This window comes from Choloepus didactylus, chromosome 9 (assembly GCF_015220235.1).
Source record: "Choloepus didactylus isolate mChoDid1 chromosome 9, mChoDid1.pri, whole genome shotgun sequence".
Classification (NCBI taxonomy): domain Eukaryota; kingdom Metazoa; phylum Chordata; class Mammalia; order Pilosa; family Megalonychidae; genus Choloepus; species Choloepus didactylus.
This window is the reverse complement of record NC_051315.1, coordinates 99378591-99522769: the sequence shown is the minus strand read 5'-3', so window position 1 is coordinate 99522769 and position 144179 is coordinate 99378591. Positions and strand designations below refer to the sequence as shown.

Here is a 144179-nt window from a genome sequence, read left to right as displayed (position 1 = left end):
CGGGGGTGTGAACTCATTGTAAATAGGACCTTTTGAAGATTTTATTTTTAGTTAAAGTATGGCTCAACTGAATCAGGGTGGGCCTTAGTTCATATTCCTGGAGGCTTTCAGAGAGAGAGAGAGAGAAGACAATGGTGCCAGAAGCCAGATGTCAGAAGAAATCAGAAAACCAGACACAGAAGAGACAGATCACTATGTGACAGGATGCAGAGATACAAGTCATAGAACCCCAAGAATTGAGATAAGCCAGTATCAGAATGCTACAGATTTTCGAAAGAAAGCATTGCTTTGCTGACATCTTGATTTTGGACTTCTAGCCTGTGAAATCGTGAGCTAACACATGCTTATTGTTTTAGTCAACCTACTGTATGGTATTTGTCAAGCCTGGCAAACACACCACAAAGCAATGAAGAATGCTAATACCAGTACTACTAGTAAAAGAGAAATGCCTTTTTATCTGCCATATCAACTGGTACAAACGTAAGGAAATTACAACCCCAAAAGGTAGTTACAGGTATTTATAAATTTGCCCAATCCTTTGAATATGAGTCATAATTAGCCATTAGAAGCTGACACACAATTAATATTTGAACCATGTACCTTAGTTTCTTTTAATAACAGAATATTTTCACCTCTTGTTCTGAAATGTATAAAGGTTAAATCACTTGGCCAACTACACAAAACCAGATATGTTCAATCTGAAATGAGAATCCACATCTCCTAGGACACAAGATGAAGAACAGAAGATGAAAGGATGTGGAAATCAATGACATAGCTGAGATTTCAGAACAAGTTCTTTGAGCCTTAACTTCCTCAGCCTTACAATGAGGGGGGTGGACTAAGTGATGGCTAAAATTTAGTAATCCAAATGTAGGCTAAATTTTGTAAATCAGGCTGGGTAAGTTGGAATCTGCATATTTGCACTCTTGGTAAAAGCTGTTCTAGGACACAGGGTTAAACCTTCAAATCATTTTCAAGCATTGGACAGATAACAACTGAAGGGAGTTCTCTTTGTAGAGTGTGTAAGAATTAGATAGCATGTTACAAATGCAGAATCTTGAGTCTAGGGTGAGTCTAGGCATCTAGACTGGGTAAATGTAGGCTGGGTAAATTGATAAAACCTCCGATAGTTGCTTTAATATTGCTAGAGTTTTTTTAATTGCCAGCCTGGAGTTACCCAACTACTTTTTTCATAAGCTAATGTCATTTCAGATTCAAACTCTAGATCTGCCTTAATCTGTGTAGACTTGAACAAATAACTTATTCTCGTATTAGAGATGAAGAAAGGAAGGCCCAGAGAAAACCACTATAGCAGCTTCACCTCAAAGTGTTGTTAAGATAATGAAAAGAAAAAATACATGTAAATACTGAGCAGAGTCTATCTAACACAGAGTAAGACACTCAGTAATTGCATGCCTGTGTACTTGGGGACAGAATAATACCAACCTCTCAGGGACCATGCCTATTCAACAGTGCATCCCCAGCAAATGAAGCAGATAGGCCGACAGCAAACTTGTACAAATATTTGAAAAAGAGTGAACACACTTGAAAATTTGAGGTGTGACTCACAACACAGTTCAGCTGCACATTTAATTTAAAAGACTTCATGAAATGGTGGGAGGAGTAAAGGAGAAGAAAGTAAGAGAAAGGAAATGACCTTGACAACAGCAAGAGGTACAATGCAGCAACCGACAGCCTATCAGTTTTAATAAATTTAGACTCCTTGTTATCTATTTATTGTCTTATCTGTGTTTCTCAAAATATGGCCCATGAACCAACTGTAAGAGCATCAGCTGCAGTGCTTGTTACAAATGCAGATGCCTAGACTCACCCTGGACTCAAGATTCTGCATTTGTAACATGCTATCTAATTCTTGCACACTCTACAAAGTGAGAACTCCCTTCAGTTGTTATCTGTCCAATGCTTGAAAATGATTTGGAGGTTTAACCCTGAGTCCTAGAACAGCTTTTAGCAAGAGTGCAAATATGCAGATTCCAAACACAAGGACAGTCCGCACCAGCTTCCCTCTGACCTGTGGGAACTGAGTAAACAGCTTTCAATGCATCAATACCAAAGAGAACTAAAACCTATAGCCCCCTGATCTTTCAAATAGCCAGCCACTATAGGGAATTAATAGGTGCACTTGGAAAAATGACCCTCCTGGAATTTTTTTCTGCAGAAAGTAACATTTCTTCCATTCTTAATACTGATTTTAAAAGAAACGAAGCAAGGCTTTTTGTTACAGTGAGCTGCCAAGTGAATTCCATTGACTCTGAATTGTAGTCTTTATTAAAGTAATTTTTACAAGTTCATCTTTCCTAATATGAAAAGGTTGGTTTTTACTTTAACATGTCCCTTGCACATTTACATCAGCAGTCAGAAGGGCTTCGGTTGAATAGATTTTAGTCTTCAAAAATGTGACTGCATCCTCCATCTCTAGTTTTTCAATCGCCCAATTATTGACCTTACCAAAGAAAGAGGAAAATAATCAGTTTTCCAAGAAGATGAAAACACATAAAATAAAAGTTAGTTTAGGGATCCAAGCACATTAAAGTAACATCAAGCCAACTGCTTCTTAAAAGCAAATATTACTTTATAATTACTCACATTTTAAAGGCCTAATAAGACTTTGTGTTCTAATGGGGAATATTGTAAAAACTTTAAAAATCCTCTAAATGTTAAAAAAATTTCTTTTTTCTAGGGAAAAGTGAGAACATATATAAAAGTCAATATGAAAAACAAAGCCTTAAATTGCAGTCCATTAAGAGAAAGGGGCCATCTTAACCTCAGTAAACCAATCATTATCCACTTAACAGATACCAAAATATCACAATGGATCATTTAAATGTTTACATTTCATGTTAAGCACAGAACCAAATAAGTGGCATCCAGCTAGATCCCAACACAAACATGAATATAAATGCATTTGTAAGTTTCTTGCTATATAAAGACATTTGGAGAGGCTATTCAAAAAAAGCAGTAGTGCTCAGAACCAAAATAAAAGCATACAAGAGAATAAGAACCATCCTCTTAGAACCATTGAGCTTTTCCTGGAAATAAACATTCTTTAACAGCCTCATGGTGACCAAAGGAAACTTGGAAATAGGTATGGTTTCATGTGCCTTAAATTATATATATATATAAAATCTACTTTCTTCCTCTTAGCAAAAAGGATTTAAGGTGACCAAATATTACATTTATAAAGCCTTTAGTAAATGAGAGTAATCAAGTCAGTAGCAGCCAAATCACATATCAGAGATGTTCTTTTTCAAAGAAAACAATTACTAAAACACTTATTCCAATAATGCTGACAATTCCTCTAGAGTCTGAGTAACCAACTTTAAGCACATTCCTGGCAGCTGTTAGTATGCTAGTAACAGAAGAATATTTCATTGCATTTTTTTCTTACCAAGATCACATGAAAACCCATTACAGTCAAATGCCGTATCTTCATAGCAAGAAATCCTCTGGGGTGGACTGAATCCAAACAGTAAGCAGATCCAGGAACACAAAGCACAGCTACTCTGAAAATGAAAATAAAAAAAAAAAGAGAAGTTACTAATAAGATTACTATTTACAATCTTGCTGCATTCCTACTCTTTGTAGATTGAGCTCTCCACTGACCACCCTCCTCACCTTTCCCTACTGGTCTTAGTCCTTCACTTCTTTCTCTTACTTGGTCCCTGCAGATATCCCACTACATGAAGGCTACTTTATAAACCAAAAATCTTATAAAAATGCTTTACACACCAGTTATCCCTCAGCCATCTTTACAGATGACTACATTTTTGATGAGGAAAATTTTCAGATATAAACACACCCATTTGAAGGCTTTCATTTGTGGGGCTGATTTCTGATCTGAATATAGTTATTTATACCAGTGGTAGAAGTACTGGTGTAGATAATACCAATGGTAAACGTCCTTCTTGCACATATTGTCTCCAGAGAGGGCAGCATTTAAAAACCGGAACAGAGAGACCAAATACAAAGAAAGCCCTAAAAGCAATACTGTTTAAAAATGTGTATATAACAAAAATGTGGATGGTGTACTTTGTTTTTTGTTTTTTTTTTTTCATTGTTCCTGTCCTTTTGGAAACATTAAGTACACAGGGAGGAAAAAAAAATTGTATTGTTATTGATCTCCCTTCCACTTGGCTGTTATCTTAGATAACGTAAGAAAAAGTTTCTATTTTTTAAGGCATGCTCATATCTCACTTCTCAGTCTTTACTACTGAGAGTCACCATGCTATTTTATTATGCCAAACAGTGGACTGCCTGAAAAAGAAAGTGATCTTTGAAAGGGGTCAGAGAGAAAACCCTTTTTGAGAGGAGATGAGTAACATGGATAGGGAAGATAGTAGTTGAAAAAATATGACCAAGGAACAAGTTAGATTTATTCAGAAAGGGGCAGAAGTTATACAACTGCATGTGAATGAAGAAGGATGTGCAGATAAAGGTTTGCATTCCTACAAAACTTTTTCTGTACCACTCTCTATGATACTTATGCACATATCCTACGGTGCAATAGGAAGTATTAGGTTTCTTGGGGTCAGGATCCATGCCTGATTCATCCTCGCATGCCCCAAAGGGCCTAGCTGAGTCTTTCCATGAAGGCTGACTGAACACGAGATATGTGCAATGATTATGTGATCTTAAACGTCTGCTTAAAAGTCAGGGCATTCTCTCATGCCACAGCTTCACATTTCTCCCAGACACCCTATTTGTAGTGCATGAGCCAAGGAAACAACTTACGATTAACTTTAATATGCTTTGACCCACACACTATAGAGCTTATTGAAAAAGCTAAAGCTTCTCTACCTTTGGAAAGCTCTTGGCGGTAGAGCAAAATATTTACTGGGTATTCAATTTCTGTAGAAGCCTCAAATCTTTACCATCACTAATATATAATGTCTCCAAAAGTTTACACAGCATTGATAGTTTCAATTATGGTAACAGCTCTTCATTAAACTGTTTAGTTTCAAAACGGAATAGAGAAAATAATGTATTTCATTAAATTGCCCAACTCCAGTCCACTGTGCCCACATCTATACCTACAGAGTAAATTAATGGGTGAGAAGTCTCTTGGTGTGTTAAGAGCTCCATACAAACATAAGAACTCAGAATTATTACTGCTATTTAATACAAAGCAGTTTAGAATTAGGACTTAAATTCAGAAAACTCAGCAAATGAGTATATTTAAGCAACCTTTGAATATCTGCAGAAGAGACCACATCTGTGTCAGAAAATGGAAACAGTTGACTTCTGTTGGTATCCATTCTGATTTCAAAATCTGAAAGAAAAGAACTGATACTGATTTTTCAAGCACTGTTCAAAATTATTTTGTTTCAAAATCTATACACTACTACCAGTACTAATAATGACAGTAGCTAAAGTATATGGGAGCTTCCTATGTGCCAGACACTAGTCTGTGAATCTTACATGTATAATTTCATTTTCCTGTAAGGTGGATACTATTATTATTGCCATTTTACAGATAAGGAAACTGAGGCTGTTGCCTATGATCACAGTGCTAGCAAGGAGTAAAACAAGAATCCAAACCAGGCAGTCCAGCTCTGGAGACAATGTTCTTAACCACCACACTCCTAAACAACTAACCCTTTGTCAGAAGGAAAAAGAAATAACAATAAAATAAAATAATTTTTATAATAATTATAAAATAACCATAAAAACTATATAATTTTATAAAGGAAAATCACATATAAAGGAAAGTCCCATACCAATATGATAATTATGTGGCAACTGTACATTTTTTGAAAAGTATCCTTCACCTCCCAGAACACTGCTTAGCACCTCTTCAACCCTTGTATTTGGATTTAATGGTGCTGATGGCTGCTGTGGCAGTGATAAGTCTATGGACTTGTGATAAGGAGTATCATCAAATTTTAGACAAGTATCCAAAATATGAAGCTTGTAAACATTCCGCTCTACATCACCTAAAGAAAAAACATATCTATAAAAAGAAATATAAACATACACACACATACATACAGACACATATATATATATAGCTAAGACAAATACTAGTGCCACATTTATAAAATTGTATTAATGCATCAGTATTTCTTATCAGGAAGAATCTCTAGCATTCCTAATTCCCACAGTGTCTAGATCAATGTCCTGTACTTGATACTGTTATAAAGTTTAAAATATCTTAAAGAGATGATTCAGCCTAAACTCCTCAAAGCATAGAAGAAGAAATGCCCAGGAATTTTAAAAGACCTCATGATAAATTAAAGGCAAATTTGGGATTAGCTCTCCAGCTCACCTGACTCCTGGTTCAAGGCTGTTTCCCCTACACTATACTGCTTGAAAACTGAGCACATGATGTTGATTCTTCACAATTCAATTTTGGAATTTCTTAACACAATTTTTTAAAAAAATTAACCTATTCTCAGGTATATCATATACATATATATATAAAATCCTGAAATTGCTTTTTCCTTGTTAAATATTAAAGATCAAAAGTCAACAATTAATTTGGTTCAAAGAGTAAACAAATTCATTAATGTATTAACCATATGATTTCTTGATCTAACAGGCTGTGCCTTATTATAGGCTACAAGTGACCAAGTGTTTAAAGCTATAAAAGTTGGCTTAAGTTGGCTTCCAAATGTCACATGTAATGATTAGGAAATGAAAACACCTCAGAGAGAGGCATAAAGAACAACTTAACATTTAGTCTTTGCCACTGAAGTGTAAATAAAAGTAGTAATGATAATGTTTTCCTTACCTTTTCCTTCTATATCTATGATCTGTTATTAAAAGAGGCCCCATAGATTAGCTGGTTTGAGGCACTGATCAATAACTTCACCATTATTAGTCCTTTCCTCAGTAATATGTGCCCTGCACTCTGTAACTATCATTGCTCTGAATGAGTCCCCATTCAGATACAGAAGGCAGCTAGCGGCAGTGCCTTGTTTTGGGTCCCATTAGACACGAGAATCCTACCTGACATCAGCAGCTCACTAATGATGTCCTTTTGGAGAAGCTGATTAACAAGAGCCAGGGGGAAATGATTCATCAAGCAAAATGAACATACAGCATTCAACAGGTTTTCAGAAGGTATCTGGTGAAGACAACTGGTCAGAGCACTAGCCATAACATCTAGGAACCTTCAGGGGAACAAAGAAAGACCAGGTTTCAAATATAAATAGAAGACACAGACATAGCAGAGCTGGTAGGGTGCCACAGAACTGGTGGCTTTAAGGAGTCCAAAGAAAGGAGATAAGAACATCAGACTGCAAATAAGCAGCCACATATCATTCAAGACATGGGGCTATCTCATAATAAGGGCACATGCTCAATAAACGTTGGCCACTGCTATATGTCTTGCCTGGGGCAAATGCTTTGCATGTTTTAATTCATTTAATTCCCATCACAATTCTGTGGGGCAGGTATTATTATTATCTTCATGATAAAGATGAGTAAATAGGTTCAAAAAGGTTGAGTCACTTGTCCAAGGACAGAGTCAGAAAGTAGCAGAGAGCACTGGAACCCAAGATATCAGACTCCAGAGCCTATCCTTTTAACCATTATGCTAGATTTTCATGAGTCTGTTTAGAAGGCCTGGGACACTCCTGTAATTTTATAAACAATTAAGATTCTTTAGCTATCAATATTCTGGGTTAAAAAGAACTTCAAGTCTGGTCCTACTATCCAGAGTTAGTGGTACACAGTATAACAAAGTAGGTAAACACAGATGAAGAGAGGAAAGCTCACAATTATTAAGTGAGGTCACGTGCCCAGAGTGATATACCTAATAAATGGCACAGATATTCTTTGTACCTAGGTCAGTCTGACTCCCAGGGAATATGCTATTTATCAGTCTCAAAAAAAAAAAAAAAAAAAAAGACACACACACACATGTAGAGCATTGTGATAGTGCAGAGGAAGGAACGTAGACAGAGTAGCTTTAGGATAAGTAGAATTTCAATGGGTGGAAAAGACAGAAAAGGGAAGGTCATTTGAAGCTAAACAAAGAAATGGAGCCCTGACAATGCATGGCCTGTGCGTGATAGTGAGTAACTAATGAGGCTACAGCACAGAGCAGTGAGTCTGAAGGCAAAGTCCTTAATACCGATGTGACCATAAAGGAAAATGTTTGAGAAAACACTCCAGTCTTCTTGCCCCAACTCCTTTACTATACTTCAGGTTTCAGCAACACCAAACCATTTGTCTTTACCTGCATGTGCTCTGTTGTTTCTTTCCTTCATGCCATGCTTAGTCACTTCTGCTCAGATTTTCTTCCCTTCTTCCCTTCACTTGGCTAACTCCTAGTTATCCATCTTTTAAGATAAGCTCAGGCACCATCTCTTCCAGGAAGCATGCCCTGACATGCACCCTGATCCTCCACTTCACCAGGCTAGGTTAAGTATCTCTCTTCTTCTCCATATATCCTGCATAAAATCCTATCACTCCAGTTTTTAGCATGTTTTTAATTACCAATTCATGTGTCTACCTTCCCCATTATACAGAATCTTCTAGTGAGATTGTCTTAGAAAAGATATGTCTTACTCATCTTTGTTCTAAGCATCCAGGTGCTTGGTATACGTTTGCTGACTACACAAATAAACTTAGATGAGGAAGGCAGGAGAAGTGTGCTGGTGAAAAAGAATGAGTCAAGAATAATGAATACTGAACTTGAGACTCTTGTGGGATGTGTGACACCATATGCAACCCACCGAGACTGAGGTCCGTAGCTTAGGAACACACTAATGACCAGTCATGACAACTTAAAACGTCCTCAGACATGGCCCAATATCCCCCTGGGAGGCAAAGTCACTACTGGTTGAGAAGCACTGGGTTAGATGAAAGCAGCGAAGAGTAACAAAAAGACAACGTTCATGACACCCTTCCTTTATGTTAGTGTTACCTCATTGTCTCCCCTTTATTTCCAATATAACAATTTTATTGGACCAAGTTTTCTCTTAGGTTGCCTGGAGTGAGTTGAAAATCTCCCTAACCACTCAGTATTTGTTCTCTTATTCCCATGGGATCCGTGGGGCTGCTTCCAGAGCTCTAACTGACACTCAGGTTGACAGCATTCCTCTAGAAAGTACAGGAAATACACGGGAGTCATCCTCATAAGAAAACCTAGAGGAAGGCTGAATATTGGGGACATTTTTCAACCTTTATTACATGCCTACTCTGTGGCAAGCCCTGTGTTAGGGGATAATGGGAACCTGGGTACAAAAACAGAGAGCTTTCCAGCTGCATGGCAGAGACAGACTTACCGACAAATAATTGTACCTATATAGTAAGAGATTATTTATACACAGGTAACAAGCACAAAAGCACTGGCAGAGACAATGAAAGCAAAGAAAATGGAACATAAGTTGAGTCTTACAGAAGGAATATCAATTCAATGAAGAGTATAATGAGCAGCTGCTGTTTAGTTTGCCCAGCACCACTTCTTTGATTAACCATCCCAAAGGGATGGGCACATGGCCCAAACTCAGCCGATCAGATTCTTTCTTTTGGAAATCTGAAACTCCAGTGAAGACCACAAGGACGGAAGATAGTTAGAGTCAAGTCCCTTGATGGCAAAGGGGTGGTTTGTGAATTCCTGCCACTGAGACCGTCAGAATTTCCCTAGCTTGTCCCTCCAAAACTGTGACCTACACTGATTTTTTAAAAAAATCTAACAATTTCATAGTGTTTACTATGTGCTAGGCACTGTTTTAAGAACTTAACAGAGAATTACTTTTTAATCCATGTAATAACCCAATGTTATTAGAAATAACTATCATCCCCTTTTAAATAGATGAAGAAACTGAGGCACAGGGATAAGTAACTTGGCCAAAAGTCAAATAGCTATATGAATGGCAGTGCTGGGATTCAAACCTAAGCAAGCTGTGTCCAGATTCTGTGCTTTTATCTACTCTTCTAACAAACGACACTTTACAAGTGTTTCTGTTTTAATGAACCCATACTGTTACGGAAAAGAAGATGTTCTAGGTGGAAGGCAGAGGTATGAAAGAGCATGGCATATTTGAGGAATAGCTGTATTTAATAGTAGAAATATATGGCTATGGTTAAAATGAGAAGATTAGAAAGCAGTGACTTATAAATGAATACTTAGGCTCAACACTGAACTATGAAAACTCAGGAGCTGAGGGGATAAACAGGGATAATTTGAAATGAAAACACCTATGCTGAATTAACAAATATATCATACACCCACAGTAAGATAGCAAAGGCAAAACAAAATTCTATAAAGTAAAGTAAAATAAAATTCTGCTTAACTTCATAAACAAGTAAGGAATCCTACTCATGGCTATGAATGTGTCCACTTGTGATAATTCACTGAGCTTCTGATTTGTAATCTTTTCTGTAAATACGATATGCAGCAATAAAAAAGTAAAAAAAAAAATAACAAGCACATACTCTTTGTTCTGACATTGGTGGAAGTGATTGAGAGAAGAATATACATGAAGAATAGACACAACGCTTTTCATGTTTAAGGATTTGGGTTCATTCACTACTTTCTTCATAAACAAGTCCATCAATTCAATAGGTCGAAAGCCAAAGTTTTCAAACAAAATGAGGAGAAAGAGAACCTTAAAAAGACAGAGAATTAAAGGAAAAACTCTTTATATGCTAATGGTAACTTGTTTTTTAAATCTCAAAAAATTTTAACAGCAGTAGAACTGTCCTGATCAACAAAATATTTCCTGAAAAGAAATAATTAACTTTTTCCTCACAAAATCTGTTCCATTAATTCCTGAATCCAGTATCAGGTTAATAAGCAATCTCTTTTCATAAGCTGAGAAAACGAGCATACAATAGCTTCATATTTCCATTTCATTTAAAAATAAATCTTTTCCTATATGCTTTTCCTATAAAAGAGCTGAAACTTTCCTTTAAATATACCTTTTCTAAAGTTTTCAAAACCAATTCAATCTTGAACTGTTCTCCCACAAATCTTGATACTTCCTAGATTCTAATATCTAAGAGATAACTAAAAAATTTTATGTTCAATGTCAATTTCTATAAATGAAAATGGAACTAAAATATTATAATAAAAATAAATTTTCCAGTTCACTTCCCATTTCCCTCTTGAGTCCTCTCACAATTATTATTATTTCTCTTTCCAAAATCAATTTCCATAGTAAACTCAATAATCACTTTGGTCCCCAAAGTCTAGATATTGATCATGTTTATCATCTACTTCAGTGCAAAAGTTTTTATCAGCTGCTTCATTTAGATGTTCTTATTATTAATACAGTCCTTGAATTTAAAGGCTTTTACTCTGGAGGAAACAAGCAAACTTTCCAGGAATAGAAAATAGATATGATCACTAGGTAGTAACATTTTATTCTTCAAAAAGCATAAGCCTATCACATCACTCACCTTTATTACCCTAAATTATTCTACATCTAACAAGGAAAAAGTGGAAATGCAGAAATGATGCTATATATCTAACCAAAGTACTATACAATCTTTTGAAAACCAGTAGAAGAGCAAACTCCTCACAATATAATTTTTTTCAGATAGAAAGATGGTCAAGAGGTTGAAAAGTATATTAGCAAGTAACCTCCAGAGAGAATTAATAAAGAGATAATTTTTCAAAAGTCAATTTAGATAGGGTAAAATATGGAATATCTGTATTTTATGATTTTTCTGTAAACCCACAACTTCTCTAATAAAAAAAGTCAATTTAGCACTGGAATACTTTTGGTATCTTAACTTCTATAAAGCTGAAAGGGCAATATTTAGAATCTTAAAAGAATTAACATGCTTCTTGAAACTCTCTGAGGCTTATTCTGAACTAACATACTCACTTGTTTCAGCTTCCAGATGTCAAAAGTTGTAGCCACATAATCTGCTATTCCCTTGAAGAGATCTACATTACGGTATCGGAGGTCTTTGCATGACTGCAATATGCTAACCAATATCTTAAAAGGACATCCATGAATATTATCTTTAAGAATGAGGTAAATAAACAAACAAAAATTACCAGATGGCTTTGAATATAACATTCAAGATGCTTAATACTTTTATTTCCGTAGAAAAAATGGCATTATATTTTCCAAGAAAGCCAGAGGCAAAAATAAAGTTTAGATGTAACCGTATCATTAGATATTTCTCATATAAAAACAAAGTTTTTAAAACAAACAAAACAAATATAGCCTAAAACTATATCAGATGTTATAAATCATAACGAAAAATTCCCCTTACCCATGACCATCTTACTGCATTCATTCAGGAGTATAATAGAACGGTGATTCATGGCAGCTAGTACCTCAAACATGCGCTGGCTATTCAAAATAGAAAATCTGCCTAATTCCTTCAAGGCTTTCATCTAAAGAAAAACAAACTTAAATTGAATTTATCACTTGCAGCAAAATAAACTAAACTTTTATTTTTTAAATAAAAGGATAAAGTATGAGCAAAATGATTCACACAGAAATATACATAAATATTTGTAAATATATTTAACAGATAAATATACATCTATTTTTATTTCACATATACAAAGCTAAACCCAAAGCCCAGGAATATCATGATTAAAAACTGACTTTAGGAAGCAATAGCAGGTCACAAGCAGTATCATTCTCAAATCTCACCCACTAAAGAAAATTCAAAAGGTGTTTAACCTCCAGTTTCCTTTTAAGAGCAACAGGTGCATCTTTTCCAATACATTTCATCATGGTTTGCAATGTAAAGACATGTTCTATTTTCCAAACTTGCTGATCAACTAGAATCCTGTCATAAAACACAACAAACATAATCCTAGAATCTCTGAACCAGAGAAGAAATTGTAACAGTACATTTGATCCAACTTTTATTTCTTACAGACAAAGACTACGAAGCCCACAGGAATGAAGTGATCCACCTGTCCAAGAAAGCATAAATAGTTAGTGAAAGATCCAGAATCTAGCACTACTTGGTCCCAGATTATTCTGTTGTCTTTACTAATGAACAAATCACATCAAGTGATTACAGTAAGATATTCTAATGCACAATGAAAATAGAAATTAAGTATGATTCTCGCTGACATTAGATCAGTTGCATCAATTTTATAAATTATAAAACTCAAGATCCTTGTCAAGCTGTGCCAGTGTCATGTAACTCCCAGATAGAGCCTAAATAACCTTTATGAATTGAATACAAATGTCAATTTGCCCTCTATCCATATCAGAACTTTGTTTTATGATAAATTAATTTAGATTTCCATGTTACTCACACTTTTTTGGTCGAATCTAAAAGAAGTATTATCTCGTCCAAGGTCAGGATTTTAAGTTTAATAAGGTATTAAAGACTCTAACAACTACCAACAAAACTCCCACCCACTGACATCCCACCCCCTCACGAAAGAATGGAGCTGTCATTTCCATTCTTTATTTCAGACATTACAGAAACAGAGAAAACAGCATGAAGAAAGTGTAAGAGAGCTCTCACCGCAATCCTGCTCGAAGAACATCTACATTCTTGCATGGCTCCATTGCCTCTAAAACAGTTGACAGAACTGAAAGACATTTTTCATCACACTCATTGATACGCCCCTATTGAAACAGAAGTACAAAATTAGCGCAGGTGATAAACCCATACTATAGACTATCTTGCCCAAGCAAAACCAATGATCTGATGCTTTCGATTAAAGGATTAAACATCAAACCAATAATTCACAAAAAACAGCATCTTTGGGAAATAAGATATCATACTATTGAGTTTTCCAAATAGCTGATAATTCATCCTTTTATGCCTCAATACTTTTTTACATTCACTATTACCACTGAAAATCCATTTAATATTGATTCTAATCCTCGGCTTCTGAAATAACTTATATCAAACTTTCTTTTTTTAACCTCTTCTTAGGACTCAAGGTCAATATGAAAACAGCAATTGAAGTACAATAGTTAAGAAATATTGGGGTGTTCAAGGCAATTTGCCCTTCCTTAAAGACCTTTAGATGGTTCTGCTCTTACAATTTCCCTATATTCTCACCTGGATATTGAGTTGTAACTTCACTGTGAATGTTCTGATTCATATTTGCTGCCGTATTTTACCACCACTATCTGGGACTCAAGCCTGGGGAGCCCCAGGCTCCAGATCCTTCTTTCAGGGAGGTCCCTTGGGTTGAGATACTAATTTAGACTTCAAAAACGGCAGGGGCATAATTTGGAAAGTGAATAGTAACAACACAGCTTACCTAGTGCTCTATAATTTAATCACAACAACAGTATACACCTCATCTGAAAAGTTGTGATTACACCTGAGGAAAAGTAGGCTGAAAGAAGTATGCTATACATGACTAACAAGTCACAAAGTTTCAAGTCAGAACAAGATAATGATAAGAAATGGATATGGCTAGAAGATAAAAAAAGTTTTCATTCCCATGGGAGAGTTTCCACAACAATTAGTAGCATTCCATCAACAACTGCTTTAAAAACAAAGACCACTTGGCTATGTACTTGAAGGGCAAATTCGCTGATGGCACACTGTCCTTTCATTCTCTAGCTAAAATGTCTTCACAACATTAGTCCAATCATACATATAGATATTCTGACTCCAAATATCCACTGCTCATAATACCCCACTGATGCAGCTGCTATACTGATGGGAAAACCTGTCCAAAGGCTAGTAAGAGTATCACTGACCACATAAAGCAAATACTATAATCACTTTTATACAGCTATATAACAAACAAATATACAGTCTACTAAATACACACAGATATTCTGTGATTTAAGCAGACACACACACACACAATAAAAATTACTTCTTTGTTGAGGACAAATGAGAATGACAGCAATGTTATGAGTTAAAAACTCTTATAGAGCTAGCTATAAACCCCATCTTTGAATTCTACAGCTAGACTGAATACATGTAGTCCTCAGGAAATTCCTGTCTTTTAAAAAATTATTTAATTATGATCACTGAGTTTAGAAGTCTACTGATGTGTCCACCCTTAAAACGTAAATAATTACTTCAATGAGAGTCCTTTCTTCATCACTTCTGGTGCCATTTCAATGACATCAATTAGGACACTGCACCTCCCCCTACCTTTGTTTGAAACTAAAAGTGGCTTCTTCCAACCAATTTTACCCTTCCTCCAATCCATTTTCTTCTCATTCAGGGACCTAAAGTACAAATTTGAGCATGCTGATCCTTCAATGGATCCCATTACCCACAGCATAAATCCAAACTCCTCAGCCAGGCATAAAAAGCTCTTTATGATACAGCCTCTATTGCCCAGCTTCACATCTTGCCACTGCATCCCTCACCCTTCCTCCTTGACTACCAAATACAAAACCTGCCACCTCCCCACACCCTGCACACACACACACACACACACACACACACACAATCCTACATTCTGTCCCTCAGTCAGACCAAACTACTTTCAGTTCTCCAATTTGCTAAAGTTTTGCTCTGGGATGTTGCACATGCAATCATCTCTGCTTGAAATCCCATCCCCTTCGCTATTAATACTCTCACAAACTACTGTTCATCCACTGGACTCAGCTTAGATACAATCTTCTATTGGGCTTGAACTCCATTTCTATCATGGACTAGGTGTTTGTTCATTCACTCAGCAATTATTTATTAAGCACCTACAAACAGTGACACTAATATGTGACTCTGGGCAAGTTATTTGCGCTCTTTTAAGTCTCAGTTCCCTAATCAGAAAGAAGAGAATACAAATATTTACTTTAAAAAGGCTATACTGAAGATTTCAGGTCACAATTCTGTATTCAATGTCTTCACATATCTCTGCCTCAAACACTGACCTTGTATCCTATTCTCCCCAATGCCTCTTCCCATCATGAAAGTCTTCTCCTGAGTAGGTTAGAAGCTCCTGTTACATACTCTAATAAGATTATATTTCTCTTTCTTTGCTCTGAAAGCTCTATGAGGCCAGTATATTGTTCACAATTGTGTTCCTTAAGGTTGGTGCACTGCCTGAAACATAGTAAATGTATGACTCATTCAGCGAATGTTGTGTTATTACTGTTGTAATTGTCTGCATAACATCTGTATTCTTCTCTACATCATAAGCTTCCTAAGGGCAGGAACCTATCCTTCATACTTTTATACCCTTAGTGACAAATGCAGTAATTGGTACATAGTTGACACTCAATAAATGTTTATTTCATACATATATGAATCCATAATCCATGTTGGTAGAAGAACACCACCAATTCTCTATACACCTACAAGTCTAGGGAAAGCAGAATAAAGATGCTGGCAGACGATGTGAATCTTAGCTCTGCCACTCCCTAGTTATGTGACCTTAGCTAAGTTGCTTAACCTTACTGAGTCTGTTTTCTCACCTGCAAAATCTAAGGTAATATCAATCTTGCAGGGCTGTTGACTGGATTAAATAAGATTATATGAGTAAAGGGTCTAAGTATTCAATAAATATTAGTTCTCTTCCCTTCTCTCCTTCCTTCAACTACCCAGCTTTGCCTTGTTTATCTTGCATCTCTCCTCATTTTAGCCTCTTCACTACTATGCAACCCTGGGGAAGGAATATGGGGGAGGATCTCATTAAAAATAAATTTCTACAGCAAAAGGGAGGAAAGACCTAGCTATTTAAGGTCCCTGGATCATGCAACATATATGCAGAAATAAGTGTAAAAGAAACCCCCATTCCATTGATAGTCTCTTTTAAGGAAGCTAAATCTCCACTCCCCCTCATTCTTGTCAGATATGCTAATCTGAGTAAAAGTGAGTTTACTTCTCCTTTTGATTTTACCTGGATAACCCTCAATAAAGTCTGCATCAGAAGAGTATTCTGAGGGATTCCAAGCTTCACCATAGCATGAAAACTGAAGAGCAGGTCATCACAGCGCATGATCTTGGCTTCTCTCATCATGTGTTCACACAGCTGGCTAAACGCAGGATGGTTAAACATCAGTTGCTTTTCAAAGCGCTCTTGATCAACAGACATCCTTTTGGCAATTGTCCACATTGCTGAGAAATAGTTGCTACTAGGAAATGTAGGTGCTTTTGAAAATGTATCTAACACATCACTCAGGGAATTACACACCTGAGCCAGTTTTCTATAGTTGACAGGGGTTGGTTTTGTTTCCTTAGTGAGAAGATCTTCATTGGAGACCTCATGATGAAAGTTTATCTTCTTCAACTCATTATCAGATGTAGCATCAGAGACAGAGTATTTTGAGTCAAAAGACAGTCTTCTAGGGCAAAGTGATCTGTCAACTGTAAGGACTGGTACAGTGCTTAGCCTCTTTGTTTGAAGGCCATCATCTCCTGATTTAGAAAGTAACACATCCTGAAACAAATATCTAACAGAAGATTGCATTCCATTATCCAGGTCATTTAAGAGAAGGTTTCTTGGGTTCCAGTTTGGATAAACAATTTTTGATCTGCAAAATCGCAAAGGATCTAGCCTCACAGTTCTGCTTGTTAGAACCAAAGTACTGAATTGTCTGAAATTCCAGAAAAAACAACCTGCTTTGATATTCATTTTGTTATCCACATAAACACTTTCAAATAGCTTTAAAGTTGTCAAAAGGAAACGAATGTCACTTCTACCAGGGAAAGAGAACACATGCCATCGTTTTCCTGTAAGGGAAAGGATCATAAAAGGATTAAAAATTAAAAAAAAACTTTTACTTTATTATAGAAATGAAACGCATTTAACAGGACTAAAATGGGAACCTATCGAGCCATAAAAGGTTTACGTTAAAATTGTAAAACCAGTTTACCAATATGGGTTTCCTTCACTTCTACCACAATGCGCCCACTGTTTAAAAGCAGCCAGGTTATCTTGAAAGCAGCCGTTGTACAAATACAAGCTTTAAAAAAAAGTCAAGTGAATTTCTGGTGGAAACGTGTTCCCCAGAGCTTCCTCCGCAAGACGGATTTTATTTTAGCACAGTTTTGGAGATGTCTTCAATAAAATAAAGGATTTAACACTGATGGATACTTTATAACATGAAAATGTAGCAACGATTAAGAATAGGGACTTGGGTAAGAGAGGGAGCAGAAACGACAATGACGTTTGCATGAGCTGAGCTTGGAAGGGAGGTAAGCCTGGCCAGCCTCACTAGTTCGCTGAACCAGTCTCAGGAGCCCGTTCTTCTAGAGCTGGAGGTCAGGATTAATCCCCTCACCAAACTTAGGGCCGGGGCAACTCCTGAGACCTTTCTCCGCAGGGCAAGAAGCCCACGCTCATCCTCCACACTCACCTTAGGCCAGAACCCCGCGATTAAGAACAGGAGAAGCCATCAGAGAGTTCCCGCGACCTGTGGGTATCGCGAGATTCTACGGATTCCTTCATGGGTCAAAAACAGTACGTTCGCGATGGCTGAAGACGATTTATTTACAGAAGAGTTTCACTAGTTTTTTTGGACACAGAGTTAGAGACAGGGGAGACAACTGAGCTCATAAGGGAACATAAGTCTATGCGTGTACCCATCGCAACCCCTTCAAATCATAACTTCCCACAACCAACTTCTCTCCGGCTGTGCGCCAGACCACGCGCTCAGCTTTGGAGTGCGCCTGCGCCGCGCCTCTGCTGGTGTGGTTGCCTGGAAACCAACCGCGGGTCTGCCTCAGAGTCTCAGCTAAGGAATGGCCAAATTCGTGCTGGCTGGTGAGTGATCCCCACTTCCGTCCGCCAAGTCGCTCAAACCATCGACAACAGCTCACCTCCCATGGCCGATTGGCAGTTACCTTAACTGACCTCTATTCTGGCAACTCCAGCATCTAAACAGACCACGTGATGCTTTATTCGTTCAAAGTTACTTTTTAGGCTGTGACTGTGTGCCAAGCACTGCCGGGCACTGGGGATACAATGGGGGCAAGATTTAGCCCCAGCCTTGGAGGAGATTTCTCTTTCATGGGGTAAACAAACCTATTAACAAGTAATTTTGATACAATGTCATTATGCAACAATGGAGACGTGCACAGGAATCCGAGAGCATAGATGAGTGGCACTTTATCTAGTGGGATGGGATGGTGGACCCGAAGTAGGCTTGCTGAGGCGAGGTGCTGCAGGAGCTGTGTTGTGAAGGTTTTGGATGGGGGCGGCCGTTCCAGACAGAGGCTTTAGAAACCATGGCCTGATAGAAGATCTGAATATGGGAGAAGTGACAGGATCTGGGGCAAGAAGGGGAGCAGGAGCCAGATCCTTGCATCTCACCCGCGCCAAGCAAAGGAGTTTGAATTGTGTCTTGAAAGCAGTGGGGAATGTTTTAAGCTGGAGAGTAGCCTTAACGAATTTACGTTTTAGAAAGCCCCCCTTCGCAGCAATGGAGAGGATGGAAAGGAAGTGCAGACCGGCAGTAGGGAGACCAATAATGAGGCTGATACTATAACAGGCTATTGTATCTACCCCCTTCCCTTCACAGCAAGTTTCTTAAAAGAGTAGCCTACTCGCCTATCTCCACTTCCTTGTTCCACTTCAGTCTGGCTTCTACTTCTGTCTCCTTACAGAAACTGCCCTCACCAAGTCACCAATGACTTCCACAGAAGCTGTTCAGTCCTTATTTTATTTTACTTCTTTGATGTGTTGACCATAATTGACATCTTCCACTTGCCTAAAAATCTATTTCCTTTGCTTCTTTATTCATTCAGATGAATATTTGTTGACTGATTGTGTGCTGGGAATACAGTGGTAAACACAAAGAATGTTGCATGTGTGACAGTGGAAGGACAGGGTTTTATGGGAGCTAGGGAATCTTAGTTAGGTAAGGGCTTCCCAGAAGGAGTGATTTTTATGCAGAGACCTGAAGATGAGGAAGAGTTACCCCGGGGAGTAGAGGAGTGGTGGAGGAAAGCAATTGAGGCACAGGAGGCAGGCGGAGAGGTTGGAATGAGGAGAACCTTGTTTAGTGATGTTTGCAGAAAATTGAAATAAGTTTAGTACAACTGGAGAAAAGTATACAAGGAAGACAGTGTCATAAGCTGAGGCCAGAGTTAGATAATGTAGATTCTTGTAAACCATGGCCAGTAGTTTAGACTCTATCCAAAGTACATGGAAGGTTTTTAGAAGGAGTGAACATACTCAAATTTGCATTTTATCTGACAGCTAAAGCTCACCTATGGGAGAGAAAGATTGGATGTGCAGAGACCAATTAGAAGACTAGTATCCATGAATTTATTGACTTTACAGTGGTACCTCTCTGCTTGGTCCACCATGTTTCTCCAGGGGTACATAGCAGCTGGGACCCAGGCACAGAAAAGGCAGACTACTGGGTTTGTACAGTATAAGGGACTTTTATCAGGCTGATTTGCCAGAAGCACAGTGGGGCAAAATAATTTAAGACATGAGCAAGAGAGTGGTTTGAAGTGACTTACCATGGATTTGAGCTAGTCAGGGAGGAGACTGATAGAGGAATGTTGAGAGGCAAGGATGGCCTTGAAGTCTCCATAAGGCTCAAGAACTGGTGATTGGGAGTAACTGAGGAAGAATGCTTGAGAAAGAGTTCTGCTCTTGGCTCCCTGCCCTTCCCACTCTACAGATGCACAGCCCCACCCAGTGTGGCGGCTTTAACTTCTGTGTGTTCATGGCTGCAAATTCTGCATCTTAAGCCCTTACATGGCACCTGAAGTTTACACATATATCCAGCTACCTGCTGGTCATATCTAGTTAGATATACTACAGATACCTCCAACTGTACTTATCTAAAATTAAGCTTCTCATTCATGATTTCACTCAGGTGAGGGTAGGATCATCTACCCAAGGCAGAAAATAAATGCTTTTCATGCTCCTCTCTCTCCCTCAGCTTTTCCCTCCCTCTTCACTCCCCGCCACACATATCAAATCAAAATGTAATTTTACCACTACTCTTCACTTGATACCTTACCTTTTAATGGCTCGTAATGACTAGCCTCTTAGAGAAAATGAGGTCTAGCATAGTTCTGGAAGAGAGTAAATATTCCATTTTTTTCCTTTCCACATATGATTACTTATGATTCTGACCTCCTATGAAACTTATTTTATTTTTGTCAATAGAATAAATATGAAAAGTCAATGTGACTGTATGATTATATTCTAACTATGTAATAAGTTTATATTATAACTGTATGATTATTTCTGTAATTGTGTGGCTCATATTTATAATTGCATGATAATTTCTGTGTGATAAAAGAAAACATTGCTAATTTGAACCCTTTTAGGTAAAGCAAATTGTCCATATTATGCTAAAGCAGAACTTTTGGCAGACTATTTACAAGAGAATCTTCCTAATTTTCGGATACATAAAATTACACAACATCCTGATGTTTGGGAGGTAAGAAGCCTTTACAGTTTGTTAAACTCACATGCAAAAATGTGTTCTAATTTGATTAAATATTACCTACTGTATGTTTCAGATTGACTTTCAGTAATGAGTGTTCATGTAATACTGACATTTGTATACTAGTAAAGCAAGTCCCTACTTAGTCTCAAAACATTATTTATATATTTTTCCTAATACCTTGTAGAGGGACTCCGACCAATAAGAATAAATTTGGTTCTAGTTTGGTCTCCTGGTCAGCTGTTATGCTGAACAGGATTCCATGTCTGTGGGTCAGTCATTCCATAAGCCCCAAGAGAGTGGTACTGGCTGAAGTTCTGGGACAGGAAAGGCAAACCCGTATCTGGACAAGGTCTGTTTTTCTGAGGATGAGCTACTGGCCCTTTCAGGATGGAAAGGGTCTGATATAGTCAGCTTGCCAAGTGGCTGCAGAATCTCCTAAGAAATAGTGCCATGTCAGGGACTCTGCTTTGGTCTCTTTTGCTGTTAGGTTGGGCATTCAGAGGCAGCTGGGATTCAACCGTAATTATTAGTCTGAACATCTCTGTCCCACATACTATTCATGATGTTGTCTTCTTTGGCTGCTGGCAGTGAATAATGCAATCCCCAAACCCCAGTTTCTGCAGTACTAGATTGAGAAGAACAGCTACTGGGGTCTCCAGTCAATTATGCTCCTTGCAACAGAAAATCTGAGCCATGTTCTCATGGTGGCTGCACCTTGCTCCAGAGCCTTAAGGACATACATTGTGGTTCTCCCACTGGGGCTTGCCCTAAACTCCACAGGACTTCTTTTACTCTACCACAGATACCTTTAATATCATAGGGTCTGCCAGAGTATATGACTCAGATAGCAGGGTTTCTTGTACCACAACCTGGGCCTGCTGCTGAGTTCTTCTCCTCTGAGTCTTACTCAAGCTGGCAGCTTTCCTTAGCACCCAGTAGATAAGTGAGGACTAGATTCCCTCTTACAGGCAGCATGATGATTCATCAGGCCCTGAATATTAACGTCAACTCAGACTCTGTGTCTAACAGTCTCAGAATGTCTGGATGTCCCACTTTTCCCAGTATGCATTTAAACCAGTAAATGGCTATAGGTTTCTTTGGGGAAGAACTTAGGGAATCTTAAACTTGCTGTGGTGTTGAGGGTTCTTCCATTTGGAGATTCTGCATGCTTCCATCCATAGGTCCTGGATCTGAAAACTGACTCAGATCCAGAAACCAGCAAGAGATTGTGACTTATTTTTGAAGCAGCTGCCCTCAGACTCCTGATCATTCATTCTTGACTTCTCTGCTTTGCATAAATTGAGCAATAGCCTTGTTAGCTACCCATCTGTCTTACCCATAGGAATACCATGTTATATTATCTCTCTCAGCTCTTTGAAAGTAAGCTTTCCTCTTCAGGTGACTCCTTATGACAATTGTGCTGTCCTTCCTTCTGAAAGTTAAACACTGCCCCCAGCCTCTGTTATTTCAAGATTCTATCAACCTAATTGTCAGGGAGTCCAGCTCTTTAGCAGTATGTCTCACTATTGGCCCTGGCCTGTAATAGACAGCCACATCTGGGCTTCTCAGTGATGCTGGAACCTCCTCACAGTGCATTCCTTATCACTTTGATGAGTGTAGTGTCCCTCAGGCTCTACCAGTTGGCTGGTAGGTTCTCCATGCTACATAGTCCAGTTTTCTAAACTTTTTGATCCCTTCTTCCACTGTCTTCCATGGAAGTTCCAGAACTTCTACTTCATTTGTATGGGCCATCACTTTCTCCAAGCTCCTGAGAGCCATCCTAGCAGCCATGTTATCATTTCCCCTGAAGTTCTTGCCAGGGTGTACACTCCTGAATCACAGAAGAGTGATTTGTACCAATAAAATATCCTTTGTCCAACTTTATGTCCCACTTTGGATTCAGCACCCTCAGGGCCCAGGCCTATATATATTCTCCCAACCTCTGCCAGGACACATTGGCTTGGTGTTGAAGTGTCGTGGAGTAGAGTCCCTTCCTCACAGTGTCTAGGTCTGCATTGGCCAGGCAGTGTGTGACTAGAGGAACCATGGCCAAATCCTCACAGCACTGTTTGCTTTCAGGTTGGGTAAAGGCAGGGAGATCTCCAAATTCAGCAAGGGAAATAAGCTTCTAAAATTTAATTTGTGAGGTAGCTTCATGACACATGCCCCCAGGGACAGAGCTTTAAGAATGCCTCCATGTTCTTTGCCAAAAAAAATTGTTGCTCTCTGTCTCTTCTCACATCTGGTCATTAAAAGGCCTGGTCTATACAAACTAGATAATGATAATTTAAACTTTTTGTAGTAGTATCAGAAATCCCCAGATAACTTTTAGCACATTAATTCAGTCTGAGCTACATAAACCTAACCCACAGATTTGAAAGGCAATACAAAATGATATGACCCTAAGACTGGAAATATCTCATATACAAGAACAAGGGAAGAAATTAGTTGTTGAAATCAGTTGAATGTTTGGCCTCTCTTTAAGCTAAACGCAATTGCACTCCTGTTCTCCTCAGCAAAGAGAGAACCTTCAGTTCTTTGATTTGATCAATTAATATAAAGATCTTTCTTGTTTGATTAACTTGTTACTTAATTCATCACTATTTTCTGTATTGACATTTTACTTTTTAAAGGTATCTAAATTTTATGATGTATACACAGTGGCAGTAAAATAACAAGCTAGTATGTAAGTGTTTGAACTGTAAAGTTGAGTTAGATTTAATATCTGACTTCTCATGTATCTCATTCAATAGGAATGGCTGAAAAATGTGTGTGAGAAGAATAAGTGGAGTCATAAAAATTCCCCCATCATCTGGAGAGAGCTGCTGGATCGTGGAGGAAAGGGTTTGCTTTTGGGAGGATACAATGAGTTCCTGGAGCATGCCCAGGTAATATATATTAAGTTGTTTTATCTGTTCAAAATATTTTTGTTCTCTCATGTTATTTTATTTTTCAAATATCTTGCATTCTGAGGGATTCTCTCAGCTTTCTTTTTTATTGTTTTAATTTTAAAAGAAAACTTTCCCGTATAGTTGTTGTCAGTAACTGATTATCCATTCTCTGATGTTGGCTCTTTCCCAATATTTAGCTTTACTATGATGTCACCTCCAGCATGACAAGTGAGCTGATGCTGATAATTGCTCAAGAGAACCTAGAGACACATATAGAAAAAGAGCTGGAGGAAGAAGCCCTCAAAAGTCTCATTAACCCCTTGCAGGTCTGGATCACCAGGTAGGGCAATCAAGACCCAGAATTCATGAGATTGACTTTTTATATTTAGAAAGGACAGTGAGGTAGATTAATTCTATGACAGATTACCCAGATGTCCGGTTTGAGAGTTGTCATTCTATGCACACTTCTGTATACATATACGTATATATATACATATAAATATGCATATACATATGTATATACATGTACATATACAGTGCAATATAGCCCCATATGTGAGTTTTAGATTATGCGTATTTAATCTAACATCAACTTTAGAGCATGGATATTTACTTTGGAAGCAGTTTTTCCTATGGATGTTGACTCCATAACTCTATCTCTGGTCCTCACTGTCCCAGCGCTAGCCCTCTTTTTCTGTGCCTCTTACACAGTCTGATACTCTTACTCTTGCTTTGTGCCTTGCCCAGTTGCTCTGCCCTTCCCTCCCTCTCCCTTGCTTTCCTTCCCCTCTGCCTTTCCCCCGCCCCTCACTGACTCTTGCTGTCTCCCTCTCTCCTCTCTTACTTCTGCACTCACCCTCTGCAACCACCCCTTCATACTTGCTCCTTCTTACCTTTTCTCCTCCTCACTTTTGTCCCCATTCTCTCAGTCTGGGTCACGTGCAGTCTTTGTTGTCACTTTTTCTCTTTGCTTCTCAGCACTCTCTCTGTGTCTCTCTTGCTGTCTGTCTTTCTCTCTCTGCCCCGCTCCCTACTTTCCCCAGTCATTCCCACGACAGGTGTATATCTCTTCGTATATACACTCATTTTTATAATTATCTGTTATGAAACATCTCAAATACAGAAAAACATAGAGGGATATAGTAAACATCTATGAACCTATCACCCATATTTATTACATCAGCTTTAGGTATTTTTTAAAGAATTAGAATGCTACAGATACTCCTGAAGCCCCCATTCTACCCCTCTTCAACCCACTGTGAAAACCAAAAATGCCCACAGGGGTCATTAACAGCTCTCAGTTGATAACCACATATATAGATTATCCAGAAATTTGCTGAATTGTGGCTCCACATAGACCATTTACAGGTTACTTGTGTTGAAACCCAAAGTGTCATCACTTGGTAGATGAGAGTATAAAACAAAAAAAGACTATGGTTAAATGAAACTTGTTATTTCTCTGTCTTTTTAAGAGGAAATGTAAACATGTGACTGGAGTAATATGGTATAGTTATTTTAAATTTTGCTTCCCACATATGGAAAATTCTATTTCATTTGAAAAGCCTAATAAATAAATGAATTTTTTTGGGGGGGGGCATTTTTTTCAAATAGAGCAAGGGGTTAATAGTGAGAATATTTTGTTCCACTTTTTATTTCTGACCTTAAAAATGTCTGTGCAGCTGTGTATGTCTATTAAAAAATGTTCACTCTATGAATGTACATGCAAAATTTCTATTAAAAATAAGGGCTTAAAAGGGACAAAGCATTTAACCAGCATCACATTTTTATCAGTGCATCTGCTCCTGCCTGCTACCACCTAATTCCCATTTTGACAAGTGGTGAAGTATTTGGGATGGAGACGGAAATTAGCATAACGCTGTTTGATGACAGACAGATGGAAGAAAATCTCAAAACAATAGTGATGGAGGTTCAGGACCTGGCAGTGCCAGTCCTCCGGAGTGTCTCCATATGCACTAAAGTGGAGGAGGCCTTCCGCCAAGCCGACGTGATCATCATTCTTGATGACAGCACCAACAAGGAGGTGAATACTTTAGAAGAAGGCATGCGAAGCAGGGTTCCTCTGTGTAGGCTGTATGGATACCTGATTGAGAAAAATGCTCATGAATCAGTCAGAGTTGTTGTGGGAGGAAAAACCTTTGTAAATCTTAAAACAGCTTTGCTTATGAGATATGCCCCAAGCATCAAACGCAACATTATCGCTGTGGCATTGGGGATAGAAGGCGAAGCTAAAGCTGCTCTGGCCAGAAAATTGAAAACGACTCCTTCAAGTGAGTGAACTCCTATTTTTGTTTTTGTATTTGTTTTTGTTTTAGACAAATGGCTAAGAGGAGTACTATACCTCTAGAATCATTCAGGATGTCTGGAATAGAAGTAGGAAGCCATAAAATCTAAGCCCCGCTGTAAGGATGTCAAGAAATACTGACATCAGGACTCCCTTGCGCTGTCTCTTGGTCCATCACTCAGCTCTGCTTTCCTCAGTGTTGTTTTTATTCTTAGGCCAGTTCTTTCCAAGAAGTAGCAAAATGGCCACTGTTATCCCAGACTCATGCTCATAGCTAAGCAACCCCAGGAAAAAGAGGGCTTTTTTCCCCAAAATTGTTGATGCAAAAAATAGCAGGATAATATCTCATTGGCCTGGCATGGATCACCTGTGATCTCTGTATCAATCATTATGGCCATCAGGGTCACATGCCTAATGATGAACCGAAGGCATGAAGACAGCCCCACCCAAACCATATAGACTGATATTGGGGAAGCAATATTTATTTAAAGAAAAACCAGGATGCTATTAGAGAGAAATGAAGGGGGAAGAGATGCTGGGAGGAAAAAAAAAAAAACCAGCAGATTTCCACTATATTTTTCTATAGCATAATTTAGGGCATTTGCAGCTATAAAGGGCCTCAATGCTGATGAGAACGATGAGACCAAGTGAGATTAAAAGATTCCTTTAGACTTCAGGAAGGAAGCCTTCCATAGGCTTACCTGTGTCTGGAGAATTATTTTCCCATGTGGGATCCCAGAGCTCCAATCCAGAGTAACACCCTCTCTTCCCTCCTGCAACGTGCAGCTAATGGAGGGACCTAAGTGCACATGACAGTGCTCTTAAACTACTTCATGAGTCATTTTGATGAGACAAAGAATCTCAGAAGAGGATGGTAAATGCTGAATTTTGACTACCCAAATCCATTTTCCACCCGCTTCTTCCCCTAGCCTTTCTCCCACTGTAGGTGCTCAAAACATCACTTGTTTTCTCAACTTCTCTCACAGCTGGGGGTGGCGGAGTGTGTATTCTACTTGGAGTTTCCTGGGAAAGATACTCCCCCCTGATGAAAAGAGAAAAGGCAAAAGGGGAAGCCTCTGATCCATTCTTTTCCCTATTGCCTGCCTTCAAACACAACCTTGTGAGAGTGAGATACTTGGAGCTGCTGCAGCCATCTTAGGACCATAAGAGGAAGGCAAAGAGAATAACATCTTTGAGCTACTAAACCAGCCCCAGTGTCACTGCCTACCTTCAGACTTGTTATATGAGACAGCAAACACACTCCTACTTAAACCAAATCAGTTGAAGCCAAAGCCTATACCTCACACAGGAGAACAGGAAAGAATGCAGTCTCCACAATAGAAAGTGGTGTGGCTTTATAAGAGAATTAAGTTCTTAAGCAAATAAATAAGTAAGCAAATGAATGAAAAAATGAATGTATGAATAAACTAATAAATAAAAATTACTTATTTGCACTTGAGAGTCAAGATTCGTAAAAAATTCATAATTACAGAATCATGTTAAATAGCAATGTCTGTTTCTCTCTATTGCCTGTCCTCTTATTTTTCTTCATAGTACATATCCCTTTGTATAGTAGCTGTTTCTTCATCCACACCCTTTTATCCCCAGAATGTTGCAAGGATTTAGGCTGGTTTTTTTTTTCTTCTTCTAAGCCTCACTTCTAGAAGTGTCTCACACATAGAAGATATTCAATGACTATTTGTTGACTAGGGTATTCCACAGGGTCTTCTTAATACATTTTGCAGGAGATGAAACACATCCAGAGAGTTAAGTGATTTGCCCAAATTTCTACCCCAGCCCAGAGTCAAGGACTCTTTGTCAAAACCAAAGCAGATAGAAGTATGTTCCCTCTCCGTCTCCCTTCCCCTCCCCCTCCCCCTCCTCCTCTCCCTCTCCGCTTCTCTCTCTTTTAATAGCAGGCAGAGAAATGAAGTTAGGACCAACAAGTGTGATATAATTTTCAGTAGCAAGTATTTCAGGGAACATTACATTGCTCCTTGAATTCAATACCCTTTTATAGAACATTATTAGAGATTGGCAAACCATGATGATTTAGAGGGGTGATCCACATCATTTGCACACTTTTAAGGAGCATAAACTTAGAATAATTTTATAGCAAAAAGACCAATCCTAACACAAACAAATAAAAAATAGATTTGGGGCAAATTTTTATATTAATGTACATTCTTATGATTGTTTTTTTTTTTTCTTTTTCTTTGCAGGCATCAAAGATGTGATAATCTGGGGTAATATTAGTGGAAATAATTATGTTGATCTGAGAAAAGCAAAGGTTTATAGATGTGAGAGTGCTATTTGGGGACCTCCTCACTATTACCGTCCTGTTTTAAACCTGGTTTTTGATAGGTACGATATATTTTTAAGTGAACTATACTAACAATATTATATGTATGATAGATGTTATAACCTTTAAAATAAGCTTATACATCTTTATACAAAAATAACATGCTTTGTTGACACCCTATTTGTTTATGCTATCTATTGAAGAAACACAAAATTTCCTAGCATTTCAACCAGGCAATCCTCACTCCCAATTAATTTGATTTGGAAATCATGGATTTTTATATTTCACATTACCCTTAAAGTAAGCACATATTCTGTTAAAGTTCTCTCTCAAACAAGCGTATGTAAAGTCAATCTGATTTACCATAAGGACAGAAATATGCAGCCAAGTTAAAATTAGTTAAAAATTCTTAAGAACAAAGAATTAAGATGGTAAGCAGGCCCAGGCCAGGCTGGGCATTATAGTCCAGAAAGAGGCAGAACTGAGAGGTGACAAGGAGCACAATCTTTAGGGCCAAACGACCTAGGTTTCAGTTTTCACTTAGGTGTGTGACTTTTGAGTGGTTACTTAACCTCTCTATGCCTGTTTATCACCTGCACGGTGGAAATGGTAATACAGTATCGGCCTTTTAGAGTCCTCGGGAAGATTAAATGGAGTAAAGCTCTCAGAACTGTGGCTGCCGCAGAAAACACTAGCATTTTGAGGAAGAAGAGGAGAAGCTGGAGGATTGCCTTCGAAGTGTTTTTTCTAAACTTTGCAGCCCTTCCCCAGTTGTAGCATTTCCTTCGCATTGCTCCTACCTTTCCTTCCCTACGGGTCTTTACCCCTCCTCGGTCCATTGGAACTTTCTCCATGCCTAGGAATTTTGTGCCCCAAATTCACGCTCCTGGAACGCGGTGGTTCCTCCGCGTCTGCTGCCCAGGGAGGGCTATCGTCCACTGGCGCTGTGCCAAGTTGGGTCGGTGGGGGGTTGCCTTTGACCCTCGCTCTAATCCAACTGGACTGCTCTCTTAGTTAGTTTAGAGTTCAGATTATTAAAACATCATTATTTCCCTAATTGTCAATGTGAATTCAATGTCTTAAAGAATTATCGTATTTAAAATGAGGGATGTCTCGGGTTCCAAGACAACAGCTACACGGAATAAATTCTTTGTAATAAAAGTAATTGTTTCTGCAGCCTTTGGCCACTTTTCTGTGTTCCCTATTTGTATTAACATGTTGTCAGTTTGAAAATTTGGGACTCTTCTACCATATTTCTTTCTTTTCAATCGACTATTTATGGAATTGAGGAAGCTTTAAGAAAGGGCACTGAAAGTCATATTTTCTATTTTGATTGTGGAATGTGATTCCTTGTACTCAGCTCCATTGTCCCAGAGAACATCCTCTGCCATTTGCTTTACTCTCTCCATTGTAAAAATTGTTTCTTTCTCTCCTTACAGTGAGTGGCTAAAAAGAGAATTTGTGTCAAATCTTAGAATGTTGACTGCCACAGGAAAACAATTTGGAGGTATTTTAGCTGCACACAGTATAGCCACTACGTTAAAATACTGGTACCATGGTTCACCACCTGGGGAGATTGTTTCTTTAGGAGTATTGAGTGAAGGTAAATATGCTTTTTACTGTCTTTTAATATTAAAAAAAACTCCTTGTATGCTTGTGTTCCTACCTCTGTGTCCCCACATATCCAGCTCTTAAAATGGTTCTTAAGCTGTCCAGACTTTTACAATTCCATAATCATTCATTCATTCATTCTGTCATTCAGTATTCATTCAGACATTCAACAGATATTTTGTGGGAATGCATTTGAAACACATTTGGGAATTAGACCTGACCTTTGCCTCTAGGAAGCCCAAAGAAGAGTAAAGAGAGCCAGATGCATAAACAAAATAGTGCCAATAAGTTTTTCTCATAGTATCCCAGCTGAGAAAGGGAAAGCAAGGTCAAATCCAGGCCAGGAGCAGGAAAAATGAAGACAGGTTTCATAAGGAGACGACCCCAGGGAGCCTTGAAATTCAAGAAGTGTTTACCTGCCAAACAAATGTGGAAAGAACCTCTGGGCACAGGGAGCCACATGAGCAAAGATAGAGGGTGGGTACAAAGGAGCACATCAGGACCAAATCTTAGAGTACCAGGCAATGGCAGGAACATGGAAAACTTGCTTTTTGTTGGCAAATGCTGTATATAAGTTTCTGCAGGCTTAATCTTTTAGTCTTCTAAAAACTTTTCAGAGAATTTCTACCATTTTTTTTTTTTTTTTAATAAGAAGGATAAAATAGCTGGTGTGCTTCCCTCTGTAGTTTAATTCTAAAGGATCTCTTCCCCTTAGGCTTTACATTTCCTTCCTGAGCCAGCTCGTTTACTTGCAAAGTTTCAGGCCTGGGCCTGTCTGCTGAGCTGTAGCCTATGAAGCAGTGCCACCTGGATGTCATGCTGTCACTTCAAACTGAACACACGCAGACTGAATGTGTTGTTTTCATCCCCAATCTGATTCACCTCTTATATTCCTTATGTTATCAGGAGAGCCACCATCCTGCCAATTAGTATGGTACAGCTCAAGGAAGTCTCCCCATGCCCCTCAAGTCAGAATTAATCTCTCCTCCATACTCACATGGTATTTTGTTTCTCTATTAGAGTGCATCTGATAGTCTGCCTTTTATTGATAGTGTGATTAGTTGCATATGTCCTCTCCATTATCGTGTGTACATCTGAGGGCAGGGGCCCTGTTCGGGCCATCTTCCTGGTCCTGCACTGAAGCAGCACTGTACCTGGTAGGTGCTCAATGAATTTTGTTCACCTGAAGTAAAGTGCATGAAAATCCTCATAGTGTGATTTCAAATCAGTATGTAACCTTTGCAGGGAAATGAGCATTTAAACCCTTATCTTTATTTGTAAAAAGAAAGTTTAATTAATCTCCAGAGGAATTTTATTCATCACAAACAATAAAATACTGGGGGTGGGGTGAGGGGTGAGCAGAGGGCAAGTGATCCTTGTTTCCCTGACTGCAGATCATGTAGGCAAACCCTCATTCATTCATTGTCCACCCATGAGGCCTGCTCTTCACAGAGCAAACCAACAGAGAGTGAATAGACAACTTGGGAAGCCCAGTAAGGAAAAGCCTTTTAGGTTCTGGTTTCTTGGATATCTCCTCAATTTTTTTGCCCTAATAATAACCTTCCAAATGACTAGGTAAGAATAGTCTTCTTCTTTAATTAAAGCAAAAAAGAGGTGCAATTTTATCTGAATATTTGGAGCACATCCAAGGGGGTGGTAGATGCTGCATGGTAGACCAGGGGACTGAAAGGCCAGTTTGGACAAATGATGCAGGCTCATGGGGCTACGTAAGGAGATAGGAGAAGCCCTCGGACACAGATAAAAGGAATCCAGATAATGTGGGAGGAGAAAGACTGCATTAACCGTTATGGCAGATGCTGGGGATCTGAACCACGCAAGGGAAAGAGGATTGAAGAGGGAACAGTTGTGAAAGAAAGACAAGAGGGAGGATTGTCAGACCTTGGTGCATACTTAGGTGTGGAAATAAGAAAAGGAGGCAGTGCAACTCCAAGTGTTCTGTCTTAAGCATATTGTTCTAAGAATGGTGCCTTTGATAGAGAAGACTAGTGAAGAATTGACTCGCAGAGCTTTGTTCTTAATGGACACTCAGTCATTACTTCTAGGGTTTGTCCTCTCTACTGAGGAATTTCCAGAAATTTAGTTCCATCACTATCACTTAAAAATATGTGTTATATCTGTCCTTTTCAACATTCCTTAATAGGAAGGATTTATTTTTCTGAGTTCTTTTATTTTGCTTTGCTTTGTGTTTGCTCATGGCAGGCCAGTTCGGTATTCCTGAAGGAATTGTCTTTTCTATGCCTGTGAAATTTGAGAATGGAAGTTGGGAGGTTCTTACAGATCTTAAAGATATTGAAATAAGTGAACAATTAATGACCAGCATGGCAAATGATCTAATTCAGGTACGGTCAGAATAGATAAAAGTGAACTGACTTTGACAATGGCCTAACCTGATCCCCCTAGGCCATGGCATGCACTGGTTTTCTGTGGGGTCAGTCTTGGATCAGGAGTCAATAAAAGTTTGAAGAGATCAGCAGAACATTACTCACTTAGTTATATAATTTCTGGTCTGTTAAAAATATTTGTTATTTAAAAATCGTGAATCAAAGTGTTTTCCTATTGAAGAATGATTAAAATGAGGAATTGTGGTCATTTAACTCTCTGATAAAATTTTTCAACAGGAGAAACTCGTTGCTCTTGGTGACGTGATATATTTTCAACTACACACATCAGGTAATCACTTAGATGTGAATTTTATTGGGCTGCTAGTAAAATAGGATTAAAATGTTTGTTATAATTGAATCATTATTTAATATAGATAACTCTGATCAATATTTTATCATTTTTAAATTCAGTTTTATTGAGATATATTCACATACTATACCATCATCCATTATTTAAAAATAAAAGTCAAAAAGAACACCCAAAGCATTCCATCCCCCCCATCCCACCCTATTTTTCATTTAATTTTTGTCCCCATTTTTCTACTCATCTGTCCATACACTGGATAAACAGAGTGTGAGCCACAAGGTTTTCATAATCACATGGTCACACACTATAAGCTATGTAATTATACCATCGTCTTCAAGAATCAAGGCTACTGGGTTGCAGTTCAACAGTTTAAGGTATTTTCTTCTAGCTATTCCAATACACTAAAAGCTAAAAAGGGATGTCTGTATAGTGCATAAGAATATCCTCCAGAGTAACCTCTTGACTCCATTTGAAAACTCTCAGCCACTGAAACTTTATTTTGTTTCATTTTTCTTCCCCTTTTGGTCAAAAAGATTTTCTCAATTCCACAATGCCGGGTCCAAGTTCATCCCCGGAGTCATGTCCCGCGTTGCCAGGGAGATTTACATCCCTGGGAGTCATGTCCCACATAGAGAGGAGGGCAGTGAGTTCACCTGCCCAGTGGGCTTAGAGAGAGAGAGGCCACATCTGAGCAACAAATGGGTTCTCTGGTGGAGACTCTTAAGCACAATTATAGGTAGGCTTAGCCTCTCTTCTGCAGTAACAAGCTTCATAAGGGTAAGCCCCAAGATCGAGGGCTCGGCCTACTAAATTGGTAGTCCTGAATGTTTGTGAGAATATCAGTAATAACCCAGGTGGGGAAGTCCCACATCTCCACATTTTCCCCCAGTTTCTCAGGGGTCCCTGCAAATACATTTTTATTCTCTGCCCAAATTACTTTGGAAAATATCGGGATTTCACACTAACCTGTACAAACCTACCAGATCTCACTTCCTATTCAAAGTTCCATGTAATTATGGTGTTTCAATAAACTGACCATACAAGTTAAATTATTTAGTATGCTACAGAAAATATAGATCCTGCAATATCATCCTTTACCCTTTGGCCTAAACTGAATTGTTGACAAAATATACTATCAAGTTCAGTTTCTCCTTTGTGACAAAACATCTCAGAACAATGCTAAATAAATCACATCTTAAAGATACTATGATCTTATACATTTTGTGTATGCCATATTTACTTTTAGATAACTATAAAAAACACAATAAATTACAATAAGCTTATTTTTCTTATTGACATTTTCTCTTATCGTAAACTCATAAGGAAGTAGACATCTTGCTTTCTTTTTTTGCCTTTAAGAAAATCTCTTTTTAAGTATGGAAATAGGAGTGTAAAAATACAAAAATCCGTGTATGCAGGGGCTTTATTCAAATGCATGTTGAGAGCACAACATTCATCCCCTCTACTAATATATATTCTCTACTATAAGCCAGTGCTAAGAGCTGGAGATAAGGGGCAAATAAGAGAGGCCTGATCCTGCCCTTTTGGAACCAACAGTCCATCAAGGAAGGGATCATGCATTGTAGAAGTGACTACCATTGTGGTGAGAGTGGGAATGAGACGTGCAGGGTGCTGTGCTGTGAGCCCTTAGGTCGGAGGATAGAAGGGCAAGACATGAGGCAGGAAAGCACATTGTTTGAAAAACTGGCCAAAAAATACAAAGCCTTGAAGAACTGATACCTGAAAGGATGAAACAGAGATAGAGCCATGGAGGAGTGGGGGCTATGAAGGCTTCTAGTTGGAGCTGACCTGGTTACTAATTTGTGATTAGTATACACAATGGATTGTAACAAAGCAAGGCTGCCTGCAGATAGACTGGTATTGGGAGGCTAGTGCTGTGGCTGGAGTCAGTGGAAGTTTGAGAGAGATTTAGGAGTGGAATTACAAAGACTTGAGGGATTGGCTCTTGGGAATCCCAGAGGACTCGGGCCTCAGGCTTCTTCTGATTGAGCAACTGAGTGGAGTTACTGGGAAAACATGGCAAAAGGGTATTATTTGAGAGAGAGAGAGAGAATATAAGAATATTAGAATGTGAGAGGTGTGTATGTGTGTGTGTTGGGTGGGAGAGGAAAGGGCATGGTGCCAAAGAGGAGGATGTATGAGTGTTTTTTTACATTTCGATTCTGAGGTACCTATGGGATATCTTAAAGTGGAAATATCAGATAGAGAACTGCATACTTTAGGACACTTAGAAAGATCTGGATTGCAGTTGTCAAATTGGAAGTTGTCTCATAAATAGAAATGAAGCCATGAGGTTGACAGATATTACTAGAGAGGAAGAGGAGAGGGCTGCAAGGGGTAAGGACAGGCAGGGGCAGGTGGCGGTGGCAGGTGGTGGGGTTTAGATAGAGCAGGAGCAGCAGACAGAAGAATGATAAGGAGTTGTCAGAGAGTTGCCTAGAAATCTGATGTCACAAAAGACCTAAAGGAAGAGTTTCAAGAACTAGGGCTGCTCTACTCTGTCAGATGCTGCTGAGGGATCAAATAAAATGAGGCATGAAAAATACTCCCATTGGATGTATGGCATGGAGATCGTAAATGACTTTGCTGAGAGCAGTTTTGTGGAATGGGAGGGCAGAAATGAGATGGGAGTGGGAGGGGAGGAAATGGAGATAGCAAGGATGGACCTCAGGCTGGAGCCAGTGTGCAGAGTGCTGTGGGCCTGAGGAAGGAGCCAGGTGCTGTGAGAGCAATGGAAAGAACCCCCATCAGGACTTGGACACAATAGGAGGGCTTCCTGGAGGAGGTGACATCCAAACCAGATTATGGTGGGGAAGAAAGCATTAGCCAAGGCCGGTGGTGAATAGGAGAGTTGCTCCATTCAGAGGAAGCAACATATACAAAGGCAAAAGAAGTAAAAAAGAACTTCCTAAGAATTGCTAATTCATTTCATCTGGAAAATAGAATTTGAAGTGAGGCAAGTACAGGCCCTGTTAATCAAACCAATAAAGAATTTTTAAGTAGGGGAAGGACTAGAGCAGATTCTAATTTTCAAATGAACACTCTGGCTATAATGGGAAGAATGAACTGGAGGGGGAGAAACAAGAAGTAGGGACACCAGTTCTGTTACAGGTGGAGAAATGATGAGGGCCTGACCAAGCAGTGTCCATGGGGTGCAGAGAAAGGGCAAATCTGAGAGTGGTAAAATTGACAGAACTTGGTGACCAATCAAAGACAGAAGACAAGAAAGAACTTGGGAGCATGAAGAAGGACCCAGATGTTTTTGACATCTGGATGAAGGAAGCCTTCTTCTCTACAGGGTGATGTCATTCCCTAAGGCAGAACTTTCCAGTCTGCCACAAACTGATTGTGTCAGCCCTGGGAGCAGAGTCTCGGGTGGCTGGAGTCCCCAGACTGGTTGCCTCTATTTCCATTGTGTATTGTGCTGAGTCATGAAAATGTCTGGGAAGCTGTAGGTATGGTAAGGAATATAGGAGAAGGAACAGATTTTCTAGAGCCATTAAGTGAAAGTGGCTGCTACATGATGGACACATGTCTGTGAAGCTAAGAAGAGAGATCTGTGCTGGAGATGATGACATCAGCAGCTGGTAGTTCTTAGAAGCTGATAACCATGGTGACCTCCTAGGGTGACAGCTACCTGAGTAGCTGGGGGAAGGAAGGCCTTCTTCACTGCATGGTCTCCCATGCCTTTCAAATTTTTCCATATGCATGTTTTCCATAGCAAAAAATATCAATAAATAGGTGGGTAGATAGATGTCCAGATGGATGGATGTTAAGGTTTAACTACCATCAAAGAGGGAGAGGTTGAAGATAGAGGGACTTGAGGAGAACAGTGCTCAAGACAACAGTAGAAAATGAGCTCCAAACAGCAGGATCAGCTTCACACTGGAAGATCTCTGCTGCTGAGGCCCAGGGGAAGGAGATGGGGTGATAGGTGAAGACAGGGAATGTGTAGGATGAGAAGTTCAGAAAAAAAATAGGCAGCAAGACCAGGTCCTGAAGGTCAAAACCAGTGAGGAGGCTTGGGGCATAAGGAAGGAAGTAAATGTATGAAGTAACTATTAAGGGGAAGGGAGAGAACAATAGAGAAGGAGCACAAGAATTATTTTTCAGAGCTGAGAGCTCAGTGGAATTTGCAGTGACTCCAAAATACAGCTGAGATTTCCTGTCAAGGTGCTCAGCCACCTGGATGTGTGGCCTCATGGAAATTTAGATGTGTGATATACACTAAGCCTTGAACTATTAGCATGCCTTAGTGCAATTAGCAGGAAAATAACACTACACTGCATTCTAACAAAATTCTGAATTTTCCATGATGACTTTATTTGGAATATCAAAAAGTTCTTATTTTTCTCATATTTTTCCATACCCTTGTTTTAACTGCTACCCTAAATAGGTGCTAAGGTGATTTTTTTGGCAATCAGCATTGAGAATGGGAATGGAATACAAGTATAGTTTATAAATTTTATGTAGCATTTGGGAAGGAAAGAGGTGGTTCTTGGCTGATGGCCAGTCACCAGAAGTGGGCCAAACCAAACAAAGCTTAGAAGCAGTGCAATGAGGGTACAGGCACAGAAGCAATGTGAGGGGAAGTTGGTTTTAACTTGAGTCGTCTTTTATTCTCAGAATTTAAAGGCCCTCTCTATGGCTTCTGACATTTGGAAGACTAGAGCTACAAATTCCCTTCAGGAGTATGGGCTATAAAGCAATCATTTTAAATTTGACTATATGGACTAATAGTTAACCCTGTATTTCTCATCCATCCTTGCATTATAGTTTTGTAAAAGAAAATGACCTGGTATATGCTGTGATTTTACTAACAAAGGTCAAGGAGTCCATATAGGATATTTTTTTTTTTAAAGCCTAGAATGTTAACTTGGGCAACTGTTCAGAATGTCAAGGGATTGCTTGGTTGTTGTTTGATTTGTTGGTTAGTTCATTGGTTGGTTGGTGTGTTCTTGGTTTTGTTTGTTTTGTTTCTGCCTTTCTAAGACTTCTCTGTAAGGAAACATGGTGATAACATATATAGACATAGATAGACATAGACTTAATGAATAAATGGCAGTGAAAGGTGTGTGTGTGTGTGTGTGTTATATATATATATATATATATATATATATATATATATATATATATATATGTATATATATATTTATATATATATGTACCACCTTGATCTTGAAGCTGTCAACTTTGGGCCCAGGCATTCCAAAATCAGAGCTTTAAAAAATCAGAGTGAGCTCTTCACACTCATAGTTTAGAGATCTCTACTTATTAGCATAATCAATAAGATGATTCATGTATAAGGTTTAATCTTTTACATTAATTTAATATTTAATTCCCTGATTTTTAGGAACTGACTTAGGAAAAAAAAATAAAACCATCATCTCACCCATCACAGATGACAACCAAGAAGATCAAAAGCCCTCATTTGGTTAGTATTATCAATTGAAAAAAAAAAAAAAAAATGTTCTTTTTATCCAAGGCTTACTTCTGAATTTCAAAGAAAGGAATTCAGTCACCCATTAGCCATAAAATGGGAATTAAGTCCTCCATCACATTACTCAAAAATAAGACTATATTTTAAATCTGTTTAAATCTTTGGAGGAAATTACCAGATAGGGAGACCCTCCATGTACTAGTCAGCCACTGTGAGAGACACTGGGAACACAAGAAGGGAAAGAAGCCATGAGGACACAAAAAAGTAAATGATAAGATAGTGAATTAGAAAACTCAATAAAGCAGGGCAAGACTAGTCCAAAGAAGAATAGTGTATAATAAGTAATCTAGACACTCAGGAGAAGGAAAGATACTTGTGATATAGGAAGGAGAAAATTTAATTGTATCTTGAAATCTAGTTGGAACTTAAGATGGCTGAACATAAGCAAACGGGCATTTATTTATTCAAAATCTGTGCTAGTTACTAGGGACATAAAGATAAATAAAACGTAGTTCCTGGCCTCCAAGTGCTCACCGTCTAGAGTGGGAAATAGCAAAGCAAGGAGAAAACTACCCATTGGAAGGTAAAGTGTTATGATATAGACAGGCCTAGGGTATAATGAGACCACATAGAGGGTCTCCTGACATAGTCTGGGAGGCTTTCCAGAAGAGATGACACAAGTGTTTTCCAAGTGGAGGAGTGGGCAGGACGGTTGGGGAAGGGGGAGATAAAAGGTATCCCACCAGAGGGAACATAGGCAGGAGGCATTTCAGGTGGTCAAGTCATGACTAGAAGTCTGAACCTTAAAAGTAGAAGATTGTATCTAGAAAACAACAAGTAGTGAGCTGAGCTAGGGCAGAGGATCCAAAAACCAGTGAGTGAAACTAGAAAGGTAGATAGGGGTCATATGTTGGTTGGCTGGATGGCTGGTTGGGACCTCAGCAATATGGCTGGTGGGTAGAGGGGGAAGCATATAGATGGGGTCAGGCTTAGAGAACTAACCTGGTTATAACTTTAGTCCTAGAGAGGGCTGCGTATCAGCCTAAATTGCTGTCAAAAAGAGCATTGTGAACTCAGCCCCAGCCAGAATCGATACCCTAGGAGGTCCAGATAGGTACTCAAATGGCAGTGCTGTTATTTCAGCTGGTCCACCTGCTGTTAAGCAGTTACTCAAAGCAAGGAATAAGGGCACTGTGGCCCTTGAGAGACAACCGAGAAAAAACTGAAAGGTCTATCGTGTAGAAGGTCACTGGTAGCTTTTCAGGATGGAGAAGCCAAATTGTAGAGTTGTGTTTCTCATGTATTCCTGAGACTACTTGTGTCAGAACAATTAACTTTAGACTCCTAGACCCTCCCCCTCTACTAATATAATCTTATAAAGACCGAAGAATTTTAGTGATGATAAAGCGGAGAAAATGGGGTTGATTTCAGGTTATCTGGGGGGTCACTTGTTGAATGAGCAGTAGAATCAAATATAACTTATTTTAGTACTTTCCATATTGTGGATATTAACCCTCAGGTGTGTTGTAAAAAAATTTGGTGGGTCACCAAATCAGTTTAATAGGCTGTGATCAGCATCCCCCCCCACCCCTGCAATGAGCTAGAATAAAATAGATAAGAAAAAGGTAAGAATAGATTAGAAAAGGGTAAGTATTGTTTCATGTAAACTTTTGTTTCATTCCTACCCAGTAAAATGCATTTTTATATGGGTCATGATCATCAAAGTTTGAAAATCACTGACTTAGAACATCTCACAGGTTATTAGATCCTAAACCCAACATGTTATATTTAATTTTGGTTTCAGAACATAAAGATAGCATATACTCTGATATAGTCGAAGAAGAAAAAAGTCTGTCAGATGGTGAGCCAATGGATTTATAAACATCTCTATAGTGTTAACAGTCATGACTCATGTTGTCCAGTTTTAGAGAAAAATATGTTGGTCAGAAGAATATCATCCAGCAACTGAAGTCATTTTGAAATAATGCAAGTTCTTTTCTTATATTTCCTGAATAACTTTGAAGGGGAGATAAAGTCAACAGTTCTTTTATAAAATATTGGAACTGCTTCCACGTCATACTCACTCAAACTCTTCCAAATGGTAGTATGTGAAAATACCGCATCTCTAGCCCCTTTATCATCCTTCTCTCCTCTCTCTTTTCTTCTCAATTCTTCATTACAAAGCCCAAAATAACCGATATGGCAAGTCAGGGTCCTCCTCAGAAGGTGGATGAGGGAAAGAGACTGAGGGAGTCCAAGTTAGAGAGTCTCTTTAACAGAGAAAAGCTGTAGAGGGCTGTATGTTTTCTAAATTTGCCTATACAAATCATATATCAAAAACACAAGTCTGTTTCGAGTTTTACCACTTCTTTACTTGAAACTATCTATTAACAAGGGAGCTGACAAGCCCTGGGAAGTTGCCCATGATTTATATTGTGGGGACAAGGCTTCAAAGGGAGGGTGGGAGAAGGATGCAACGCTGAGTTGTTTAGCTGGACATCTGCCTGATCGTATTGCCTTCAGGGCTGTAGACAAATCAAAACACTTTCCCCTCACTATCCTGGGCACTTGAACTAGTATCTTCCAACTTGTAAGAGAGCAAGACTTTCAGAGAAATCTGGAGTGGAAGGAAAAAGATAGGGGAAAATGAGAATAACCGCAAAATTGAAGAGGCTTTAAATACTAAAAACTCTATTCTTTCCATTCTCCATGAACTGCAGGGGAATTTTTAAATCTAATTTCTCAAACCATCCCTGAAAAGCCAGGCAATCAAGAACCTATAAATGGTATGTGGTAAACAAAATATTTAACTAATTTTTTTAATTCTAGAAATGGAACTGGGTAGAAGAGGACAAAGTTTCTTTGGGAGAGTTCTTTTCAACCTTTCCCGCTCCCCCATATATCCCCAGGGACTCAGCCTTGTTTGCCTGTGCAGTTGGAACTTCCTTCCTCCTTTTATAGCCAAGGCTCTGGCCATTTAAAATGAATAGCTAAGGAAGTCGACACAAATATATCTGTGATTCCAGGTTTCAAAGTATTTACTCGGGTTGTTCTTATATTTTATGAAGACAAGGCTGATATAAATTTCTTTGTGGTTGGATTTTCACCCAAGCCTCTGCACTTTTATTTAAATGTCCAATAAAATGAACACAATTCATTGCACCTTCCATTCTGAAAATGTACGGTTATGATGGGCTTTGGAGTGGAGCTAACCCTGGGGAATTAGAATTGGCACACAGGGGAGAAAGAGGGCCAAAAGAAGAAATGGAGCTGTCCACATAGCTAAATACAAAATTCAGGATGAGAAGCAAAGTAGCCAAGGGACATAGAAATAGATTCAGGTCCAGGAAAGATACTATTTGTTTTGGGGGCTATTTAGTCTTACTATGTGAAAATACCTAATGGTCTTATTTTTCCATAGAAACCCTCTCACACATGCACTTCCTCATGTATTGAAGCAGAATGAATACAGGAATCCAGTAAACAGAAGGAAAAGGGGGTGGGGGAGCGAAAAGCTAATAAAAACATGTTGGCGATATATTTTTAACATAGTTACATCTTCTTATTTTTCTTCCTTTTACAGACTCTGAAGGCAAAACAATGGAGCACTAAAAGATCAAATTAGATCAAATATAAAATTATTTGAAGTGTAATAAATATGGAAAGACCCATGAATATCTGTGTTTAGGGAAGAATAATTTGAAAGATTTACTTGAATCTTAGTATTATGCTAGGCAATTAAATAACAGTGGTAGCCCAAATAATCATTTTGTGTTACTTATTCTCACTTATGTTTAAGATTGCATTTTCTTAAAAGTAGTTTGGAGTCAATTGCTGCTTTTTAAGCTACATTAAAATACAATTGTCCTTCATTGCATTCTTGCCTGTACATCCTTCTAAGAGATCTTGCTTCCAACCACAGTCCTTATCTAAGCCATGGGCCTAAGTGGCCACATTTGCTCAGGTGTCCTTACCACCTTGGCCTCAATTAATTGGGCCAGGATAGACACCCCTTACCCAAAGGGGGCCAGGCAGATTCTCTCTCTCAAAAAATCTGAACTGAGACAAATGGTTGAGTGAGTTGGTCTCTGAGTCATGTTAATGGTGGTGCACTAAAAGAGGGCACAAAGTTCTACTTGTGAGGTTTTCAGAACTAGCCAGGTTCACTCCCTTCATAATACCTGTCTGCACTGTTTTCCCTTGGATTTCCCTGTTGTAGGTATCCTTAAAATATATCTCACTTTTACCTTAGCTTAGATTGAATTAGATACTGTGTCTTGACACCAGATATGGCCTGATTAAACTAAGTTTTGGAAGAAAAGCACAGTATTTTTACCATGTAACTGCACGGTTTAAGTAAAATTACCCAGTCTCATTAAAGCAGTAGTAGCCAAACCAATATGCTCCTATATGTTCAAACTAATAGGACCTTTTACAAATGCCAATCAGGAATTTTTGAAAGCCTAGCAGTCATGCTAAAAATTGCTGATATCTGTGCTTTCTCTATATATTTATACAGTTCATAAGGTACATATTTCTAAAAATTCAGGGAAATTTCAGATGCTTCTACTTTGCTTCTCTATTGCTTCTACACCATTAAAATGAAATAGATAATTTCCAAACCATGACTTGACTTTTGCTTGTTTCCAAAGTCAACACCTTATTTGATGTTATTGTGAAGAAAGCTTAATGCCTGTTTTAAGGACTTTGCATGAGATTTTGTGCCCTGACCCTACCACTTTCTTGTCTTATTTGTGGGGTCCTGAACCAAAGGAATGTGCTCAATAATTGTTCATATTGGGAAAACATGAGGTGCTTTGTATATTAAATAATAATAATTGATGGGAAATATAATCGGGTGGGAGACTCAAGAGGTGCTTTATACATAGCTGGGAACATGGCAATTGCCCCTCAACATGCAGAATTGAGCTAGATTGGACAATGTAACTCAGGCTAAGAAGTCTAAGCAAAGCTTGCTGCTCCATTCCCCCTTGAATTGGGTGTGCCAATGACTAAAGCCTGAACCTGGAAAAGCTGGGCCAGAGAATATGACCATGAATTTAATGTGGTGGCCCTGTCCCTTAGTAGTAGTCTTCCCAGTGAGTGTCAGGCTCAGGTCAACCAGATGACCAGCTTCTTCTCCAAATGGTAGACATCTAGGAAAGGGCTGAAGAGAAGGACTGGAGCATGAGCAGAAGTTCGCTCCTCCTTAAGAACACTGTAGGAAGCATTCAGTCCTATCCCCAGAAGTCTGTACTTTCCAGCGTGAATATGACCTATTGTTTGTTTGAACCACCATAGGATGCCCAGGATGCTCTAGGATAGATTCCAATAGGAAACTGATCAAATTGATCGTCATCACTACCTGCTACCACACATTTGCCCCAAATGAATATAAGGTATAGAATACACTGCCAGAAAAGTCTTCATGTTTGCTATTTGTTTAACAATAATGATAGTGCCATTTCAAAAATATTTTAAAGAAACTTTTTGCTATTTTTCAACCTTTTAGATAATGAACTTCCAGTTAGAAGTAATTTTAACATAAGGATATTAAAAGCAATTTCCCTGTGCTGGTAAAACTATCATAGTTAAGGCATGAGGGCTATTCAGTCAAAAATTTAGACTATAACTCAGAGGAAGGCATTCTTTGAATAAAGTAATTATTTCTTGGCTATTGAAATATGGGTTGAGTTTAATAAATCCTTGTAACTGTAGCAGGTACTGTTAGTTGCCCTCCCTACATCCTTTTCCCCATTCCTTTGACCAAAAGAACTCTGAATTTATGGGATGGCCAATGTGCCCAACCCTTGGGCATGGATCTTGCTAGATCTAATCTAGTCCCCTTGCCAGTGATTGGTCTATGGACAGGCATGTGATCCAATTTTGGACAATAAAACATAAGGAGAAGCATCTAGCATCTCATGGAAAAGATTTATTTTCTTTGAAAAAATTGAAAGAGAAAGGGTAAGACAGAGAGGGAGGAAGGGAGAGGAAGATGTAGAGATGGGAGAGGGGGGCTAATGTAAGGAGAAAGCAGTTTAGCTCCCACCTACTATCTTCTTGCTTAAAATACTGTCCTACCAGGAGGTAATTCTTGCAGCTTCAGCAACCATCTTCTGGCCATGAGGAGAGACATCACCTGCATACAGGTATGACAGTGCAGAAAGAAAGACGAAACTGCAGGCCTGAGCTTGGGGCCTTGATGACTTCAGAGAGCCCCTGAACCAACCAACCCTGGACCAAGTCCAACCTCCCTGTCAAGTAAACAAGAAATTACTTTTATGGTTTAAGCATTTATTAGTTGTGGTTTCTATTGGTTATAGCCAGTGGCATCCCTACTGATATAATAATATAACTTGATAGAGAAACATTGCTATTATTTATTTTAGGGAAATGAACAAGAAATTATTTAGATAATTTAAATAACTGATTTCTCCCACTCAGTCAGGCTCAAAACCTGTGTTAACTCCTATATTTTTAATATTCTCCCCAATTCCAGTTAGTCAGTGCCATCAGCCTACTTCAGCCCTTAGACAGGTGCTTTTCAACGTTAGGTTGAATTCATGCAAAAAATCAAAATAAACAAAAATAACTCTGGGCCCTATCCCCAGAGTTTCTGAGTCAGTAGGTCTTGGGTGGAATTGAGAATTTGCATTTTTAACACATTCTCAGATGATGCTGATGCTGCTTGTCTGGGGATTCCACTTTGACAACCCTTGCCCTAGACTACTGTAAATCACCTCCTAATTCAGCTGCTCCCCCAATTCTCTTTACCCACACCTAAACTCCTGATACTTTAGTCCTGACCATAGGATTCCTCTCCAAACTTACCAGTAAATGTTTTATGATTTAATAATGCCAGCTGAACTTGTCTACCCACAATCCCATAAATCTGAGTTTTCCTGCCTTCCTGCCTTTGCATGTACCATTTTCCCTACCTGGAGTGTCTTCAAACCTTATTCCACTGAAGCTTTGTTAGGTGTGACACACTGGGTGGCCTTCCCTGTTTTGTCTAGGCGATTATTTGATTCTTCTTTTTTTCAGGGAGATTAAAACTATGGGATGCCAAGAAAAACAAAAACAAAAAGAGGCTAAAGGGCTTTTTCCTCCCTGTAGTCCCCACCAAGCACAATGTGAAGTGATGTCAGCTGTAACCTCCATTTGCTCTGTTGCAGGCCTTAAAGTGAGCATCTTTAACTCCAAAATGGCCCTGAATGCTTACTCAATCTGCAAAGGGCACAGAAATGTTACTCAAGCTTACAGCTGAGCCACTGGAAGCAAAACTGGTAACTCTACCAACAGTGAGGAGCTGCTCTGCCTGACATATTAATTTCCTCTGGGCAGAAATTATGGGTCCATAGAGATATCTAATCACAACTATCTTGCTTCACTGTACTAATGACTTCAATACAAAGGGGCCATAAGTGGAGCTTTGCAGAATGCCTGATCTCCTCCCTTGTTTTAGGTTGCTAGCATCTCTGGGAAAGAGACCATGACCTCTGGTGAGTCTTACACAAAGAACAACACCCAATAGTCTCATTCTATAGTAATGCCATTTGCTGCCACGAGAAGGAAAAAATATAACTCTACTCTTAAAGCCACTCAAATCAACTTTCATCTACCCCCTAATGCAGGCTGCATTTTCCATTTTTAGTTTGGAGATCTCTTCAACTAAGTATCCCAGCTCATCACTTTCAAATTCTGCCTTCCTTCTGACACTAGGACTCAATTTTGCCAAATTCTCTGCCACTTTCAAACAAGAATCACCTTTCTTCCAGTTGGCAATGAGCACATTCATCATTTCTGTTTAAGCCCTCATCAGATCTTTAGAGTCCATATTTCTACCAACACTCTTTTCAAAGCAGTCTAGGCCTTTTCTGTCAAGCTCCTCACAATTCTTCCAGAATGTTCCCCTTATCCATTTAAAAAGCTGTTCCAACATGTTTGGTATTTACAAAAACAGCAGCACCCCACTTCTCTGGTACCAAAATCTGTTCCAGTTTGCTAATGCTGCCATTATGCAAAATACCAGGAATGGATTGGCTTTTATAAAGGGGGTTTATTAGGTTACAAATTTACAGTTCTGTGGCCATAAAAGTGTCCAAACTAAAGCATCAACAAGAAGATACCTTCACTGAAGAACAGCCAATGGCGTCCGGAGCACCTCTGTCAGCTGGGAAGGCACGTGGCTGGCATCTGTTGATCCCTTACTCCAGCTTCTCTCCAAAATGTCTCTCAGCTTCTCTTGTGGTGTTTTGTCCTGGCTTAGCACATACCAGGGTGTTTTAATCTCTCTGCTCTCTCTGTGAGCTCGCTTTGAAGGACTTCAGTAAACTAATCAAGACCTACCCTGAATGGGCTGGGTTAAATCTCCATGGAAACATTCAATCAAGAGGTCACACTCTAATCAAAAAGATTAATAAGTCTGCACCCACAAGAGTGAATTAAAGAACATCGCTTTTTGGGGGGACATAATATATCCAAACCAGCACAATTCCCTGCCTTTCTAAATTCCATTAATACTATTATTTGTTGAAGTGTAAAAGAAAAGGAAAACAAGTGATATATCTACAAGAAAGCTTCTCAGGGTGGTATTACCTTGGTAGAATCTACCACCAAAGCCTGTTATTTATCTTTGCAGGATTAGAAGTGCAGTTTGTCAGCCACTTGTGTGTTCCTCACACAACCAAGCCAACAACATTAATAATAGAACAAGAATTCCAATTAATCAATCTGAGACTTAAAATAGAGCTACAAGGGTACCAGATGTCCACAGCCTTCAACAGTGTATACACTTCCTGTACAAGCTACATGGAAACCCAAATTATAATCAGAAGGCTTAAAATCAGAACAAGAAATATGTAGATGATTTGGTATCTGATGGCCTCAGATTCTAATTAACTTGCATCTCCACAATGGAGCCATGTCCAGTCTAGATCATGGGCAGGGCACTCTCTCTCTGCACAATACTAATCAGACTCTCCTGATTCATTTATTCAACACATTTCTTGAGAGCCTTTGATGGGCCAGGCAGAGTGAGAAGGGAGTGCTAAGGATACCGGAAACAAGACAGGAAAACAAGACAGGAAAGCTCTTTTTCCTGCCTTTGAGAAACTTCCATTCTAGTGGAGAAGACAAATAACAAACAAATAAACATAAAAAGATGATTACAGGTGGTGATAAGAGCAATAAACATAATGGACTGATGTATTGGATCCACTTTAGATAAGGTGGTCATGGAAGGTGTCGATGAAGACTGAAGGATGAGCGTCAGGCAGACATGCGCCGGAGGAAGCCTTCTAAGCAGGGGCAACAGAAAGTGCAAGGGTCCAAAGTGTGAGGCAGAAGGTGGGAGACTAGTAAATTTTTAAAAAAACTACAGGAAGGAAGTCAGCCAGTGTGAGTACTAGAAAGTTAAGGAATGGGTTTAGAGAGGGAGGCAGATCATAGAAGGTGTCATTAGGTATTGGTAGGTAGTTTGGATTATGAAGCCTCTAAGAAGTTCCTTGTGAAGAAGATTAGAAATTTGTAAGAGATACAAAGATGCCAGTTAGGAGGCTATTATAGGAGTTCAGGCAAGGGATGCTGGTGGATTACATTAGCAAGGTTGTATTCAGGATGGGGAGGAAGTGGACAAATTTGAGATACATTCTGGAAGTAGAATCTATGAGATCTGAAGATGGAATGAATATAGTAAGGAAGGTAAATAAAAAGAGAAACCAAAGATTACCTGATTTCTGTTTGAACCACTGGGTATATGGTGGAGCCATTTCCTGAGGTGAGCAAGGAGAAGAGAGCATTTTTAAGAATGGGATAGAAAATTAGGAGCATGTGTGGATCACTAGGTTAAAGAAGGTATGAAACTTACACACTAGAGAATATGTATAGGAAGAGAAAGGAAAGGGAACCAAAGAGTTATCCTGAAGTTTCTCCAGTATCTAAAGGTCTAGAAGGAGGAGTCAACAAAGGAGACTCAGAAGAAATAGCCATCATGGTTGGAGGAGAACCTGTAACGAGTGTATAACATAAGCCTAGAGAGATTGTTTTAAAAGGGAGTGTTTCAAAAGATAAGCTAAAGATTGAGCAAATGAATAAACATATCAATGATCTTGGAAGCCAGGATAATCAGTGTTGGAGAAGGGAGAAATAAATATGGAATGAGAGAAGGAAAGGAAGAACCCTGTGGTTTTGTACTGTTGTATTGGAATTGGAGGTATGATGCGCTTATGAAAGAGCTTAGAAAACAGTGACATGACAGTAGCAATGGGTATATCTGGTGCCCAGATTTTGGATTTCAAAACTATTACCCACTAAAAGAAACCTGGGATTCATGGAAAAATGACTGATTCTAAGGCTGGGGCTGGGAAAGTATATGATAAACCTGGAGTATCTTGTTAAAATTAAGGAACTACTTTAAAGAAAAAAAAGATAGGGTATGTCAAAAGCACCCAGATGCCAGCCTGAAGAGGCTTTCACTGACCAAAATGGAAAAAATTAAGCATCAAAATAAATAGTATTACATTGAATAAAATAAGAATCTATGCATCTGTATTAATCATAAATAAATAAATAAATAAATAAATAAATAAAAATAAGAAAAGAACAGGTTTTCCATGCAGTTTAATATCAACTAATGTAGAAGGAATAATGAAATAAAATGAACATTGTGCAACACTGATAATTATAATTGTCCCAGGAAAAATTATCAGTATAATCTAAAACTGCTGGGTGAAAGTTTGGTGTGGAACAGGATATTTACATAATCTCAAAATATCCCTCCAAAAATTATTTATTAATTATGAGGAGTAAAATAGCAACTTTACATGAAAAACCAGGTGGGCACCACTTTAACCAAATGAACAAAGTTAGTGTCACCCAGTAATTAGATAAACCAGTACCATGTGCCTCCTGATGTAATGTACTGAGAAGGACAAAACATCACTTATGCTATCCCTGCCACCTAAAATGTATAATCTGAATGTAATCATGGAGAAAACAACAAGCAAACACAATCAGAGGAAATTTCTGCAAAACAGTTGGCCTGTATTATTCAAAAATGTCAACATCATGATGAAGAAAGGCTAAGGAATTGTTCCAAATTAAAGGAGACTAAAGAAATCTAAAGGCAATGTGTGATGCTGAATTGGACACCAGATCAGGAAAATTTTGCTATATAGGACATTATTTGCAAAATATGAATATTGACTGTCTATTGAATAATAGTATCGTATCAATGTTAAATTTTATGATTTTGAAAATTGTCCTATGCTATGTAATAGAATCTCCTTATTCTTAAGAAATACAGTGTGAAGTATTTAGAGGCAAAGAGGCAAAATGTCTGAACTCTCAAATGGTTCAGAGAAAATAAAAAGGTTTGTATAAATGTGTGTGTGTGTGTGTGTGTGTATAATATGTATATAACAATTGGTGAATCTGGATACAAAATAGAGGAGCATTCTTTGTACTCTTGTGCCAGTTTGTATATATTATATTCCCCAGAAAAAACCATATTCTTTGATGCAGTCTTGTGTGGGCAGATGTATTAGTGTTGATTAGATTGTAATTCTTTGATTGAGTGCTTCCATGGAGATGCTACCCACCCAGCTGTGGGTGATAACTCTGATTAGATAATTTCCGTGGAGGCGTGGCCCTGCCCATTCAGTGTGGGCCTTGATTAGTTCACTGGAGCCCTATAAAAGCTCAGACAGAAGGAGCAAGCTTGCTATAGCCAAGAGGGACACCTTGAAGAACACACAGGAGCTGAGAGAGGAGCTGCAGATGAGAGACAGTTTGAAGACGGCTGTTGAAAGCAGACTCTTGCTCCAGAGAAGCTAAGAGAGGACAAATGCCCCAAAACCAACTGAGAGTGATGTTTTAAAGAGGAGCTGTGGCCTAGAGAGGAATGTCCTGGGAGAAAGCCATTTTGAAACCAGAACTTGGAGCAGACGCCATCCACGTGCCTTGCCAGCTAACTGAGGTTTTCCAGACACAATTGGCCATCTTCCAGTGAAGATATCTGATTGTTGATGCATTACATTGCATACTTTATGGCCTAAAGACTGTAACTGTGTAACCAAATAAACCCCCTTTATAAAAGCCAGTCCATTTCTGGTGTTTTGCATTCCTGCAGCATTAGCAAAATAGAACAAATATTTTTCCAACTTTTCTGTAAGTTTGAAGTTATTGTAAAATAAAATGTTTGATAATAAAAATCTGAGATTGAGAAACACACTTTGGATTTAGCAATATGGAGGTCATTGATGACTTGGACATATAGTTTCAGAAGCTTCTGTCATGAAATCATGGCCTCTCGCAGTTTTCTTCCTAAATATTTCAAAAATTTTGTCCAATTGTGAATGAAATCTTTTAGTTATACTTCCTAAGTTGATTGTTGGCATGCTTATTATTATTATTATTATTAAGATTTATTCATATACCATAAATCATCTAAAGTATATAATCCATTGATCACATTATCATCATATAGTTGTTCATCACCCTGATCTATTTTTTTTAACATTTTCCTTGTACCAGAAAAAGTGAAAGCAAGAATAAAAAAGACAATAGTAAAAATAGAACACCCAAATTGTCCCCCCATTCTATTCTTCCTTTAGTTTTTTTTTTTTTTTTTTTTTTTTTTTTTGCCCCCGTTTTTCTACTCATCCATCCATACACTGGACAAAAGGGAGTGTGATCCACATTGTCACCCCTCATAAACTACATTGTTATACAATCATCTTCAAGATTCAAGGATTCTGGGTTGTAGTTTGATAGTTTCTGGTATTTACTGCTAGCTATTCCAATTCATTAAAACCTAAAAAGAGTTATCTATACAGTGTGTAAGAGTGCCCATCAGAGTGACCTCTTGGCTCCTTTGGGAATCTCTCAGCCACTGAAACTTTATTTCATTTCATTTCTCATCCCCCATTCAGTCAAGAAGATATTCTCCATCCCACAGACTGTTTGTGTTCAATCTGTCTGGAAACCAAGGCCAATGCACTGAAATAAGAAATATTAAGAATTAAAACATCAGCAAAGAAACAAAGCTATAATTATTTACAGGTGATATATCTAAAAATCCAAGAGACTATACTTATATACTTTTAGAATAAAGGAATGTTCAGTAAAATGGTGAAAAAATAATATTAACAGAAATATCAAATTTCTTTGGAAAATCTGAAATTATCACTTTATTTCTCTCATTAGACCTATTAAAAAGTTAAATTATACCATCATTTCCCAAATATCAAGGCATCCTTGCATCCCTAGAATAAACCTACTCAGTTGCAGTAGATTATTATTTTAAAATATCATTTTTGTTCCTTTATTTAGGATTTTTCCATCATTTTTTATAAATAACATTGGCCCATACATTGTGTGTATCTGTGTGTGTAGAGGAGGGGGGAGATTGAGATTATGTTTTGTTAATTTGGTATTCAGTGTTTGGCCAGCTTCATAAAATGAATTTGGTAGCTTTGTATGTCTTCTAACCATTTTCATAGTGTAAGAATCTTTCATTTTTTTAAAGCTTCAAAGTCTTGACCCACACTATCTGGGCTCAGAACCTTTTTTTGTTTGTTTGTTTAGTTCATTATTTGATAATTTTTGCTATATCTTCTCTGGTAATAGATCTATCTAGGTTTTCTACTTTCATTTGAGGCAGCTTTAGTTTAGTTAGGAGATTTACTTTAATTAAAGAAAACTTTTTCCTTGAAATTCTCCATTACTTTATAAATGTGTAGGTAAAATTATCCTATAGTTTGCTGTTCTAGTTTGCTAATGCTGCTGGAATGCAAAACACCAGAAATGGATTGGCTTTTATTAAAGGGGTTTTATTTGGTTACAAAGTTATAGTCTTAAGGCCATAAAGTGTCCATCAACAAAGGGTGCCTTCACCGGAGGATGGCCAATGGTGTCCGGAAAACCTCTGTTAGCTGGGAAGGCACATGGCTGGTGTCTGCTCACTCCCAGGTTGCATTTCAAAATGGTGTTCTCCAAAATGTCTGCATCAGCTTCCAATGACCATCTTCAAAATGTCTGTCTCAGCTCCAGCAAGCTATGAGCTCCTTCTGTCTGAGCTTATATAGGGCTTCAGTAAACTAAACAAGGCCCATGCTGAATGGATGGGGCCATGCCTCCATGGAAATTATCCAGAGTTACCCCCTACAGTTGGGTGGGTCACATCTCCATGGACACTGAACTAGTAGGTTCCAACCCAATCCACACTAATACATCTGCCCCCACAAGGAATACATTAAACAATATGGCTTTTTCTGGGGGACATAAATATACAAACCGGTACATTTACATAAGGGTCTGCTTACATATTTTGGGGTATAATATGTCAAGGTTTCTCTTTCTCTCTTGGGAGTTATAGACTTCAAATGTATGTACAAAGAGCTGTGGAGATAGAGAGTGAACAGAACACTGGCTGCCTAAAAAATCAGTACCCAAATACCTTATGGAGTGGTTGTCCAGTTTCTGGCTGGCATGGAACCTGTATTTCTAAACCAAGGTGTGTTGTGGTTGTATAGGATGAACCCTCTTCCTACCTGCTTCCTCAGAGTGGAGCTGCCCTGTTTCAGAGGATAAAGATAGTGATAACTGGCAATTATGATTGAAGAAACCACTGTTGTGCTAGCCAAAAATCTTCTCATCAGTTGTGTATGATGTTGTAAAATTGGAATAACTGGTTTTGATTTATAGCTGAAAACATCCTATGAGGGGATGGGAGGTCTTCATCTATCTAAGCTTGAACCAAAAGGTGCAACAGAAACTACGAAGTTCCAGGTAACAGAAGTAAGTGAAACCAAACAGCCCTCTGATCTTTGAGCTCAGCCTCTCCAAAAGCCAGACAGGCTAAGAGCTTAGTGCTATCAATTGCCCATTTGCTTAAATTACTTTCCACACATCCTACCTCATTCTTAAGTACTTAAACATTTATCTACTTCATTATGTAATTTTTATTGGAAGTTCAGAAAACTTTTCTTTTTTATCAATATCTTGATCCACAGAATTACTCAATGCCAGAGATCTGCTCAAATCTAAACATGGCAGCATTCAGAAACATTCAAACCTCCTTCTTTTGCCAATACCTCACATATTATGATATGTCTTGATGCAAATATAATGGAATACAAAACTTCTAAATATTATTTTGACTTTGACTTGCAGCACTCCAACAGATACAAATTACATGTGAGACAGATTTGCTCTCTTCCTAGATTTTTGTTTTATCTGCCCCTCAAAAATTGATACGATTTATATAAAGAAAGGCAGATGATAGATCACTTTCTATCTCCACTTGGTCCCTTTCTTGCTCCATTACTGATCAATTTTCCTTTTACAAAATGTCCTAAGTATCAGTTTTTAAGAGATCAGTAGTGTGATATTAATACTTTTCAAAAAGAAAGGAATAAATTGGCTACTCACCTTTCAAAATAGATTTTTATGATGTGAAATTCTAGAATGGATTATTGCCCACTTATATGTATCTTTTGGAACCATGGACTCCCAGACGTGCTGGCTCTCCAGGAACTGCTCATGGAGTAATAGGTCTATGCTTTGCCTTTCATATGCTTTTGAAAGACATGTTAAAATTGATTTCCTTCTCAGCATACCAAAGATGTTAATGGTAAAGTTCTAATACATTTAGCTCATATGATATAGTTTTTTAAAAAAACCTTATTAGGGATAGAACAGGTTTATTTTAAATTTGAACTTATAAACAATAAGACATTGTGAAACTGTATTTAAAACTTCAGAGGGGATAGGAGCTAAGATGGCGGCATAGAGAGCAGTGGAAGACAGTTTGTCCCCCGGAACAATTCATAAACGACAGAAAAGCTGGTAAATAACCTGGAATAACTGCGGGGAGACAAACGTGACTGTCCACTTATCATGCACCAACCTGAACTGGGAGGAATGCCCAAGCTCACAGCATAAAATCTGTAAGTAGAAACTGTGGACCCGCACTGAGAGCCAAGAGCTGAGAGCTGAGAGCTGAGAGCCCCTCCCTCATGGAGGCCTCGCGGTGCTAGAGAATAGAACTCTCTGAACAAGTGAGTGTACCTCAGCGCAGATCCAACTGGGGTTTTAATATTAACTACTCAATACAGACAGCGAATCCCCAACAAGCAGACAGAGGCTTTTCGTGATGACTGAACTTGGGAGAGTCAGGGGACATATCTGTCTCTGAACGGGGAGCCCAGAGGATCGGCAGCTATCTCTGGCCAATGGGTGACTCTGGGAGCTTTCTGTCCCTTTCTCTCTCTCAACCTGGGCGGCTCAGTGGAGAAAGCCTCAGCCGTTTTCAGCTCACAGCGCTTTGCAGTAGAGAAACCTCAGCCATTTTTAAATCACAGCACTCTGACCAGCAGAGTCGGAGAAACAAAGAATCTATTTATATGCAAATGACCTCTCTGTAGGGGGCATAGCTTCCCAAGAGGAAAGAGGAGGGGCTCAGCTCTACTACCCGCCTTCCATTCAGAACCAGACCCCAGAGCCTGGGGGAGGAGACCCACGGGCTACATCCCCTTACACCAGCCGGTGGCAGGCTGACAGGCACCACCTGCCGGGCAGAAAAGCACAGGGTGTGTCAATCCTCTAAGAAAAACCATCAGGGAAACTGGATACTGAATATTTCATCCTTCTGTGACCTGAGTTTGCTCTCATCTGGGAAAACCTGATTGGGGTGGCCTAGAAGGTCAGATGCCTAGACAACAGAAAACTACAATCTACACTAAGAAAAACGAAGTTATGTCCCAGTCAAAGGAACAAACTTACACTTCAACTGAGATACAGGAATTTAAACAACTAATGCTAAATCAATTCAAAAAGTTATGGCAAAAGAGAAAAAGGCTATAAAGAAAACACTGGGCATACATAAGGCAGAAATTGAAAGTTCAAAGAAACAACTGGCAGAATCTATGGAAATGAAAGGCACAACACAAGAGACAAAAGACACAATGGAAACATACAACAGCAGATCTCAAGAGGCAGAAGAAAACACTCAGGAACTGGAGAACAAATCACCTGAAAGCCTATACGCAAAGGAGCAGATGGAGAAAAGAATGAAAAAATATGAGCAATACCTCCAGGAACTTAAAGATGAAACGAAATACAAGAATGTACGTATCATTGGTGTAGCAGAAGAAGAGAAGGGAAAAGGGGCAGAAGCAATAGTAGAGGAAATAATCAATGAAAATTTCCCATCTCTTTTGAAAGACATAAAATTACAGATCCAAGAAGCACAGCATACTCCAAACAGAATCGATCTGAATAGGCCTATGCCAAGACACTTAATAATCAGATTATCAAACATCAAAGACAAAGAGAGAGTCCTGAAAGCAGCAAGAGAAAAGCGATCCATCACATATAAAAGAAGCTTAATAAGACTATGTGTGGATCTCTCAGCAGAAACCATGGAGGCAAGAAGGAAGTGGTGTGATATATTTAAGATACTGAAAGAGAAAAACTGCCAACCAAGAATCCTATATCCAGCAAAACTGTCCTTCAAATATGAGGGAGAGCTTAAAATATTTTCCAACAATGAGAGACTTTGTGACCAAGATACCTACTCTACAGGAAATACTAAAGGGAGCACTACAGAGTGATAGGAGAAGACAGGAGTGAGAGGTTTGGAACACAGTTTTGGGAGATGGTAGCACAGCAATGTAAGTACACTGAACAAAGATGACTGTGAATATAGTTGAGAGAGAAAGGTTGAGAGCATGTGAGACACCAGAAGAAAGGAGGAAAGATAAAGACTGGGACTGTGCAACTCGGTGAAATCTAGCGTGTTCAACAATTGTGATAAAATGTAGAAATATGTTCTTTCATGAGGAAGAACAAGTGAATGTCAACCTTGCAAGGTGTTAAAAACGGGGAGGCATTGGGGGAGGGATGCAATCAGCATAAACTAGAGACTGTAATTAACAGGAAAAAAAAACTTCAGAGGAAATGTACATTGGTGACAAGTTAATATCGTCCTTTCAAAGACTTGGTGCCTTTTTAAAATCTGTACCCTTACATCTAGATGTATGAAAGCATAAGATGAATTAGATTCCATTCCTAGGTCATTCTATTCTGGGCTGGTTAGTAAAGTAGACATTAATTTCATCTCTAAGTAGGAGCCCTTCTTTGTATTTCCTAATTTTCATGGTTACTCTTGCTCCCAACAGCACCCAGAAGATGTTTCCCTCACCTCACCTACACATGAAATTAATACGGAAAAGGCCCTTTGAAACGGAGATGTAGAAGTGGCCTTAAATTATTCAAAGTCTTTATTACTAATGAATGCACTTCTGTGAGCCCTGGAAGCGCAGCCTCAAATGCCAGTGTTTTGTATACAATTGCTGGATGGCAGAACAAGAAACCACCTTTACATGGGAATGCTATATCTGGAAATTTGCTATTATTCAGCTTCTCCCTCCTCCAAACCTGCTGAATACTTTCTATGAATGTTTGACTAAGAAACTAAGAAAGGTAAGAACCCGGCATGTAGAGGCAGAGTGTGTCTCCAGCCAAACAGACTGAGCCTTTCTACACCTAACTGGGATGCAGGGAGAGCTTGGGGGGCTTTTCTGCACCAGGAAGACTTCTAACCTGATTTCCCTTACTATGACTCTTCAAAGCAAATCTTACTTGAATATATTTGTAATCATAGTTTTTGGCAAGTCTAGCATTATTTACTATTGCCATATTTTTGAAGAAGTAATAAGTTTTTGCTTTAGTTTCATTCTTTGTAAAATGTTATCTGACCAAATAATATATGTTGTAATTAATTCATTCATTTGGAGAGGGGGAAAATTACAACTTAAAAGTTAATGATCATGTAACTTTTCCAGTTTTCAACTGTGTTTTAAGAAACAGGGTATCTTTTTCTAAGAACTACATGAGCATTTTTTATAAAAAGCCTAAGCAATTCTTTTTGTTGAAAGTGAATATACTTACTGAGTTTGAACAATAGTTACAACATGAAAGTATTAAGAAGGTTGCTAATTGATCATTATGTAAGCTTCACCTAGATATGCCAAATGACCACAGTATGATAATCCCAAGTCAACAATAGTTCCAAAAATCTTAAAGAATACCCAGATCCCTATCTGAGACTCTATAAAATTTCACTAAGTTTATTCTTCAGAAACTTAAATCCTTCAGAGAACTCCTATGCTAGCTGAGTCCCAAAATCCAGAGGCAATAGCCTCTTTAAGAATATCAACCAGATGTGTCCCCTTTTCTCATAAAGTTGACACCCCTTTTCAACATGAACAAGTTACGGTGGTCACTGCCTAGACATCCCTGAAGATCAGAAAGTGATTAAACTAGAGGAAGGGGTAGCAACAGACAAGATGGAATTTAACAAAGGCTTATGAATACTGAATCTTTATATAATTTTCTTTTTATTAGTTGCTAGAGTAATAGAATAGCTAGAAGGAAAGAATTGAAATGGAGGGACTGTAACCCAGAGCATCCTTTGAAATGTGTTCCATAGCTACTTGTTGAATTGTAATTTGAAAGTTATCACCTTTTTGTGTATATGTTATATTTCATAATAAGGAAATAACTGAAACTATGGTACTATAACTCATAACAACCTTGGAAATTTCCTATATGACTACTTGTTAAATCATACTGTGAAAGATAATATGTTATATTTCGCATTTAGGAAATAACTGAAACTGTGGAACTGTAACCTATAATAGTCTTTGGAATTTGCTCTCTAACTACTTGTTAAATTGCACTTGGAAAGTTATCACTTCTATATAAATATGTTATATTCTACAATAAAAATATGATTAAAATTTTTAAAATAAAATAAAATAGTAACAACTGAATTTTATGCATGCATACACATATATGTATGTACATATATACATATCTATGTGATGAAGTGTTTGAATGGGTAGTAGTTATTAGAAATTTAATATATAGAATTTTTAGGCTTAGTGATTATTAGAAATTTAAGCATTTGAGAGCTTCAAATTTTCTCCTTCAAAATTCAAGTAAACTTATGTTTTCTTGAAATGAGAATCCAGTTCACTCTTAAAATTATAATAAGTAGGAAGTTCTAAATATTCAGAGTATGAGATTCAGGAGCTGATCTTGGTTTGTGGGGATACGGGTCTAAATCTCTAGAAGCGTGGACAATACAAGAAGCCTCTCTTCCTATGTTCCCTTTTTACTTCTTCCAAGAGATTCTCCAGTCTCCCTGTGAAATACCTTGTAGTCATTGTTCCACAGTTAAAATGACTCTTTCTGTAGTTGCCACTTGGTTTGTCCCCCTGCCCCTCCACTGTAAAACCTTCTGTTTAAAATATTGGTTAATTTCTAATTATAAGGATCCTCTTCCAATCTGTCATTCCAGGAAACTCCTGAAATGGATCCAGACAAACAAGGTGAGTATTTATTGTCCAGTTTCTGAAGACAGTTTGTAAACAACAACAAAAAGGCAGAGAAGCTATATTTTCAGACTTTTGAGTTTCTGAGAAGACATTTGGCAAATTTCTGGCTGAAAAAGAAGTCATTAGGTGATTAAAGAGACTTTTTCTTCTTAAACAGAAATCCATAATGTATTAAAGGGTATTTGATCTATTGTATTCAAGGCAGCAAAAGGAATTTAATAAAATAAAATTTTAAAAGTTTAAAAATATTTAGTCTAAATATAATTGCATTTTGAATTGCCATTCAAATACACAAAAAGTGGCTTATCTTATTTTTATTTATCTTCATAGTTTACTGTTAAAATGGCATCAGTGTGGGTATTTGTTAAGTTCCTGGTACTATGTGGGTTCAAAGTTGAAAGATCCTATAGCTGTCATTATATGAATAATTGATAAATGGATATGGAGAAACCCATTCCTCTTTCTTGCAACATTTGTGAATGCCAAGTTAGGTCCAGGATCAACTGATGGGTATATTTGCAGTCTTATTCCCCTAGCTAAAATCTAAATTGCTAACTTACCTGTTTAATATAAACTTCTGTAAGATCCCAAGTTATTTATCTGAAATGAAATTATGAATGATTCAAATCACCTTTGAATTTCTCAAATTTTGGCCCTCCTATTAGTAAGCTGAACATAAAGTAACAGGTAATCAGTTCAAAGCTTAATTTTCTCTCTCTAAAGCAGTGGTTCCCAGATTTAGTGTGCATCAGAATCACCTGCAGGGTTTGTTAAACCGCTGGCCTCCACCTACAAAGTATGTGGCTCAGTAGGTCTGGGTAGAGTCCAAGAATATGCATTTCCAACAAGCTCCCAGGTGATGCTAATGCTGCTCACCTGGGACCACACTTTGAGAGCTGGTGACTTAAAGCATCCATTTCTGGACTGTCCAACTAGATGGACAGTTGAAAAGACATTTTATTGCATTCATCTTGTTGTCTTTGGAAAATGACATTTATTTGGCAAAGCAAAAACTAAAAGTCACTTAAAGCAAAAGACATTTCCCAGTCAAATTGCAACCATGGATAAGAACATATGTAGCTTGTGTCATTATTTCTTTAAGCATCTAATGCTATTTTGTTCATGGCTTTGGGGCCTGATCCATCTGGTACTTTCTACCTTTCTTGAGTTATTTCCCAACCAGCAGAAAACAAAAGAAAAGAAGCCTTGAGGAAGCAGGGCCAATGGTGAATCACCTGGGTCACTTGCTGATTTTCCATGTTGCACTATATCACAGCTTGCCAAGTTATGCTGCATAACTTCATCAAATGACACTGCAAAACATAATTTGACAAGAGTGCGATAGGCCAGATGGTAGAGCAGCTACAGAGTCACTCCTCTACCAAGAGCAGCATCTGGGAACCCACTGAGCCCCCCAGTTTGCTGATTTTCAGGATCTATTTGATGCATCTGAAAGGATACAGGGCAGAAAACTGGCCTATTTCCAGAGGAAAAAAAAAATGCTGGGCATTATACTTTTGTAAATTATTTCCATGCTGTTATGCTTACTCTCAATTTGTTTTCCTTCTCCAGACTTAGTGCAGAGGTGTTTCCTGACTTCTCCTACAGTCTAGCATTAGATTCTTACCTGAACACTAAGCATTTTTAAAACAAAAGGAAATTGTGAATTAAATTTAAAAGTTTTAGAGCTAATTGTAAATTATTTGGTATGTTTGCACGTTGTATTCGTTTCCTGCCATAACAAACTGGGTAGCTTAATACAACATAAATATATTCTCTCGGTCTGGAGGCTAAAAGTCCCTTTTGTGCAGGTTCTAAAGGAGGGTCCTTCCTTGCCTCTTCTTTCTTCTAGTAGCCACAAGTGTTCCTTGGCTTGTGGCAGGATGACTCCAATCTCTGCCTCCATCTTCACATGGCTGTCTTCTCCCTGTGACTCTCCACCTTCATAGGGTGTTCTCTCTGTGGCTCTTCTGCTACTCTTAAAAGGACACCAGCCGTGTTGGGTTAAAAGGCTACCCTACTCCAGTATGAACTCATTTTAATTTAACTAATTCCATTTGCAATGGCCCCATTTCCCAGTTAGGTCACATTCTGAATTTTTAGGGGTTAGGACTTCAACATATCTTTTTGGGGGACACAATCCAACCAATAGCACACCTTTTCAAAAGAGATGTGGAAGATTCTCAAACAAGATGGCATATTTTGGTAACATTTTTTAGTCACAGCCCACACTCATCTAAGGTTGGCATCCTCAACTCATGTTCATGAATTGATCACTGAGACAAAGTTCAGAGAGAGATCTGTGGTGTTCTCTAACTCCTAAAGATGGGTCTGTCCTAGTTCAGCACTGTAACCCCTCGGTGGCTTAGCATAGAGTCTCCAGCTGTATATTCACCCGTGTCATGATTTCTAGGACTTTACCCCACAGCACTCAAGAGCAAGAAACATCATTTTCCAAACAGAAATCAAGTCATTGTGGCTTGGTATGAAATTCAGACTAAGTTATGTTTGGGAAGGAGCCATTCTTTGGAAACCAACAGAAACCTCTAGTTTGGGGTCGTCTTTTTTTTTTTTCTTTATTAGAAAAGTTGTAGATTTACAAAACAATCATGCATAAAATACAGGATTCCCCTGTACCACCCTACCACCAACACTTTGCATTGGTGTTGAGAATTTGTTACAGCTGATGATAGCACATTTTTATAATTGTACTTTTAATTAAAGTCTGTGATTTAACTTAGAGTTCACTGTTTGTGTAGTGCAGTTACATGGATTTTTTTAAAAGTTTTGTTCTGTTACCATATATATGATCTAACATTTCCCCTTTTAACCACATTCATATATTTATACATACATATATATACATTTCACTGTTCTTAACTGCATTCACAATGTTGCGCTACCATAACCACCATCCATTTCCAAATTATTTCCAGCATTCCAAATAGAAACCCAGTACATTTTGAGCTTTAACTTCCCATTCCCTACCCCCACACCATCCTCTGGTAACCTATATTCTGGATTCTGACTCTATGAGTTTTCCTATTCCAATAGTTTCAAATCAGTGAGATCATACAATATTTGTCTTTTTGTATTTGTTTTTTTATACTCAACACGATGTCAACATGTGAAAGGTTCATCCATGTTGTCGCATATATCAGGACTACATTCTTTTTTATAGCTGAATAATATTCCATTGTATATATATACCACATTTTATTTATCCATTGATCGGTTGATGGACACTTGGGTTGCTTCCATCTTTGGGCAATTGTGAATAATGCTGCTATGAACATTGGTGTGAAAATATCTGAGTCTCTGCTTTCAATTCTTTGGGGTATATAACTAGTAATGGGATTGCCAGCTCATATGTAGTTCTACGCTTAACTTTCTGAGGAACTGTCAAACTGTCTTCCACAGCGGTGCACCATTTCACATTGTCAGCAGCAACGAATGAGTGTTCCTATTTCTCTGCATCCTCTGTGACATTTGTAATTTTCCATTTTGGTAATAGCAGCCATTCTAATGAGTGTGAAATGGTATCTCATTGTGGTTTTGATTTGCATTTCTCTGATGGCTAATGAGGTTGAGCATCTTTTCATGTGCTTTCTGCCCATCTGTATATCTTCTTTGGAGAGATGTCTGTTCAAGTCTTTTGCCCATTTTTAAATTAGGTTGTTAGTCTTTTTTATGTTAAGTTGAAGACTTTCTTTATATATACTGGATATTAATCTGTTATTAGATAGGTGGTTTCCGAATATTTTCTCCCACTGTATAGGTTGTTGTTTTACTTTTATGATGAAGTCCTTTGAGGCACACAGGTTTTTAATTTTGATGAGGTCTCATTTTTCTATTTTTTCTTTTGTTGCTTATCCTTTGGGTGAAAAATCTAAGAAACCATTGTGTAAAACAAGGTCCCAAAGATGCTTCCGCACATTTTCTTCTATATGTTTGGTAGTTCTAGCTCCTATATTTAGGTCTTTGACCCATTTTGAGTTGATTTTTGTGTATGATGTGAGGGATGGGTCCTCCTTTTTTTTTTTTTTTTTTTTTTACAAATGGAGATCCCATTATCCCAGTACCATTTATTGAAGAGACTATTCTTTCCCAATTGAGTGGCCTTTGCCACCTTGTCAAAAATCAGTTGGCCATATATGTAAAGGTTGCTTTCTGACTTCTCAATCCTATTCCATTGGTCTATGTCTGACCTTATACCAGTACCATGCTGTTTTGATCACTATGACTTTGTAATAAATTTTAAATCAGGAAGTGTGAGTCCTCCAACTTCATTCTTTTTCAAGATGGCTTTAGCTATTCAGGGCCTGATACCCTTCGTATAAATTTGATGAATGGCTTTTCCATTTCTGCAAAGAAGGTTGTTGGAAGTTTGATTGGATGGCATTAAATCTATAAATTGCTTTGGGTATTATTGACATCTTAAGAACATTTTTGTCTTCAAATCCATGAATATGGAATATCCTTCTATTTATTTAGGTTTTCTTTAATTTCTTTCAGCAATGTTTTGTAGTGTTCTGTGTATACATCCTTTATATCCTTGGTTAGATTTATTCCTAGATTTTTATTCTTTTAGTAGCTACTATGAATGGAATTCTTTTCTTGAGTTTTTTATTCTGACTGTTCATTGCTTGCACATAGAAACACTAGGGAATTTGGGGTGTTGATCTTGTGCCCTGCCATGTTGTGTTGAATTCATTTATTAGCTCTACTATCTTTGTTGTGGATTTTTCAGGATTTTCTGTATATAGGATCATATCATCTGCAAATAGGGAAAGTTTTACTTCTTTCTTTCCAATTTGGATGCCTTCTATTTCTTTTTCTTGCCTAATTGCTCTGGCAAGAACTTCCAGTAAAATGTTGAATAATAGCGGCGAAAATGGGCATTCTTGTCTTGTTCCTGGTCTTAGAGGGAAAGCTTTCAGTCTTTCACCATTAAATAGGATATTAGCTGTGGCTTTTCATATATGCCCTTAATCATGTTGAGGAAAGTTCCTTCTGTTTCTAGTGTTTTATGTGTTTTTATCAAGAAAGGCTGTATTTTGTCAAGTGCCTTTCTGCATCAATTGAGGTGATCATGTGGTTTTATTTTTTTTCCTTCATTCTGTTAATATGGTGCATTACATTAATTGAATTTCTTATGTTGAATAAACTTGCATGCCAAGGATAATCCCACATTTGTCATGGTGTATAATTCCTTTAATATACACTTGGATTTGGTTTGCTAGTATTTTGTTGAGGATTTTTACATCTATAATCATAAGAGATATTGGTCTCTTCATCTGTGTTTCAAAATTTGTTGGCATAAATTTATACATAGCATTTTTTTCTATTTTAAAATTAATTTTGCATCTGTAGATATAGATCCTTTCTCATTTCTAATATTTTTTAGTTTTATTTTTTCATCTCTTAGGCTTTGCCAATTTTTTATTAATTTTTCTTTCCAAAATGACACTTCTTTGCTTCATTTGCCAATTCTATGTTATTTTGGTTTTGTAGAATAATTAACTTTGACTTTGATATTCAGTAATTCTTGCCTCATTTTTAGCCTCTGAATAGTTTTAAATATAGTTTTCTATTTCCTCTTTGACTATATGATTATTTTTAAAAAAATTTAAAACATTTTTCACACTGGTAAATTTTTTTCTTATCTGTTTATTGATTATTTCTACTATTATTGCATGGTGGGTCACAGAATTCCACTTTTTTTCAAATTCATTAAAATATTCCTTGAGATTTAATCCTGATCAATTTCATTATCTTAACTTGAAATATTGAAATAAACTTCTTGCTTTGGATCTCACCTAGACATTAGTCCGTTCTTTACTGCTACTGAAGTGATCTTTATAATGTGTCATAATCAATCCCCAGAGCTTGCGAGAGAATGCATTCACATTCTGTGGTTGTTTGTTTTGTAAATTAATGAATAAATTAATAAATATGAATATATTTTTATGATGACTTAGCTACAGAAACAGGGCCTAGGAATGTAATTGTAACTCTAGATATTTGCTAATTCCAAAGTCTTGAGGATTTGAAGTCACTAAATATAAGTCATATGAGTTTAGTGATCAATGGCATTCTTCTAAGTTTTACTTTTTCTAGATATGAAGACTGATCATTTTTACTCTTGGGCAAGAAAAAATTCTGTTGTGAGATTGCTATGCCTGTCTTTTAACCCAAATGAAAATCAAATTGATAATCAAATTTGGAGGATCAACGAACCAAATTTAAATTGTGAGTTCGGAGGAGTAAGGAAGACAATTTAGCAAGAATTTTGCCTACATTTGTTACTTAAATCTTGCAAATACCCTGTTTAGGAGATGAAGAAACTTAATTTTCCCAGAAGAAAAAGGAAGGAATAGAACTAGGTTCTGGCTCCAAAACTGTTTCCTCTCCTCCACACTGTGAAATGGGTAAACACACGTTCAGGTCCTGAAAAGTGCTCAGAAAATTCTAGCCATTGTTGTGGTGATGTTGGTGATGAATCTCAAAAAAAGACATAGCAATCATTATTTTCTGGTCATAAAAATAAAATACACGCTTTACAAAAAATTTAGGTAATACCAAAAATAAAAAAAAATAACCACAAACACCAAGAATTTGACCACTCAGATATCTAGGGTTAACATTATGGTGGATGCCATTAGAATTTAAGCTCCACAATGGCAGGATTTTTTTCTACTTTGTTAATTGCTATATTTCAAGGACATAGAATCATGCCTGGCCCATATAGTAGGGCCTCAATAAATATGTGCTAAATAAATGAATAAATGGAAAGCTTTGGGGTCTTTTGCATATATGCATAAATACATATATGCCTATATGACTAGAATGTAATATATATGTTCAATAAAATTGAGTTTATATTTATGTATAGTTTTCTATCCTATTTGTTTCACAAGGCCTTTTCCTTTCATTTAAAAAGTGGGCAGATTACTGGAAAAATACTCCCTACTCTATGGTGGATTCCTCAGAGAGACTCAGGTTTCTCTAATGTCATTTGCAGCTCCTGGATTCTGTTAGTCCATTGTAATTTGTTCGCAGGTAGAAAAGATAGCTCTAGGTCTTGGTTTCCTCACCTGAAAAATAAAGTACAACTACATGATCTCTAGGATTTTCTTATGGGATGTGGGATTTATACAACAAGGCCATCCTTTATCCATGATATTTCATGTTTTCTTTACAGATGCTCTAAATAGCATTGAGAATTCTATTTATAAAACAGCCTTCAAATTACGATCAGTGCAAACTCTGTGCCAATGTAAGTATAGGCTTTCTTAAAATATTTGCAATAATTTGCACCTGATATGTGATGTAAAATTCATGCAGAAAAACAAAAATTCCTCCAAGTGAATGACCGTGTGATGTAAAATTCATACAGAAAAACAAAAACTCCTCCAAGTGAATGACCGTGTGATTCAGAAAGCCTTTCCCTGTGCATTTCCCTCTTTTGTAACACAGATTATGTGAGTACACTTGTGTGCCTTCAACCCTTGTGTGGCTTTACTGATTGTCAAGAGAAAATGTGGATGAGGATTTAAATTTTTTATATTCTTCTTACTTGGTTTTGGAATTTTGTTTGTTTCATTTTCAGAATAGCAAGAAATAAAATAAAACTACAGATAAAGCTGGTGTAGAATCTGTACTGACAAATTGAAGTCTGAAAATTTAAGATTCTTCTTCCATATAAGATTTGCAGTTTCAGGTTGTATCACTTATCTGTATCTGAACATGGGAAAGCAGGTTCAAATGAATAATCCATAGGCCATACATTTTACAACTATCTGGAAAATTCCTTGTGAACTTCCCTTCTAAATTAAATTTATGGCTGGTTGAATGCTACTGGTTTCTTCCCCCTTGTGCTGTTATTAGGGAAAATGAGTCAAAATATAATGAAAACTTTTATCCTGTAAAAATTCTCCAAAGTGAAATAAATTCGGTTCTAGCACTGAAAATCAACAGAAACAAGCAGCATTTCAGCCTATCTAAAGTTCTTGATTTCTCTTAAGTTCTTTATGGCATTAAAAAAACAAAAATTGCTTCGTGTTAAGTGGTTGCTGACATTTATCATATCAGACATAAAAAGTTGTTGTGTTATGTATATGATGTTTCTACTGAAGGTTGAATTTTCTTTTTAATCTTTTTCTCTTCTGCCAAACAGTGAATACAAATAATATTTAGGAGAACAATATGTTGATGATACACAAGTCAGTGATTGAAAATTCTACTTAGAAGAGATGTCCAAACCCAAACTCAAAAACAGAACAGCCCCAAACACTGAGATAAGGCGTAATCGAGCTCCAAGTAGCAGTATCTGGAGAGCATCACTGCATAATCTTGTGGGAGATTAATGGACAGCACCATTATCTGGTTTGCTGTAATATAGAGCTCTCAGCAGAAGACAAAAATGCCAGGCCAAGGTGATAGGTTTTGAGATTGAATAATGATAAAATGTTTTTCAGACACCACCACCTGCAGCCGTGTTTTTATTTGTCACATTTCCAAAATCTGCTCCCCAGTTCCTTTGACTCACCCCTTAAGAAAATATTAAAGGACAAATACAAAATTTGTTATACTTGCTAAGATTTTTTTATCTGTGAGTTTGGGTTTTATCATTTCACAGGCTAAAGCATTTTAAATGCCAGAAGCTCTTGGTGATACTGTATCTCCACCTCTCAGATGGTAAAAGTGGGTGTTTATTAATTTTGTCTGTAATCGTCCCTTTGCAAGAAACCATAGGGTTGGCTCTCTTTCATTCTTCCTGCTATTCCTTGCCTTTTAAAATTTTTAGGAGAAAGTGGTAAAAAAAAAAAAAAAGAAAAATTAAAAAGAAAGGAAGAAAGGAAGAAACCAATATTTTTGATAAGCAACTCTGGTTTTAACTGCTATCACTAGACAATAATACTGATGGAACCAAGACCAAAAAGAAATATCACTGAGGCGAGAGTGGGACCTGAAGTGTCTAGTAATTCAGCATTAGCCCCCTTACAAAGATTACTGGGTTTCTTATTTATTTTTTCTTAACTAAGGCAATTGTGTTTTAACATACAACATTCCTTCTGAAGCTAGGAAACAGATGGGGGAAAAAAAACTGTGTTAGAACATGAAAAGTAAATTTGCTCAATCCACTTAATAAAGACTATAAAAACCTTTTACTATTTTTTTTACCAAAGTGTCCCAAGTTGCTTGGAAGGCTATTTTGCAAGCTTCTCACTCCTCCCCCCTTTTAACTTCATTCTATAAAGCAGTCATCCTAGAGGTTATAGTGGTAATAACGTTCTAACTACACTTTACTAACAGAGACACTTTTCCAAAACCAAATCAACTGTCAGAATACTAATGCCTGAATTATACACAAGTAATGTTTGTCCAAATAATGGTTATATTTAATTCCTTTTGAAAGAAAATAACTGCCATAAAAAGACAGTCTAAATGTCTTAAACACTAGATGACATTTGCTTTATTCGAAGCTTTTCACTCCCATCACAAAGTAAGGTTCAATTCTTCATTTGCTTCCTGCAGTGGACTTGATTGACAGCTCCCTGATTCAGCAGGTACTATGTCAAAGTTTCTGGGAAGCAAGAGAGAGCTCTCTCTCTGAGCAGCAGCTTTCTCAGGCCCTCCAGAAGCTGTTTGAGAGAGTCAGAGTGGAAAAACCAGGACTGGCGCATACCAGAGCTTCAGAACTCACTCTGAATCTTCTAAGAACGATGTATGACAGGTGAGAATGTGTATGTCCATTCTGCAACTTCAAAGGCAGGGTTTACTTGCCACCGGTCATTGACCACTTGGTGTTGCCTCATGTTTGCTTGGGGTTTGGTATAGAAGAAACCTTTGTTTGTTTTCCACAAGTGCTTTATGCATTGAAGAGGAGAGTAAAGACATATATGCTTATCAATCTCACTAAATATACAATCTGTGGATAGCAAAGGGAGAAAAGCAATTCTGCATTATTCTTTCTCTCATACAAACTCCTTTCCACCCTAGAGAAGCATGCACACCTTTTACTAGGCAATGATACTTCCATGCATATGAAAAACTGTACTTTGCTTTTGAGTCCTTGGTAGCTTATTTCTTTGCTCAATTCTTTGTGACTCATTATCAGTTTTTGTTGTTTTGTTTTTTAGCTAGAGTAAGGTTGAATATTCCATGCCTGGATGATGTTCTAGTTTCCTGACTGCTGAAAAAAAAAAATACCATACGATGGGTTGGCTTAAACAATGGGCATTCATTGGCTTACAGTTTCAGAGGCTAGAAGGCTCTCTTTGCTCCAGGGGTCAGTGTCTTCTGGCTGACCAGCAATCTCTGGAGTTCCTTGGCTTTTCCATCATATGACAATGTATATGGCAACGCCTCGTCCTATCTCTTCCCGGTTCTTTTGACTTCCAGCTTCTGGCTGCTCTTCATGGCTTCTCTCTGTCCGACTTTCAGTCTGATTATGAGAGACTCCAGTAATCTGGATTAAAACCCAACCTGATTCAGTTGGGCCACCTTAACTGAAGTAACATCTTAAAAAGCTCTTATTTACAATGGATCCACACCCACCAGAATGCAGACTGAAACCAAGAACATGTCCAAACTGGGGTGCACAATTCAATCCACATCAAATGGCTAACCTATGAGCCAGTTTAGATATGTGAAAGCATTGGTCATGCATGCTCTGGAATCGATGGTTGTGTTAATCAATGTATGTGTACGCCCATGCACACATGTTTCTCTGTGTGCTTCACTGCTCTGTGGGGTTTACCATTCTTCTGCCCCAGTTAAGTTTTGTGTGCCTTACCTCATCCTTCAGAATTGTCTGAAAAAATCACGGTGAACACAAAACATTTGGCAAGTGAAGAAAAGAAATATATACTATAAGCCTACCTCCCAGAAACAAGCACAGTTTAACCATTTGGCAAATTCTTTCCAGATGTTTTCTTTCCTACTTTGTTATTTGTTGTTGTTTGCACAAATAATACGCAAACACATTCTTAAGTTTTTTTTAATGATTTTCAGCCTCCTTGAACAATAAACTTTGCCATCTCTCCTATCAGCACTTGTGGCCCACAGTCCTGCCTAGGATATTTGGAAACTATATAACCAGTGTGCAAAGGATGATTAGGCTCTGAGTAAGGACTAAGCACTTGTGGGGTTTTTTTGCATAAATGTTTGCTCCTGTGCCTGCCTTTTGGTCCTTGTTTGTTTGATTTCCAAGCAACTGAGTTCTAAATAAGTGAGACTACACAAGTCATGAAGACAGGGTTTATCCCTGTATCCCCAGAGCATGGTCCAGTGCTTAGCACAGCGGAGGTCTCCAATAAATAACCTGTTGAATGAACGGTGAAATACGTTAATTCAATGCTTAGGTCTGCCAAATTTTACATATAGGAGAAAAGGTCATGAAAAACCGGAACTTGTGAATGTCTGACGCCATGTCAGAAATGTCCGCTAGTGGTTATAGTTTTTATAAACCACTTCTCCAAGGGTAACACGGCTCTTCCCATTCTTGTCTCCGGGTTTTGTTGCCGAGCAGCACAGGAACTGGTTTTCTCCGGCTGGCGCCTGCAGCTACAGCCCTGATTGCCCTCTCCAGGGACAGCCCTCTTACCAAGTACAGAGGTAACACATATGGGAGTTTTGAGTGTCTCAAATGCAGTGGCCCCCAGACCTCCAGCACCTGAACTTCTTCGCTCACTCCTGTGTCCCCACCATAGCCGCTGGTCTACTTCAGTGTGTACTCAGTGTGACTTGTGTGTTTAGTGAAGAACAAAGTTTAAGATTTACAGAAGTTGGAATTTTTCAAGATGTCGATCTATATTTCTAATTATTCATTTCTTTGTGACTTGATATTTGTATGTTTGGGGATTATTCAGACACAGCAATAATTACTCCTTCAAAGACTGGGACTGACTGTTCTCACATAGCACATCTTAGATATGATGAATTACCAAAGGGTCAAAATGTGAATGGCTTTTCATTAGTTATCAAATTATCCTGTTTGAGAGGCCTTCAAAAGAGCAAGCAAATAATCAATATTACTTTCCCTTCCTTTTCCCTTCATATCCTGAAAGAGACTATTCAGAATTCAAAGCATACACTCTTTGAAGATATATTTAAAGTATTCAACTTAAATATTTCTTTTCTCTTTAATGTGTCTAGCTCTTTTTCAGCTCTATGCAGAAAAAAAGCAGGGAAGGTTCTGATTCTGGAGCACACATGACTCGAAGAGTTTTGAGGAACCTACTCACAGATTTACAGCAGGTAAATCCCTAATATTTAAGAATTCTAAATTTGCTTCAGTAATAATAGCCACATTTATTATTAAAGACTCTGATTTTGGCAGTGTTAATTCTACCTTTATTCAGCTGTCCACACAACCCCTCCCCTCTATAAGCCTCTGCTATTTTATCTGAGTAAAGGCTCCATTAACTTTAGCCTGAACTACTGCAATTGCTGGTTTTCTCAGCTTTGGTCTCCCTTCTCTCCAACTCTTCCTCCACACTTCCCATCTTTCACACCTTTCCAAAATACAAATGTCACTCCCATGCCTAAAATTCTTCATTGGCCACTCATGTCTATGAGTGCAATCGCAAAGCATCATTTGTTCATGATTTGATCCAATCCTTCTCTTTTCAAAGAGAGGTAAAATCATGGTTGTTATATAAATGTAAAAAAGACACGTGTTCAAAAAATTATTTAGTTCATTGATTAAAAGATGGAAACTGTAAGACTTTACAGCCAGTTCAAAGGGAAAAATCAAAGAACACACAACCAGTGGATGCAACACTTGCTTTGGGAGAGGCGGATGGTGGTTCCTCCATGGGAACAGAATGCATTTGCTTGTCAGTAGACAAGGATTCTTTGCATTGCTCTCAGTTTTCTACAAATTAGCTTTAATCTCCACAGAGTTGTAAAACAGCCCAGTCAAAGACAATGATGCATTTCTCTATCAGTTCTGATTATTCCCATTGAAAAGATATCCAGTGGGCTCTTTTGCTTTTGCCAAATTATTTAATTTTCCTTACAGTCCTTACACCCTTTCCACACCTGCATGACAAAATTCCTCCTCTGCCTGCGATGCACCTAGTTCTCCATGCCTGCCTTCTACAGTTTCTTCTCCAGCAGCCCTGTTGCCTCTCCTTTCATTTGACAAATATTGTTCATCTATCAAGATCATTCAAATTGCAGTCACCTTGCTAAAAGCTTCTTTAATTCCCTATGCATATATCCCTTTGCATTTTGTAAAGGCATTTGTCAAGTCACATTGCAACTATCACCCAGCTGTGTGCTACCCCCACTAGACTATTTCTCAAGGGCAAGGATCATATCCCATTCATGTTTGTATCCCCAGTGCCTTGAACAGTGCTCAACGCTAGGAGGCTTCAACAAATGCTTTAATGAAAGCACAGATGAAATGCAATGATGAACACTCAAATGATTAAAATTTCTCTCATTTCCTGTACTTTAAGACTCTGCAAATAGGATATTGTTTATATTCTTACCACGCAGGGGAAGTTAACCTCCTAAAAGTAAATGTAATCCTTAAATGTTAAAATGATGTAAAGTGGTGCAACAAGGACTTCTGCAAATAGATCCAGCAGGCTCCAGATAGCCTGTGGTCTGAATGGTTACGGTCCCACCGTACCTTTTCATCTCTTGTTTCAAGAATGTCTTTGGTCTTCTTCCAGCCTCTGCAAAATCCCGGAACGAGGTGTCCTCACTGTGCAGTAGAGTTTTTTCTTGTAATTTTCTGTCATTTTGCTGCTGGTTTGGACCAAGTCTTCTGAACTGGGGACAGTTGTGACAGAGTTAGGAGGAAAGGTCAAGAGGAAAATGATCAGAATCTCTAGCATACAAAGTATGTTTTGGAACAGCCTATCCAAAATTACCTTTGCTTTCCTTTGGTCTTAATATTAATATTTTATACTTACATCGACAATGATATTTAATATTTAATTTATTCTGAAAATCCAAACAACATTTAAGATGTTCATATTTCTTAAATGGAGCAATGGTTTTTAAAAAATTTATAAGGTTAAAACATCAGGTCTAGATAGTACAGAGCTATTCTGGTGGTTACAGCAGCACATAAATCTGACTGCCAGCTTTCTGCTGATGCTCAGGCATCTCCTGGGGAGTCACCGTAGCAGAGGATCTCCACCAACAATCCTGACATTTCTGGACTCGAGCTGGTGGGGGGCCCAGGAGGGTGGGGAAATCTCTCCATCCATTTATGCGATCAGTTTTGGAACTAGCAAGTTTAGAAAATAGATGCTATGGAAGGAGATGGGCCCTAGGGCTGTTTTTTTTTTTTTTTTTTTTTTTTTCCTTTTTACCATTACAGCTGGCCCCAGACAAGAAGTCTGTCCAATAGACCCTAGAAATCTGTCCTTGTTCCAGGCTCCACTGAGGTCAATGAGCGGCTAAAATGGCAGCTCTCGCAGTGCTCCTCTGTCTTCTCTTCAAGCATTAGTAAGCTCCTGAGAAAGTTGTTAGGAAGGCAGAGATTTGCATAGCGAATTATCGTCCCATTGACTTCCATTAGGAACTCAGAAATGGATTCCTATATAAAATTCCAGGCCTTACAATGTGATTCAAATCCCCCCTCTAAGAATCCCAATTATCATTTCAAGTGGTGTTCTGCAGTGCCAGCATGCCATCTAGCAGTGTTTAAATCTCCCATAGAACACCTGCAAGAAATTAGTCAAATGGGCAATTAATCCACAAAATCTTTATGCACACACTTAAAGCCAAAAATTTAGGTTAAAACCCACTACAGAACTAAATTTTCTTTTCACTTGCGTCAGAATCACAGCACAAACAAGTCAGTCCCATAGGATCTACCTCGCTCGTTTTGTAAACATAGTTAAACCCCTTTGCCCAGGACTCAAAGACAACAAAGGACTGTGAATGTCAAAGCAATTGTCTTCTGTCTATGCCAATGGTTCAGTTGTTTCATCAGCACTCACAGGGCAAAGAACCGACAACGGACTTTTCAGACAAAAGCCAAATAGCATAGTAGGCAGTTACTGATGTTCTAATGGCAAAGAAGTTATTATCAATTTAAAGTATAAGCCATCTTGTCACTATTACCCAAATGTTTGTTGACTTCTGCCGGGCTAATTGTCAGCAAAGAGGTTCTAAGTGCCACTTTCCTGATTAGAAGAATGTTTATTCGAGTTGATGGACTCAGCAGGGGGGTGTCTTTGAAATTACTTCTGAGGTTGCAGGCAATGCCTCTTGACAGCCTGTGCTGTAGAAGACATCAGACATACAATTAGGTCCCAAGACTAAATGGGATTAAAAGGAGGTGACAGGTACACATCTGTACATATAGATAATGCCACAGCCAAGGCACTGGCCATCATGGCAGTCACAAGGATTTAGTCCCTTAGTTCGACTCCTGATGGTGACTGTGGTTCAAACACTGTGTCAGCTAGTGAAGACAGAATCACTGGAATGTATGTAAGATTGGGTTGTGGCAAAGCTTTGTGAAAACCCTTCAATTAAGAGTAAGGATTCCTGGAGTGAAATTCCATTTCTCCAGCTAACTCACTTTTCTGACCTTCAACTGTCCAAAGAACTACTATTGCAAATAGAAAGAAGTGAGCTTTATTAACAGTATAACAATTTGCAAATTGGGCAACACCAATTAAAAGCAGGTGTTCCAAAGCCTTGAGTGAGGGTGGGGGGTGGGGGATTTATAGTCAAACAAAAGGAAATGGCAGTTGTCAGGTGAGTTCTGTTCTAGCACCTTATAGGAACACATAGGCAAAAGGAATCTTGTCCGAAATGGATTGGTCAGAGCTTAGGTCTCTTTTCCTTATCTTATTTCCTGTAAGTCCTGTTCTCCAAGCTGTGGGGTCATGAACTCTGACTGCATTATTGTAGGGGCTCACGCTGTAGGCCTCCTTTGCTGGGAACCGGTTTGTAGCTGAGGGCCTGAAGGTCAATTTACAGTTCCTTTCACAGAACAAAATATCAAATCTCTATCATCCTTTGCTTTAACCAAGGTTAACGATCCACCCTGTCTCAGAGATTGGCGTTTGTTAAAATGAGAGGATGTGAAAGTGGCTTTTCTTAAAACCACAATAAACTTTAATGCAATATCATTGTTGTCTGCATTCCATAGGTAAGCAAGGGCAAAGAAAGGTTCAGATAATTTGACTGGAATCATAAGAAGTGAAACAATGGAAGTCATCCCTTTATAACCCCAACTGCCTGATTTTCTTCTCTCATCCTATCCTTCCTCCCAGCCCCAATTCGTTCTATTCTTTCATTCATTGTCTCTACCGGAACGTTGTACAAAACCACATTTGTTTGCTTGGGTTGAGACAGTTCCTCCCATCTCAGAAACCAGATCCTGGGATTTCAAGGATGTGAGTACTATGGCTCAGGTGTGCTGCTTCTGGTGGCCACAAAGCTCTCCATTTTCTAACAGCTGACAGGGGATTTCTTGACTTTTACAGATCCCGACTGTTGTGGGAGAGAGCCGTGCTCCCTGCTCTGTGGAAAGTGCTATCCGCAGCTGTTTCCAAGGAGCGAGTGCAATGCAGATGGCCATGGGAGTTGGGGGCAGATGTGCTTGAATAGTTTGCAGACTGGTTTAAATTACAGACCTGTTACTCCCCACAGCATCCCAGACAACCTAATTGAGGAGGTAGAGGGGCCTCCGACTTTTCATATGATAAACTTCTTCAGCAGAGCTGACAGAAATAGAGCCTGAGAAGAAGGGGGAAAATAAATTCTCATCGATACTAGAGACCAAAGTCATGCCTGTGAACGCATCTAAGCATGACCTTCATTTCCAGGTATTGAGCCCCACCATCAAAGAAGAGAAATTTCTGTCTTGGTTACAGTCAGAGCCTCCCATCCTCCTGTGGCTCCCAACCTGCCACTGATTATCAGCCACTGAAATGGTCACTCACCCTGTCCGGTGCAGCATCTGCAGGAACTTCCCGATTGTGGGACTGAGGTACAGTCACTCATCAGTGGTTCAAGGACAGTTATTCTCCAAAGGGCTAAAGTTGCAGTTGCATCTCTCCATATTCTTTTTGCGGTCCTTCTCGTACATCTGAAACTCAGTCGATGTTTTTGGCTCAATAATTTCTCCACAAGAGGCATCCTAGTTGATAAATTATATTTTATCTTCTGTAATACATGGAATGTTATATTATTCCATGGATACATAGTCCTAAACTCAGACCAATATAAAGTTTTGTCCCTCTAAGGGGAAAAAATTTGTGTTTTATTTCAAAGAAACCTTTTAAATACCTTGGAGCCATCAATAATAAGAATAACAATAATAATAGCTTATATTTATTTAGTGTTAACCAAGTTTTACTCTGGTTTACATGGGTCATTTTATTTAAAACTCATTATAAACCTATACAAAAGGTAGCATGATTATCTCCAATTTACAAACAATGATATTGAGGCTTGGAGAAGCTAAATATCTTATTCATCTGGTTAGCAGGTGGCAGAGCTGGTGGTTTGGATCCAGAGTCCTCGCTTCTCAGCAATGGTGTTTTGCTGCCTCCTTGTGCAGACAAATGAGAACAAGGTCTCAGACCAAAGGCATAATGGGATTTTGTGGGAGCAACTCAAGCTGGTTCTTCTCCCCATCTTAGAAGAAAGGGGAGAGTTGAAAACTACGTTCCGTAGCTTTGAGGTGGCAGTCAGAACCTCATCTTAGAGAAAGGGCCTCCCATAAATAAAGCAATAAGGAAGTAAAATTAGAGTTATTACTAAAGGCTTGGGGAAGAGGGAAGGAAATCAGGTCCAGGTGAGGCAAAAGGTGGGGGGAGGGGGCAGGCTTTGTGGTGAGTGAAAACAGGTGTAGGGGCTGGGACAGTGGTAGGACTGAAGAGCTGGGACAACCAGGTAGCTAAAGTCGGGTCAAAGCTAGGGGTGCCCAAAAGGGGGTTGCAGGGGCAGGAACGAGGGCCTAGACTCAGGGCTTGGCTCCTGCTCATTTGTCCCCATTATCTTCTGTATTTCCAGACTTAACCAACCCAACTTGAAACACACTCCCCCACAGATATAACACAGGTCTGCCGGGGTCACTAGAAAACTGGAACTTGGGTTCTAATTTTGCTGGGAAAATGAATGGGGTTTGCAGAAAACTCTGAGAACATATTGAAATCTTACTCATGAAAAACTCTTTGCAAATAACTGAACTTTAATCAATAAAACATAAATAGGACTGTTAGAAACCAAGCAACCAAACCAAAGGAATCTCCATGATGCAAAGAAAAAGCAAGTTTTTATATTGGCCAGTGCGGGAATGCAAATATGATTTACTAAGTTGTTTGCATGTTATAATCGTTTAACCCATAAGCAAATACTAATTAAGCAGTTACTATGTGTCCATCACTGCGCCAAGTACAGGATTAACTTTGCAATTATATAAACACAACTTTTGCACTGAAATTTTTAAAAAATTCATGTATAAAATAAAGCAGATATTATTATTCTTCTTTTATAGATGTCAAAACTGAGTCCCAAAGGGTTTGAGTGACTTAGGCCACAAACACCCCCAAAAATGGCAAAGACAGAGGGCAAGAAGTACCATATCTTAAGTCCTAGAATATGTCCCTATCTATTGAGAATGAGATTAAGCTTCCTCTTAAAGATGCCTCCTTGTGACCATCTTTCCTGAGGTGACCCAGGGCAAGGCTTGTGACATCCCTGGACCTTAGTTTTCCCATTAGTAAAATAAGGGGGGTGGAGGGGGGTGGATCACATGCTATCTGAGGCTTCTTTTCACTCTAACTTTCAGAGTCTATTAAAAATTGCTTGAATGTATTACCATCTAACCTTAAACTCATATTTTTGGCTCTCAAAAACCTCAGATAATAGCTTTAAGGTTTTAATGAGAGTAATAAAACCAATTGAGGGCAGAAGCATCCGCAGATCTGCAGGTAGCAGGAAGAGGGCAAAGGCAGAGAGTTCTAAAGAAAGAAAGGGACAAAAACCGAAGATTGTCCCTAATCCAAGCACTAAATTCCTGAAGCACGTCATGTGTGTGCTTTGTAACAGTCACATAAGATTGGGATGAGATTGAGGAATAAACCTTGGTTCTCTATTGGTAAAAGCATCAATGACAGACCAATTTCATTATCCCCACAACAGCCTTCTCACACCTGTGCACTTGGGGAACACAGGAAGTAAATCAAACATCCCCTCAGTGTATTGTCCTAGACAAGCTGGTTGCAGCCACTAGAAATTGCTGGACAAAGCAGCCAATGCTCAGCAAATAGTCCTTAAAAGGATACTTTGTTACGTTATACACGTTATGTAAAAAGTGAATGTCTCCCCACTTACACGTGTTGAATACTTTCCAAAGCTTTGTAAAAACTTTGTCAGGCCAAGAGGTCAGAATTTCACAGTTTCAGGGCTATGAAAATGATCAAATCAAGGCATCAACAGGACAGTGCCTTCTTCCTGAAGAGGCTGCTGGTGATCTGGGACCCCTCTGTCACATGGGAAGGCACGTAACAGCATCTGCTGGTCCTTCTCTCCCGGGTTTTGTTGCTTTCGGCTTCTGGCTGCTCCGTCCATGGCTTTCTTTCTGAGCGTCTGTGTGTTTCTCTTTTAGCTTCTGTCTGTCTTAGCTTTTCTCTGTGCTTCTCTGAATTTCATCTCTTTTAAAGGACTCCAGTAAGAGGATTAAGACCTCTCTGGAGCAGGCCTCAACTGAAATAACCTAATCAAAAAAATCCCACCCACAATAGGTCTACACCCACAGGAATGGATTAGCGTTAAGAACATGATCTTTGCTGGGGTACATACAGCTTCAAACCATCACATACCCCACTTTCCTGGTGAAGAAACTAAGTCATTTGTTTAATTCGTTCAGCTCTTGTTCATTGAAAACCTACCATGGACCAAGAACTCTACAAAACTGTGAGCTTCCATTTCCAATCCAAGGTCACATGGCTAATAATGGGAGGTGGTGGGGACAGGGTATGTTCAAACTCCAGCCTCCTGCCCTAGGGATATATTATGATGGTTAAAATAGCAGGCTTTGCAGTCAGATGGTGTTCCAGTTTGCAAATGCTGCCGGAATGCAAAACACCAGAAACGGATTGGCTTTTATAAAAGAAGGTTTTTATTTTGTTACACAGTTACAGTCTTAAGGCTATAAATGTCCAAGGTAAGGCATCAAAAATCAGGTACCTTCACTGGAGGATGGCCAATGGCATCCGGAAAACCTCTGTTAGCTGGGAAGGCACGTGGCTGGCATCTGCTTGCTCCCAGGTTGCATCTCAAAATGGCATTCTCCAAAATGTCTGCATCAGCTTCCAATGGATATCTTTAAAATGTCTGTCTCAGCTACAGCAGTGAGCTCCTTATGTCTGAGCTTATATAAGGCTCTAGTAAACTAATCAAGACCCACACTGAATGGGCATGGCCACACCTCCATGGAAATACTAAACCAATAGGTTCCAACCTAATCCACACCAATATGTCTGCCCCCACAAGATTGCATTAAAAAAGATGGCTTTTTCTGGGGGACACAATATATACAAACTAGCACAGATGGTATCCTTGGGCTCAAAGCCTACTTCTACCCCTTACTAAGTATTTGCATGTCCTTGTGCAAGTTGCTTAAACTCTCTTGATTCAGTTTCCTCATCTCTAAAATGAGGATATTAAGAATATCTTACCTCAAAGAGCTATGCACACAAACACAGACTGTTGCATAGTAAATGCTTAAGATATTAACTACCGTTATAGCCATTCACAAAAATTTATTAATATCCTACTAAGTAACCAGAGATTGGGGTTATAGCAGTGAAAAAGGGCAGCCAAGGCTGCAAGTTTCACGGTGCTTCATCCTCCTGCTCTGCCTTCAATCGACTTTGGCCTTTCAAGACTTTCTGCAGTCTGGTCTCAGGAGGTGTTCCACGCTTTTATTCCTCTGCCCTTCAGAATAATGAGCAGGTCTCACAGACTGATGCTCTCCAACCACTTCTTGTTCATTACATCCTCCATTACCTTACTCTTCCCCACTTGGACTTTCCACCGCTCTGGTCGCCAGCCCAGCATTCCACACGTAGCACAAGTCTCAGCTTCTTCTATGAAAACTTTTCTGACTGTATCAGTCCACCGGGATCTTTCTCTCTCCTACAGCACTCATTTTCCATGCCGTTCACTTGGCACTTAATTTTACTATATCATGCCTCACGCTTCCAAGCAATCTCTTTGTAACATGATATGAATGTTGAGCAAAGGGATCTTATCATATTTCTTCTTTATAATTTTAAAGATGTGGGTTGAAAATCAAATGCTTATGGGGCAAAGCAAGCAATATAAAGAAGGAAGTAGGTCAGGTAAGGACTCTGGCAAGCTGAAGAATGTATGTCCATCTTAAAAAGTGGTTTCCATTCTGCCCACACAAATTGTTGCCTTTGATGAAGAAGATAGTTTTATGCCACATACGCTGCAGTTAGCAAAGACAAGTTAAAACCTCAGAAAAATATATAGAACCCTGATATTTTGCAGACAGCATGAACCCATTCAAACATCCTTCAAAGTTACTAATGCAGGCCTATTGGGTCTCACCGGCCCACCCCTGATGTCAAGGTACTTTTTCTTCCCCCTGAGGGCTATGAGACATTCCCTGCCCTTACCTGAGTGTCTTGAGACTCCCTCCCCTTCTGACTACAAGGAGATTTAAGGTTGAATATCTTCATAAAAGAAAGTCTACAGCCTTAAGAAACTTAAAAATGAAGCATAAATAAATAGAAACATAAAAAATAAAACATAAAAGCAAGTCTGCAATGTTAAGAGACATTGGCTGGTGGAGAATCCCCTTCTGTTGCTTTCTTTCTTTCCTACATGCAGATTTCCAAAAAAAAAGACAACTTCTTATTTTAAATTCTTTCATATATGGTCTTATGTCTCCAACACTATGCAGAATGCGGGTCCAATATTATCATATCTTGGAAATTTTCAAGAAAAGCCAGAGTTCAAATTTTATTGAAATCGCCTAGTTAAGTTGGCAACTCAATTCAAAATATTTAAATGTTCTGTGCAGCTCAACAAACCATGGCTGCAGAGTTACAGGCTATCCCAAGGCTTGTAGCACACAGCAACCAGCATATAGAAGGCACTAAACATCTTTTTTGGATGAATCAGCCTTATATACCATAGTTTACTGGACAAAACCATACTGATACAATGTCATATTATTTAAAAAACTATCACAGATTTCCCTGAATAAATCAACATGTCAGGAGTCATTCAGTATCCCTATAAAATTAGGGAGAAACTCATACTCACTTGGTAGCTCAGACACCTCCTGTCTGTTCTCTACCTGGATATTATTTTCTTTGCTCATCTACTAGTAGTGACGTGAGCCGCATTTCCATTTTAATTGGCAGATACCGCTGTCTGAAGTGTCTCAATTTTGACATCTGCCAGGTGTGTTTCTTATCTGGTCTTCACAGCAAGTCCCATCAGAAGTCTCATCCTGTGATTGAGCACTGTGTCCAGGTAACATCTAACGCAACACACCAAACTATGCATGAATTCAATCTGTCAGTGATAGCAGTTAGAAAACCTTCCTCAAGTTAAAACAGAGATTTATAACGTATGACAGGAGTACATATCTTATAGTGTTCAGACTAAGGAAGCAGCAAACTGACCTTAAATATCTCTCAATATATACATCTCTTTTTACATATTGCGGATCTTCATAAAAGCTTTTGGGGGCAAGAAAAGACCAAAGAGAGTCCAATCTGAAGTCATTAATCCCACATTGTGTGCCAGAGACTATCTTGGAAGAGTCAAAGGGGGTAGAGGCATTGGAAATGGGTACAGATGGAAAAGAAGAGAGCTCTGGTTTGGTAAAGAAATGATACCACAGGGCCTCTAGTTTGGCTAATATATTTTTGGAGAAAAGAATTTTTAATATGTATTTTCATGAGCTTTAAATTGTAAGTATTTTAAATTGAGAATAAGTGCATAATGAAAACTTAGCAGATGCCTTTTCAGTGATTTTTTTAAAAGAAAATTATAAATTCTCGGCAAGAGAATCCAGCCGTTTCTCAGAATAAAGAGAAAAGAATAGGAAATTTAAACAAAGAGCATTTAATTTTTTCCCAGAAAGAAAACTCATTTGATCGATAAGTTCCTATGCATCAGTTTCTCCATGAAGCTAGCATCACTTTCAAATACTGCAACAGTGAATGATGTTGATCAGTCACTTTTACCAAAGACAGTTTCCTCACTTTCTCTCTTTAGCATGAATGGTTCACAAAAGTCAAGTGCTGGATGTTGCCAAATAATTTCAAGAAGGTTCTGCTTTATTTACCTGAATTAACCAAGATCATTGGATTCATGGACCAATCTTCTTCCTGTTTCTAAAACTCTAGGAAAAAATAGGTCTTGTCTGTGTTAGGGTGACACCATGTGGTCTCTTTGTTTTTACATTTTAAATTTCAATCTCTGGAATCCTTCTAATGAAGCACCTCATTCCCGCTTTGTTTCCTTATGGCAGAGGTTCTTAACCTGGGGTCCCTGGATGACTTCAGGGAGTCTGTGAATCCACTGAAATTGTATACAGAATTAAATGAATGAGCATTTTTCTCGAGATAAATCCATGAGTTATCCAGTTCTCCAAGGAATCTACAACTGCAAATAGAGACAACCATAGACTTAGTTCTCTTTCATACCCTCTTCTAGCTTTAGAATTCCAAATTCTTGGGTTACTCTACAGAAGAGGAGTTGTTGAAGAAAGTGGAGTTATTTAATTGGAGAGTTGTGCTATGTGTGTGTTTATACAAAGAGAATGTGATTTACAGGGTCAGAAAGGAAGATTATTTTTCTAAGAGCGTAGAAGTCAGTATAAGAAACAATTCTAAAAACTCTCACGGTGGGCAGTCCACCCAAGGAAGGAAAGAATGCCATGTGTACACTGATCTCACCCTTTAACACGTTGGCCATTCCAGCAGATGTCAGCAAAGGAGTATACAAAACTCCTCTTCAGAACCCTCAGAAACAACCTGCTCCAGGGGCACTGCAGGAGGAAGGAAGCTGCGAGAAGGCAGTGGCTGCTGGAGCAGGCGAATCCGAAGCACACAGCTCACCAAGCACAGGCCAGGTGAGTGTGTGTGAGTGACAGGCCCTCAAGTGAAAGCCCAGGTATCAGGTTAAGCAGCCAGAATGTGGTGCAAACAGCAGCTTTCATAATGCTGGCAATCCTAGAGAAGACAGGAAGTGGGGGTGAGGGAGAGAATTTTTGCCTCTGGAAAATAGCCTTTAATTTTAAAGTAGAACTAAGAGGCAGCAATGCCTTTCATTGATTCATCCAATTATTCTGAATTATGCCTGCAAGTGTAAGCTTCAGAAAGACATGAACAGATTTATAATATTAGAATACTTGAATAACTTTGTTCTGTGTGCCTAGCTTTTGTTGGTTTGCTTCTGAAAACCCCATTCAGAATCAATACTTTATTTTTTTTTAATGAAAGGAAAGACATTGATCATCCCACCACTCATATAAGTACTATTAACATGTTAATGTTACCAAAATATGCATCAGGCTATAGATACAATTTTTCATTCTTCTTTACATCTACATTAAAAAAGAGAGCATTTCCTATGTCATTAGTTTCCTAAACATTGTTTTTAATAGCTGCATGATAATCTTTATAAGAAGTGCCATAATTCACAAGCAACCCTTTATCTTTGAATGTTTTGCTTATTTCCAAATTTTGCCTTCTCAAAATGCTGTAGTCGATATCCTTGTACATTCACTGGCTGCACACTCTCGTTATTTTATTAGATAAATTCACTCAAGTAAAATCATTGAATCAAAAATTGTGAATATTGTTAATCCCCAGAATACCAAATTTTTCTCCAGAGAGGTTGTCCCCACTCACACACACACACACCACCCCGCCAGTATATGAGAGCAACCATCCCTTATCTGATTAGCAAACGAAAGATGACTTAAAGAAATCTTAGAGGCCTTCGTTTTTAAAGTAACCATTTCTTCATCATTTAAAATAGCAGAAGGTAAAGGAAAGAGAAAGTTTCCTTGTGTATAACTATTTGATTACAGCTTGTCTTCCGATTTGGCTAAAAGCTGTATCAAGGAATCTGGTTTTATTCACCATTTAAATTCTAACACCTGGCTCATAAAGTCTTTTAAATAGTCCAATCCATCAGCAAACTTGTTGGTTGTGCCTTCAAAATATATCCAGAATCTAAGTCTCATTTTCTCCACTGCCATCACCTTGGTCGTTCTATTCCTTTTTAATATTGAAGTGAACTCCTACCCAACTAGTCTTCCTGTCTTCCTCGCTGGTCCTTTCATGGTCTTCTCCTAATGTCACTGCCAGGGTGATCGTTTTCGGATTTTGATCAGATCATGTCACTCCTCTACGCAAAAACTACTGTTGGCTTCCATCTTCAAGTAAAGCCAAAGTGACCCTCATTCTGACTCTGTGTAACCCGGTTCTCTACTAGCTCTTGGTCCTCACCTGCGACTCTCCTCCACCTCACTCCATTTCAGCCCCAGTGCTCTCCAACTGCTCCTCAAACACACCAGATATGCTCCCATCTCAGGGCATTGGCAATGCCTAGACACCTCCCTGCATGGCTTATCTCCTTCACTTCCTAAAGACTCCCCAAAGGTCTTTGCTCAAGCATCACATCCTCCTTAAGGCCTTTTGTGATCACCCTGTTTGACATTTCATGCCCCTGTGGGGACTTCAGATCCTCCTCATCTCTTGCTTTTTCTTCAATGCACTTCATCATCATCTGATGTCCTTTATATTATTTTGTTTGTTTGTTTGTTTCTGACCTGCCTACTCCATGCAGGATGAGCTTTGTATTATTTCCAGAATTTATAACGTCTTGATATAAGTGCTGTATACATACTTGTTGAATGAATAAATGAATGAATAAAATTGATGATACATGATGGAGGGATGGAGGGATAGATAGATAAGGTGGACTTTCCCTATTAAATCTTTAATCTTGAGCTCTTTCAGAATGAAACAAAAGAGTCATGAGAAGTAATTACAGTGTTGGAGCAAGGTAGTAGGTTTTGATTGAGCCTGGGAAAGAGAGACACAGAAGCCTTGTCCCCAGCCAACTGTGTTTGTAGCCTTGGGACATCACTTCACCTTTCTATGACTCAGTCTTTTTACCCAATACTAGGGTTAACCTGTCCTTCCTACTCTCAGAGCATCTGTGGAGATGAGGTGAGGAAAGGGAATTTCAAGAGCTATGCAACAAATAAAGGTTCTTTAAATGTCAGTGCGTTAAGCTCTGTCTACCCTGCATACAATAGGGTTGCTCCCCAAAGTGGCATTCTTTTGTGTAATAATTTTCAGTGTAGCCTAGATATTGAAGAGTTCAGAAATTCTGATTAGAGGCTGAGTATTGCCATTTCCCAATGGGTTAATAGGAGAAAACCACATCCTCGATATCTATTAAGTTGGCACATTAATATTGACCATCTTCTTAGAGATTAATGGTTATTATCTAATGATAATATTGAATTCATTCATTGATTCAACACATTCTGCCTGGTAACCTGCTAGCATCTTTTGATGTGGATTCACTTTTGCCACAAAAACATTCACAAAACAGAATTAAAAGCTAGGTGTCAGAGATCCCTACTGTTATTAAATATTTTTGGAAGTTCTTGTAAATATAATTAAAAAATTGAAACATTGCAAAAGAACAGTCAAAATTACTTCCATTTGCAGCTAATATGATTATGAATCTAGGAACCCCAAGTAACTCTGGCAAAATCTACTAGAATTAGTAGGCTTTGAAAGGTAGTGGAAAACAAAATAAAATGCACAAATAATAGCTTTTCATAATCCTAGTAAAAAACAGCTAGAAATTTTAGAAAAGCCTCATATACAGTACCTGTAAAAAAATTTAAAGAAAAATTAGAAAAATGTTTAACAAAACTGCAAAAGAACCCATATAAAGAAAAATATAGTATTTCATTGAGTATAGAAAACAAGACCTAATCAAAAGTAGAGATGTACCAAATTCCTAAAGAGAAGATACTAACATGACTGTCTATTCTCCAAAAATTAACATTTAAATTAAATGCATTTCCAATTAGAATTACAATGTTTTAAACTAGGATGAAATAATTTTGAAGATAACAAGGAAGAATAAAAGTACAGTAACAGTCAACATTATGAAATTGAAGAATAAAGAGAAGGAATGTTCCCTATTAAACCATATGACCAAATGGTATAGTATAAACAAAGGAATGGTGTTGTGTATCTGAGAACAGGAATATAAAATTTAAGTATAAAAGTATAAAAGGGAACCGAACAAGTGATTACGGTGGTATTTTAATTCAATGGAAGAAGATAGCATAATTGGCTAGCTATCTGAAACATTAGAAGAAAATTTGGGAAATCTGGAAGGATAGGAGATCTTCCTAAGTGTGGGAGAAAAACTAGGTATCATGAAGTAATACATAGACAAATATATATGACGAGATGAAAATTAAAACAGTTTTCTATGGTAAATTATATCATAAATGAAATCAAAACGTAAGCCTTAGACTTGGAAAAATATTTTTGGTAATAAGAAAAACTATCCTATACAAAGAGCTCCTGCAAATTGATAAGAAAAAGTCAAGAAAAAGAAAAAGATGGAGGAGGAGTAGAGGAGAGGGAGGGGGAGGAAAATACATCAAGTATATAAATAGGAAATCACAGAAGAGAAATTCCAAATGATCATTAAACACTCAAAAAGATGTTCAATTCTAGTCTTTTCCCATTTTTAATTGGATTGTTTGTATTTTTATTGTTAGGTTGAAATATTTATATATTCTGGATATTAAACCTTTATCAGATATGTGGTTTCCAAATATTTTCTACCATTGTATAGGCTGTTATTTTACTTTCATGATAAAGTCCTTTGAGATACAAACATTTTTAATTTTGTTGAAGTCCCTTTTATCTTTTTTTGCTTATGCTTTGGATATAAAGTCTAAGCAACCATTGCCTAACACAAGTTCCTGGAGATGCTTCCTTACATTTTCTTCTAGGAGTTTGATAGTTGTGGCTCTTATGTTTAGGTTTTTGATCCATTTCGAGTTGATTTTTGTAGATGGTGTAAGGTAGGGGTCCTCCTACTTTTTTTTTTTTTTTTTTTTTTTGGCAAATGGAGATGCACTGCTTTTTTATTCTCTTACTGTTTTTACAACCTAACATTTCTCGTTTTAATCACATTCCGATATATATTTCAGTGCTGTTAATTGCATTCACAATGTTGTGCTACCATCACCACCATCCATTACTAAAATATTTCCAACACCCCAAACAAATTCATCAATTAAGCATTAACCCCCTATTCCTTATGCTAACATTGGCCCCTGATAACCTATATTCTAGTTTCTGAATCTACAAATTTGTTTATTCTAATTCTTTCATATCAGTGAGTTCATACAATATTTGTCCTATGTGTTTGGCTTATTTCACTCAACATGATGTTCATCCATATTGTTGCCTGTATTAGAATTTCATTCCTTTTATAGCTGAATAATATTCCATTGTGTGTATAAACCATGGTTTGTTTATCCATTCATTGGTTGATGGACACTTGGGTTGCCTCCATCTTTTGGTAATTGTGACTAATGCTACTCTGAGCTTCAGTATGCAAATAACTGTTCAAGTCCCTGCTTCCCACTCTTTTGGGTGTATACCTAGAAGTGGGACTGCACCACCAACAATGAATGAGTGTTCCTATTTCTCCACATCCTCTCTAACACATGATATTTATCATTTTTTAAAAAATAGTGGTCATTCTAGTGAGTGTGAGATGGTTTCTCATTGTGGTTCTTCTTTGCATTTTCCTAACAGCTGACGATGTTGAGCACCTTTTCATGTGCTTTTTGGCCATTTATATATCTTCTTTGGAGAAACAAGTATTCAAGTCTTTTGTCTATTTTTAAATTGGTTTGTTTGTCTTTTTGTTGTTGAATTGTAGGATTTCTTTATATATTCTTCATATTAAACCCTTAACAGTTATGTGGTTTCCAAATATATTCTCTCATTCTGTATGTTGTGTTTTTACTTTCATGATGACATCCTTTGATGCACGAAAGTTTTAAATTTTGATGAAGTTCCTATTTATCTTTTTTTTTTTTCTTTTGTTGCTCACGCAAGTCTGAGAAACCATTGCCTAACACAAGGTCCTGGAGATGTTTCCCTGTGTTTTCTTCTAGGAGTTTTATAAGTTTGAGATCTTGTATTTAGCTCTTTGATACATTTTGCATTAATTTTAGTATATGATATGAGGTAGGGGTTCCCTTCATTCTTTTGCACATGGATATCCAGTTTTCCCAGCACCATTTGCTGAAGGGACTATTCTTTTCCCATTGAGCAGACTTGGCAACCTTGTAAAATTTGCCGTAGACCTGAGGGTTGATTTCTGAACTCTCAAATTTATTCCATCGGTCTATGTGTCTATCCTTATGCCAGTACCACTATTTTGATTATTGTAACTTTGTAATAAGTTTTAAAACTGGAAAGCGTGAGTCCTCTACCTTCATTCTTCTTTTTCAAGGTGGCTTTGGCTATTAGGGGATCCTTGTCCTTCCATATAAATTTGATTGACATTTCCATTTCTGCAAAGAAGCCTGTTGGAATTTGGAGTGGGATTGTGTTTAATCTGTAAATCACTATTGTCTTAACAATATTTAGTCTTCCAATCTATGAACACAGAATGTATTTCCATTTATTTATGTCTTCTTTGATTTCTTTTAGCAATGTCTTGTAGTTCTCCACACGTAAGTCTTTTACATCTTTGGCTAACTTTATTCCTAGGTATTTGATTCTTTTAGTTACTACTGTAAATGGAATTTTTTTTCTTGGTTTCCACTTCAGGTTGTTCATTACTAGTGTATAGAAACACTACTGATTTTTGAGTATTGATCTTGTACCCTGCCACTTTGCTGAGGACATTTATTCTAGTAGCTTTGTTGTGGATTTTCCAGTATTTTCTATATATAGGATTATGATGTCTGCAAATGGGGAAATTTTTCAACTTCCTTTCCAATTTGGCTGCCTGCCTTTTATTTCTTTTTTTTTTTTCTCTAAGTGTTCTAATAAGAACTTCCAGTACAATGTTTATTGACAGTGGTGATGGCGAACATCCTTATCTTATTCTTGATCTTAGAGGGAAAGCTTTCAGTCTTTTACCATTGAGTTTGATGATAGCTGTGGGTTTTTCATACATACCCTTCATAATGTTGAGGGAAATTCCTTCTATTTCTAATTTTCTATGTGTTTTATTAATAAGGAGTGCTGGATTTTGTCTAATACCTTTCCTGCATCAATTGAGATGGCCATGTGTTTTTTTCCCCTTTGTTCTGTTAATATGTTATATTATTACATTAAGTGATTTTCTTATGTTGACCTGCACTTGCATATCTGGGATAAAACTCCCTTGATCATGGTGTTTAATTATTTTAATGTGCTGTTTGATTTGATTTGCTGGTATTTTGTTGAAGATATTTGCATCGATATTCATAAGGGATATTGGTCTGTAATTTTTTTCTTGTGGTTTCTTTATCTTCATGAAGGTGATACTGCTTCTTGAATGAGTTAGGAAGTGTTCCCTCCTCTTCAATTTTTTGGAAGTGTTTGAGCAAGATTGGTGTTAACTCTTCTTGGAATGTTTAGTAAAATTCACCAGTGAAACCATCTGGTCCTGAGCTTTTCTTTGTTGAAAGGTTTTTTTTAATACTGATTCAATCTATTTACTCAGTTGGTTCAGATCTTTATTTCTTCTTGAGTCAGTGTAAGTAGTTTGTCACTATGTATTTTTTATCAAATTTTTTTATTTTATAATATAACACATATACATAAAAATGATAGCTTTCCAAATGCAATTTAACAAGTAGTTAGAGAACAAATTTCAAAGAATATTATAGGCTACAATTCCACAGTTTCAGTTATTTCCCTATTGTGAAATATAACATATATGCAAGAAGGTAATATTTTTCAAAGTATGCTTTAACAAGTTGCTATATAGGAAATTTTCAAAAATGTTATGAGTTATGGTACCATAGTTTCAGTTATTTCCTCATTGTGAGATATAGCATATATACAAAAAAGTGATAACTTTCAATTACAATTTAATAAGTAGCTATAGAACAAATTTCAAAGGATGCTTTGGGTTACCATTCCACCATTTCAATTCTTTCCTTCTAGCTATTTTAATACCCTAACAACTAAAAAGAAGAAAATTATATAGAGATTCATAATCCTTTGTTAAATTCGATCTTTTCTGTTGCTATCTCTTCTTCTAGTTTAATCACTTTCCCAATCTTCAGGGATGTCTAGGCAGTGACCACCCTGTCTTGTTCATGTTGAAATGGGTGTCAAAATTACAGGAAAGGGGACACATCTGGTTGATGTTCTTGAAGAGGTTATTGCTTCTATGGTTTTGGGACTTAGCTGGAGTTCTCTGGAGGATTTAAGTTTCTGAAGAATATACTTAGTGAGTAAAACTTTTATAGAGTCTCAGATAGGCATCCAGGTATTCTTTAGGATTTGGGGGACTACTGTTGATTTGGGCTTATCATACTGTGGTCATTTGGCAAATCCAGCTGAAGCTTGCATAGGAATAACCTCAAGGACAGCCTCTTGACTCTATTTGAATTTTCTTACCCACTCAAACCTTATTTTGTTGCCTTTTCCTCCCCTTTGGGTCAAAAAGGCACTCTCAACCCCTTGATGCTGGGGTCAGGCTCATTCCCAGAATCTGTGTCCCACATTGCCAGGGAGACTCATTCACCTGGGGGATCCTGTCCCACATCAGGGGGAGGGTGGTGAATTTATTTGCAGAGTTGGGCTTAGGGAGAGAAAGTCCACATTTGAGCAACAAAAGAGGTTCTCTGGAGGTGACCCCTAGGCATAAATATAGGTGGACTTAGCCTCCCCTTTACAACCATAAGTTTCACCAGAGCAAGGCTCAAGATTGAGGGCTTGACTTATAAAGTAAGGGGTTCCTGAGTTCACATAGCATATGTTATGTCCACAATAATCCATCCATATCTCACATTATCATCACTTAATTGTACAATCTTCATCACTCTCCATTTTAAATAATTCTCATGACCCAATACTGCTCATAGCTCTTTTCAGCCCTTAATTGTTTGTCCCTAGTATTTGTGTGGTACTGGTATGTATTCCTATTAATTATAGTCCCTAGTATACAATAGGTAGGTTTTTCCCATATACCTTTCTGTTGTCAACTGTCTGTACTAGTGTCATACCTTAGAAGTATATCGTGCAAGCATCTATCTATATTTGTAGTGCTGATCTGTGGGATACATGCCTTTAAACAACCCCTTTCAATCCTATTCACCTTCAATACAGCACTGATATTTATAATCCCATTAACAAACAATCATCACCCCATCCATTCCCATACTTTTAAATTCACCATCATTAACACATCTGAACATATTAGATTATCATTCCCCCTCACAAGCTTCTATCACTAGGTCCCCAATATTCTACATTATAAGACATTGATTTTACAATGTTCAGGGAGTTCATAGAAGTGGTAACATACATTCTCCCTCCTTTTGTGTCCGACTTACTTCACTCAGCATTTTATCTTCAAGGTTCATCCATGCTGTCATATGTTTCAGAACCTTGTTCCTTCGTACTGCAGCATAATATTCTGTTGTATGTATATACCACATATTGTTTATCCACTTGTCTTTTGAAGGACACTTGGATTGTTTCCATCTCTTGGTAACTGTGAACAGTGCTACTCTGAACATCGGTGTACAAATATCTGTTAACGTCACTGCTTTCAAATCTTCTGGGTACACTGAGAAGTGAAATTGCCATATCATAGGGTAATTCAATATCTGTTTTTCTGAGAAACCGCCAAACTGTCTCCCATAGCAGTTGTACCATTATACATTCCCACCAGCAATGAATAAGAATTCCAATTTCTCCACATCCTCTTCAGCATTTATTGTTTCCTGTTTTCCTATTATGTATTTTGATGTATGTACATGTTTGTATAACTACAGAAAATGGCATGGAACAACCTCTAGGTATTGAAGTTTTCTTGGATGGGGTAGGAATGAAAAGAAGGTAGGTGACAAAGAAACCATGGACTACCCTGTTTTTCTACACCAAATGCTCCCCCACCTAATCTCATAATCAAGGGCATCACAGAATAATTGCTTCCTTCCCTGTGCTCTTGTTGTGTCCTGTAAAAATTATCACATTATATCTTAAATGATTGTAAATCTGTCTGGTTTTTAAATGTGTCCTCTCTGCGAGCAGGAACTAGGATTTATTTATCTTTTAATCTACAATAACTTGAGATGTTAAGCTGCTTAAATATCACTTTTGAATAAAGGAATGAAATTAGTAGAATTTTATAAAATGGAATATGTTTGACCTTAAATCAGTCTAATCTATGTTGTTTCAGACATGACATAATAAACACACACCTGCCCTTAGAATGCCTAGTATCTGACCTGAACAAGATGACCTGCAAGAATTTCTTTGTATTCTCATTTCAAGATTGTCAAGGAGAAGGAAAAGACTTCCCTCAGTTTCATACCTGATAATTAAAAATTGCTTGACCTCTTGTAAATCTCTGTAACAGACTCTCCATTCAGTACAATAGCTCTGAAGTACCAGCGTATGTAAGTCCAACTTGTTCAGTGGCAACAGCAGTCACAGAGACCTGCAAGCAAAAAACTCAAAGAATATCTAACAGCAGCCCACATCACCAGGTGAGTCTGTGTGAAAGGGAAAGGAACTCTTGTAAATGCATAATTAATCTGGACCATCTTGCAATATCGTAGTGAGGTTCAGTGAGCCATTCCCTTGTTTGGGGAATAATTTCAAGATGTTAATGTGATCAGGTTGAAATCTAGGAGCATATTTTTAAAATAATTTTTATCTCCATTCATAAAAGTGCTACATATTTATTATAGAAAATTTGGAAAAAGTCAGAAAAGAGCAAGGAACAAAATTTAAATTATACACAATCCAAGACATCACAACTGCTGAAATTTTGGTTCATTTCCTTCCCTGTAAGTATTTTTAATATAATTTAGGTTATACTGCAAAATGTATTGAGTATATAGAACTACATCAGTATAAATTATATTGTGAGCACTTTCCAATGTCAATAAAATTCTTCAAAAGCATTTTAATGGCAGCAGAATTGCCATTTAAATAGAGTCACCATTATTTATTCAACTATTCTTCCGTTATTGGATATTTGTGTTATTTCCCATTTTTACTATAATTGTAAAATTTGCCGTTGAAATTCTTGTAGATAATTCTTTGTACACAATTCCCCAATTTGTTCTTTAAGATATATTTCTTTAAGTGAAACTGCTGGAATGAAATTGGAAACATTTTTAAAGTTTTTCATACTTATTGCAAAACGGCTTCTTAGAAAGTATGTGCCAAATTATACTCCCAGTGAATGAAAGCACTCATCTCATTTGATCCTTGTTAATACTATTACCATGCTTTAAATTTTGTTAATAGTATTAGTGGAAAGCATTTTATTTGCCTTAATTTGCATTTCTCTGATCACGAGTGAAATGCAATATTTTTTCCCACATAGTTTAGAAGGTAAGTGTGTTTCTCTCAATGAATTATCTGTTGGTGTACTTTGCCTACTTTTATTGGTGCATCAGAGTTTATCAATATATTCAAACTTTTATATTTTATGCTTAACTATTTTTGATATTTTTAAGCTTAACCTTCTTCCTAGTTTACATCATTTTTTATTTTTCATGTGACTCACTATATAGACATTTTCAATTCTTATGAAAATAATATTAATCATTTCCTTTGTGATTTCTAACACTGTCTTATGTTTGGGAAAATTTTTCCCTTTGAGAAATTAGACAATTCCTTAGTTGTATTTTATTTTTACATGTTTTGATTATTTTCTGCATTTAGCTTTTAAATCTACTTGGCTTTTATTTTGTTGCATGATAAGTGGTGAGGGTATTCTCCCAATCCTGATTTTTACTTAAAAAGCCAAATTTGTCTTCCCTTAAAAAATTTTTTTCATTTTCATTTCTGTATAATGGTTCCTTTTGTATATATTAAAACATTTACCATATTAAAATGTGTTCCACTGCTGTCTATTTGGCTTTTAATTTTATTCCTATAAAAGAACAACATTATTTGAATTATTCTTTGGTTATGATATCCAAATGTTCCCTTTTTATTTTTTGTATTACCTATTATTATTCAATTAGTCTTCTAGAATAACTTCAAAATCATCTTGTAAAGCACCAAAATTAATCAAATTAATCTTTTTATTGGATTTGTATTAAGCCTATATGTTGATCTGGGAACAACTGCTGTCTTTGTGATTATTAATCTATTTTTTTCAAGTCTCCTTCTATCAGTAAAATGTTATAGCTTACTTCCCATAACTGTAGACATTTCTCGTTGAAAGCACCCTAGGTATTTCATGTTTGTTGCTGCTATTGAGAATAGAGATTTTACCCATTGTATCTTTTTTTAATTATTGATGATGGTATATTGGAAAACTATGGATTTTTTTCAATACTTATCAAGAATAACTTTTCTTAATGCTCTTAGTAATTTCAGATACTGTTTTAGTTTGAATCCCTTGCTTCTAGGTGGACAATCATGTTCTGGTTGGCTAAAGCTGCCATTATGTAAAATGCCAGAAATGGATAGGCTTTTATAAAGGGGATTTATTAGGTTACAAATTTACAGTTCTAAGGCCATAAAGTGTCCAAACTAAGGCATCAACAAGAGGATACTTTCACTGAAGAAAGGCTGATGGCATCCAGAACACCTCTGTCAGCTGGGAAGGCACATGGCCAGCATCTGCTGGTCTTTGCTTCCAGGTTCTGGTTTCAAAATGGTTTTCTCCAAAATGTCTCTGGGTTTCTATCTCTCTTAGCTTCTCTGTCTCAGCTCCTATGTGTCCTTGCTTGTTTCTCCCAGGGCATTTCTCTCTAAGTGTCTGGGGGTCCTCTCCTAGCTTTTCCTGGGCACATTCTAGGCTTCATCTCTTAGCTTAGCATCTCCCAACGTCTTTCTGTCTGCATCTCCCAGCATCTGGCATCTGTGTCAGCCCCTGAGCTCTCTTAAGGACTCCGGTAAACTAATCAAGACCCACGCTGAATGGGCAGGTCACACCCCCATGGAAATAATCTAATCAAAAGGTCTCCTCTGCAGTTGGATGGGTCACATCTCCATGGAAACAACCTAATCAAAAGATCCCACCCATAAGTCTTGCATTAAAGATTGCATTAAAGAACATAGTTTTTCCTGGTATTTTAAACTGGCACATGGGGGGAAAAGATAATTCGGGACCTTCTTTCCAATATTTGAACCACTCATTCCTGTTTTATCTCTTCATTCCTGACACACTCCAGGTCTTTCGGGAAAATGTTGAATAATGCAAGAGATAATGGAGCAACCTGTTTTGTTTTACATGGGACTAGGTTTAATGGAGCATTCCTTTAGTGTTTCTCCATTAAAATTGTTGCTGGTTGTTGGTTTATGATTCTTTTTTTAATGTGGAGGAAGTATTCTTTCCCTAGTTTGAAAAAAAAGGTATTCTGTTGTATACACCGAGAAATGATTTTGAATTTATTTATTTTAAATCCCTTTTTTGGCATCACATTTCTTTTATTGGAAGTACTTTATAATAGATTCCCTAGAGATTCGAACGCCACGCGGGAGACTTGCGGCAGCGGCAGGCACCTGGGACACGAGGCGGCAGTGGACGTGCTCGGGTCAGGTCCCTGCTGCGCCCCGCGGGGGCGCCATGGACGAGGCCATGGGGGACCTGAAGCAGCTCTGCCCTGCGTGGCGGAGTCGCCGACAGTCCACATGGAGGTGCACCAGCGGAGTTGCAGCATTGCAAAAAAAGAAGACATAAAACTGAGCATTAGGAAGCTACTAAACAGACATAACATTGTGTTTGGTGATTACAGTGCATTGAGTTTGATGATCAATTTTCTGGCCAAAAATGTGCAGTCCGTGTCTGTTGCTGACACAGAGTTAAAAGTTAACGACCCACAGCCCATTGATTTGAGCACATGTGCAACTGCACTTCACATCTTCCAACTGATCCAAGATGGTCCCAGCAGTGAAAACTTGAAGAGGCAGAAAACATAATTTCAGCAAATCACTGGGTGCTGCCTGCAGCTGAATTCCATGGTCTGTGGGGCCGCCTGGTGTATGACGCAGACGTTAAATCACACCTCCTTGATTATGTGATGACGACCTCACTGTTTTCAGACAGAAACATCAACAGCTACTTGATAACCTGGAATCCAGTTGTGCTGCTCCATGGCCCTCCAGTTACTGGGAAGACATCCCTGTGTAAAGCTTTAGCCCAGAAATTAACCATTAGGCTTTCCAGCAGGTACCGCTATGGCCAGTTAATTAAAACAAAGTCACAGCCTCTTTTCTAAATGGTTTTCAGAAAGCGGTAAGCTGGTAACTAAGATATTCCAGAAGATCCAGGATTTGACTGACGATAAAGATGTTCGTGCTGATAGATGAGGTGGAACGCCTCACCGCAACACCTGCAGGACAGGCACGGAGCCCTGAGACGCCACTCCCGTGGGCAACGCGTCCCGACCCAGATCGATCTGATCAAAGACATTCCAACGTGGGATAATCACCACTTCCAATATCACCGAGAGGATCCACGTGGCCTTCGTGTACAGAGCCGACGTCAAGCAGTACATAGGGCCTCCCTCAGCGGCAACTATCTTCAAAATACATCTCTCTTGTCTGGAAGAATTAACAAAGTGTCAGATCAGATCAGGGAGTTGCTGACCCTCCGGGAGCTGAAGACGATTGGCTTCATCGAAAACAACGCAACCAAGCTGAGTCTCCTTTTAAGTGACTCAACCCCCGGGTGCTGGGAAGCTCGCCTTCCTCGGGCACGCGCTGTCTGTGCAGGCTCCCACGGTCACCTGGAGGGCCGTGGAGGGCTGCCTCCGGGCCCTGTCCCTGGCCGTGGACAAGCAGTTTGAAGAGAAGAGGAAACTCTTCCCCCGCATTTGGCCCCAGGGCCCGCCCGAGAAGTCCTGCTGGAGAGAGGCCAGAGACGGCCTCGCCCTCCTCCGCAGCCCCTCCAGGGCCTCACTCAGGGCGTCGCCCAGTTCCACCGCGGGGAGGGTGTTGGAGGGACAGGGCTTTGAAACGCGGTCGAGATAAAGGGCCTGCCGTTCTCACGGCTCTGAAGAAAGTTTAAGTGATGGTGTTCCGAGTTTTGTTTGCCTCTTTAGAGAGAGAACTGCCCTGTTGTTTTTTCCCACCTCACTTCCAGTTGACCTGGCAGAAAATGCTAATAAGTTTTGTTAAAAACAGAGAAAATGAAGAATGTAGATCTTACAGAAACAAAAGAGAAATACATAACCCTAAGAAAGAAATAATCAGAGCATTTAAAAATGTACACATCATCTAAGAGAGAAGGTAGCATTTGTTTTCTAATGTGAGCTTATTTTATTTAGCACAAGTATGGTTGGGAGATTAACAGAAAAGAAAAACTTACTCCTATGTTAAAGAAATTGAGAAAAAAATTTGTAAGGGAGTGTTTTTCCCAGTAGTGAGCCACAGTCTATTTGGGAAAGGAGCAAACACTCGACTTTACCTGGGAGTCCATTTGCCGATTACACCTCACAGCCCGCTGGCCACTCACTGTCCTGTGCATTTTTCTGCTGGCTTTTTTATTTGTTCAGAGATGTTCCTCATGTCTCCGATTAAGATCCACATTAACAAAATGTAAAATAAATTGGTCTATAATGGATGTATTTCAAAGAATATTATGTTTTACTTTTATTGCATGCTAAAATAAATTCCATATTAGTGTTGTGTACATGAAGTCTGTTTTTTAAAGAATGTGATATCTTTTGTTACACAACTTTTTAAGTATTAAAATCCTTTTTGTTTTTTCATTAAAAAAAATAGATTCCCTAATAGTAAACATTCCTGGAATTATTGGAACTTAAAGCTATTCTTGTTTGAGGTGGATTATTCTTTAAATATATTTTAAATTTTATTTGTTCATAGTCTATCTAATTGAAATATGTATGAGTCAGAATAGTTTCCCTCTCCTTCCCCCCTCCCTTCCTGTCTGTCAGTTCTGAGCGCTTGAGCTTTTATAGTTATATTAAACAACTGGGTCACATTTTATCTTCTCTTGGGTTTTGAAGCAATTTATCTAATATAGGAACTACTTGTTTGTTTAGCAGTTGCTGGAATTCAAGAGTAAATTAGGACACTGGAGTAACAGTTAGATAAAATTTTCTATTTCTTCAAGTTTAGTAGTCAATCACACTTTAAGTCAGTTTGATAACTTAATTTTCTTGAGAAAATTATCTGCCTTATCAAGATTTTCAAATTAATTAGATAAAATGGTTCTTTAAACTTACTTTATTCATTTTCCAAATCTTCACATTTTTAACTTAATTTGACTCAAATATGCTCACCTTTTACCCCAAAAGAACAACATATCAAAAAATCAAATCAAATATCCATTAAGAAAAACCTATGATATTCTCAAAATATATAACTACTGGCTATTTGGTCTATTTATTATAATCAATTATATAGTTTTTTTCTAAAGAGTAGAGTAGATCGGGTTTATCTGATATATGCAAGGATAAAGCCCATTGTAAGTTTTCTATCCAGATAATAATTATGAATTCATGCCACTGGTGGTGCACTGGTACACATAATTAATTATAGTACACTTTCTACTTCTCCTTTGTGGCATATAATAGAATATTCTATAGTGAAGTCCATCAGGAGACACAAAATCTATCTTCATTTATATGTAGCTGAGCAACATGAATATTATCCTATCTGGTGCCAACCAATAGTGGACAATTCTAACCCCAACATGTGCCCCTTCAGATACGCAACCAATGACTGTATGTTCACTGCCTTAGTGGACAAAGTTCAGCTTTGAGGGGACCATTCCTAAGTCTACATCTAGAGGTAGGCTTCGTTCAACTGTGATACCTTTAAATGCCTCCAGTGTCTGCAGATAAAGAAAATCTCAGCCCAAGACTTCTGAATATAACTTACTTAGAGTTAAGGCTTTCTTCTGCCCAAAGCGACTTACATAATTTGCCAACTCAGTATCATAGGATTTGAGACTATTTAAAAAGCGGGGGTAGGGGGTGGGGGGTGGGAGGGAGGAGGAAAACAGTGCATCCATAGCTACGGAAAATGTTCAGGAATTTTCAAAGGAAAGCGATGAGTGAGGGAAGTAAAAAAAAAGAAAAAAAGATGAGGGAGGGATCCTTTTTAAAAAATCCCAACGAAATATCTTTATTAAAGAGAATACAAATGCTATCCTGATTTTAATGTGGACATTCTGCAAACACTTCATAACTTTTTAAATCAGTTGTTTATTTGCCCTCATGTATCACCTCACTTGTACACTTTCCCTCAATTATTATAATCAGTACTGTCTGATCTTAAGCAAGTTCTTCAAAATGCCCTCATCTGTAATACTTCTCTATCATCAAAGAAAAATTACAGTTCCCATGGTGCAATTGTCCTGGGTAGAAGTGCAAGAGGAGCGGAAGTCTTGGGATCGCCCAGTAACGCGTAGCCTGGGTTGCTGCACCCGCGTCCCTCTCTGTCGGGCTGTGTGTCCTTGAATCACGGCTGGCCATCCCGAGCCGCCGGCAGACGCTCCTCCAACGCTCCTCCGACGCCTCTTCCTGAAGTGAGTACTCGGCAAAGCGCTGCCTTTACACGTGGGAGGGGAAATAAAGAGCTGCTCGATCTCCTGCTTGAAATTAAAGAGGAAGAAAAGACATTTCCACAATGTCGTTATATATATTTTTTTCACTCTAACATTTATTTGTTTTGAAGGAAGACATTTAAAAGAGGTTTTTCTGTTTCAGTTTCCCTCCTTTATTTCACTTTCCTTTATCCTATCCTACATCCTATCCTAGATATATAATACATTTTTTCTTTTTAAATAAACAGTTTTAAATTATACAACTAGGATATGAATAGTTTGCTTTATAAAAAGTTAAAATGTTATAGACAAAAGTAAATCCTTTTCAATCACAATTCCCAGCCAAGGTCTGGTCTCTGTTTCCCTCGAGGTCATCTATTGAGGGTATATCATCTTTGCAAACCTTTATCTTTACATTTTGAAACGTACAGTTGTGTGTACATGTATTTGTGTGTGTGTGTGCATACACGTGCACAAAGGGGGCAAGGGAGTAGTATCTATTAAACTGTAACCAAGGATCCGCACAAGTGTACAAAGAGGCACGTACAGCTTTGTTCACTGCAGCACTGTTTATAATTTTAAAAAATTGAAAGTGATCTAATGCCTTTCAATTGGGAATAGCTAACTAAACCAGGGAATCTATTCTATGGATCTAGCAGGCAGCAGATAGAAAAGAACATGGCAGGTCCACATGTGCTAACCTGAAATGCCCCTCAAATTGCAAAATAGTACTTACCATAAGACACAATTGATGTAAGACAACTTAAGATTTTTTTCATATTAATGATATAAAGTTCATTGACTCAAAGGCTGTGCTAGGCATGTAGACTTGTTTGATTATGTGAATGAAGAGGCAGCAGGCAGCAGTCACTCCAAGGGGCCACAGATGCCATCACACCAACCAGAGAGTGTGACCTTAAGAGGGTCTTTTCCTTGCCCCTCCCTCTTCCTCTTCCAGGCTGTTCCTAGGGACAAATGTTTCCAATATTCCAGGTGGCCAACACCTCTTCAGATCATTTCCAGGGAGGAGAGAAAGCTGCGGAATACAGCCGCAGATGCTTATAGAGTAATGCAGCCCAGTATTCCATCCATGGTGGGAGCCATGGGCTGGGATGTGGCGCCCCAGGAGCCTGGGTCAGGCCGGGTCCAGTCGTGACTTGCCTTCGGGTTGCAGTTCAGGGAGTGCAAGTGTGAGAGAAACACACAGTGGGAGCCTGGCCTGCTACTATTAACTCACACGGACTCGGTGAATTCCAAGAGAAGTGATGGTTCAAAATGTTCATCCAAGGAGGAAGCAACGGAAAGAGAAGCTTGTTTAAGTAGAAGGTGGGAGGAAGAAGTCAGAGCTTCCTGAGCCTAAGGACAGTGACCCAACTGCTTTTTACAGATGCCTTTGGAAAGGAGATGTTCAGGGCAGCAACCTCGCTCAGCCAAAAGATTACTGCAACTGCTTTTTAACACCTAAAACTCTGTTCTGTGCTTTAATCTCCTGAAGAGAACTATTGGGTCCACATCCAATCAAGTGACTAGACCTTGAACATACAAAAATCTGCATCATTGTGCATGGACAATAGTAACCCAAACACCAGTCACTTTTTGAAACAGACCTGTATTTCTTTGAGCATTATCATTGTTAAAAATATGTTCTTTTGATGAATTTTTAAGAATGTGGGTTAAATTCAAACCAAAAACTTATTTTCTCTATTTCTTGCTTCCTTAGACCATGGTCAGCATCAGGAATGAACTGTGGAGAACTCACGAATCCATTAGTGCTCTCCATAAGGAAAGAAGGTAAACTATATGTGTATCCACAAATACTGACAGCAAACACTAATCAATAATACTTCCAATCATTTTCATGGGAACATTTTACCATGCTCTTTTTTTTTAATTGAGAAGAAATTTCTTAAGCAAAAAATCATATGATCCCAGTGTGAAGGTCAAATGGGGGCATTAGCTTTATTCAAATAGTAAAGCATAATGAAAATCATCTGGCTTATATGAAGATTTAACTTTTGATAACCTAACTGTATTTCCTGGAAGTTGGTTAAACACTTTCAGTGAAGCATTGATTCTTGTGTCGTTTGTTTGCTTTACTTACCTCTAAAGAAATAAGTGCACTTTCTCCAACATGCATCTAACTTCCTACCAGAATAATTAGGTTGCTTGGAAACTGTCTATCATTCTTACTGTGTCTTAGATACCTAGTCATTCCTTGAGCTCCTCTTTCCTCTTCTCATTCCTCTTAAGACAGAATTCCTGACCCCTCAATTATTCTGAGGGAGACCTTTGTTTTCAGGCACAGTGTTTGGTATCTAGTAGATGTTCAATAAATTAATGACTCCATGTATATGTATATGATGAGATGTAATTCACTATATAAATACCAAAAGCACTCATGAAAAGGACCTTAATAATAATTTTAAAGTATAAAAATAATACAAGTGTTAAAAGCAATTTTAACCTTTTTCATAATATCAGAAAAACAAGGAACAAGTTTAGAAATAAAGTTAAAGAGTATAGCAATGAAAAGGCAATTTTGAAACTTAAAACAGAAATAAAAAAGGAAATTTGAAACTCAGTTCTTTAAAAATTCTTAAAATGATGACTTCAGCTTAATATTTTAAACCTAATTATTCCTTCTTATATAATTCATGCCCTCCACGTACATCATTGGCATCCTGAAAAAGTATTCACTGCCACAAAGTATACCAAAAGGTAAAGGTGATTAATAATGAACTCAAACTGGAGGCCCCACTCTTGTTCCTATCTGTGCCATCATTTTAATCAATGATTTGGGTAAAACTGAAGAGGGTGTGCTTTTCTCAAATGTGTGCATGGCACAGTGCTGGTAGGGATAGGAAATATGCTGAATGACAGAATCATGTTTCACTAAGATTTTGATAGGCTGGAACAGTGGGGAAATTCATAAAAAAATCAGAGTTTAAGGGGTCAAAGGAAAGACTAAGCTTCACAGCAAATATTGTGGGGAAGACCTGAGACATATAGTTATCTGTTCCAATTCAATAATAGCCAATATTGTGTCACTGATGACTTCAAAAGCAATGCAGTCCCAGACTACATTAACAGAAGGAATGTCATTCATCATTAGCTGTGTATTTGTTACTCTACTCTTGCCACGCCCTGATCAAGGAGGGTAATGTTTTAGTGTTCTGTGCATTGGGAAACTTGGCTTGGGAGTGTTTGTGTTCCATTTGAAAGCCCAATAGATGATACATTCAAACTGCATAGCTCCATAAAGCAGAACTACATGTAAAAAGTTAAAAGTTTTAGAAATTCATATTTCAAATTATTTTGAGAGGAACTATTTTTGAATAATCTCAGCTGTTGTTAATAGTGGATATTTGTCTGGAAAGTATCAGGCCCTCAGTTTCTGGAAATAGTGGTACCAGGTGAATTGTGTCCACCAGAAAATCCCCATGAGGATTTCTCCTTTAAAAAAAAAAAAAAAGTAGAGTAAGAAAAGAACTGTGCTGCTGATAGAGCTCTGCCTATTTTTACCTGGATTGTGGAAGGACAGGCGATACATATCCTCTAGTTGTCCAGGCATGAAGCCAGAGGGGAAAGAAGTAGATGGGACAGTGAACAAAATGTGACTATAGCAAGCACAAAATTTAGGTACAGAGAATATTGTCTACAGAGGCCTTCCAAGAATGTTTCTGTGTCATCTGCTGGATAAAACATGTGGCCTATCTCCTCTAAGAAAAGTCCATCATAAAGATCTGCTTGTAACCCTAATTAAAATAAATATTTTTAGAGTTGGACTTCTGTTTCACCTGAGTTTGTCTAAAAGTTTGAGGACTGTCTTTTAGGGAACTCTTGCTTTGGATGGGAGCCCAGACTAAATTCCAAGACATCTTCAGAGCTCTACACAGTTAGGAATTTCAAAGTTTCAAACATGCATACATGTTGTCATATTTCATGCCAGTGGGGCATTTTCCACAAATGTACTTCATATGCTGTGCCAACTGCACTGATCAAAGAATGAAACTTTACTTAATTGAGTCAGTTTTGATTGTGTGTCAACTCTGCCAGAGATTGTTCTAGGCCTGAGCCTGGGAATACAAACAAAAGAGAGGGGGAAATCTTGCCTCTGTGCAGCTTATATTCTAGTAGGCATAAAGAGGCAATAAGCCCATACATGATGTATAAGTAAAACATATGGGTGTGCCAGTTTGAATGCATTATTGTCCCCCAAAATGCCATTATCTTTGATGTAATCTTGTGTGGACAGATATATCAGTGTTGATTAGATTGTAATTCTTTGAGTGTTTCTCTGGAAATGTGCCCCACCCAGCTGTGGGTGATGACTCTTATTGGATCATTTCCATGGAGGTGTTACCCCACCCATTCAGGGTGGGTCTAAATTAAATCACTGGAGCCATATAAATGAGCTGACAAACAGAAGGAACTCAGTGCAGCTGTGGGTGACATTTTGAAGAGGAGCCACAGCCAAGAGGGACACTTGAAGAATGCACTGGAACTGAGAGAGGAGCTTCAGCTTCCAGAGACATTTTGGAGACAGCCTTTGAAAGCAGACTTTTGCTCCGGAGAAGCTAAGAGAGGACAAACACCCCAAGAGCAACTAAGAGTGACATTTTTGAGGAGATGAAACCTAGAGAGGAACGTCCTGGGAGAAAGCCATTTTGAAAGCAGAACTCCAGAGCAGACACCGGCCATGTGCCTTCCCAGCTAACAGAGGTTTTCCAGACACCATTGACCATCCTCCAGTGAAGGTACTCAATTGCTGATGTGTTACCTTGGACACTTTATGGCCTTAAGACTGTAACTTTGTAACTTTTATAAAAGCCGATCCATTTCTGGTGTTTTGCATTCCAGCAACATTAGCAAACTAGAATAGTATGCCAGATAGTGTGACTGTACAGAAGTTTGAGGACTGGAGACAAAGGCAAAGTCTAAGATCTCTTCAAATTCTATAGCAATTAGAAGATGAATAAAGCAGGAAAGGGGTTAGGAGATGCTGAGGGCAAGGTTGGGATTATGGTCTGCAGTTTCAAGTAGGGAGATCAGAGAGGGCCTCACTGTAAATGTAACATGTGAGCAAAGAATTAAGGAGGTGAGGGAAGGAACCGAACAGGGTCCCGGAAGAGGCAGGAAGGTTCCAGGCAGAGGAAATGAAAGTGCAAATTCTGATGGGAGAACATGCCTGGTGTGTTCAAAGAATAGTGAGGAGCTCTTTGTGTCTGAAGAAAGGTAAAGAAGGAGGAGAATTCAGGAGATGAGGTTGGAGAGGTAAGGGGGTCTTAGCCATCTTGTAGTGCCATTTTGTAGGATCTTGTCGATCTGTGTGAGGACTTTGGTTTACTCTATGAGAAGAAGAGAGCCACTGCAGGGTTTTTGTTTTGTTTTTCTTTTTCTTTTTTCTTTTTCTTTTTCTTTCCTTTTTTTGGATTCCTTTTTGAAATTTTTTTAAAGTTTTTAATTTTTTATGCAATTTTATTGAGATATATTCACATCCATACAGTAATCCAAAGTGTACAATCAGTTTTTCACAGTATCATCATATAGTTGTACATTTGTCATCACAATCAATTTTTTTTATTAAATTCAGTTTTTTTGAAATACATTCACACACCATACAATCATCACGGTATACAATCCACTGTACACAGTATGATAACATAGTTATGCGTTCATCACCACAATCTATCTCTGAACATTTTCCTTACATCAGAAAGAACCAGAACAAGAGTAAAAAATAGTGAAAAAAGAACACCCAAATCATCCCCCCATCCCACCCCATTTGTCCTTTAGTTTTTATCCCCATTTTTCTACTCATCCATACACTAGATAAAGGGGTGTGATCTACAAGGTCTTCACAATCACACTGTCACCCCTTGTAAGCTACATTATTATATAATTGTCTTCAGGAGTCCAGACTGCTGGGTTGGAGTTTGATAGTTTCAGGTATTTACTTCTAGCTATTCCAGTACATTAAAACCTAACAGGTGTTATCTATGTAGTGCATAAGAATGTCCACCAGAGTGACCTCTCGACTCCATTTGAAATCTCTCAGCCACTGAAACTATTTCATCTCATTTTGCATCCCCCTTTTGTTTAAGAAGATACTCTCAGTCCCACGATGCCGGGTCCACATTCATCCCCGGGAGTCATATTCTGCATTGCCAGGGAGATTTACAACCCTGGGAGTCGGGTCCCACATAGCGGGGAAGGCAGCGAGTTCACCTGTCGAGATGGCTCAGTTAGAGAGAGAGAGGGCCACATCTGAGCAACAAAGAGGTACTCAGGGGGAGACTCTTAGGCACAATTACATGCAAGTTTAGACTCTCCTTTGCAGTAACGAGCTTCATAAGGGCAAGTCCCATGATCGAGGGCTCAGCACATCAAACCTCCAGTCCCAATGTTTGTGACAACATCAACACCAGTCCAGGTGAGGATGTCCAAAACATCCGCACCTTCCCCCAGATCCTTGGGGCTGGGGAAGGGGAGGCTGTAAATATATTTTTTATTATCTGCCCAAATTACTCTGGGATGTGTCACTATTTCACTCCAGCCTATACTAACCTGCCGTATCTCACTTCCTATTCAAAGTTCCATGAAATTGTGGTGTTTGAACAAATCGACTGAAGAGTTGTACCGTTTAGAAAATTTAGATCCTGTACCAAATAGATATCTATTCCCTTGGTCTCATATGGAAGTTGAAGTTTTAAAACACAGTCAGTTTCAACCTTTACCCTTTGGGCTGGCTTGCCCTGGTCTTAACCAGGCCTGCTTCATTCATATCACTAATTGAAGTCTGGGCTCTTTTTCAGCTTTTTTTTTAACAGTTGCTATATGCACTAATACTGACATTCATATCTGCTGAGCTCTAGCTCTGAATTTCAGGTGTCTCAGAGATATGCATTGTTCCAGAGACCAATCAGGTTATACGCTAGGGGATCAGCATCTCAAAGTTTAGAGATAGGGATTACAATTCAGGGATAGAGTTAACTGCTGTAAGAGCTTACAATCTAGGGACTATTACAATTATTATGTCCACGTTAGGCTATGTTCTAAGATTCAATTCTGAGTTTACACATTGTAGTTAGTCCATATTGGTGAGGCATCATCCCTCTCACCATGTTTTCTCCAACACTTTTACTACTTTATATATATTTTCCTACAATTTTATAGAGTTATATTCACATACCATATATTTATCCACAGTGTACAATCAGTTGTTCATGGTATCATCATAAAGTTGTACATTTATCACCACAATCAGCACTTGAACATATTGAGTACTACAAGAAAAAAAAAATTTTTTAGCAATAAGAAAAAGAATGATAAAAAGAAAAAATAATGTCATACAATACAATATACTAGTAAGGACAGCAAATAACACCACTACCAAGAATCCCATATTCCTCCCCTATATCCCCCTCTTATATACATTTAGCATTGGCATATTGCCTTTGTTACATTTAATGGAGGTATATTACAATGTTACTGTTGACCATAGACTCCAGTTTGCTTTGATTATTTTTTTTCCTGAATACCATCCCCTTTTCAACTCTCTACATAGTTGACATTCGTTTTTCCACATGCAAACACGTTTTTATATTTGTATATTTAGTAACAGTCATTGGCCACTCCAGTTTTTGCCACGTTATACAGTCCCAGTCTTTATCATCTATCTTTACCTCTGGTGTCATACATTCTCCTATCCCACCTCTTTCAGCTTTACTCACAGACATCTTTGTTCAGTGTACTTACAATACCGTGCTACCATCACACAGTATTATGCTATCTATTTCTGAATCTATGCAATCAATCCTAAACATTCTGTAGTCCTTCAGCATCAAATGGCTGATCTCTGCCCTCTTTCTATCTCCTGGTCGCCTGTGTTGTCAGCTTTTAATGCCCAAAGTTTGTTCATTAATGTCTGTTCATATTACTGAGACCATACAGAATCTGTCCTTTTGTTTCTGGCTAACTTCACTCAACATAATGTCCTCAAGGTTCATCCACATTATTACATGATCCATGTCTTTGTTCTGTCTTACAACTGCGTAATATTCCATCGTGTATATACCACAGTTTGTTTATCCACTCGTCCTTTGATGGACAATTGGGCTGTTTCCATCTCTTGGCAATTGTGAATAATGCTGCAATAAACATCGGTTTACAAATGTCTGTTTGTGTCTTAAGTTTCAGTTCCTCTGAGTATACACCTAGCAATGGAATAGCTGGGTCATATGGCAAATCTATATTCAGCTTCCTGAGGAACCTCCACACTGTCTTCCAGAGTGGTTGCACCATTCTACATTCCCACCAACAATGAATCAGTGTGCCTCTTTCTCCACATCCTCTCCAGCACTGTCATTTTCTGTTTTTTGGATAATGGCCATTCTGGTGGGTGTGAGATGATATCTCATTGTGGTTTTGATTTGCATTTCCTTAATAGCCAGTGACGTTGAGCATTTTTTCGTATGTTTTTGAGCCATTTGTGTTTCCTCTTCAGAAAAGTGTCTGTTCATGTCTTTTGCCCATTTTTTAATTGGATTGTTTGTCTTTCTGTTATTGAGATGCAGGATTCCTTTATATATTCGGGATATTAAACCCTTATCTGATATGTGGTTTCCAAATATCATCTCCCATTGTGTAGGTTGCCTTTTTACTTTTCTGACAAAGTCCTTTGATGTACAAAAGTGTTTAATTTTGAGGAGATCCCATTTGTCTATTTGTTCTTTGGTTGTTCTCGTCTTGGGTGTGAGGTCTAAGAAACCACCTCCTATCACAAGATCTTTAAGATATTGCCCTACATTTTCTTCTAAGAGTTTTATGGTCTTGGTGCTAATGTTTAGGTCTTTGATACACTTTGAGTTAATTTTGGTATAAGGTGTGAGATGGACATCCTCTTTCATTCTTTTGGAAATGGATATCCAGTTCTCCAAACACCGTTTATTGAACAGGCTGCTCTTTCCCAGTTGCTTCGGCTTCACTGCCTTATCAAAGATCAGTTGTCTGTAGATGCGAGGGTCTACTTCTGAACACTCAATTCGATTCCATTGATCAGTATATCTGTCCTTATGCCAGTACCATGCTATTTTGAGCACTGTAGCTTTGTAATATGCTTCAAAGTCAGGTAGTGTGAGACCTCCCACTTCATTCCTCTTTCTCAAGATATTTTTGGCTATTCAGGGCAGCTTACCCTTCCAAATAAATTTGGTTATTGGTTTTTCTATTTCTGTAAAGTAAGTTGTTGGGATTTGAATTGGTATTGCATTGAATCTGTAAATCAGTTTAGGTAAAATTGCCATCTTAACTATATTTAGTCTTCCAATCCGTGAACATGGTATGTTCTTCTATTTTTTTAGGTCTTGTTGAATTTCTTTTAGCAGTTTCTTATAGTTTTCTATGTAAAGGTCTTTTGTGTCCTTGGTTAAGTTTATTCCTAAATACTTGATTCTTTTGGTTGCTATTGTAAATGGGATTTTTTTCTTGATTTCCTCCTCTTGTTGCACATTACTTGTGTATAGGAACACTACAGATTTTTGCGTGTTGATCTTGTAGCCTGCTACTTTGCTGTATTCATTGACTAGTTCTAGTAGCTTTGCTGTAGATTTTTCTGGATTTCCTACATATAGAATCATGTCATCTGCAAATAGTGAAAGTTTTACTTCTTCCTCTCCAATTTGGATGCCTTTTATTTTTTTTCTTGCCTAATTGCTCTAGCTAGAACTTCCAGCACAATGTTGAATAACAATGGTGATAGTGGGCATCCCTGTCTTGTTCCTGATCTTAGAGGAAAAGCTTTCAGTCTCTCCCCATTGAGTGTGATGTTAGCTGTGGGTTTTTCATATATTGCCTTTATCATATTGAAAAATTTCCCTTCTATTCCTATCCTTTGAAGTGTTTTCATCAGGAAAGGATGTTGAATTTTGTCAGATGCCTTTTCTGCATCAATCGAGATGATCATGTGGTTCTTCTGCTTTGATTTATTGATGTGGTGTATTACATTAATTGATTTTCTTGTGTTGAACCAGCCTTGCATACCTGGAATAAATCCCACCTGGTTGTGGTGTATAATTCTTTTACAGTGCTGCTGGATTCGATTTGCAAGTATTTTGTTGAGGATTTTTGCGTCTATATTCATTAAAGAAATTGGTCTATAATTTTCTTTTTTTGTAGTATCTTTGGTTTTGGTATTAGTGTGATGTTGGCTTCACAGAAAGAGTTAGGTAGCTTTCCCTCTTCTTCAATTTTTTTTGAAGAGTTTGAGCAGGATTGGTACTAATTCATTCTTGAATGCTTGGTAGAGTTCACATGTGAAACCATCTGGTCCTGGGCTTTTCCTTTTTAGGAGCTTTTTGATGACTGTCTCAATCTCTTTATTTGTGATTGGTTTGTTGAGGTCATCTATTTCTTCTTGAGTTAATGTTGGTTGTTTATGCTTTTCTAGGAAGTTGTCCATTTCATCTAAGTTGTCTAGTTTATTAGCATATAGTTGCTCATAGTATCTTCTCATTATCTCCTTAATTTCTGTAAAGTCAGTAGTTATATTTCCTTTCCCATTTCTGATTGTGTTTATTTGCATCTGCTCTCTCTCTTTTTTTTTTGTTAGCCTAGCCAGTGGTCCATCGATTTTATTGATTTTCTCAAAGAACCAACTTCTGGTTTTGTTGATTCTATTGTTTTCCTGTCCTCAATTGCATTAATTTCTGCTCTAATCTTTGTTATTTCTTCCCTTCTGCTTGCTTTGGGTTAGTTTGCTGTTCTTTCTGTAATTCCTCTAGGTGAGCAGTTAACTCTTCAATTTTTGCTCTCTCTTCTCTTTTAATATAGGCATTTAGGGCAATAAATTTCCCTCTCAGCACCACCTTTGCTGCATCCCATAAGTTTTGATAGGTTGTGTTTTCATTGTCATTTGCCTCGAGGTATTTACTAATTTCTCTTGTAATTTCTTCCTTTACCCACTGGTTTTCTAAGAGGGCATTGTTTAGCCTCCATATGTTTGTGAATTTTATGACCTTCTGCCTTTTATTTATTTCCAACTTCATTCCATTGTGGTCTGAGAAAGTGTTTTGTATATCAATATTTTTAAATTTGTTGAGACTTGCTTTGTGACCCAACATGTGGTCTATCCTAGAGAATGTTCCATGAGCACTTGAGAAAAAAGTGTATCCTGCTGTTGTTGGACGTAGTGTTCTATAGATGTCTGTCAAGTCTAGTTCATTTATCATACAATTCAACATCTCTGTTTCTTTAGCGATCCTCTGTCTAGATGTTCTATCCATTGATGAGAGTGGTGTATTGAAGTCTCCAACTATTATTGTAGAGGTATCTATTTCTCCTTTCAGTGATCACAGTGTTTGCCTCGTGAATTTTGGGACATCTGGCTTGGTGCATAAATATTTATGATTGTTATGTTTTCTTGATGAATTGACCCTTTTATTAATATATAGTGTCCTTTTTTGTCTCTTTTAATTGTTTCGCTTTTGAAGTCTAACTTGTCTGATATTAATATAGCTACTCCTGCTTTTTTCTGGTTGTTGTTTGCATGAAATATCTTTTTCCAACCTTTCACTTTCAGTCTGTGTTTGTCCTTGTGTCTAAAGTGAGTTTCTTGTAGACAGCATATAGATGGGTCCTGTTTTTTAATCCATTCTGCCAGTCTGTGTCTTTTTATTGGGGAGTTTAATCCATTTACATTTAGTGTTATTACTGTAAGGGCAGTACTTTCTACTACCATTTTGTTTTTTGGAATTTATATGTCATATCTTATTTTTTCCTCTCCTTTTACCTTTCCTGATAATCTTCATTTCTGCACTCTTCTCCAGCTCTCTCTCTCTCCTGTCTTTTCCTATCACCTGTAGCACTCCCTTTAATATTTCTTGTAGTGCTGGTCTCTTATTCACAGACTCTCTCAGTGTCTGTTTGTCTGAAAATGTTTTAATTTCTCCCTCATTTTTGAAGGAAAGTTTTGCTGGATATAGAATTCTTGGTTGGCAGTTTTTCTCTTACAGTATCTTAAATATATCATGCCCCTGTCTTCTTGCCTCCATGGTTTCTGCAGAGAAATCTGTACATAGTCTTATCGACCTTCCCTTGTATATGATGGATCGCTTTTCTCTTGCTGCTTTCAGAATCCTCTCTTTGTCTTTGACATTGGACGATCTGACCAGTAAGTGTCTTGGAGTAGGTCTATTGGGATCTATTCTATTTGGGGTACATTGTACTTCTTGAATCTCTAATTTTCTGTCTTTTATAGGAGTTGGGAAATTTTCAGTGAATATGTCTTCTATTACTCTTTCTTCCCCTTTTCCCCTCTCTTCTCCTTCTGGGATACCCATAACACATATATTTGTGCATTTCATGTTGTCACTCAGCTCCCTAAGACCCTGCTCATATTTTTCCATTTTTTTCACCATCTGTTCTTTTGTGTGTATGAATTCGAATGACCTGTCTTCCAGTTCACTGATCCTTTCTTCTGCCTGTTCAAATCTACTGTTGTGTCCCTCCATTGTGTTTTTCATCTCCTCCAGTGTGGCCTTCATTCCCATGAGTTCTGCCATTTGTTTTTTTAAGTTTATGAATTCTTCTTTGTGGTCATCCAGTGTCTTCTTTATATCCTTCAGCTCTTTTGCTATATCTTCCTTCATTTCATCGAATTTATTTAGCATTAGTTGCCTCCACTCCTGTATCTCAGCTAAGCTATTAGTTTGTTCCTTTGGCTGGTCCATGTTTTCGTGTTTCCTGGTATGGCTTGTTATCTTAAGTTGTCTAGACATCTGATTTTCTTGATTAGTTTATTTTGGAGCTTGTTTTCTGTCTTTTACCTAGTGGTTTTCTTGTTGGTTGGCTTTGTTCTCTGGCCTCTGTTATTCAGTTCAACTTATTCTAGACCCCTAACTTAGGTTCTATTTAGTTGATCAGAATTTTTCCCCTCTTGTTTTTTCTGTTTCTTGCTCTGCCTCTATGTAACCTTTTTGTGAGTGGGATTTTCCCAGTCTAGTCAGATTTTCCCAGTCTAGTGAGGCCCAGGTCTCATTAGGAGGGTATGGAGTTTTCCTGAGAATGAGACCCTCCTATGAGGCCTTTAGAATTGGTGCTTTTCCTCTCCTGTCCAGCAGGTGGCGCTTGCCAGCCCGCAGCTCCCCCACCAGTGTAAGGAGGTATGTAGACTTTAGTTCTCCTGGTGACTCTGATCCTGTCTGGGGTGTGGCTGACTGAAGCCAGAATCTGAATTCCAGCCCCCGGGGTCTGAGTTCCCAAAAGGAGGACTGCCAGTTGAGCTGGACCTCCCTCCACTCTCCCAATCCTCAGAACTCCAGTTGTCCCTCAGGGGCGCTATCCCCTTCTCCCCTCTCCTCTTTGGGGCCTCTCCAGGTAGATTCCTTGGTCAGCCTGAGTTGCCAATTAAAGACGGGGGTGGAGGCCTTCAGTAGTGAATACGGAACTCAAAGACACTGCAGGTACTCTGTCTCCCCCCAAGCCCAGCCTAGTGCCTCAACCTGGGCTTTCTGATAGAAAATAACCACATATATTACTTTTAGATTAAAAAAAAATAGAAAAGAAAAACAAGAAAAAGAAAAAAGAAAAAAAAAAAAGAGTCTCTTTTAAAAGTCTTTCCCCAGCCTGGAAGTTTTGTCAGTGTCAGAGTAGAGCATTTAAAGATATGCTTTGGGCTATTGCTGATAATGACTCTCCAACAGCTTCAGTTCCACCCCTGCCGGGGGCTATTGAAATGCCAAAAGATAAGGGATCAGCAAGAAGCCAGAAGGGACCAAATGTAGGGAAAAAAAAAAATGGCTTTTTTGGAGTCTGGGAATGGGTGCCCACTTTTATGTGCCCCACTTCTCGGAGCCCAGCCCTTCTTTAGCAACCCAGCTCCCAAAATTAGTTAATTACTTTGTTAATTAATTCTGCAGTTGAGGCTGGGTTGAGCCTCCCTTCTTGCCCTCAGCAGATTGCTGTTTTTTGGATTTTTTTCCCCCTTTCAGGGAGCTGGCAGCAAGACAGTCTGTGAGGTCTGGGTGGGGAGGGGCGCCAGACCCCTGGTCAGGGGAACTTACAATGTTCACTGCGATCTCAGCTTTTCCTCCAATTCCAAACTTGCGTCTGATGTGTGACTGGTTATTGGAGACCCTGAAAACACTGTTTCATATAGTTCTTGGGTAATTGCCAGCTGCTCTAGGGGAGAGACGAAATTCTGCTCCTCACCACTCTGCCATCTTGCCCCGCCCTCACCACAATCAATTTTTGAACATTCTTATAACTCAAAAAAAAAAAAAGAATAAAAATTAAAGTAAAAAGGAACACCCAAAACATCCCATACCTCCCATATTCATTTACTTTTTGTCCCCATTTTTCCATTCATCTGTCCATACAGTGGATAAAGGGAGTGTGAGCCACAAGGCTTTCACAATCACACCGTCACACCATGTAAGCTATATAGTAATATAGTCATCTTCAAGAATCAAGGCTACTGGATTGCAGTTCAACAGTTTCAGGTATTTCCTTCTAGCTGTCCCAATACACTAAAAAATAAACTAAAAAAGGATATCTCTATAATGCATGAGTAACCTCCAGAATGAGCTCTCAACTCCATTTGAGACCTCTCAGCCACTGAAACTTTATTTTGTTTCATTTCTTTTCCCCTTTTGGTCAAGAAGATGTTCTCAATCTCATGATGTCAAGGTCCAGATCATCCCTGGGAGTCCTGTCCCACATGGGGGGAGGGCAGTGAGTTTATCTGCAGTGTTGGCTTAGAGAGAGAGAGGCCACATCAGAGCAACTAAAGAGGTTTTCTGGGGGTGATTCTTAGGCACAATTATAAGTAGGCTTAGCCTCTCCTTTGCAGTAAGAAGCTCGGCCTTCTAATGCTTGTGAGAATATCAGGAATTCCCCAGGTGGGGAAGTTTAATATTTCCACATTTTCCCCAGGCCTTCAAGGGGGCTTCACCACAGGGTTTTGAGCAGAAATCTGATCTGATCTGCCCTTTGTTTTAAAAGAATTACTCTGACTGTTTGGTTCATTCTTAAGCCAGTGAATACTGGAATTGGGAAGAGAAGCCAAAACAGATCTACAGTTTATGAATTGAATCACTGTTCCTCCCCTGTGGTCTTTCCCTGTGGCCATGACATATATACTATCATTCGAAACAGTGTGTCTCTAGACAAAACAATAATGAATAAGGTCAATATTCATATTTAAGTAATCATTGAAGGTATGCTGTCAAAAGTAATCCATAATATGCAAGGTGAGCTTTCTAAAACACCTCTAAAGCCAATGAAATTCTCAGTGAAATTGAGTCTATAATGGATAGAAAGATCAGCTGTGCATGGTGAAGAGTCAAACAGTGTAAAACTGTATTGGTCAATGTCAGATGATATTTGAGGCACAGGCTTCTCCTGGAGTACATCTGCTAAGGCTCTAGTTCATGTGCCAGCCTCTTGCTCTTCCAACTCACTCAAAATCTGCCCTTTTTTCAGGCTCTTTAGAAAACAGTTAAACCGATGCAAAGACAAGATGCAAGCAATCTATGCTTCCCAGGAAGAAAAAAGTTGCATATTTGAAACAAAGATTCATGAACTTACAACCAACCAGAATCACCTGTGGACCAAGCTACAGCAGATAGGACAGGGTGTACAGGTATAAAATGTGTGAGGCACTGGCCATCCAGACCTTCTGGCTGAAGCTTCATGCCTCAATTTGATGAGGCTCTTCCCTTGCCCTCTTCTCCCCAAACCCTGACCATCTTCCCCTTCCATCTGCTTGATTATATCCTTCCCTTTCATGAAGGTAGGGCCTTTGGTAGAGAACAGTATTGGTACCATTTAGAAACAGTGGATCTGGGGCAAAAGGGTTGTTTATAGCATTGGTTCCTAAACTTTTGGGGACATTCTTAAAAAATTTTGAGGTCCTGAGGAGCTTTCCTTTCTGCTATAGTAATTTTGCAATTTACCATAATCAAAATTAAAACTGTGAAATTGTTTTAAAATATAGTAATTTAAAAATGAAATGATGAACTCATTATATATATAACATATTTTTAAAAACAATAAAAATATACCCCCCCCCCCCCAAATTTTAGTGGTAAGAGTGGCCTTGTTTTGCACATCTCTTTAATGTTGGGAATAAAAAGACAGGTGGATTCTCACATCTGCTTCTGCATTCTATCTGTTGCAAGTATATGAAGAAAATCCAGCCTCACACAGATTTACAGTTAAAAAAGAGAGGAGTATTCTAATAGCCTTTTCAGATAATTGTAGAAAGAAGGATATTCTTCCTTGTTACTATACCAGAATATGATAAATGGTAGTTTCTTAAGGGATATTTGCAAGGTAGACTTGAAACCATATTATTTCACACTCTGTTTTATTAAAATTTAGTGTTCTATTGTGATCTTTGAATGGGTCTTCTACTTTTGCATGGTTTTGTAGCATCATTCATTGATTGTTTGGAAAATATTAATTAACTGAACTATGCTGAATTTGCCAATGCTGACCCATCTCATTATACAATATTTTAAAAAATCACATTATTATCACCACTAATTTCATCAAAAAAGTCTTCAAGAATTGGAAAACTATCAAGTTTATAGTGGTGGATACAAGTTTTCCCTTATTCTAATTTTTGCTTGAAATCTTAACTGTTAAATTGGCAACAGAACTGTTAATTATTGTCCTTGCAGTAACAGTCCACTTCATTCATTTTTAAGAATATGGCTTCCAAATATCCAAGTCCAAATAACTGTGTTAGTGAATCCTTCACACCAGTACTTTTTCTTGATGCAACTTTTGCTTTTCAATATGCATCAGAAATGCTTTATGCACACTTCTTATTTCATCAGGTACAGTATTTTAAAAGACATGTTTTAGTATTAATACAATTAAGAACTTTTATTGCTCCATCAAGGATATTCTTAAATGAACTGGCTTCTTTTTTTTAACTGTGAGTGCATGATGTTGAAAATACCAAGTCTATAAGCACAGTTGGTGATGCTGACTTTATTCATGCGAAGACACCAGCAGTTTTACTTATTGTTGCTTTTGTCTCATCAGTGAAAATGTCAACATAATGAAAAGGCAAATAATATCCAGGTGTTGTGAAAATATGTCATTTTGATCCCATGGAGCCCTAAAAGGATCTCAGTGGGTCCATAGGTCAGACTTTGCAAACTGTGCTGTATAGGGAGTACACCCCTAGATTTGATACCTGTGACTTGTCATGAAACCCCTCATAACTTACATACCTAGATACAGGATGATGAACGTGTTTTGTTGTAACCATTTTCATCTATTGATGCAACATATGCTGCTATTTTCCCAAATTCCTTATAATATTTTTGGAATCTGGGGTTTTTAGAACCTAGAATTTTCCCAAATTCCCTGTGATGTTCCTTGTGACATATTACAACCTGAGCTGTGCCAATTCTTGTAGGGAATTTTAGGTTGACATTGAATTACAGCATAAAATAAACATAATATATTTAGAGAGTAGAAAGAAAAGTCTTGTACAAAATTTTCCTATTGGAATACTGAGCTTTAATGCATTCACGAAAACAGTAAGATAAATATTATCTTCCTTATAAATGACTTTTTTTAATCTAGGCAATGTTGCAGCCACTCCATCCTTCATCTTCCTCCTGCCAAACTATGGTTTCCAGGAGTGAACATTCTGCAGCTGAAAGGTTTTAGAGGGGAGAAGATCCTTCCCAGTTCAAAAATGCCACTGAGAAGGGTTTGAAATCAGAACATCTTCCTAACCCCACTGTGGTTGACAGAAGTCACCGACTTCAAGCAAACGCAGAACATAGTTCACCAAATTCCGAGTCACCAGAGGCCAGTTTGCAGCCAAAGTCAGTGCAAAATACCAAGGCACAAAGCCAAGCACAAAAGATGTCAAAGGAAATCCTTAGCTCCCTACCCAGTTCTCAGTTGGGATTGTGGCAGGACCACCTCCAAATTGTTCCTGCGAAAATGAGCAGTCCCGCTCTGGCTCCTGCTGAAAAGAAAGAGATAGTTGACATTGAAGAGAAAAAGAATGAGCAAGACGAAGAGGAACTGCAGCAGCTGCTATCAAAACTTATGGATGCCTTCACTCTTGAAATGCCACCAGGTAAAGTTTCCATAGTTTGCAGAGAGAGTGATGGCCAGGAATTCAGGCTGCCTTTTAAAACACTTGATTTTTTATAACATTTTGGATTAGCCTAACAGCTGTAATTCATCTCGTGAGTAACAGTTCTAAATCTTTTGGATGTCAGTGGTGTCCCTGAACTTGATCCCTATTATTGCCTAATTCATAGAGTTATCATGAGCATTGGAAATGATAAACCATGTAAGTCTTTAATACATCACCTGGCAGGTACAATAAATGCCTGTTGTTTTGTTAATGCAACTGTTATTCTCAGCAGCCCCGTATCATATAGAATTGGGCAATCTGATGTCACCATTTAACATGGGAGTAATAACCATGCTCTCTTGCTAGAGGTTTCTATATTATAAGTAGAATTCTCATTATCATTGCTAAGTCCTGAACTTTAATTCTTAAATACTTCTTTACTATAGCGGTATGTTGTGTTTTGAAGTAGCAATGTGTTATTTCTAGTTACAGTGTTTTATTATTACCTTACCTTATATCCACAAACATTTCTTCTTTAAGAAAGCCTAAGCTCTGTTTTATTTGAAAGATCATCTAGAAACTTGTGATAAAATAAAGGATAACGTTCTTCTGTGTTTCTGCATCAGAGTCGTCCTCAGAATATTTCTGAGTTGGCACCAACTGTAAAATGGGCACATACTAATGAGAGTTTTATTCAGAACTTGGTAGAGCCAAGTTAATGAAGTAATTTTCTGATGGTTCTAAAAAACTCTACCATGTATAGAGTTGGAGTTGTAATCTTTGTGTTAGAGAAAACAAGGACACAAAGATGCCAGAAGCATGCTAAGACTGCCTGAGACAAAGGCAGAACGGGAACTCCTTGTGCCTGCTTCTTAAGGCAATTCAAGATTCCACCCACTGTGTTTTCATCCCGTCATCCTCGGGGTCATGATGAGTATTCAAAACAAAGTCAATATCTACTTGACCTTTTTAGGAAAAATTCACATAGAAATTGGACTCTAGAAAAGTTTTAGTCTTTGATATTCTCATCTTGTATTATTTTTTGTTTCTGTTTCTCCAAATATGATTATAAAAGATACTGATTTCTAAAAGGTTGTGTTGTTCAGCCCTCACACATGTAGTAGGCCATATTGAACATTTGAGATTCCCAGTAGACCAGGTCTACTATATATATTTGGAAGACAAAATCCTAACATTTGCACAGTTTGATGGCTAAAGCAAAAAGATGTATGCATATTTTCAGTGACTTTATCAAGGTCTCTATATAAATGTATCTATATGTACACACATAATTATATCATTAAGAGGAGAGTCATGAAAGGGTAAAGTCTATTTCTAAATTCAGATGACAGTAATATATAAAGATACAATTAGCATCATGTAATCTTGTGGAAAGTATAAAAAAAGTCTCAAAAATTCATCTCTGCTTCCACTTACAATCTCAGTAGAAGCATTGAGATGCTTCTGTAGAAAGTACTCATTATTATCATACAAACATGCTTATGATATTAGCACCAAAATGCACATTTTTTCATTTTGTTATTATAGTATTCTATACTTTGTGATGAGTCAACAAATACTAATTGATGAGATTTAATTTTACAGTTGTGTTTCTTTTATATTAGTCTTATTTCTTTGAGACTCTTAAGCCTAAGGATCTATATTAATTTTCATGGCTACCATTTGCATTTATTAAGCACTCACTCTTCACTCAGATTTTTCTAATTAAGTTTGTATCCTTATTCAATCTGGTGTAGAATATGATCCTGTTTTCATACTCTCCATGGCCATTGACAATATGAATTATAAAAATACATTCCATAATTTATGCATAATGTACATTTGTTTACCAAAATTACACTGAACTAAATCACAGCCAGAATTCATTTTATTTCTTTGTCACTGATTCATCAGATAACAGCATGAAGTCTCTGATCATCTTACTGTTCCAGCTTTTATTTTTTTTTTTAACTCAAGGGACATTGGGAGAATTAGAAATATCTGTGCTTTATAACATGCCAGGATTTACTCAGACATAGTGCCAATATAATCACCCATTGTTGTGATTATCCTAAAAACTAACTATACTTTTGCATTGCAAATTTGATAAGAAGTCAACACATTTTAGAAGTTAAGATGAACTTTACATTGCTTAAAAGCTTAATAAGACTGAAACAGCAATTCTGATGGTAAGCTGTGGGCAGTTGTTGACATTAAGTGAATACAGTCATTTGGTATTAAGATCTAAGATAATGGGATTTTTAAGTAGCTGTGAGTGCCTAATGGAAAAGAGAAAGTTGAGTAGAAGGGGTTCCTCAAAATTCTTTAAATTCCAAGTGTACTGAAAATCAGTAGCAAACAATTTGGTCAAAACTTGCAAAAAATAATTAGATTTCAGATTGTCTAATGCTACTTGTTTCTGTGGTAAAAAAAAAAAAAAAAGTACATAATCCTCTAGTTTTATTTTTCATTAAATTATTTTCTTTCCAAATTATGAGTGAAATTTCCTGAGAGTACATCTTCTAAATTATTTCCCCCACTTCTCTTCCATCCCTCTTTGCCATCCATTTTCCATTGTGGGTTTCAACAAGGAGAGGGCAATGAATGCCAGGGGCAGGGAAGGATGGGAAAGAAAAAGAACAGGGCGATGGAATTAGGGAGGGCATGACTGAGAGTGGGATGTGGAAGGGTGATTCCTGTTCCTTTCTTCCCCACTGAGAACCATCACTTTTAAATATTATTTTATATAATCAGAAAATGAAGCTTCAACTCCAGTCAATTCTAGGGAATTAAAGAACAGTGGTTTAGCAAGCCCAGGAAAGGAAAGTTCAACACTATATTTCTATCTCAGTTAGAAGGTCGTTTTCTCAAATGTTGCCTGGAACTCCTAGTGGCATGTGCTGATCTCTTAATGGAGGTATATTTTGTATTATAAGTGTGAGAACCACTGTTTTAGAGTGTGCTTTCTGGCTGTTTACATCTGTGGTAGGAGCTGTGGGAAAATGGCCTTTACGAACCCACAACCTGGTTGGATTAGCAGAATTGATCCTAGTAAATAGTAGCCATTTTATTGGCTAGCTAGCTGAGGGAAAGGAAGTTGTCACTGGAAACTGAGGAGAGAGGGATTGTGTGCTAAATTTTTATCAGTTTGAGAACCTATAGGCACAGCTCTCTGAAAGACTGTCATGTTTATTAATTTCAGGTCCAGAGTCGTCAGTGACCATGGACCTGTACTGGGGTCGCGTCTACTGCGTCAGGGGGGGCGGCCGGTTGCTGAACCCTCGGCTCTCGGACTTGCTCAGAGGGTACCGGCGGCGGGGGCTCTTTCCCGGAGGCGAGGGCGAGGCGGGGGACTTGGCCAGGTCCCCGGCGGTGGCGTGCAAGGTGTGGAGGGCGGCGCGAGGAAAAAGGTGGGACGCTTTTCTCAGGAGGGTAAAACCAAGAGCCTTTATTCAGGGCTGAGCACAAGTTATATAGGCTGGCATAGAGGGCGGGGTCGGTGTAGGGGTGTGGGGTCCTTATATGGCAATGCTGAAGGGATAAAGCTAGGATTGGTTCTGAGAGGACGCGGAAGCTGTTCGCAGCAGGCGGGAGTTGCTTTGGCAACTGTGCTTGCGCACTGGCGGTGGCGGGAGTTGCTCAAGGCAACGGGGAGTGTGGTGCAAGCTAGGGGGGGGGGCAGTTTTCTCCGGCAAGCTTCCTTTAACGGTTGTATTTTGGGTGAGGAAATGGGGCCTGCATCCGGCTCCACTTTCTCAGGCCCGGGGGGCTGTGGAGGGCGCTACCGCCCGTGCCCACCACCCTCCCCAGGGGCGGATCCGGTCCCCCGGCCCAGGCCCGCCAAGTTGAAGCACGTAATCAGTATCCCGCACTGTACTATGGAGCCGAGCGGGTGTGCAAGGCCTTCTCTGCCCTTATTGATGAAGTCACCTTGCCCAACTTGAAGTGAAAAGGAGTCCAGGCTCAACAGTCTGTTGGTGTAATGACAAATCGCATTTTCAAAATCTGTGATAAAGAAATTAAGCCTCTTTCTCAAGGTTCAATATGAAGAAAAGAAGTCTATCGTTTAATTTCCCTATTCGTGTATCTTAGTTTTTCAGTTCACTTATAAAGCCTTTGGGGTCAGGTTTGGTGGAGGGAAAAGGAAAGAAGGAGAGGGTGAGTCAAATTCAGGTGTGTCAGAGCTCATTCTTACTTTGGATACCTTGGTAGTAATTTTCAAGTGTGTAATGTACAGGAAGGCATGCTGCTACCTTCTTCCAGTATCATGTAAATTACTAAATTAACGACCTAATTTTCTATCTGGATGTGCCGGCTGGAGAACAGGCTTGGAAAATCACAGAAGACCCAGGGCCATTTAATTGGTCAATTCCCCTTTAGAAAGGGATATGGCTTCAGATTTTTCTTAATCTCAGTTCCATGATCCCGATCTCTTCTGTTTTTGTTTTTATTTTTATTTTTTGTATTTTCATGGATAGGTGGATTAGTTGACTGCCTGATTACTTCCCCACCTACTTTGCTGTGACTTATTATAAAACACAGGTATCATATAATCAGAACCAGTTGGGAACATTTTCATTTTCATTAGCAGAAGCCACAATGGGAAAAGAGACTTGGGAGAAATTGTCAAAGTGTCTCTAAAATTTCAGTCTTTCCTTCAAACTTGTGTACCAGGGCTATTTTTTTTAAAACTTAGTATTGTCTTTAAGTTGACTTACTCTTTTGTCAAAGTTTTTAATAGGAAACATTATAGAATTCTTCTAAGTTACAGACCAGTATCTCTTGCTTAAATAGAAGATAACCATTAAAATAAATATGTAACTATTAAAATAAAAATTGTTCATCCCTCTATGACCTGTCTAAGCCCACAGGCCGTCAACGCAGCGACCCTACTATGATGTCAGGTGTTTCCGCCTTGTCCTGGAAGTGGCAGTGGTTCCTTCTCTCATTGCCATCAGGAGATGACTTTGCTGTCATCAGGGGCCTGCACAGGATCCTTCTGGCTGCTCAGGGCCCTAGAAACATCCCACCCACCATTCGTTCCCACCTGTCAGTCAATGATTGCTCATGAGTAGTGTATTAGATAGTGCTACTAGTCTTCTAAAACTATTACATAAATTAATGACAGCCTGATCCAGTTGAAGTGATGCTAATTAAAGTGCTTGAAAGGGTAACAAACCACAATCATTCTCCTCTAAATCTTCGTTTTAAAACTACCTACATGCTACACTCAACATAATTATCTTTAAATAGTGGTATCCTACAATAGCATAGTTTAGTTTACCTTAGTCAAAAGAAGTACCTGCTTTCCAAGGAATTCAACTTTATTTATAATTAATAAACAAGGATTTTGACAAATATGTAAACTGGTAGTATTCACATTATGACCATGTGTTTCATGTGTATTGAGAGTTTTCACAAAGAAAAAATTATCCTTATTTCTAAGAATCTTTCACCTGATTATTGCAAAGTAATAATTTTTTTAAAAAATCAATCTTCAGTGGCCCTCTCTCTCTCTAACTGAGCCATCTCGACAGGTGAACTCGCTGCCCTCCCCCCTACGTGGGACCCGACTCCCAGGGGTGTAAATCTCCCTGGCAATGCAGAGTATGACTCCCGGGGATGAATGTAGACCCGGCATCATGGGACTGAGAGTATCTTCTTGACCAAAAGGGGGATGCAAAATGAGATGAAATGGTTTCAGTGGCTGAGAGATTTCAAATGGAGTCGAGAGGTCACTCTGGTGGACATTCTTATGCACTATATAGATAACACCTCTTAGGCTTTAATGTATTGGAATAGCTAGAAGCAAATATCTGAAGCTACCAAACTCCAACCCAGCAGTCTGGACTCCTGAAGACAATTATATAATAATGTAGATTACAAGGGGTGACAGTGTGATTGTGAAGACCTTGTGGATCACACCCCCTTTATCTAGTGTATGGATGAGTGGAGGAATGGGGATAAAAACTAAAGGACAAATGGGGTTGGGATGGGGGGATGATTTGGGTGTTCTTTTTTCACTTTTATTTTTTATTCTTGTTCTGGTTCTTTCTGATGTAAGGAAAATGTTCAGAGATAGATTGTGGTGATGAACACATAACTATGTTATCATACTGTGGACAGTGGATTGTATATCATGGATGATTGTATGGCGTGTGAATGTATTTCAATAAAACTGAATTTAATAAAAAAAAAAAAAAAGAATATAGAGACCCTAAAAAAAAAAAAATCAATCTTCAAATGTATACAGAAAACAGAGTTACATAAATATGAACAAACTCAAACTCTATTTCTGTCTTTTCCTTTGGGCTTTCCTCAGGGGAGCTTTTAGATCTACCTCTTACTACATAGACAATATCTGCCTCCTATGTTCAATGCATTTAGGCTAAAAAAATTTCCATAGGGCCTGAGTGTGGGATATAGAAGAAAAACAACCTAAGTACCCCTTTTCACTCATTCTCCTCACTTTGTATACTTGGGCTGAACTGGTCTCAAGAAAGCTTACATTTCCCTTTATCCTACACTCTCATTTCTTCTTCTCTATGTCTTTCCCTTCCAGTGTTGGAGTAATTCATTCATTCATTCCTTCAGTCATTCAGTCAGTCAGTCATCATTCAACAGTGACACCTACCCACATTGTACCTGACACTATGTCAAGTCCTGGGATTACAAAAAATGACTGAATAAGACACAGTCCCTGATCCCAAGTCAAAGCAATTAATGTCATTGAAGTTGAGGGTTTGGAAGACATAGGAATACAATGGCTCTATTCCTTGGTAGGTAAAACTAAGAAGGGAGGGAGTATTGTTTTGTTTCATTTGGTGGTTGGGGTTGGGTTGCATTTGTGCAAAAAGAAACAGGGTGTGGGAATTAGTGTAGAGTTGGAGAGACTCAGTAGCAGCCTCCAGCAAGCAGTGGGGAATTCTAGCTGGCTGCTTCTCCATCCCACTCTCACTTAGCTCTAATTCACCTCTGCCTGCTAGCCTTACCTTTCTCTCTCCAGCTGCTATTTTTGTTTCCTGCCCCCTTCCCTATTTTGTACCTCTCTAATTACTTTCAGATATTTTCATTCCCATGCAAATGGAAAATGACCAGAAGAAACACAACATACCAAACTTTTTAAAAACGTGAACTCGTTTACAGTGCATCTGTAACATGGGTTACTACTCGGACTATTGATGCATGCAATAACTTGGATGAATCAGAAGGGAATTATGCTGAGTGAAAGAAACCAATCTCAAAAGGTTATGTACTGTATGATTCCATTTATACAAAATTCTTGAAATGACAAAGGTATGGGGATGGAGAACAAATTAGTGGTTGCAAAAGTTTAAAGAATAGGGAGGGAGAGTCTGTCTATAAAAGGGTAACATGGGAATCCTTATGATGGATCTGTTCTGTGTCTTAAATGTGGTAATCACACAAACTTACACATGAGGTGAAATTGCATAGAACTAAATTCACATGCAATTCAGTGCATGTTAAATTGGTGAAATCTGAATAAGCTCTGTGGATTGTGCCAATGTCAATTTCCTGGTTGTGATATTGTACAATAGTTATGCAAGATTTTACCACTGGGGGAAGCTGTGTGAGGAGGTTACAAGATCTCTCTGTATTATGTCTTACAATTGCATGCGAATGTATAGTTATCTCAAAACACACACAAAATTTCATCATGAGCTTGCCTCTCTAAAACCTCACATCCAATGATTTTGGCTGAATTAACTGCATGCTTCCTTTCTCAATATGTGTGATTAGATTATAGATACTTAGTAACCTATAAAGTAATCATGAATTTAATTTTAACTATTAGAACAGTTAGCATCTAAGTACTTTACATGTATTAACTCATTCACTCTTCACTACATTCCCATAAAGGAGCTATCTCATTCTATAGATAAGTAAACAGAAGTACAAAGAGGTCAGTGACTTCACCAAAGTCATTTGACCAACATTTGACAAAATTGGGATTTGAGCTCAGCTCCTGAATCTATATTCTAACCAGTGCTCTATACTTTCTCTCAATAAAGATTATTATAATTCATATGTTTTGCCTATTGTCTTGATCTGCACTTCATGTTACATTCAGAGAGGCTTTGAAGTTCTGTTTATTCCTAGTACTATTTTCAGGGAGAAATGTCCAGTTGGATAGGATTAAGGCTAGATTATCCCTGTTCAATATCATTCTATTAATTTTTAATTTGTTTTTTAGCCTATCACAAATTTTTAAATTCTATTTCTGCCATTCAACATATTTACTCTCCTTCTTACTTCCTCCCACCTTGTTCCTTTCAAGTTTGATAAGCATGCCCTAGGGTACAAGGTCAGCAAACTAGAGCCTATGGCTAAATCCCACCCACTGCCTGTTTTTGTTCAGGCTATGAGCTACCTGTGGTTTTTAACATGGTTTTTAACTTGTGGTTTTTAAAGTGGTTGAAAAAATCAAAAGAAGAATATTTCATACCATCTGAAATTTATATGGATTCAAATTTCAGTGTCCATAAATAGTTGTATTGGAACAGAGCCATATGTATTCATTTACACATTGTCTATGGCTGTTTTCAGTCTGCAAAAGCAGAATCAATTAATCGCAACAGAAACGGGATGGCCTGCAAAGCCTCAAATATTTACTGTCTGGCCTTTTACAGAAAAAGTTTGCCACCTCCTACTATAGCATGCCACGGCAAGGTGGGAGCAAGGGGCAGGTGTTTCCAGAAGCACATTCTCCAAGAGCAGCGTGTTTTCAACAATTTATTAGAGTTCATGGGATGGTTTTTAAGAATATGATAAAAAGACATTAGAAAAAGCAGCATGAAAGCAAAACTATGTGGAAAAGTAGTCAAAGGGCGGCAGAGTTTTAATGTGTCCATTCTCCCAACCAACCGAATGCTGAAGCAGGGCCTTTTTCCTCATCCCTCCCTCAGACTTGCTTCCCCAATTGCTAGGACTTGGCAAATCCTTGCAGGCAACAGTTATCCTCTGATAATAACCCTTAGATAAGATTTCTAGCTTAAGGAGGGTCCCATACCTCAAGTGAAAACATGTACTGAGGCTTCCTTTGGACCTGGAAAAAGCAAGTGAATTGCTAATGTATCTGAAATTCACTCTGGTTGTCATTGGCTATAATAGTCAGAATAATTGAGGAGGTGGGAGTAATTGGAGATTTAAAATAGCCTTGTCTCTGGGACTCAGATTTGTTAATTGGACTTCCCTGCTAAGAACCTCATCCAGGTGTGGTCACTTTTCAGGGGACATTCTTGTACGGATTCTTCTCTTATAATGCTGTTCATTTTAGGTTTATTTTGCTTTTCAATACAAATGTAACCCATCGTAGATTTTTAAAATATTTAATCAAATAGCAAATATGCTAATTGGGAAATAAATTTATGCCTACCACTATTTTGTTAGAATTTGGATTATCGTTCATGGTAGCATTAAATAGTGAAATGAAGAGATTCCAATAGAAAATAACATTACTTAACGTCCAGAGCTTTTATTAATTCTGTTTCCATTAGAAGAATGCTTTAATGACCAGACTTTGTTTTGGTTTGGTTTTTGCTTCATTCAGAGCTCTAAAATATTCTTTCAAACAAGACTGAAGCGTCACAGACAATCAGTAACTGGTAATTAATATAGTCCTTCTATACCTGTGCCTAGGCATAAGCAATTCTGTGGCTAACGGCTCGTAAGTCATGCAGCACATTAAAGTTAAATGTATGGCATTTTTATTCATTAACATTTTAATTAAGCCGCCCAAGACAAAATATCAAAAAAAAGTACAAAGAATCAGTCTCCCAATCAACAAGTCATCTCTGGAAGCTATTTTAACTCTTTTAGACAGTGAAATGAACTGGCAGTAATGTAACCATTTGAAGGAAAGTGATAGTAATCTAAAAGAATGAAGCTTTTAAATAGGTAATCAGAAAGAATTTGGCTTAATATTTACCTCTGGACATATTCACCATTTAAAGTAAATAAATGATCAACAGTAAAAAAAAAAAAAAAAAAAAAAAACCTCGCTCTCTCTCTTTCTCTCTCGCTATATATATATAAATTCCAAGGTAAAAGTTAGCTCTGATGTTAGATTCATTTTCTCTTTATTTTCAAGCCACTGGTCACTTTTCCAATGAACCTAGACCCACTCTTGTGCACATATATGCTTATCAAATCTTCAATCATCTCTTTCTTCTTTAGAAAAGGGGTTCTTAAGGGTTGAAAATATACACCTGAAAGTAGAGAAAAGGAAATAATCATTAGGTCATTAAATCATTTTCAGATTAATTAAATATCAATTTTTTTTTTAAAAAAAGAAAAAGCTTGCTCCTTCTACAACTCTATCAAAATTGTGTATAAATTTATTGCAACTTGTATTTTTGCAATGTTTTGTGTTCTATGCAATTTAGTTATATAATATAAATTAAGTTATAATAAAAACATTTCCTAATTAACTAAATATTTATTAACTATTTTTCTGATTAAAAATAATAATGATCATATCCTCTTAATATAGAAATACAAAGAAAAAATTTACACCACCCATAATTTTTCATATATAACCAAAATTTCATACACACAGACTTCATAACATGGTTTAAATTTAAACATTACCCTATTGTGGGATGTTTAAGACATTTCTAAATTTTCTATTATTATAAATAATATTGCAATGAATAGTCTTGTACTGCATTTTTGGCTGCATCTCTGAATGTTTCCTTAAAATAGATTTCTAGATAGGAAAATGCTGAGTAAGTTACTTAAGAAATTTCTGCAGTGAGTGAAGTAGAAAAGCAAACATTTGTTGCTTCTAATTATATTTCTGAATCATTATTTTCTATTGTGCTTAGTGTTTAAAAAATAAACATTAGAAACATTTGCCAGTTAGTTAGACACCAAATGCAAACCATGTCAAATTATAAATCCAGATTTTTATGTTCTCATTATGGAGAAAAGCAAAGACTCAATTTTTCTAGAAGATACAAACTACCAGCTGCAGGAAGGCAGGTTTTTCTGTCTCTCTCAGTGGCAGAGCGAGATTTGTTAAAGGAAGAGACCATCATTTTTGACACAAATAAGTACCTCAAAATGTCTTCGTTTGAATTGGAGCTTTTATAAACCCATAAATTAATCTTAACTCTGTTGTTCTCTACTTGGGAGTTATCACCAGCATCCTTTTCACCCCCGCCTCTGTCCCCCTCTCCCTCTTCCTCTCCCTCTCTCTATCTCTGCCCCCCACCCCACCCTCTTTGTGACTTGACACGATCCATCAGGATTCTGTGACTAAGCCTGGGAACACTCTCTTCACATCTTTCTGGATAGTTCAGCATTCAGTTATTAGCCCATGTCTTTCTGTCTTCCTAGATTAAATAATGATGATCTTCTGAGTATTTTCAAATGATAACACCCCCAGTACTCAGATTTTTTTGGAATTCTCAGTTCTGGACCCCTCTGTTCCTACACGTTATTGTTGTAAACAGCCCTGGTGTCCAGGTCATGCCCCAGTACAGTCAGCGACCCTTGGGGTAAAGGTCATCCAGATTCTTTCTGTAGTTAAGTACATGCCTTTCATGAATTTCCTTTTTATAGAATCACAGAGCATTAGAGTGGAAAACCTGAAGTGACCTTATGGGTCATCTAATTCTTTCCATACCTCTCTTTTTCAGATGAAAAAAATCGGGGACTAAATAAGTTAAATAACTTGCCCGAAACTACATAGCTATTTGATATCTTTTCTTTTCACATTTGTTGGCCCAATATTAACAAATATGGTATAATAATATACAAAATTGTCTGGGAGTTATATGTTGTCAACAAAGCATGATTCATAGCAAGATTTCACAAGTGTATTTAAAGTGATTTGAAGACATCAAAATAAGAACCCTTTTATATACTTTGTAGACCCCTTTTTTAATTCTTCCTTTTTGTCCTGATGATGTGAATTTGCTGAGAACCAAAAGGACAAGCACCTCTTCACTTTCACCCCCATCTAAACTGGGTAGCATATTAATTCCCCAAGGACAAAAGAAAACTTCAGTGGAAGATACATATAGGTACATCCAGAGCCCAGCTGAACCACTAGAGATTTAATCAAGCCTCTTAAGATGAAATCTCCATGTTCCTGTAACTATTTAACTTTTGAAGGTGGTATCTCCTTGACCCAAGACCCTCTTTGACTGTGATTATTCGGTACAAATGGAAAGTCTTGTTTCTTGACCTGAAAACAATTGTTTGTGTCAAACATTAAGATAACTTCAATAAAGTGAAAGTTTACTCCTGCTACTTGCAAAGCATCACCAGCTAAAGTTTACAGATCATCTGCACCTATAGCAACTCTGTAGCAAGTGAAAGACATGGCTTTCAAAGCTGAAGATCAATCTACTACGTTTTCCCCCAAAAGAAAATAGAAATACCATACTGAAGCATGCTCAAAAAGCTACAGGTAGCCTCAGACTATTCCAGCAGCCTTGCTGCAAGCAAGCAAATTGAAAGCAGTTTTAGAGAAAGACATTATATAAAGATATATATATTTAAGTGATAGACCAAATCTAATTAATTATTTTTATGTTCAAATGAATATAAATATTATTTTCATTCCTTCTGTAGACACTTCTTAGAGTTATTCAAAGTTAGTGAAACATATATATATATATATATATATACACATATACATGTAAAGTTGGTAGTGATTTGAGTATGACAGGTAAATAAGAATGGAAGAGAGGGCCGCAATAAACACCCTTAGCAGCACAGATGGATAAAATAACTGTTTCTTACTGATGCTGATATCTGGGTATCCTCTATTCAAGTTTATTTTAATATTGGTAACCAACATTTAAAATCACTCATTTTGTATTTCTCCTTTTGTAGCTATAGCTACTAAAAGAATGTTTCCTATAATAAAAGGAAATTGGCTTAAGTTACAGTAACACTAGAAAGAATTTAGGAAAGAAAGGAAAGAATTTAGCTAGAACTATAATTGCTAATTGCTATTTTAATTCAGAGATTACATGAATATATTAATTCTCATAATAAAATGTACAAATGCAAAGATTAGTTGTGACCCAATTTATGCTCTGGCACATAAATAGTTTTAAGAGTTACTGCTACCCAAACAGCACTTGCTGGAAGGTTTGGAAGCTCCTTGGTTGAAATGACACTGAAAAAGGAAAAAAACAATATGAATAGGGCAAAGGTAATTCTCTACTCACAGAGAATCACTCACCCTCTCTTTAAATCTATAAGAGATATTCTTTCTAGTAACCCAGGTAAGTCTGTGTTTGAATATAACACATATTTCAGTGACAATCTCTAAATGTATAGGAAGGTCCAGCTTACTAAGAATTAGTTTCTCAGCTCATTGGAAATCGATTACTTAGTTTCCATTTATGCAAAAAGCAACAGGGAGTGAATTTGCACCAGCTAATTCTCCACTTTTAATTTTACCAACTAAGAACTGCATCTTTCAAGTATCCCCTCCTTTACAAGAAAGTGATGTTTGTTTTGTTTAATTTTATTTTCAATTTAAAAATGGCAAGAACTTGTGTGTTGCAAATGTTCACCAGACTAGTATTCAAAATTTCCCAATCGCACAGCAAATGAATTTCAGGTTATAGCTACCAATCTAGAGAGTGTTAATTGTTATGTCTTTATATTGTATTTTAGGAGTCACGCTTTTTCTTACTTGTCTTTCAGGTTCTCCTGGCTGCTATTCACCTGAAGTGTGAGGATGAGGAAAATATGTTAATTTAAAAAGCTACCGTGGAATGTGAAAATAAGTGCTATCTATCTTTCTATCACTGCGTGCTCTTGGGGATCATTTCTTGAGAAATGAGAGGTATATTTGTAGCAACAGATTTCCCTAATGCCCTTTCCCTCTTTTTCAAATTCCAGCACATTTATACTTGATTGGACCTTTCAAAAGACATGGGACCTGGGGTTACCACCTTGTTGACTCCCCGTGTGCTGTGAATGTGCTGCTGGGATTTTCTCTTCCTGTCTAGCCAGCTGCCTCCTTCCTAAGCCATGGTTTCTGGAGAGGACACAGTCCACATAGATGTCCCAGAAGAGTTGGGCCAGATCCCAAAACAATGCCCCATGCTTCACGTTATCAGATGACTTCAGGTAGATCATAAAATCCCAGAAGCCTGAAACAGTATTGGAAATGCGAGGCTTCCACATTTCCAGGAGGAGAACTGAGGAGGATTCCCAGCACTGAGGATCAGCTTGGTTGAGAGCCAGCAGGTCTGTCTGGCTGTGACAGAAGAAAGGAGACACACAGCACATTCCTACAATGAGCAGGGAACAGGTGAGGCTCTGTGGGCGACGCATCCTTCCTCTGCTCCCAGGATCAGCCATGGCCCTGAAATTGCACAGGATGGAAATACCTTATATGAGTCCCTGCTTTTGTTCCACTTAGCACAGAAAATGATTATGCCTGTAAGAACCTTGATGTCAGCAAAGGAAACCCACCAGTCTCTAAAGTGGGGAAAGTCTTTTCCCATCTTCCATATCATAAGCACCATCTTATTTAAAATGACTCATTGCCAAGCTAGGTGATATAAAACCAAGATATTTAGGCTAAGAAAGTACTATTCCTAAAAAGCGCTCCTTTATTAGATGAATAGGTGAACCTATTTTTCCCTGATGCAGCATAGTATAGATTCAAAGGTGTGCTAAATGAAAATTAAAAGTCTTACTGTAAGGCTTTAGTTACTCTATAACATCTTAATTAAGCCTAGCTATCCTGATCCAGAACACTCATATGATTAAGGATTTGAATATGCTTTACCCTTGGATCTTTTCCTGTTGAGGGTGACTTTTAATTTTTAAAAAGTATCAGAGTTGTAAAATACTGTAATAAAAGAGAAACACAAGAGAGTGTGCTAAAGTATGGGGGGATATATATGGGAACTGAGGGACATGCATTCAACCCATTAGGACAGAATCAATAGACAAAGATGTTCTTCAATTCTGATATAACTTTCATAAAGATGATGGCTTCCCATTTCTCTCTTCTTACTATGAATCCCACAGAATTTAAAGAAAATTATTTGCTACTCCTTCAATTCTTCCAGCTCTCAATGTCTGTTGCCATGAAATCAGGACATCGACATAGCACTTTGATGAGTATTATGCTACCACTTCAGACAAGTGCAATCAGAAATGATGCCCTAAAAATAATAATAACCCAAATTTTCTCTTTTTTTTTCCCCTCAGGAAAAGCTTATCTGACTCCTCAGAGATTATGCAAAATGTGTATCACATTTAATCAACTCTTACAGAAAGGAAAAAAAACAGAGGAGGGACATACACAACTCACTTCCAGTTTTGTCTTATATTTCCAAACCTTTTAGAAGTCACTAATATTAGCATCACCAAGGCAGGCAAGGCCAGCCTTGCCCAGCTCATGGGAATACTCACTGGGGGTACTTCTACATGGGAACATTTAGTGATAACACCATAAGAGGGAATCTTTCTGTTCTTCACAGCAGCAGGACGTATTGAGATACCATTAAATAGAAATTTCAGAAACTTGATGTCTTTGAACATACGGGTCCCTATATTGAAGGAATATGTTTCAGATACAAGGTTATTTAAACATTTTCCCTCTACCTCTCAGATCATCCACTACATGAGATCTACCTGAACAAAGTTATATTCAATGTGAGCTTTTCTGAACTAAAATGTTCAAAGTGAGGTTATTTTCCCTTAGGGGGGTAACTCCAAGCTGTCCAGTGCAAAGCTTATCAGAAGAGCGGAGGGGGCGAGGGGGCGCTGTCCAGGATGCTGAAGTTGGCGTCGCCTGCGACTCCTGCGGTGCCTGCCTGCCCGCGCCACAGCGCTCATACTGGCTTCCTCAGGTTCCCTCCTCTTAGGAGAGTCTTCCCCGAGGCTTAGGATAGGCGTTTCTCCAAGTTCCCCAGCCGCAGGGTCCTCCGTGCACCTCGCTGAGTCCCGCGCCCGGCTCGGTGCGCTGGCCCGCACCTGGTCCCGCCGGGGACCCGCTCTGTCCCTTGCGCCCCCCTCACTCCGTTACTCCGCGGCCTCAGAAAGGGCGCGCCGCACTCCCCTCACTTACCTGCCGAGCCCTCGGGGCTGCCTCGGGTGCGTGAGGAAGGAGTGCTCAGGCTGCTCCCCCAGCGGGTGACGGTCCCCACCCCCGCGTCCGGCAGGCTGCGGTGACTCCTCTCCAGCAGTGGGAGTGTTCGGCGCCTCTTCGAGTTTGCGTCAAAGCGCCGAGAAGCTGCCGCCACCCCTCGCCCCCCGAGTCCGTCTGCCACAGCCCTCTTCCCGGCTCCCGCCCCTGAAGATTCCCGCCGAGGCCGGGAGCGGACGTGGCCCCGCGCCCCCTCCTGCCCCCGGCCGCCACGCACCCTCCGGCCCGCGGGATTGCGCCTTGCTGCGGTTGGCGTCCGGGTCCCCCCTTTGGAAGGCGCGACGCTGCCGGCGGGAACTGGAAAGTTGGGACCCAGCCCCGCGCCCGTCTGCAAGCGAGTTTGGGCACCCAGTTCCCCGCACTCCAGGCTGCGTCGTCTGAGAATAAAGAGATATGAGGGGAGACCCGGGACTCTTGAGGCTCCAAGAAAATAAGGTGCCTCCGCGAGCTGTTCTGGGTGTGAACTTCTCCCCCCGGCCTGTGACCCTGGGCTGGGGAGAATAAAACACCGCTGAGGCGGGGATATGGGGGGGAATGTGGCGCTGCTGGAAGCACTCCTTGATCGGGGCCCGCAAACCCCGTTATCCGCAGGCCCTGTGGCTGGGGCCACCTCAGGAGCGCAGGCTTTCCTCAGCCTGCCGCTCCAGATTGCTCAGTGGGGTCTTGGCTTTCCAGGGGCAGCGTCCGGGATTCCGTTTGATTCTGCCTCCTGGCTGGTCCCAGGTCAGTGTCGTGTCGCCTTTTCCAGGGCTCTGCCGAGCATTAGCCCCCAGGGTGATGGAAACACCCCCAGCCCGGGGGCTTGAGGCAGAAGGCTCCCCTTTGCAAATGTTTCCTGGTTTTGCTCCTCACCTCAAAACCACCCTAAGCGTCCTGAAAACCATTTGTAGTCTCCACTATCTGAAGGCTTTTGTGCCAGCATAAAATAGCAGCCATGGTTCCCTTCCAAAGGGGCACAGGTAGGAGCCCAGGCTTATAACTAGGTTTGCCCAAGCCACAGAGAACACGTCCCGTCCCCGAGTGAGAGGAAGAAGCAGCTCTGAAGATGAGTCCTGAGAGATTCCGGGCTTTTCCTCTCACTGTGAAGCTCTATAGAGTGAATTTCAGTTTCTCCATCTGTGAACTGGGCACACTATTGCCTACTTCTAATTATCCTCTAGGGGTGTGGAAAAGGATGATAGATGACCTGGCCTGACTTCCTGCCTGACACATCCCTGGTCTTTAAGGAGCTCACAGCCTTTGGAAAAGGTCCTCAGAGAAACAGGTCGTTTTAACATTTTATCCTGTGTGGGTACAAGATAGAGATCGACAAGGAAGAACCCTGAGGCAGATGAAAGGGGCCAGAGGGGTGAAAAAAGGTGTCTTGATTTCTTGAAGAAGGGAAAGGAGTTAGGCAGTTATCCTGGGGTCAAAGGAGAGGGAAAGGCCTCCTTGCAGAGCAGACAGCATGAGCAAAGTGTGGAGGGAGCACAACCACAGTTCTGTGCTTCTGCAGACAAAGGGAAGGGAAGGGAGTGTGGAGAGAGAAGGCAGAACAGAGGTAGAGACACGGGGATTTAATTCTGGCTTTGGATATATTGATAGTTATGTTACCCTTGAAAATATCAATATATAAATATACAGTGCTTACTTAATTAATTCTATTTTATTTTGCTTATTTTGTTCATAGCGTCAGGCACTATTCTAGAGGCTGTGTATACAAAAGGAACAAAAAGTCCCTCCACTCATGGAGCTTACATTCTAGTTGTTGCGAGGGGAGGTTGGAAAAAGATAATTTAGTTGATTGATTGATAGATAGATGATAGTTTGTGTGTATACATATGTTAATATATACATATATGTATTTGTACATACATATGTGTGTGTATATATATACATGAAATGTATAGTTCTTCATTTCATGAAGTAGTGAGTTGAGTAATGAGTTTACAGGTATGTATGGGAAAAAAACCACATAGCTAGCTAATTAAATAAATGAATAGGGCCAAGCATGAATCATTGATGAATGTCTATCATTCTGAAGCCCAAGGGGAAAAATATGTGCAATATACAAGGTATGATATGAAAAAACAAAGGATCATCAAAAAAAGTAAAGCAAGATTAGAAAGGGATGGTGGAAAGACCTATTTTATACAGGACAGTAAGAGAAGCCCTTCCAAGTGAGGAGATATAGAAGTAGAGACCTAACAAAATGAAACAGTAAGTTATGAATATATAGGTGAAAGAGTGCTCCAGGTGTGGGGGGGTTGGTGCATGGAGCAAGTGCAAAGGCCTTGGAAGAAGTATGGTGTGAAAACAGGGTATTGGGGGTATAGTTGTAGGAGATGAGGTCAGAATGCAGTCAGAAATTCATTCTGGCTACTCTGTTGAGAACAGAATGGAGGGGAGAAGGGCAGAGGCAGGGAGTCCAGTTAGGAGGCTGTTGCAATAGTCCACATGAGATATAATGGTGGCTTAGACAAGGGTGGTAGCAGTGGAGATGGTGAAAGTGATTGGATTCTGAATATATTTTGATGGTAGAAAGGACAGGACTTATTTGTGGAGGGGATATGTGATGTGAGGAAAAAAAAAGCCATTGAAGATGTCTTCAAGTTTTGGGGGCTAAGCAACAGGAAGTTTGGAATTACCATCAGCTGAGAGAAATAGTTTGGGAAAGGGAAATCAAGAATTCAGTTCAAACATGTTGGTTGAAACATTTATTTAACATCCAGGTGGAGACACTGAATAGGTTGGGGAAAGGTCAGACAGTAAATAAACATTTGGGATACAGCACTCAGGAAAGGAATTCTAGATTTGGGATTTCATTAACAGCATGTAGATGATAGTTAAAACCATCAGAGGAATGTATGTAAAGTGGGTACAATAGTAGCCTGAGCATAAAACCTGGAAAATGCCAACATTCAGTGGTTAAGAAACACAGAGAGAAGAGGAAGCAGGAGAGTGTGGTGCCATGGAAACCAATGAAATAGATATTTTTACGAAGGGGGAAGAAACCAACCACATCACAGAAATTCAGTAAAGAGGGTTGATAAAATGAACATAAAGAATTTTCTATTGGATTAAAAAATATAGGAGGTCCTTGAGGAACTTATTCAGAGCTGTTTCAATGGAGGATTGGATGAGAAGTTGTGGGCTGAGGCCTCACGGAAAGGTGAGGAAATGAAGACAGCACCTGTGGAGTACTCTCTAGGAAGTTTACATAAGAAGAGGGGAAAGATTGGGAAGGTGTTTGGAGTGGGGTCTTGGCCATGCTTACAGGCTGAAGGCGAGAAACCAATAGAGAGGGAGGGTTTGAAGATCAGGAGAGAAGGACAGCTAATGATTGCAAAGGAAACAAGGAGCAATAGGGTTAAGAGAATAAGGCAGTGCCAGACTTGAACAGAAGGCTGGAAAGCTTGCCCTGTGAAACAGAGGGAGTAAGGGGGTCTATGGACATGGCTATGTCTGTAGGCAGTGTGTTGAGGAGGGAAGCAGGAGTTGAGAGAGACTGTCACTGAGGGTCTCAATTTTCTTAATTCACAAAAGGTGAATGAGGGGAGATGGTAGGTAGGAAGCTTAAGGAGAGAAGAAAAGCTCTAGAATAGTCATTGAAGGGGAAAAGAAAGAGGACAGAGAGAATTAAAGGACTTAAGAACAGGACTAAAAGCCTAGCTGAAGTTTGAGACCATGAATTTGTAAAAACCGGTTTGCATAATAGTATGTTTTTTATGAGGCAGAATTGCATAATGGATCCAAACTGCTTGGGTTTGAACCATGTCTCCCTCACTTGTCATATTACATTAATTCTCACATGCACTTGTTTTTCACATTTAATACCACTGAAATCAGAATGCATCTTTCAACTGATGGCATCTTGCAATTAGAATTGCAGCATTTTCTTTTTCTTTTTAAAAATAATGGGATGTCAACAATTGATGGTGTCTTCAATTTGATGTAATGCTCTGGGCAAGTTACTAGAACCCATGAAGCAGTTTTCTTGCCTGTAAAATCGGCATGAATCTCCCTCATGGCTAGTGAAGTTTAAATGAAATCATACATGGAAAACACTTAGAATGTGTTGTCCATGTAGCAAGTACTTAATAAATGCTAGTTATTATTACTGATTTTTTATGCAGTGTTCATCTGACTAAGTGTCAGAAAAAAGAATGGTCATTATTACATTGATTCAGTGTGAAAACTTTGTTGGACAGATGCTGAGGAAGAATGTAAGGGACTCAAGGGTGTAAGCAGGCTAGAAAAAGAGGAGCCTGGAGTAGCAAGATGAAAGGGAGGAAACTGGAGGTCTCAGTGAAGGGATAAATCCAGATATAAACAGAATAAGGAGCAAGGGTGCTGAAAGGCAAGGAGGCTCCAATCAGGAAGAGCGATATTTACATTTCAGACTTTAGAGATGAAGTAGCTCTGAATCCTGAGCATGACCACTGAAATGAGTGGCTGAAATGGAGTGAAGGGGAAGGTCACTGTAGTTGAGCTCCACATTTCCTGTAAGTCTAAAGTTAATGAACTGAAATGGTTTCCTCTGTTTTATAGAAGCAGATGGTGTGTGACATTGCTATCTCAACCAGACAGCCTAGAACAGACCTTGCTAATAGAAGTGAAAGTTTGAAAACATTTTTTTTTATTTTTAAAGAACCTAGCCGTTCAGCTCTTATGCTCCCCAGCCCTCCTTTTCAATATAATTACTTGGGACTGGAACTTTTGACCCTCAGTAAACCTTTCTACTGCCACCCTGGAAAATAATGCTCTGGTTTAACATTTCTTATAAATGAAATTTGCCAACTTGCACTTGAAAATTAAGTAGTCATCTTATTGAATTTTTTCATTTAGAAGACAATTCTAGCCACTACGTACTCTGCTGTAACATACATTTAATATTTCTTGGCTATTGGGAAATTTAGAGAGATTCTTGCAAAGGAGAATATATATCTTTTATCCTGAACCTTACTATGAGCTTCTTAATTCCAAGAGGAAGATAGCATACTGATTCCCACATTTCAATAAAAAGAAAACCACCACCAAACCATGTGAATGAATGAAATACTTTATACTCTCATGAACATTATAAGGGTGGTTACTTGATATCTTATCTTGTGCTTAGCTTTGTTTCTTATCCTCCATTTCCACCAATGATACTCTATCAATGACTAACATTTATTCAGCATTTACATTTTACACAATATTATTTCCATATACATGTTTAACTTCGTTTCCTAGGGCTCCTGTGACAGAGGGCTGCAAACCAGATGGCTTAAAACCACACAAATTTATTGGCTCACAGTTCTGGAGGCTAGAAGTCTGAAATTTACGGAAAATTCTTCCCTTCCTCTTCCTAGCTTCTAACCATTTGCCAGAAATCATCTGCCTCAGTCATCACGTGGGGTTCACCCCTCTGTATGTCCATGTCTGCTCTCCCCTTCCTATAAGGACACTGGTTATATTGGAATAAGGGCCCATTGTACTCCTTGGGACCTCATTTTAACTTGCTGAATTCCATCTGTAAACACCCTATTTCCAATACAGTCACATTCTGAGGTACTGGGGATGAGATGTCTTCTTGGGGTACACAATTCAACTCATAACAATGGTCTCATGTGATTCTAAGGAAAACACAAAATTTTATCCTCCTCTTCCCCACCCCACCCCCACCTTAGCCATTAAATTAAGAAACTATCCTTGGGACACTTAACTGGTAAGAGTTAGAGCAGGGTTCTGTTTCCAAAACTTAGATTTCTTTATTATATCATTTTTCTGTCCTAAATAGTGTGCACATACAAACACATGCATCATCTATCACACTCTATTCTCTTCACCGTATAGTCTACTTATTCTCCCACTTCTCCCCAATACCAACTGGAAGGGAGCACATGATGTGTTCACCTTACAAGGAAAATAATTTTTTAACAAGTTACATCTGGACTCAGTTCATCACATCATCACTCTGACTTGTTAAAAAGTTATTCAGGAAACCAATGGGTCATTTTAAATTACATGATGCTAAATAACTGGTTCAATGTGTTTGTCATTCAAAGAGTTGTTTCAGTTTTAAGCAGTTGCATTCTAGGGCTAAAGAATGACAAGTTGAGAAGTAAATTGCAATTAGCTGAATGTGCACCATGGGAGGGAAGATTTTCTGATTTTTTTCACTTGAAGCAATTCTCAAAGACATTAAAAAGGACTTGCGATTAATTTTAATGAAATTCAAGAGCAGTTATTTAGATAGCTTGCATCTTCAGCAGTGCATTAATTTGCAAATGATGGGGACAGCCTTTAAGAATAGGATACTTCTTTAACATTTTGGATCAGATAGTAAAAGTAATTATTTTCTCTCATTCTTTTATGCCTTTCTATCATTTGAAGATGGTAATAAACAAGGGCAATTTCCTGTAATACACATTGGGGTAAGTGGATGAGTCACTCTTTATGTGCCATCAAATTCATAAGGTACAAGTTGCCCTGAAGTAGTCAGATGATATTGGACACTGATTCCAAAATGTGCAGAAAAGGAAAGTTACTTGGGTACACAGGATTAGTTCATTCATATTTTCCCTGATTGTCCAAGTGAAGACACTGTAGTTGTAGTAATAGGTAAAGTGGTAGTCTCTTTCCAGGATGCTTCTCAAGATAACATCCATTCTTTCCAGTAGGCTGCAAAGTCTGTAGGGACTCCTATGGCTTTGTCAAGAGTTGAGTTATCTATAATTACAGGACTTCCATAATTGTCTTCCCTTTTGGCCTACTCATTTCCAAAGGAGACTACAATATGTTTTTTTTTTTAATTTAGTCTAAAAATCAAGGCAACAATGATAAAGGTATAAGGTTTAAGTGATAGTACATTTCTTTTTCCTAAGGGTTAGATTATGATGGAGTAGCAAGCCATAGATATGAATTCTCCATTTCAATACATATGTGAGTAGTGTAGGGAGCTACAGCCCAGAAATCCAGGGATCAAGTGAAAATCATGGATTTTGGCCAAAAACAAATCTGTGAAAGGACAAAGGAGGGCATAGACCTATTTGTTAAATGCATAAATCTTACAGCATGAACAGAGATTCTGGGGCGAGAAACTTTCTTTTATCCATGTGTATCTAAGGGATCTAGCTCTGCTATGCTCTAGGTTCCCTTAAATTTTGTTCTTACCGTCATTATGCACTTAACATATTCTACCTTTTATACATGCTTATCTGTCTCTCCTCACCTTCCACTCCCACCCCAACCAAAATGTGTGTTCCTTCGGAATGGAAATCATGTCTTGCTTCTCTCAAACCCAAAACACATGAAGTAATTTCTTAATAAATGTTTGTTGAATTTATTTCTGAGAATAGTCCGGAGTAGTGAGTGTCATTAATCAAGTTTGCATTGATGGAATTTTTTTCAAATGTCTGGACAAATATTTCAAACAGTAAAAATAAGTTAATCGGCGGGGCAAGATGGCAGACTGGTGAGCTGTAAGTTTTAGTTACTCCTCCAGGAAAGTAGGTAAAAAGCCAGGAACTGCGTGGACTGGACACCACAGAGCAATCTGTCTTTGGGCATACTTCATACAACACTCATGAAAACGTGGAACTGCTGAGATCAGCGAAATCTGTAAGTTTTTGCGGCCAGGGGACCCACGCCCCTCCCTGCCAGGCTCAGTCCTGGGGGAGGAGGGGCTGTCAGCTCCGGGAAGGAGAAGGGAGAACTGCAGTGGCAGCCCTTATCGGAAACTCATTCTACTGATTCAAACTCCAACCATAGATAGACTGAGACCAGACACCAGAGACTCTGAGAGCAGCCAGCCCAGCAGAGAGGAGACAGGCATAGAAAAAAAACAACAAGAAAAACTCCAAAATAAAAGCAGAGGATTTTTGGAGTTCTGGTGAACACAGAAAGGGAAAGGGCGGAGCTCAGGCCTTGAGGCACATATGCAAATCCCGAAGCAAAGCTGATCTCTCTGCCCTGTGCAGCTTTCCTTAATGGCCCTGGTTGCTTTGTCTATTAGCATTTCAATAACCCATTAGATCTCTGAGGAGGGCCGTTTTTTGTTTTTCTGTTTTTTTTTTGTTTTTTTTTTAAATCCTTTTTGCTTTTTCTAAAACAATTACTCTAAGAAGCTCAATACAGAAAGCTTCAAAGAATTGCAATTTGGGCACATCAAGTCAAGAGCAGAACTAAGAGAGCTCTGAGACAAAAGGTAATAATCCAGTGGCTGAGAAAATTCACTAAACAACACAACTTCCCAAGAAAAGGGGGGTGTACGCTCACAGCCACCATCCTGGTGGACAGGAAACACTCCTGCCCATCGCCAGCCCCATAGCCCAGAGCTGCCCCAGACAACCCAGTGTGACGGAAGTGCTTCAAATAACAGGCACACACCACAAAACTGGGCGTGGACATTAGCCTTCCCTGCAACCTCAGCTGAATGTCCCAGAGCTGGGAAGGTGGAGCAGTGTGAATTAACAAAGCCCCATTCAGCCATCATTTGAGCAGACTGGGAGCCTCCCTACACAGCCCAGCAGCCCAGAACTGCCCTGGGGGGACGGCACTCACCTGTGACATAGCACAGTCATCCCTCAACAGAGGACCCGGGGTGCACAGCCTGGAAGAGGGGCCCACTTGCAAGTCTCAGGAGCCATACGCCAATACCAAAGACTTGTGGGTCAGTGGCAGAGACAAACTGTGGCAGGACTGAACTGAAGGATTAGACTATTGCAGCAGCTTTAAAACTCTAGGATCATCAGGGAGATTTGATTGTTAGGGCCACCCCCCCTCCCCGACTGCCCAGAAACACGCCCCACATACAGGGCAGGCAACACCAACTACACACGCAAGCTTGGTACACCAATTGGGCCCCACAAGACTCACTCCCCCACTCACCAAAAAGGCTAAGCAGGGGAGATCTGGCTTGTGGAGAACAGGTGGCTCGTGGACGCCACCTGCTGGTTAGTTAGAGAAAGTGTACTCCACGAAGCTGTACATCTGATAAATTAGAGATAAGGACTTCAATAGGTCTACAAACCCGAAAAGAACCCTATCAAGTTCAGCAAATGCCACGAGGCCAAAAACAACAGAAAATTATAAAGCATATGAAAAAACCAGACGATATGGATAACCCAAGCCCAAGCACCCAAATCAAAAGACCAGAAGAGACACAGCACCTAGAGCAGCTACTCAAAGAACTAAAGATGAACAATGAGACCATAGTACGGGATATGAAGGAAATCAAGAAGACCCTAGAAGAGCATAAAGAAGACATTGCAAGACTAAATAAAAAATGGATGATCTTATGGAAATTAAAGAAACTGCTGACCAAATTAAAAAGATTCTGGACACTCATAGTACAAGACTAGAGGAAGTTGAACAACGAATCAGTGACCTGGAAGATGACAGAATGGAAAATAAAAGCATAAAAGAAAGAATGGGGGAAAAAAATTGAAAAACTCGAAATGGACCTCAGGGATATGATAGATAATATGAAACGTCCGAATATAAGACTCATTGGTGTCCCAGAAGGGGAAGAAAAGGGTAAAGGTCTAGGAAGAGTATTCAAAGAAATTGTTGGGGAAAACTTCCCAAATCTTCTAAACAACATAAATACACAAATCATAAATGCTCAGCGAACTCCAAATAGAATAAATCCAAAAAAACCCACTCCGAGACATATACTGATCACACTGTCAAACACAGAAGAGAAGGAGCAAGTTCTGAAAGCAGCAAGAGAAAAGCAATTCACCACATACAAAGGAAACAGCATAAGACTAAGTAGTGACTACTCAGCAGCCACCATGGAGGCAAGAAAGCAGTGGCACGATATATTTAAAATTCTGAGTGAGAGGAATTTCCAGCCAAGAATACTTTATCCAGCAAAGCTCTCCTTCAAATTTGAGGGAGAGCTTAAATTTTTCACAGACAAAGAAATGCTGAGAGAATTTGCTAACAAGAGACCTGCCCTACTGGAGATACTAAAGGGAGCCCTACAGACAGAGAAACAAAGAAAGGACAGAGAGACTTGGAGAAAGGTTCAGTACTAAAGAGATTCGGTATGGGTACAATAAAGGATATTAATAGAGAGAGGGAAAAATATGGCAAACATAATCCAAAGGATAAGATGGCCGATTCAAGAAATGCCTTCACGGTTTTAACGTTGAATGTAAATGGATTAAACTCCCCAATTAAAAGATATAGATTCGCAGAATGGATCAAAAAAAATGAACCATCAATATGTTGCATACAAGAGAC

At 38.5% G+C, this 144179-nt stretch overlaps 4 protein-coding genes and 1 pseudogene across 10 annotated transcripts; 3 read left to right on the top strand and 2 right to left on the bottom strand.

Moving 5' to 3' along the window:
• Window positions 1-2239: 2239 nt before the first annotated feature.
• Window positions 2240-18389, bottom strand: FASTKD2 (FAST kinase domains 2). 3 transcript variants are annotated; one of them, XM_037849708.1, is made up of 12 exons: window positions 18186-18378; window positions 16727-17559; window positions 13426-13529; window positions 12621-12729; window positions 12202-12325; window positions 11805-11944; window positions 10408-10580; window positions 6970-7133; window positions 5739-5954; window positions 5206-5290; window positions 3410-3524; window positions 2240-2464 (listed from the first exon to the last, which is right to left on the bottom strand). In XM_037849708.1, the coding sequence occupies exons 2-12, from the start codon at window positions 17459-17461 to the stop codon at window positions 2345-2347; spliced, it is 2085 nt and encodes a 694-aa protein (XP_037705636.1). In that variant the 5' UTR covers window positions 17462-17559; window positions 18186-18378; the 3' UTR covers window positions 2240-2344. The 3 variants fall into 3 exon arrangements, with proteins under 3 accessions (XP_037705636.1, XP_037705637.1, XP_037705638.1); XM_037849709.1 differs by lacking the exon at window positions 5739-5954 and having other exon boundaries at window positions 18186-18384; XM_037849710.1 differs by lacking the exon at window positions 2240-2464 and having other exon boundaries at window positions 5206-5304; window positions 18186-18389.
• MDH1B (malate dehydrogenase 1B) lies at window positions 18373-43043 on the top strand. Of its 5 annotated transcripts, XM_037849711.1 has the most exons (13): window positions 18373-18592; window positions 21121-21233; window positions 23996-24130; window positions 24331-24473; window positions 25925-26421; window positions 28658-28799; window positions 30177-30340; window positions 32569-32708; window positions 32988-33039; window positions 38432-38512; window positions 40323-40379; window positions 41239-41304; window positions 42102-43043. In XM_037849711.1, exons 1-13 carry the CDS (start codon window positions 18571-18573, stop codon window positions 42128-42130), a joined length of 1641 nt encoding a protein of 546 aa, XP_037705639.1. In that variant the 5' UTR covers window positions 18373-18570; the 3' UTR covers window positions 42131-43043. The 5 variants fall into 5 exon arrangements, with proteins under 5 accessions (XP_037705639.1, XP_037705640.1, XP_037705641.1 ...); XM_037849712.1 differs by lacking the exon at window positions 40323-40379 and having other exon boundaries at window positions 18374-18592; XM_037849713.1 differs by lacking the exon at window positions 41239-41304 and having other exon boundaries at window positions 18375-18592.
• Window positions 43044-58901: 15858 nt separating this feature from the next.
• DYTN (dystrotelin) lies at window positions 58902-121757 on the top strand. The gene is given in 14 exon segments (XM_037850099.1): window positions 58902-58920; window positions 66131-66205; window positions 68467-68665; window positions 70463-70548; window positions 71089-71111; window positions 71113-71190; window positions 75399-75470; window positions 75741-75904; window positions 81321-81432; window positions 82893-83041; window positions 115177-115336; window positions 117298-117805; window positions 121011-121049; window positions 121693-121757. Coding segments are annotated over 14 exon segments (1749 nt in total).
• LOC119544511 lies at window positions 95749-97154 on the top strand (annotated as a pseudogene).
• Window positions 121758-127897: 6140 nt separating the features above from the next.
• Window positions 127898-132163, bottom strand: FAM237A (family with sequence similarity 237 member A). The gene is made up of 2 exons (XM_037850100.1): window positions 131752-132163; window positions 127898-128037 (listed from the first exon to the last, which is right to left on the bottom strand). Exons 1-2 carry the CDS (start codon window positions 132161-132163, stop codon window positions 127898-127900), a joined length of 552 nt encoding a protein of 183 aa, XP_037706028.1.
• Window positions 132164-144179: the final 12016 nt, after the last annotated feature.

Excerpts from the sequence above, each read along its gene's own strand:
- FASTKD2 (XM_037849708.1), bottom strand. The coding sequence starts at position 17,461 with ATGAATATCAAAGCAGGTTGTTTTTTCTGGAATTTCAGACAATTCAGT. Across the intron at positions 13,530-16,726 it reads CTTTATTGAGGGTTATCCAG|GGGCGTATCAATGAGTGTGA; the intron begins GTAAAATCAAAA and ends CTGTTTCAATAG. Across the intron at positions 5,291-5,738 it reads GCCACATAATTATCATATTG|ATTTTGAAATCAGAATGGAT; the intron begins GTATGGGACTTT and ends CTTTTCTTTCAG.
- MDH1B (XM_037849711.1), top strand. The coding sequence starts at position 18,571 with ATGGCCAAATTCGTGCTGGCTG. Across the intron at positions 18,593-21,120 it reads GGCCAAATTCGTGCTGGCTG|GTAAAGCAAATTGTCCATAT; the intron begins GTGAGTGATCCC and ends GAACCCTTTTAG. Across the intron at positions 33,040-38,431 it reads TTTTCAACTACACACATCAG|GAACTGACTTAGGAAAAAAA; the intron begins GTAATCACTTAG and ends CCTGATTTTTAG.
- FAM237A (XM_037850100.1), bottom strand. The coding sequence starts at position 132,163 with ATGGCTGATCCTGGGAGCAGAGGAAGGATGCGTCGCCCACAGAGCCTC. Across the intron at positions 128,038-131,751 it reads GCACACGGGGAGTCAACAAG|GTGTATATTTTCAACCCTTA; the intron begins GTGGTAACCCCA and ends CTCTACTTTCAG.